The sequence below is a fragment of the Coloeus monedula genome, assembly GCF_965178545.1.
Source record: "Coloeus monedula genome assembly, chromosome: 10".
Classification (NCBI taxonomy): domain Eukaryota; kingdom Metazoa; phylum Chordata; class Aves; order Passeriformes; family Corvidae; genus Coloeus; species Coloeus monedula.
The window spans coordinates 8,547,039-8,689,942 of record NC_138790.1 but is presented as its reverse complement, the minus strand read 5'-3'; the positions used below and the strand labels follow the sequence as shown (position 1 = coordinate 8,689,942).

The 142,904-nt window shown below is 43.0% G+C and overlaps 3 protein-coding genes across 5 annotated transcripts; 1 reads left to right on the top strand and 2 right to left on the bottom strand.

Annotated features, from left to right (window-relative positions):
* Positions 1-25,305: 25,305 nt before the first annotated feature.
* On the bottom strand, positions 25,306-49,448 carry MOGAT1 (monoacylglycerol O-acyltransferase 1). 2 transcript variants are annotated; one of them, XM_082287759.1, is made up of 6 exons: positions 49,195-49,448; positions 39,044-39,222; positions 38,447-38,648; positions 35,675-35,849; positions 31,932-32,131; positions 25,306-28,938 (listed from the first exon to the last, which is right to left on the bottom strand). In XM_082287759.1, the coding sequence occupies exons 1-6, from the start codon at positions 49,286-49,288 to the stop codon at positions 28,784-28,786; spliced, it is 1,005 nt and encodes a 334-aa protein (XP_082143885.1). In that variant the 5' UTR covers positions 49,289-49,448; the 3' UTR covers positions 25,306-28,783. The 2 variants fall into 2 exon arrangements, with proteins under 2 accessions (XP_082143885.1, XP_082143884.1); XM_082287758.1 differs by having other exon boundaries at positions 39,044-39,219; positions 49,195-49,436.
* Positions 49,449-50,345: 897 nt separating this feature from the next.
* On the top strand, positions 50,346-87,324 carry FARSB (phenylalanyl-tRNA synthetase subunit beta). 2 transcript variants are annotated; one of them, XR_014226680.1, is made up of 18 exons: positions 50,346-50,462; positions 51,457-51,512; positions 52,401-52,555; positions 53,073-53,145; positions 53,421-53,536; positions 53,971-54,121; positions 55,092-55,200; positions 57,438-57,508; positions 58,825-58,886; positions 58,973-59,024; positions 60,501-60,562; positions 60,967-61,174; positions 61,596-61,676; positions 64,595-64,687; positions 66,748-66,865; positions 72,111-72,263; positions 72,733-72,862; positions 87,052-87,186. XR_014226680.1 is itself a non-coding variant. In XM_082287727.1 (17 exons), the coding sequence occupies exons 1-17, from the start codon at positions 50,405-50,407 to the stop codon at positions 87,201-87,203; spliced, it is 1,770 nt and encodes a 589-aa protein (XP_082143853.1). In that variant the 5' UTR covers positions 50,348-50,404; the 3' UTR covers positions 87,204-87,324. The 2 variants fall into 2 exon arrangements, 1 of the variants encoding a protein (XP_082143853.1); XM_082287727.1 differs by lacking the exon at positions 72,733-72,862 and having other exon boundaries at positions 50,348-50,462; positions 87,052-87,324.
* A 7,345-nt stretch (positions 87,325-94,669) lies between these two features.
* SGPP2 (sphingosine-1-phosphate phosphatase 2) lies at positions 94,670-128,093 on the bottom strand (the record flags this gene model as incomplete). Its single annotated transcript, XM_082287705.1, has 5 exons — positions 94,670-95,479; positions 100,955-101,044; positions 103,224-103,403; positions 114,312-114,470; positions 127,881-128,093. The coding sequence occupies 5 exons, from the start codon at positions 128,091-128,093 to the stop codon at positions 94,937-94,939; spliced, it is 1,185 nt and encodes a 394-aa protein (XP_082143831.1). The 3' UTR covers positions 94,670-94,936.
* Positions 128,094-142,904: the final 14,811 nt, after the last annotated feature.

Below are 142,904 nucleotides of genomic sequence, written 5' to 3'. Positions count from 1 at the left end.
CGCGGCCCCCGTACCGCGCGGGCGGTGCGCGATGCTCCGTGTGCTGCCAGGGCGCGTTGGAGGATGCTTTTTGCCAAGTGTCCCGGTCAGAATGACCGCGGCAGCGGGATGAACGTGTCCCAGAGCCGCCCGGCGTGGGTCGCTGTAAGAGCCGGGGCCGCTGCAGGGCCCGAGGCTGCCGTTCTGAGGGTTAAAGAAGCGTGTCACCCGTGGCAGCTGCTGCAGAGGTTTCTGGCCTGGATCTCTGCTGGCAGGGCTAACAGAGAGCAGTCATTTGACATGCACTGTAACCTGAGCTGGCGTCACCTGGAAAGGTTTTGGTCAGTGCTGCTCAAGGCTGTGTTCCTCTTTAACAATTCCTCAGGATCTTCTGCCAATATTGACTCATTCGGGCCCTACAAATGTTCCTTCAGAATTAAAGGTTTTCATTTAACCAGCGTAATACAATACTGAAACAAACCAAATGAGCACCTCCCAAAGATAAGCGAAATAAAAACAACAAATGGGAAGAAGGTTTCAAAGCCCAGAGGAAAGATTTAGTTACCGCGGGTGCCGGGGTGGCCTCTGCGGTGGTGACAGCCACCACTGTCACAAGGGTAGGTTTGTTTCGCCCAGTTCATGCAGGTCAAGCCCCTGGCACAGCCTTTGGGCTGAACAGCCCAGGGGTCTGAGGACACAGCACATGGAAAGGGGAAAGCAGGATTGCAGAGCTGAGGGCAGGAGCCTGGACACTGATGTATCTACAGATCATCAGCAGTTAGTTACTTTGAGCCATTTATAAGCTGTGCAGCTGCCACCGCCCATGGCTGTGTCCCACCTGCAGCCCTTCCTCCTTCCCCTCACGGACACGATTCAGAGGAAGAAGCACTGTTTGCATCTCCAGTCATCTGCAGAGTTACTTGAATGGCAGGGAATGGGAATGTACTCACTAAGAGCAGATTAACAGGGTATATACTTCTAATCCAAAGACCAACTAAGTCAGTCACCTCAGTTACTGGAAAAAACACTTCCGAGTGTTTAGAACTGGAACACAGGAGATGGCTGCTGACTGTTCTGAAAAGCAGGAAAACATTATCCATAGGAGTTATCTGAGCTATAAAGGTCATGAGCTGCTTGAGCAAATGGGATGCTACCTGAATTATGGGTAGGACTATGGAGGCATATTTAAAACAGTTGCACACAGACTGGAAAAAAGTGAAAAAGGATAAACAGACATGGAAGGAGAAGAAACTCATTTTTCAAAGATGGAAAATGCAGGTATTTGTGCAACAGAAGGGAATTCAGGGGTTGTCTGCCAAAAGATTTACTTATGTTGGTAGAGACAGAGTAAAGTTAATAAATATGTTGTGAACATTAGTACAGGGAAAGGAGTCCTTGATTTGTGTTACACCATCTTTCACATTTCTTTCAAGGCAAGAAAGGTTCAGGATAAAACTACAAAAGTGATTTGATGTAAAGGAAGATGGGAGATAAAGCACTGGACAGCACAGAGCTGATCTGCTCAGCATCAGATCTCATGTTGGACGTTCTCCTCTTATTTACTTCTGGGTAATCACCAGCAACTGAGCCATAAAACACCTTGACAAAATCCTCACTTTGAGAAATGCTTGGAATCTGTAACTTGGGATTAAATGTGATCCTTATTAAACTGCTAGATCTGAATACTATCAAGTTTTACGAAAAGGAGATTTCAAAGAAACTTTAATTTCAAATACAGGTTTGTTGTAAACTTTGTATTTCAGCCTCACCTTTATTACAGGGTGCATCAATTTAAGTTTACCTGAACTTTTCAGTCATTTGAAATCCAAACACTGTGTAACTAGCTATTTTTATGTTATATATTTATAAATATATAAATATATGGAATATATTTTTATATTATAATTATATTCCAAATAGACACAGCTATTGGCTGTATCCCTGACAGTCCTCAGGGTAAATGAGGAGCTGATGGCTCCTAATTCAGCTCAGCATCAGAAGTGAAACATCAACTGCAGCCGACAGTGATAAAGCAACTTCAACTTTACAGACATCTAAGGCTTAAGAAAGTGTACATATATACACAAACAACAACATGCAGATTTAAAGATTCCTACATGTATGCAGTATTTTCATGAGGTTCTTCACAGATTCCTTATGTTTACATACAGCAGAAGTAAAGCTTTTCATGATATTAGGGATATTACCACACCTTTTGCTTAAATGTAGATTTTACAGAGGAGGGCTTTGGAAGATACTGGTGTCATGTGTCACTTTAGCACTTATGCTGCACGAGTCTATGCTGAGTATCCCATGGACAAACCAAAGAATTTGGGGATAGATGGTACATGTAAGAGTCACCAATAAAATGATGGATAACATATGTTTATATTTGGAAATTTAACCTGCACAAGACACTACACTAGTGACTGCGGGGGACAGCGGCCTTTCCAACACAAGTTATGCATAATGATAGGAAATTGAAATAGTAGCTTCTTTATATTTTCATTTAAAAGACACAACAGCACACTTAAAGGCAGGAGAGAAGTAGTTGTATCACCCTAGAGCATTCAGGCAGGGAAGGAGTATCTGGGAAAACATTCATGGCTGTTCCTAATATTCACAAATACTTGTTTGGCTTGGTTCTTTTTTATTTGCAGAAGGAGAAGCTCATTAACTATTCTCACTTTCCCTTTAAAAAAGTTTCAGGCATTCAGTCAAGAGGAAAAAAAACACTGCCATATGTTTTGTTCAACAAGGGAGGATGAATAGCAAGCAGTAAATAGCAGGGAAGATTGCAAGTGATCTTATGAAAATACTGATTTGGAAGTACAGTCAACTGACTCATCAGGAAAGAGAGCAGCAAGCCAATGTTATATTTGGCCAATTCTAGCTAATATCCAGGAGGAATTAATAAAAACAAAACCACGAGCCACACTGAAAGAGGAGAGTCTATGAATGGGTAAATATGTGTGAAAGGTTGGCGTTACTCTTTCATGAACAGGCTGCTGCCCACTGATTCTTGGGAAGAAGCTAGAGGGTGTGACACCCAACAGTGTCACAGATATAACAGATGTGAGAGCTTTCAACTAAAAATCCTTGGAGGGACACAAAATTATGTTTGTATATATGTTTAAACTAAAATCAAATTGATTTCGTATGTGAAATAACAGAGACCATTAAGGGCTTGAGTAGGACAAAGGCTCATGGTCTCAACAGAATATATTTCATTGTACACCTTCAAACCTGTGAAAAATGAATGACTCTATAATTAGAAAACTTTCTTCATGGCTCATTAAATAATTGAATGCTACAAGTTAATACAGTGTTAGTCTAAATTAAATTAATTGTAACTAAAGAGAAGATAACATTTTTAAATGGTTTGCTTAGAATTATTTTGTTTTAGCTACAGACAATAACCTGTTCAACAAAGGGATTCATATTCATGGTCATTTTTAATTAAGCAATCAAACTGACATTGTAATAATTTATTTCTAAAGATATCCTGCTAGTGTGGCATTTTGAATGCCCTTTTAAGCATAGAGAGGGCTGAGCTACTACTGAAGGGGCAGGGAGAGCCAGTTGGGATGCAGGTTCTGGCAGCAGAAACAGCTTGTGTTCCTGAAGTGATCATTCTCACAGCTGTTAATTTTGGGGTGTTGCTTCAAAAGATGGAAAAACATTTCCAGAGCAAGCAACATGAGGTTTCAATGCTAAATAGTCCTCATGTACATATCAGTACATTTGACTCATTTTTATCTGTGAAGCTTTCTGTATTCAAATAAAGAAACAAATGAGTAAGTTGCTAAGATTAAATTGGAAAACAGCAAACTCTGGCAACATGCCCCAATGATTAATTATTTAGTAGAACACTTGGTCATATGGGCATGCCCAGAGCCACTTTTCACAGAGAGATTGATGACATTAATAATAAGGTGATCAAGGGTATAGTGGAAAATTTATCACCACTTGACACAGGCTCAGCTTTGTTAATGCTTAAAGTACTTCTTTAAATTCCAAGCTTGTATTTTCTCATCCTACAGATCTGTTGCCAACCCGCAGCAATAAATCAGTGTCATTCAGGTATTAATAGTAGGATAACTCCTCAAACCTGAAATTTCTAATTAGGGGAAAACATATAAACGGGTTAAATCTGTAAAACAACCTGCAAGGCACATTCGGCAACACTGCCACACCCTGGAACTGCCATGCCATGAGAAACTATGTCACCCATGGAAAATCAGAGGAAGGATTAAAAATAGAATTTATTTCTGCTCCTGAACTTTCTTGCTCAAAAGCTGCCTGTTGTTTTCTAGGCCAGTGAAACGTTACAGTGGAGCTGAAGTGTCAAAGGCAGCCAAGAGGAATCAAATGATCAAACAATGAATGGTGTCTCAAACCTGCAGAAAAACGTTCATTCCTATGGGCTCCAAAGACAGTGGTATCCTGAGAATCTCACAATACAATTTAATCATCAAATAGACCTTAAAAACATCCAAGCCCAGGCCTAAGTCCCTGTCTGAGCCTTCCACACTGTACCCCAGCAGCTGCGCAGACTGGGCTCCCCCATAGCTTGCCGTGTGCCCAGGTGTTGCTCCATGGGCATGGATGTGCTGGGTATGCTGCCGCCCAGCCCACCAACACCCCTCCCACCTTGGTGCAGCACAGGTTTAAGAGTGTTTCTTCATTCAAGCAGCACTAGCACAGAGCCCTTTTGCTTTTTAGACCACCCTAGTAAGACTCACCAGGTTTGCTGGATTACCCTGTGTGCACCTGATATTTGAGAAGGATGGAGAAAGGCCCCTTCTCAAGACAGACTTGCTTTCTTCTTCAATTCTGAATAAATAAACATGGTAAACAAGTACTGTTACAGATAGAGATGGCAAATTATAAACCCTGTAACATGACAGTGAGTGGCTAAAACAATCCGAGTGCTTTCCCACTCTACCAGGTAAAGGCTGCAAAGACTTTGAATAGTTTGCTTTTATTCAGTGGGTTTTGTTTAGTCAACTACTGTGCAGTGTTTTCATAAAACAAAAACGTTTTGCTGTCTAAGGCTTCAACCAGAAAACAAATGTGGCCAAGGGTTTCTAAAATAGAAGCTTAAATTTGGGTTCTTGTACAGACGGGATGTTTAGGGTTATTTGAGAAAATTGAGGTAAACTACCACATCTTTGGCAGCTTGAGAAATGCCATTGCTTCGGTGGGTGCCCAAATGTACCCAAGACACATTCTGGGAAAACATCTTCCATTTATCCTGTCTTCTGTGCAAACCACATTCGTGGTGGAACTTCCCCTCACAGCTGGGGTGTGTAAAAGCCAAAACTCGAGTATACACTTTAAAAATAAAGATATTGCAATAAGTCCCGGGTCTGTTATGTAAAAAACAAGTGTTAATGTTTTGTGACTCACAGACTCCAAGGTGCTGTTAGTGCACTCAGAGAATGACTATTCAAACAGCATTATGATTCATACATAAAACTGATTTTGAATTTGGGGTTGCTTGCATCCTAATAGTTGCATCTCATTTCACTTTGGCATAACAAATCAGTCACATGAAATTTAGTCTGCAAAACTTAAGTTCATTGAACACACTTGGATTTCCTTTGCAGTATAGTACAGCAATGCTTCCATAAAATTGTCAAACTTCAAAAGAATGCCTTTCCGTGTGTTCTATAAAGGAGGGAACAACATCTTTCTCCTGCCAGAGACACAGAAAGGAAGCCATCCCAATTTCAGTAAGCTTAGCTAGGGAATTCTTCAAGAAATCAGGGCTATAGCAGGGGTGTCTGATTTGGCAGGCTGAGCTGGTCAGTGCCAGGCTGTCTACTGCTTGGTCCCTGCAAGGCAGTGCTTTGAGGCTTGCTCTATTTAGTGCCATTTGTCCATCATCCTTCTGCAGAGCACTTTGGAGACACTGCAGCTACGCAGGAGTGGAGTAGCAGATATATGCCAAGAAGAGTGGAGAAAAAAGTGAACTATTTCCTTAAAGCCTCATTAAAACATTTGTACATGTGTCAAAACAGGGATTATTCAGGGGCTTACACATCCATGGGTTCTTCTGGGAAATGCTGAGCTGAATGTCAGATCTGCTCAATTTTACATTTACAGTGTTCCTTGTGATTGCACCAGACAGTCCGCACAACCTACTGCTTAAGGGAGCCCTCACTCTCCAAATCACTCCTCAACAATGATAAGAGGAGGCTGATTTAAGTTTTGACTGATGGACATACTCCTTTGCTTCATAGCAATTCCTCAGTGATTCAAAATCTGGTATCAGGAACGACACACTATGAAACAGAACTTCTCTAGCAGATGGGTTTTATATGCCTAAGAAAATAATTGTATGTTAAATGAAGTAATTGTAAAATTCAATAATTCAATAATAGTACTTGCAAAATTCAATATATTTTAAGGCTATTCCACTGTAGCACTAGAGAAAGAGATCACTGATTTTAAAAAAATTCTAAATTAAATACAAATATACTTACATACAGTAACATTCCATTCTATACCATGAAAACATATTAAAAAACATATTAGAAAGCATTAGGAAACATATGGAACTGAGAACTTGCAGTAACAAGTACAATCAGAAAATACACAGAAAATAAAAAGAGACTATGCATAGGATAAAGGCAGAAGGATTTAAGAGTAAGGTCTCATTCAGGATTTCAGAGCTGAAGGTGCAATAATGAATGCATGATTTTATAATCCTCCTACACCTTGGCATTATTCTGAAGTAAATCTAAGAAGGCATAAGTAAGTGAAGACAGTGTGATCTCTTTGATGATTAAAGTGATACAACTCTGAGTTCAGATATAGGGTGGTCTGGCTTTAGGGAAACTAGGCCAGTGATAGCTGGGAGAACATGGAGCATTCGTCCTCACCTGACACAGGAAAGGTCTTAGAAGGATTAAGATTAAGGAAGACAGTTTATGTGTGAGGAAGACTACAACCACACTTGCTTAACAACACACAGACCATGATCTGCATCGCTCCAAAATATTCACTTCTCAGCTAATGGAACATATGTGTGTTCCTCAAGACACTGCATTCTGTACCTCATCACTCCTCTAATATTTCAAAGACATGAGCATTTCCAAGAAATGAAAGTAGAATATATGCAATGGGTGTAAAAATTGGAAACAACAAATGCTTTGTATGTGCTGTGAATGCTTTTTAAGGGATATCTCCCAAATCTTTCACATAGGAAACAAAAACTCGGCTACATTCACAGGAGAACACCACAATTCAAAGAAATCTTATATTCTGAATGGTGGTCCAGTTTGAGCTCAAGCAGCATTTGCTCCTGAATGCTGATGCACGACCTTTCTGGAGACAGCCCATGCCAAGAAGTTCTAACCCCAATCTCTTTAGCTGTTACCTTTGGCAGGAAGACAATGAACATGAATTTATCCTCACAAACTACAAATCACTCACAAAATACATTTGGGGCTGGTCTTTGCCAGTCAGTTAAGTTACTGGGCCAGTATGCTCCACAGTGGGAGTGGACAAGGAGCATTTTGTTTCTGTGCTGTCAGCCAGCACCACCACAGCACAGGTATTCAAGGGACCTCCTTGAATACCACATATCCTGTGGGTTTAGTACAGTAAGCTCCCACACATCCCAGCTTGGGAAAAACTGAGCATACTTTAGCTGGAGATCACCCAGTTACTCACTGTAAATTTTTTAATTGTATCTGCACTTTGCTTAGTGCTATTTGGGTTGTTTTAAAGGCATTTTGTCTCATCTAATTCTCTACTTGAGACAAAAGCCTGGAATTCTAAATCACAGTCATTAGCACAGCTCACCAAGGTCATATTCTCACATAACCTGTTTTGCTCCTGTAAGAGAGCTCTGAGGGCTCGACTGCATGCACTGAGTCAGCTCCCTTTTCTTTCAGAATAGGATGTTAACACAGCAGCAGCATTGTTTTTGCTTGAAGCAAGGTATTGCTGTTCACCAGGGAAGGGTTTGGCAGTAATTGCTTCTTACGTAAACAAGCAGAAATGAATGATGTTTTCTGGAGACCTAGATAAAAGTCTTGTGAGTTATTTGCAAAGATGCATGGATGCAAAATCTCAGGCCTGATAAACATTGAGTCATTACACACTTAAAGTTCTATTTCATCTCTTATGTTAAAAAATAAAGCAATAGTTTTGAGGTATGTGGATGTGTTAGAAATTTGGTATGTGTCTTTTGAGGTATGTGTCTGGAAACTATAGGGCTGGTTTAGTGTCCAGTATTCTTAGAATACATTAGAGCACGATTTTTTCAACTTATTAAGTCTGCAATAGACAAATAGACTACTCAGCTGACACTAATTACTGTGATATAAAGGTGGTGGTGAATAATGGATGTTGCTACTGAAAGTATACTGTGGAATAACAAAACAATGTGTGAAATCTCAATACCTTCAGGATAGGATCAGCTAGAAGAAGGTGTTATTTGCTTTGTTCCATCTGAGGCAAACAAAACATTATACAAACCATTAAGAACTAATATTTATTAAGAAACTTACTTTAAAATGCTTTCAACTCTCCTTACTACTTCCTTATTTGACTTGTGCAAGAGATTCCAGATTTTATAGCAATATTAAGTTTCCTCTGACTATCTGAAAGGACAAAACTCCTGGAAAAAAGATGTTTAACTGATCCATTTTTATTTCTATACTTAGCGGCTCGCAACACTAATTCATTAAGCCTTTTATACTTTTTTATTACTCCATCCATCCCTTCCTCAGTACCCAGCACTGAAGGTAACAATCAACATCATGGTCATTATACCATGAAAGGAGCAGTTATTTTTTAAGTGAGGAAAAAATCCAGCTTGCAGTTTGATTTTAGAAATTCATTGGTACTTTTCTGCAAACACAATCATGCAGTGTGGAACAAGTATACACCCCATCACCCTTATTTAATAATTTGATATTATATTTAATAATGTCTTTTGCCTCGAGGAATACTAAACAGCCACTCTCAATTCTAAGGAATCAAATGATCTCCCAACCTCCTGAAAACACCACTCCCAAAGCTCTTCTAGCCCTCAGAGTCAGTCTTGGGGAAGCCCACAGTTTTCCTATGTTTTGTTTGCCAGAGACAAGTACAAAAGAAAAACTCATCTTCACCTTAAAAAATCCCAGCAAATAAGACATCAGTTTCTATAAACAAAGTCTGAAGTCATGACAGTCTTTGAATCCAGAAGAATGAATCTTAGATTTGCTATTAATATTTTTTTAGTTTTCTGTAATGCAAGTAAAGGTGTTTTTTGTTTTCTTTTTTTAGATTGAGGCTTGCAGTGGGGCTTTCAAGAGACACTTATTGCCTACAGAACCCAGTCCTTGGTTTAGGAGATATATACATGCTATGGCTGTATATAGGGGATTGGCTAACCTAAGTCCCAAAAAAGTCATGTTTGAGGTGCCAGCTGCAGGGCAGCCCAGCTGTGGCCAGCTGGAAATGCAGGCAGGAGAACTGCCACTGTGTAGCGGGTTGAGTTCGAAACCGGGCGGAAACACCAATTAAATGTAGTGGTTTTGGTTCAAAATATTCATTGCTTACTTATTTTCCTTCTGTGAGATAAGAATTAGGAGAAAAGCAAAGCAGGCACAAACCTTAAACAGTTGCAGTACAATGAAAAAGTTTTATTACTAATAGAATTAAAAGTAAAGAGACAATAACAAAACAAAATTAAAGCAAATCCCCTCCCCCCCCCCCCCTCCAGCACTTCTCTCCTTTTACCTAGCTCACACAAGGGATAACAGAACATGGGATGTTAGTCAGTGTTCCAGTTCTTGAAAAGTCTCTCTTATGCTTAAGGAAAAAAGGGTTTTCCTTCAGTTGCACGTGGTTCCCAAACTGCCACCAACAGCAGATCCGCCCGGAAACAAACAATCTGCTGTGTGTAGAACATCTCTCCCATGAAAAATCTCACAGTTCCTTCGCACTACAAAACATGGGCCATCACATGGGGTTATTCATCTTTTTAAGGATAAGTTCTTTTGGCCTGCACACAAAGGCTTTTCTTCGCCACAAGTCTCTAGCAGCCTCTTACTACTTCTATATAGCCTGGCATAGGCATTCTTCACAATCTTCACAGGCACACGAAGATTCTCCATCCCCCTATGTTCTTCAAATGGATTAAAGAGACAAACAGTTTGTGGTATTACAGTTTCTTACCACGGCATGCAAGAAGGTTTCTTTTAAGCTGCACGCCAGAATCGCGGCACCGCCCTCTTTTCTCACGTCGCCATTTCCAGCTCCGTCCCACAGGACTCACTTCTCTTTCTCTTTGACTCTGAAGCTGTTGCAGAGTGTTCTTGTTCGGGCTTTACAGTGGGGAAAGCCTCGCTCCCTCTGTGCTGCTGGCTGCGTGGTGTCCTCTTCAGTTCAGCACGAAGTGTGCTGGCTGCAGACAGGAGGCTCTGCCGGCTCCCGTTGACTCCGCCGGCCCCGCGTGGAGAGGAGAGGGACCCGCCGGTCCCCAGAAGCCGTGCTGGATGGGTTTAGCTGTGAGCAGTCCATGGCTGGTTTTAGCTGTGAGCCAGTCCATGGCTGGTTTTAGCTGTGAGCAGTCCATGGCTGGTTTTAGCTGTGAGCAGTCCATGGCTGGTTTTAGCTGTGTGACAGTCCATGGCTGGTTTTAGCTGTGAGCAGTCCATGGCTGGTTTTAGCTGTGAGCCAGTCCCTGGCTGTTTTGAGCTGCCTGCGGCTCTGGGACAGTCCCCCCCCAGCCACCCAGGGTCCGTGCCGCAGCGTTGGGAAAGGGGGAAAGGGGCAGTGGCCCCGGCCCGGCCCGGCGGGGCCGGGAGGCTCGGAGCTGCCCCCACCTCCCAGCAAGCGAACGCTGACAAAAAGGGGAAGTCCCGCCTTTCTGTGCGGTTTAAATATGTAAATTGTGAGAAGCGTAATTGGTCTTAAAGACTGTCCATCAACTCAGGGTCAACCCAATACACACTGGTATTTCAAGATGTCGTATTTCAACAAGACCTCAACAGAGCTGGCACTGGGGAAGGGCAGGCCAAAACACAGGTAGTTTTCCTGTTGAATTAAATATTTGGGTCCCCTGAAAGTTCTGGTTTTTCCCTTTCTGCAAGAGCTGTAGACATCAAATACAACTTTATCTGGAGCAGGCTGTTGCCAGCATGTAACTCACAACATCACACAACTCAGCTGTAACCCTTGCTCTCCATCGTCCCCAGTGCTTGTTGTGGTAAGTGGAACACAGCCCTTGATCTCACAGCAGTTGTGCTAGACTAGGATCAAAGTCTAGCAGCTGGCAAATTAGCATGTGGGACTCCAGCCACAAAGAAAAGGCCTTTTCATACTTGAAAAACAACATGCATACTTCTGCTGCCATGTAACAGAAAACATAGTTATGGTTAGATATGTGATAATGAGTAATAAGGATACAGATCACTCGCTCTTGAGTGCATGGAAATGTGTTCACATAATCCAAAATGCTGATGGTGCCAGGATTCATCACTTGCTTTTAGTGACACCTCCCACTACGTGCCTTTATTTTTCCATCGTGAGCTAAAATTTCGAAGTTTGGCAGTATGAGCTAGTTATGGATGTCCTCAACTGACAAGTTATTCGCAGAAAGCCAGATATATATAAAAAAATGGGAAGTTCATGCATGTGTATCCTGTTTCATCAGCACTACTTGTGGTAACAGCCTCTCTACATGACAGGTTTGGTGATCACCTCTCACCAGCTGCATTCCAGGCCCCTTAGCCCGGCTATGAGGTGGCTGACAGCTTCTGCTCAAATGAGACAGGGAGGGGAGTTAAAACTGAGCCAGCTTCTTCAGGCCTTGGTGGCCCTGAGCAGCTCTTGCTCTTGATTTTCAGTCAGTCCTTCAGTGGGTGATGAGGAACACAGGACAGTGGGCCTTTGCTGTCATTGGCAGTGGTAATTCTGGGACCTGCAGCCAGTGTTGGCAGGATGACAATTCTCACTGGGATCAGTGGAGGCACTCCTGCTCCCCAAAGCCAGTTATTTTAAGTCACATCTAAACAAGGAATTATTAGCTTAAGATCAGCCTTTCTCCCCTGCAGCAGGTTCAATTAGATGTAATACTTGGTAACTAAAAAGCAAAATCACATCCCTCTCACTTGAGGCAGGCTGCTGTTGGCTTCAGTGGGTGTTGGCTGCTGCTGAACTGAAGAATTCACAGACTGGCCGGAGGTATGTGGGTAAATACCTGGGAGGCTGACATGCCCTATGTGCCTGTTTGCTTCAGCAGAGGCACAGCAGCCTCACTTCAGACACTCCCCTGCATGCCAGTGCCTGACATCCCTCCCTGTGGGAGGGCAGGTGACTGCACCATTTCTTGTACTGCCTGCCTGGCACCACCATGCTTTCTGGTGGTGGTTGTTTGCCTTCTCTCTTACCTCCTGAGCAAAATTAAACAAATGCACCACCAGAAACTACCACTGGACTCTACACTTCACAGCCTGCCCATGCACACTCCTTTCCCTTCTTCTCTCCATACTCTGCACTTGCAGTGTGTATTTGCTGCTCCAGCCATTGTGTATTTAGTGGCAACACATCTGCACCAGCAGTTTGCATCACTGCTACAATCCAAGCAGAGACTAAAAGTCCGCTGCAGACAAGGTCTTAGAAACAAAGACCTTGCAAAAAGGAAAACAAAACATAAATGCTCTTAACACATCTATGGGACTTTTTTCTGTTAAACTGTTTTATGAGGTTGAGGTTTTTTAATTAATTGCTAGATCCCCATGCAATATTATTGCCCGTTAAATAAAAATACTTGCATACCAAAACAAAAAGATATATTGTATTTACTAACAACCCAATCCCAACACCTTTATAGGTTTCTGGACCTAGCTCAGGAAAACTCCTGCTGGGCTATAGGACTAAGCATCAGCCAGGGCCCCTGACAGACATTAGAGATTCATCTGGGTAGTGACGGCCAGCTCCAGAGTGAAGCCAGATCCCCCTTTTCCCACTGCTGCATTAAAACCAGCATGAGTAAACCCCCTTCCTCTACAAGTCAGAGAATTTCTGTTACCATCTGTAGTGGGTTGACCCTGGCTGGGTGCCAGGTGCCTACTAAGTCACTCTATCACTCTCTTTCCCACTGGGACAGGGGAGAGAATAAGATAGAGCACAACCAGCAGGGTGAGATAAGGCAGTTTTATTACAGTAAAAGAAAGGAATAAGCAGAGATCTGCATGTGCAAAAGCTAAAGAGAAAAAAAAAATCAGCCTCTACTTCCTATTAACAGTGATGTTCAGACACTTCCCAGCAAGCAGGACTTCAGCATGCATAACAGTTCCTCCAGAAAGCAAACATCAAAAACTCACAAATACCCCCACTTCCTCCTCTCTCCCTTAGCTGATATATCTGAGCTGATGTCACATGGTATGGACTATCCCTTTGGCTAATTTGGGTCAGCTGGCCTGCCTGGGTCCCCTCCCAGGTTCTTGCCCACACCCATCCTCTTTGGTGGGGGAAGGAGTGTTAGAGGGACAGCGCTGCTTGGCAGTAGCCAAAATACTGCTCTGTTATCAACACCCTTCCAGCTACCAATGCAAAGCACAGCACTGTAAATGCTGTGAACTTTACCTCAGGCAGACCCAATACATTCTCCGTCCCTTATTCCTTTTGCATTGTGCTTGGATCCCATATAATCTATATACTCTCATTACTAGAATCCTCAAGCCATCTCTATGCCAAACATACATTTTATTAAGTACTATCACCTGTCCTTTCACATTCCTGCAGGTGGTCTCCATTCCAGCAGGATGTGGGGTCAGGACAGGAGAAATAATATACTTGATGGTTGACAGTTGGGCACTGACACTGTCCCTGTTCATCATCACCTTCTTTTTGCTCCTTGCCAAAATTCATTATTTGCTAACTCATGTCCCTCCTGCTACTTTACCTCCTGTAACAAACAACATTATAGGTTATTCTTACCCCAAGGTTAAATCTCCTTGAGGCACACCCCGGGTCTCCCCATCCTCCCACATCACCCACCAAGTACACCCAGGTCCTTGGGCAAAGACAATCCCACGAATGGGTTTGCCTTTTCCCATGGGGGAAGAAATCCACACTGACTTCCCCAGTCACTTCCCTGTGTGTAATGCAGGGACCTTGTCTCCTTCCACAGTGTCTAAGGGCTTAGTTTGGGTGGGACCAGGGCAGTTAGCAGATCCCCTAGTATTGACTAGTCAAGTGGCTTCTGCCAAGTTCACATCACAGTGCTTCCATGTCCCATTACCTAATGCCCTTAACATACTTTTCAGCAGCCCATTATATCTTTTAATCTTCCTAGAGGCCTGTGGATGATAGGGAATGTGATATATCCACTTAATGCCATGCCTCTTTGCCCAGGAGTTTATAAGATTATTTTGAAAATGAGTCCCACTGTCTGACTCAATTCTATCTGGAGATCCATGTCACCACAAAACGTGTCTTTTGATGCCTGAAATCATGTTCTTGGCAGTAGCATGCTTTACTGGGTATGTTTCCAGCCAGCCAGTTGTGGCCTCTACCATGGTGCCAGCATCTCCCTCAGCAGTGGAGTGAAAGGAGGAGTGGTGAAGAAAATGCTCAAATTCTTGAAAGCTGTGGGGAAGCTCACATCCAGCTGTGCCATAAAGACCCTTTCCATCTGCACCAAAAGCAGCAGGCAAGCTCAGGAAGAACTGGTGAAGTGGGATAAAAGGTTCCAAGTGCTGCTGAAGCTGCTGGAGTCAGGGATTGAGCTGATTGTGGGGAATGCAGCTTTCTGCCTCAGCCAGTGCCTGCTCATTCCCGGGGCAGCAACATCCCTGCTGGATTCCAACGTGGTGCTGCTGCTGCTGAGGCAGTCTGGGGGTGATGCCCAGAGAACCTCGGTGCAGCAGAACTAAGCCATTGCCCTGGGCAGGCTCTGAGTAGCTGAGCTGTCCTGAACTCCTCCATGAAGTGCGTGCACAGCAGCTGAACGCTTCAGAAACCTTCCACAAGTGCCCTTCCTAACACTTGCTGTTCAGTTTTCTTTATTAAAATTAATTCAAAGGAAAAAAGAAATTAACAAAGGCTTCAATAGTTGAGATAAGGACTGGGAGGAAACACTTTAGGGGCAAAACAGGCTTAACTTAAAGTTACAAAGTGAATCTATTGCTAACAGAATCAGAGGAGGATAATGAGAAGTAAAATAAGCCCTTAAAACACCTTCCACCCTCCAGCCCCTCCCTCCTTCCCACCGGCAGCACAGGGAGACAGTGCACGGGGGTTTGGTCAGTTCATCACCAAGATTCTCTTTAGCTGCTCTGGGAAAGGAGTCCTTCCCCTGTGAGGCCGTGGGTCCCTCCCACGGGACACAGTTCTCTGTGAACTTCCCTGGCGTGGGTCCGCTCTCAGGAGCAGCGGCCCCACCGCCCCTGCTGCAGCCTGAGCCCCTCCCACGGGCCCACAGCCCTTCCAAAACTGCTGCGCCGTGGGTCTCTCTTTCCACGGGTGCAGTGCTCCAAGGACAGGCTGCTCCAGCCTGGGAGCAGGGCCCTCTCTCTCCACCGCGTCTCCCGCTGGATCACAGCCTCCTCCAGGCATCCACCTGCCCCGGCACGGGCACCTCCCCCACGGGCTGCGGGTGGATCTCTGCATCCCCCGTGGATCCCCATGGGCTGCGGGTGGATCTCTGCATCCCCCGTGGATCCCCATGGGCTGCAGGGGCACAGCTGCTGCACCACGGTCTGCAGAGGATTCTCGGCTCCGGCTCCTGGGGCACCTCCTTCCCCTCCTTCTTCACTGATGTTGGTGTCTCCATGTTGTTTCCCTCACATGTTCTCACCTCCTCCTCTTCTCTGACTAGAAGCCAAAACTGTGTGTGACTTTATTTTTATTTTCTTCTTAAATATGTCATCACAGAGGTATTACCAACCTCTCTCACTGGCCCAGTTTTGGCCAGCAGCATGTCCATCTTCAGAGCCATCAGAGATTGGCTCTGCTGGATATGGTGGAAACATACAGGAGCTCCTCACAGGAGCCCCCTCTGTGGCCCCCCTGCTACCAAAAACCAGGCCGTGCAAAACCAATACGCCATCTGTTGGATGAAGACTTCACTCTATATCCAAATACCTCTGGAGTTCAGGTAGGTGCAGATCCAGAGGTGGCTCTCGAGTCTTACTGAAACCCATGATGTTGCTCCCCAGCGTCCTAGCAACATTCCTGGCCCACATCTGAGGCTGCAGCTCCACCAAGCTTCTCCTCCAGTGAGGAGGTTCCCAGAGACCCTGCTCAGCTGCTGTGCCCTCAGCCTTGGTCAGCCCTCTCAGCTCCTCCAGCTCCTCTGGCTATGGCTGCCTTCCCAGCCAGATTTCTGAAATGATTCAGCTCAGGGAATAAACAGAAGGGAGTTTCCTCCTTGGGGGAGAGGCATGAGCAGCAGGTGAGCAGTGAGAATACCAACAACCTGCTGTCACAGCCCAGGACTGGTATTGCCTTACATCACATGTAATTAAAGCCACAAATCAGTCACACTGAATTAATTTGTTCAGTCCTCTTTCACTTGCTTTTAGTCGAGGGGAATAATTAGAAACCAGCTGAAATCATGGCATTAGGTCACCTAACTACACATGGGCTTCAGCTGTGAAGTCAGATTTTAGATTTGTGCTCTTCAAACTTAAAATCAGAAAACCTCTGTCAGACCCTCTCTAGTTCTTTGTGCCTGCTTACACTGTTGCAAAGATTTGTTTGAAATTATTGATCAATCAGGAAATGTTTGAGGTATCCAAGCAGAACAGAAATTCAGGTGAATTTTGTGTATATATAAATTCTGAAGTGTTTCCCTTAATGTCATCAATATTGCTGTACTAAGTGTAATAGTTTTGAGACTCCAGATATGCACTTCATGTAAAAAGATGGAACAAGCCTGGGACTGATGGTGAAGGTGCTGATGGAACTAAGGCACACTTATAAATAAAAACCTTGCCTTCAGTATTAATTTGATCTGAGCTATTGTAGAGCAATCACAGCCCTCAGACTGCTTTATACTCCAGTAAATTAGACTTAAGTGCTTCATGAGAGAATTAAGAGAACCCAAGATATGAAAAGCCATCATTCAGAATTTCTAAGAGCTATTAGGAGTGGAAACCAGTTACAGAAAGTTCTGTCATTTTATTATATACATGCACACACATGCATGTAGAACTACTTATTTACTCATTAATTAAGTTTTTACCTCTCCCGTCCATTGTAGCTCCTTTGCTGCAATCCCCTAATCCAAAATCGGGGGTAGCTACACATCCTTTTTCAAACATTAACAGGACCTGGGCATCATGTTCTAATTCTTTGTATTTCAAATGTTTATAAATTATTAGAATAGGAGATTTAGCTGACTGTGCTATAGAGAAATCATGTTGTACCTAAGCTCAGACTGTTTTTTTAACAATACTGTTTATTTCAATACCTGATAAATTCAAATATATTGTGCCCGAGAACACATAATAGAAAGCTATTTTTCCTGTTGAAAATGAAATTGAAGGTTATCCCAAGTAATAATGAAAGCCCATAGCAGCACTGGCATTACATCAAATGTCAGTGCTGGTGCATTACAAAGGTACCTCTGTACTGTTCATGATCAGAGAAAAGATTAAGTGATACAAAGGGCCGGCTGGGGCTTTTTTAATAAATTCTGGCAACAAGGTTACAGCTCTGGACAGTGGCCAAGAGTGCAGTTGTCATGTGCAATCAAGGCTATAGCTTCAAACAGAGAAGGAATCAAATCCTCCTCTGCAGCCTGGGCTAGATAGGGGACAAGCCAGCAGGTGGCCACAGTGGAGCCCAGGAACCGTGACTGGGGACAGTTGTACACTATTTGCCAATTAGTTTTCATATATATTTTTAATGCAAGTGATTAAAAGCACAGCTGTCGCTCTGCACTGCCCAAAGACAGCTGGTTTTGCCTTCTCTCAGATTAAGTAAAGCCAATCAGTCTCCAGAGCCCACTGAGACCACTTCCCATTGATGTCAGTGCCTCAGCCCCATTCCCACTCCACCCACTGATGGGAGCCGCAAGTGACTCCAGTGGGACACCACCATGGCAAGGGCAATCCAGAGGCCTTTGTAGTCAGGCCAAGCTAGGGAGGCTATGCCTGACCTCTCCTCAACCACCACAGGGCAGAGCAGCCCTCCTGTTGCGTAGATGGGTCAGGAGTGGCAGCAAGCTGAACAGGAATTTGAATGAAGCAGAAAACATTGTACCCAACATGGCCCTTGAGGAGCACCTGAAATCTCAGCACACAGCTGAAAGGATGCCCTTTCACAAATACCACTCTGCCTTAAGCAAAGAAATTGTATTTATATCAGAAGGTGTCACAGGGCTCCTGTAATATGAATCTTCATTGGAAGCAGAATCAGATGTTTTTTAAGCAACTGTGTAAAAACTGCAATGGCATGTGATTAGCAATTTCACAGGGAAAGAATCAATTTCATGGTCTTCTCTATATTTTCTAGCTCTTACCATCCTGCACTGTGAAATCCTAGACAGCAAACAGCAATACAGTCGAGCAATATTAGAAGAACATCCTTCCAATACTGAAAAGGATCCATCACATATATTAGCAAAATTTGTAATAATGCCATACAAATATAAAGCAGGTCATCATTATTATTCAGCTGCCACCATGAAGTACTTAAGACAAATAGTGTGATAAACAGTTTTAGAACTGGTAATTTCCATGCAGGTATCCAAACCAGTTATGTTTTTCCCAAAGGTTTAGAGTGCCAGGCTATCATCAAACAAAATCAGGTGAAGATATTCTTGTAGAAACAAGACATAGGGTTTAGGATTCCAGTTCTAAAATAATTAGTTGAACTTCAAAGTCATTTAATGTTATTACCTTAATACTTTTGGTTTTGTTTTTTCAAGTGTGGATCATTTTCCTGTATTTTGTGTTTTACTAATGGATTCACTGCAAATGTGTCCATTTAATTTTTGCATCTCTTATGGAAAAGAGCATATACGGAGTTTATACCAGCTTTAAAAAAAAAAATTATTGTCTAAAAAAGGAATCTAGGAACTCTCCCTTTTATGAAAGTAAATTTCAATGCTCAGAAAAGAAGGTCCAAATTGATGACAGTATCACTTACTAGTTTTACCTCCACTGACAGCATGCCCAGACTGAGACAAGAATCAGAACATTTCACACCCATGAGTGGTTTTCTTCAGATGGGCATGAGCTTCTCAAGATACTCCAGGTAGGACTGCTCACCCTGCAGTGAGGGTCAGGGTTTCAGCACTGGATTTTGAGAGACAAGCAAAATCAGCCACTAAAATACCTTATTCTCTTCTACTTTGTACACCAGTGTTTGTACAGACTGGTTCTTAGAAGTGGTTCCAGGTGCCCCGGGGAAGCAGCCTGTGACACAGGCTGTGACCAGCCAGTGAGTGCCAGCAGGATTTGGGATCTGGCTATGAACTTCCAGCAGTTTGCAGCAGTAGGTACCTGGGAAGCAGTAATCATGCTGTGCCACAGAATTTAACCCAGCTACAAAGGATGAGAGCCTGTTTCCAGTTCCAAGGCAATCAGTTAATGAACTCTGATTTGTTAATTACAAAATGGTTAGTCCTTTGTGAACTTGTTGCCTGTTTGCCAACCCACTGTCCTGACTTCTAGACCATGTTTAGACTACTGGGCCAGACCTACTGTTACCTGGTTAAAAGGACAGGACAATTTTTCCTTTTGTATTTGCTTTCACATGCTTCAGGTAAGTTTTTCAGCACATGTAAGTGGTGATTAATAATAATGAATGATCAGCTCTTGAGCTGATTATTCATTGACAGTAACTTCTCCCAAGATTACTGCAGGTTTTCAAGACTGAATGTCTGTCTGAAGTGCTTCATGCCCACAGGGTTTGTGACACTACTCTGGGGTCCATTATACCTAAGGGTTCTGTTTACTTCAGCAGCACATATTTCTCAATAGTTCCTAAGGCATCTGCACTGCTGTGGGACTATCTGGGTGATGAGAAAACTTGCAGTGCTTTGCTCTGAAATGTCTGAAGACAAAACACCCAGAAAGGCAAAAAGGTCTTGAAAATACATTCCTGAGAGGTTTGCAAGAGGACCCTGAGTCTGCAAGTCAAACAAACAAGAAACCCACATGGTCTTCGAGTCAGACTGGATAAACCCTTTTTCCTCAAGGTGTACAAATTTCAGCTGACCTGGTGGTGACTCCTTACTTTTATTTCACGCAAAAGTGAAACAAGCTTCACACATGATACCCAGGCTAACACACTGTATAGTGGGAAAGTGAAATATTCTCAAGTTTTCCTGCTGACTTTGAGACCTTTCCCCTGGTACCATCTGTTTTCAAAGAAAGAGAAATCGCTGCAGGCCAATGCATTTCAGCCTTCCCTGCTGTTCCTCTGATTCAAAGCAGATCTGAATTGGCTGCATCAGATATATTTAAAAGTGAAGAGAAAAGACACATTGCTTTGGACTTATTTCTGTAGTACTTCTTGAGATGGATGCCTTAAAGTCTTTAGACATTTGGTTACTGAGTAGAATCCAGCACCCAAGGACAGTGGAGATTATGGACATATCTACATTTTGGTTCAGCTTAGGGGTGCACACTTGAACAGAATCTCCCAAGCACAGCAATAAGAATTAGTTAAAAGTATGATTCCTGATGAATAAAAACTATAAAACTGAAGGAGTAAATTCCTGGGTACAGATTCACTTCTCACATAGGAATAACACAGCATAGGACTAGAAATGGAGCCACTTCTTCCACAGTTGTGTGGATTCAGTGAGAGCTATGGATACCAGTGCCCAACCTGCCTTTTCAACACCAGTATGATATTCAGCACACCTTGGCTCCTGAAAAAATGACAACAGCTATTTCATCGTCACCCTGTGTGCTTCCTGTCGCCTGCACACTGTTGGCAGCTGAAATTTCAGCTCTGTTTGCCTCTCCCCAGCTTCCCCCCATGCTGTGTCCGGCCTATAGAGGCTCTGCACCACATATACAGGACAGGCTGCAAATCAAGGCCAAAAGTTGCTAAAGCGCTTATGCAAGTTAATTACCGTGCCTGTTTAATCCCATGTAATGCAGATTAGTGCTGTCAGCTACTGTTGGGAGAGCAGTTGATGTAACAGGGCTGGCCCTTCCACAGGGAAACCACTCTCCTCAAGGGCAAGGAGATGCTGACCAGTGCTGGGAACAGAAACCTCCTGTGCTGTTCCCCAGTTGCTGTCAGGATGGAGCAGTTGGGCACAAAAGCTGGATATGAAAACCAAGGCAAGGTCGAAGAGGGTATCACCCCCCTCATTTCAAGAGGAAATTGTGAGCTTTGACCCCGTGCCCCACTTCTGCACCTTCAGATGAAAAACTTTAAGTTCCAGAGGACAGATCCACAAAAGACATCCTTACATCAAGACGTGAGCCATAGTGAAGTCAAGCCACTAGACACTACTTACATATTAAACAAAAAACCCTAATACATGTTTCCTTCAAAATAAGCACCAATAGGTCATAGAAAAACATCCAGTTTGAAAGGCCCATCATCCCTCCAGCCAGCAGAAGGTGGAAAAGTAGAGGGAGGCCTTACTGGTAACTTCCACTTCTCACAACTTGAGTCCAATCTAATAGGATTAATTTACAGTCATTACTCAGGTAAAATGCCCCTTGGAAGCAATGTGTGTTTAGGGCCTGCTTATTCCCTGGAAGAGTGCAAATACAGTGTATTCAGATAGCACATCCCAAAAATTAATGGCATGTTGTATTTCAGGATTTCAAGTTTTCCTGTTCTAAAGAGTGAAATAATATAGATTGTCTTGATTTGTAAGAGGTAGCCAGGAGTACAGCATTTCACACGACACCATTGGTAACCCAGCTACAGTAATAGCATCAATTTTCTCAACTCATGCATTACATGACAGTTAAACAAATATTTTCCACCTCAGCAGATTTTATGGTCAAAGTACCGACTTTTCTCTTTCTGGTTTGTGGCTGATAAAACTTTGATGGAAGTAATAATGACAGAATATGTGATAAGGTGGTCTGCTGCTGGCTGAGAGTCAGGGCATGGGACACTAAACTTCCACATTTTTAAAATCCCTTCTTATTCCACATGACTTACAGATGCAGTAAAATTTAATCATTATTTTTAAAAGGGTATAATGAAATATAAATCACATCAATCCTTTGTTTACATTAGAAACCTAAGCTGTTTGTATTCTAAAAAATTAGATTTTGCAAGCAAAAGAGATGAGAGATTAAAAGATTAAACATTTTTATCACAGAATTTTTTTTTCTTGAAGATCAAAAAGCAGTTCTATATTTCAATAGCTTCCAGAGCAGCAACAGTTGTGTTACTTTTTTTGTGTCTTCCTTCCTCCTCCCTGCCTCAGGAATTAAAATGTCAGGCTACAAAGTCATATGTGGACAGAATTTTTTTCAGGTGAGACACTGAACCAGAAGGCAAACAGGCAGTGAATAAAGGCATTCGAGCAGCAGCACCTTCCTCAGCACCGAACACAAACACGCCAAGGCCGGGCATCCGGGAGGCAGAGCGTGCATTTATCTCCTCAAAGCCCGAGCAACCACCAGCGCCACAGCTCCCCCTGGCAGGAGAAGGAGGACAAACTCGTTTCCTCGCTGTCCCTTCCCATCCCACCCGCCTCCCCTGCCTGCTCGGGCAGGGAGGGGAACAGCGAACCACCCACTGTGCAGCCACGCACTGGAGGGCACGACTCCGTCCCTCCGCCTTCGCGTGAGCGACCATGTACCTAAATCTTGCTACCCAGGGACGGCAGTTCAGGAGCATCCCACCCTCTCCCGCCCCTTGGAGCCGAGGACCGGCCGTTCTCAGCATCCCGGGCCCCGAGTCCCGGGCCCGGCTGCACGCGGCTGCGGGCGGCCCCATCCGCCCCCTCAGCGGGGCCGCGGCGCGCTCGCGCCACCTGGCGGCCGCCGAGCTCCCTGCGCCTCCCGCCGCTCGGCCCCTGCTCCGCTCGGCCCCTGCTCCGCCCCGCTCGGCCCCTGCTCCGCCCCGCTCGGCCCCTGCTCCGCCCCGCTCGGCCCCTGCTCCGCCCCGCTCGGCCCCTGCTCCGCCCCGCTCGGCCCCTGCTCCGCCCCGCTCGGCCCCTGCTCCGCCCCGCTCGGCCCCTGCTCCGCTCGGCCCCTGCTCCGCTCGGCCCCTGCTCCGCTCGGCCCCTGCTCCGCTCGGCCCCTGCTCCGCTCGGCCCCTGCTCCGCTCGGCCCCTGCTCCGCTCGGCCCCTGCTCCGCCCCGCTCGGCCCCTGCTCCGCCCCGCTCGGCCCCTGCTCCGCCCCGCTCGGCCCCTGCTCCGCCCCGCTCCTGCTCCGCCCCGCTCGGCCCCTGCTCCGCCCGGCCCCTGCTCCGCCCCGCTCGGCCCCTGCTCCGCCCGGCCCCTGCTCCGCCCCGCTCGGCCCCTGCTCCGCTCTGCTCCTGCTCCGCGCCGCTCGGCCCCGCCCCGCCCCGCCCCGCTCGGCCCCTGCTCCGCGCAGCTCCGCCCGTGCACCCCGCGCAGTCCAGCGTTCCCTGTTTTCAGAAACTTTAGAAGCTAGTGCTGTCACTTACCAGAAACGCCACTGAAACGAGAAATAGCATAAATTTTAGCAATGAATCAGTCACCTGGCTTCTGTTTTAACGTAGACCTCAGAGTGTTTTACAGCACATACATATCCCTATTACTATGTGTAAGAACTAGTCCTAAACAATTTCCCTTGGAAAACACTATAATTTACCTCTCTAGAGGACACTCTCTGCTCTGCACATAGGGAAAATGCCAGATTTCCAGTTAACACACCTATTCCCTAGGATTATATACTGCTTGCTGACTGCAGAAGGGAAAGTCGAGCCCACTGTTGATTCATGCTAGCCAAGAAAAGCTTGATTTTAATTGTTACTACTGTCCAAGATGGAAAATTGGGCAAGAAGTATTTCATGCTTTAAGGGAGCCTCTTCCTCTATGCACTGGAAAAGGCTTTTCCCAAGCTTGTTCTATGTGTGAAATTCAGTATTAGGGTATGAAAAGCAGCCATAAAGGATATGGTTCCTCACCTATCGTTCTTAGTTATCTTTTTAGATGGATATATTTCTCCAGCATATGACTACATTAAATAAACTAATTTCCTTTTTTTTCCCCCTTCTTCTCATCCTTTTCTGCAGCTCTATTCTGTCTACTAAACAGAAAATACAAGGGAATTCTATAGGCACTGCTTGAGCAGTTCAGCTGACGTGAAATTGATACCAACCTCAAGAAACATCAGCTGAAAAACCATTTACATCCCTCAGGCCACCCAAATCCCTTCAGAATCCACTACCTAGCAAAGGAGGTAGCATCACTTACCTATCACAACCAGTTGTGATCAGGATGAGTGTTGCTGCAGCACCTTGAGAAGCATGAATGTCCAGTTCCTCTCCATTCCCTGTTTTTTCCATTTCTTGCTTTACAGGTATAACTTGCTTCTTTTTTTTTTTTTTTTTTTTTTTTGGTCCTTCAGCAAAGCCAGGATGTGGTGTTGATCCACTGATGACCCATGGCACATCTCCAATTTACACAGGTGCATACACATAATGGGGCTGCTTCAAAACAATGCAAGGCCACTTTTAACCCATTTTCCTTCTTTGTGCCATACTAAGATGCAAGGTGGCATCATTCCATTAAAAAAGTATTGAACTGGTAACAAAATACAATTAGTCTTTCCCAGGCTTTGGAATTCATAGTTGTCACTACAGCTGTTAGTGCTGCATTATATTGCCATACTTTAAAACAAACAAACAAACCCCATTAAATACATCACTGTTGTAAGGTGGGTAGTTTTCCTCTTCCCAACAGGCAAGCGCAACACATTTTTTACTCCAAGCAGCTGTTTAGCTCCCCAGTTCCTACAGTGAAGCAGAGTCTCTGCCAGGCTTTTTCTCTCCAGGGTACCATTACTAAGATTTGGACTCCTTCATGCAACTTGCACTTAAAATTCAAATTTTTAACTGAAATTGAATTCAACTCCAAAAGCTGTTATTTCACCAGCTCTTCAGAGGATTGCCCACCCGTTCATGCTCCAGCTTCCCAGCTGTGCCCCCTTCGCACTGACTGTGGGCTGCTACAGCCCAGCCCTTCCCTGCTGTGGGTCACTTCTTCCTCAGACCCTTTGGAATCCTAGTGGGAAGCTGGCTTCAGGCTCTCCTCAGGAGACTGCAGCAAGCAATCCATCCAGATTTCTCAGCATAGTAAGAGTACAGCCTGACAGCCAGGCTAATGTGACCACTCAAGTTCAGCCAGAATCCTCACCCAACAGCAGTGATGAGTATCTGAAATCCAGTCAGCACAAGCCCACTTTGGTACAAAGCTTTATTATCTCACACCTCCTTGTCACAGCTACCATTGAAATAACTGACATTCATATTTTAGAGGTACCATAAAAAGCTACAAAGTGTAAACTATGCTGTGTAGTAAAGTAAAAATACTCCAGGACTGACTGTCTGCCAACTGAATTTGGCCCAGAGGTGTTCACACAGGAGAGAACAGGCAGGTACTTCATCCTGAGCACGTCAGGGAGGCAGTGTTTGCATGTTTCAGAGGCAGAGCTTCTCCTGTTGATGGATGGCTGGCTTTCCTGGGATTACGTGTGGCATTAAAAGGCACAAAGAGAAACACCCCACGAAGCAGGCCCCAGGCAGTGTGGGCATCCCACCAGGAATGTGAGCGCTCCCCAGTTCTTCCAGTCGCAGCTGGGGGAAATGGTGTCACCATTCCCACCAGCTCCTTGCTCTTGCTTTGTCCAGCAGGAACTGCAGCTGGAGACTCTTTCTCCAACAAATATGGGCAGCCTCCTAGCGGCTGCAGCAGTGCTGGGATTGGTGCCTGTGGTAGCCAAAACGGGTCTGTGGCTGCCAGGGCTGTGGATTGCAGGGCTTCTTTACAGATCCACACACTAACACAGATGTAAATATTTTAGATGACACCATGTCTATCACGTTTAGAGACAGAAGTTCTATTTTAAAATAGTCCTAGGTACACTAGACAATTGGTTAATAAAAGGTAGTTTGGAAGGACCATCATAAGCAATGTGCAGTGGTAACTGAGCAACAATAAATACTTGAGCTGTTTGGAGATTTTCTTGGTTTGTTGTTTTTTGTTGGGTTTTTTAGGTTTTTTGTTTCTTTTACCATCACCATTGTTACAAAGCAATGACAGTATCAGTAGCCATAGTAACACAATCCCTACTTGTTCTACCTCAGCCAGTTACAGATGGTACACAGAGCCCACAGAAAATTTTCTCATGGAATTCAGAGGAAAGCCTGTTTGTAGGATACCCTTTGGGCCAGATACTGTTCCAAAATCGGTATCCACATGTTCTCTAAAAGTTTTGGTTAACTTGATCAACAAAAAACCATTGTTACTTCCCATCCTCAACCCAATGCTAGTATTTTTAAATTTACAGCCTGACCTTCTGTATCATTAAGGTAATGGAAGAACAACAGAGAATGAGAGGAAGTATCTCATTAGAGCAGATGATCTAGGAGAGAACAGTCTGACATAGATTCCAAATTCTTCTTTCATGAATAATCAGCACTACTCATCAGGGCAGGCAGCAAAGAGTCAAATCCAAAGGAAATTTCACATAGCTGGCTAAGAAAAAGCAACTGCTCAGGGATCATCAGTTTGTACAATCCTCAGGACCCTGAGACCTCTTCCCAGGTAACAAACTTGCCTCCTTAGAAACATGCCCTTTCCAGAGCTGAAACCATCCTGATCTTAAGCCGGTGTCAAACATGCACAGCTGTTGTGCTTCCTCTTCTCAAACCCTGCTCCTAAACCCCATTTCTGCTGAATAAGCCACCACTCAGTATTTTCTATGCATAGAGACCAGAGATCTCAACCCAGGGAAAGGTGGACAGAGAGTGAGGAAGCAAGATACCTACACCACAGTGATCATCAGTGATCAGCAAAGGTGTGGGAAGGGAGGGCAAGCACACATGGCACCAAGAAAGCTCAGGTAGAGGTGAATTGTGGGCACATTGGCAGCAGTCTGTCAGGGAAGAGGGGCTTCTTCAGGCACTGCAAATTCCAGCCCTGGTTCCCAGAGTGATTGTGTCATTGTAGAGAAAATGAGAGCAGGATTCAGCATTGGCTCAGGGTTGTTTACATCCGGATGACAAAGAGTCACTAGAAGGAAGAGCCCTCTTAAGGAAACCAACTTGTTGCTGGAGGGTTTTTTGGAGCACATACATCCGCTCTGTCTGGCAAATACTTGTTTGGCTTTGGGGCATTGCTTCAGTCAGAGCTCACTCCGTAGAAGTAATGTCTACTCTTTTCTTTAAACACCTTCATCTTGCTACGATATTTTCTTCCCAGAGTTCTACCTTGCTCCCAAAGCCCCAGCTGTGCTTCCTCTAAGAGCCTCCAGCCAATCAAATACACAATGTGTCCAGTGTTGCTATTCCTGGAGCATCTCAGTGCTGAACTGAGCCAAATGAAGATGCCCAAGCTGCCTGATAAGCCCATGCACAACCTGTCAGACCACGTAACTGATGTAATATTCAGGCACCAAAACAGCTTAAAGCAGAGCAAACGCTTCACTGACTTCAGATCTGAAAAGTTTGCATGCAGACAGAAGGCACGTACAAATACAAGAATTTATCTCATAAAAGTTCAGGAATATACTACAATTCTTTCCACGCACAATAATTTCCAAGACATAGGAATTTTCACTGAAAAAGTATTTGGCTAAGATTTTTTTCTTTTCTTTTCTGAAGTGGATATCCACATTAAGGATAAATCTTTTCTCAAATTCAGGCACTGAGTTTATATACAATGCAGCCTCTTAACCTGCTGCACCCTAGAGCTATGCTCACACTGTGTCACCCTGCAGCACCAGCATAACACATACTTCCCCACAGCTGTCAGTAGGGAAAAAAAAGGCATTATCAAGTACACTTTCCTTGGTGAAATTTCAGAACTGACTGAACAAATTGGGCTCCCTTCTGTGCAAGTGCTTGACATAGGATCATTTTTAATTTGCACAGGATGAAGAGTTCCCATGATTCCCTCACTTCTCCTGTTCTGTGCCTGCTATCTCTTCTGAGGCTGAAACTACCAAAGCTGCTTCATCTTCCAAACTTATGAGCCAAAGCACAGATTTTCCAGAAAAGTCACATCATTCAGTGCTTCCCACCACCCAGCACGCACATGCACACAACAAACTCAACACAGTTCCCCAAACAGAAGGTTTGCTCTGCTCCATGACTTGGACAAACTGTTTTTGCCAGTATCCTATGCAGGGCTGAAGGCTCCTATTTAGTCTTGAATTCTCATGTAAGTAGTTTACAGTAGCCATCTGCTGAAAACACACACCTTCATTTCCGTGGAAGAGCAGCAGGGGTTTCTGACGTTCAGAGAACAACCTGTTGTCATGTTTGATAAATGCTGGTAGGTCTCTCGACCTCTAATCAAAGACTTCTTGGATTTTTACTTCTGCTAGTGATCTCATGCTGGGGCAATTTCCTATGCTCAAGCTATGGGTAGGTACCGTGGTGGTAAGAATACCTGTGTGGAGTCTCTCACTCGCATTTCTGGCACATATGAACCTAAAAGGACATTCAAAACAGCACTGACTTCGAGGCTTGCATCCCAAAGGTCCCTCCCCCCACCGCCCAATAGGATAAAAATCAATAAATCATCTAATATTCCCTTCTTAAAAGTATTCCTTACGTAAGGATAATTACAGATTGCAAAATAGGGATTGCAAGAAAGACATGTTTCAGCAGACACTGTTTCTTTGCATGAGATTTGGAATTACAACTTGTAATTTGCTACTCGAAGATGAGAGATTTATGCTCAGGGATGCCGTAATTGCTTTTATGTTCTTCAAATAATTTCTTTAGTTTCTGTAGATACAATGCATGAAGTTGATCGATCTCTTCATTGGTGGGGTTCAAGTTCTGTTTTACAGGGATGGGGCTTCCCACTGTAAATCAAACACAACAGCATTAGCTTCGCTGACATCTCTTTTTAAGCAGAATTGCTGTCCCTTCTGTAACAGCTCCACCACAGTTCCCAGCCAGATGGCAGAATCACAGCACAATTTTCTTACCCTGGGGCCAGATCCTGCCTTTCACAAGCCTGAGTCCTGGGTCTGGTTTTCCACTTCCTTTTGCTCACATTCGGGTAAAATGAATTAACCCCCCTGCCCAACATTTCAGTCTGCCAGCAAAAGAGCACATGAGAAGAGTGATAAGCTCTAACTTGAAGGAGCAATTTACACTGCAATATGCAATCCCATGGGTTATGTTCCGTCTACAAGTTCAACACAGTATTTAAAAAAATGTACTTTCTGTCTTCTGTTCTGATCTGAATAGTAAAACTACTCAGTGTGAGGCAGATGCTTAAGAGGACAGTGGCGCCCTCAACCACACAGTCACATGAGCAGGACTGAAGGAAATATTTATCTTCCAATTTATTCACAATGGATATCACTGCACAGAAATGTTGTTGGTGACCTCAGCCTAGGGACGGTAGCATGCAAATCCCCTAAACCCTGCGAGGTGTCTTGAAACCATCTATTGCCCACTAATGTGACTGGAACCAAAATGCTCTCCATGCACTGTGCAAAGCCTGCTACCTGCTCCATGGGAGGCGACTCCATGGAAATCCAGCGGGCAGCCTTCTCTTCCACAAAAAGCTATGGCTAAAAAGTGGATTGCTAAGAGGAGCTTCCCATGACCTCAGTCTTTCCTGTGTTGTTCAATCACCAGATTTTGACAGCTGTTCTTGCGTTGGAAGCACCAAGACCTTAACAGACCTGACTGGGATTACAGAAGAAGTCTGGAAAAACAGAGAGCTAAAAGCACCTTCAGGAGCTTTTCCAAAGGCACCTGAAAATCCCTATCAACAGATGTTGCCACTTCAGATTGGATAGTGATGACTAAAGGGAAGCCTAGCCAGAACCACAAAGAGCTGAGCCTGCATTTTCCTGCTGCAGCTCCAACTGCTAACAGCTCTCGGGCCCTGTGTGGTGCTGAAACTCAGACTTTACATGGCTGGGGTGGGAACCCAGCCCTGGACTGAGCAATACCTTAGAGGGGTGTGAAATCAATACACATATAATACAGGATTTCCAGAGGCAGGACTGGAAACAGCAAACAGTCCCCAAGCCCTTCTGCAACAGTCTCTTCTCTCAAGAGAGAAGATTTCTTGTGGAATTGAAAACTACACTCATCTCTCTAATATTATGTGCAGCTTTAAGGAACCTGCTTAATTTGATATTTGATATTTCTGAAAAGCAGTAATAAAAAAAAAAAAAACCATAAAGGAAAGCCAAAAATACTTCATTCATCAAGCCCAAAACACACAAACTTCACAGATCTTGGCTTAGCTGAATGGCTCTTGGATCCATGGCTTCTGAACTAGGAGTGAAATCACCCATACTTGGCTACGTTGACAGCACAGTTCATCACCTCAGGTGAGCTCACTGTGCCTCTGCAGCTCTCAGGAGCTGAGCCAATGCTTTCAAAGTCATGTTGAGCCATACCAAGAACACCCCACACACTTTCAAGGACACAGGGACATTGTGATAGTTATCAAACATGGGGAAAGAGACACAAAAGGCAAAGGATTTCATGAGTTCTTACAAGCTCTGTTGCAAGACTCTGGTCTTGCTGATTTGTAGCACTCCTGAGCTCTTGTCATGATGAAGAAATGCCTCAAAGAATAAGACATTTTAAGCTTCAAAACAGTCCTAGTGTCATCAGCCCAAATAAAAATTGCAGCATATACATCTCATTCAATACATCTCATTCCAAAGCTTTGATAACTTGGCTTTAAAATAAGTGACATTTTTAGCCTGTCTGTATACAATGTGGGCTTTAAAAACTAAATATTTTCAAAATATTTAACTGCATGAACGGATAAAACAGAGATTTGCATAAAATTTAACATAAAAAGAGCTACATTTTTGTCATAAATATTTTTATTTGTTTCATACTATAATCAAATCATCCCCCCACTAAAGGGAAGACCACCTTCAATGTCCCTTGTGGAACACCAGAACAGCTCAATTTTCTTTAGTTCACTCAGGTCAGAATCTGGCTAAAAATGATTTATCAAAAAATATACAGACAGACAGCTAATGCCTTTGCATGACACCCAGCATCACCTATTTTGTAAAGGTGTGGCTGTCAATAGCACTAGTAAAACCATTAAAAATATATTCACTTCCACACTCCAGTGAGAGTAGATGGGCAGTAATGAAAGCTTTTGGGGAAAAACACTCTCCTGAACTGCCTGTCACCATGGCATGCAGGCTTACAATTAAACATGACTGGATCTTTCCAAGGGAGAAAACCAAGGGGGAAGGAAACACCCTAAAGACCTGCAAAGCCATCTAAGTGGCAGCCTGCCCAAGGGCTGTGGCACCACGCTGTGTCTTCTCTCTTTCCTCCTGCATCTCTCCTTCTGTCCTGATGAGCAGCAGGTCAGGACCACACAAGCTCCTTCCAGTAGCCCTGCTCCAGAGCTCTGCTGGAGTGGCTGTGCATCAGCTGCAACATCCAACTGCTACTTCTCTGCAGAGATAAGAAATTGCAGGTCTGGGCTTCTCACAAAACAGCTACAGCATCCAGAAACCACAGCCACAGCTGCAGAGCTGTGGCAGCCCTCTCATAAAAACTGGACAACTCTTGGATTTCTTTATGGCTTGCCTTAGGATAAAAGCCTATGGATAGCTGAGAATGAAGACTAAGATTTGGCCTGGGACAGAAAGGGGAAAGAGGGAAAAGAACTGCCCCTTTTAACAGGGAAGGACAGCAATCAAAAAAAAATTTAAACCTCACATACTTGTTTGAGATGCACAGCAATCAACTCTTTCTGTTAGAACAGATTTATAAATTTACAGATATTAGCAGCACACTGATGAATTTCTAAACATTTGCAAACACATTAGAAAAGGTGCTGGGAACTTACCAACAGTATGAATAGGTTGCCTGTAAGGTATTAAGCCAAAACTGTACTGGAATACTCCTCTAGCATGAAATAGTGGTAAAGCAAAGCCCATTATCTTTTGCAACTTCTCCTGTACATTTCTGAGCCATGAACCTTTGGGGTTTGCAACTTGCTTGAATAGTTCATTTTCACCAAAGGAAAACACTGGGACCAGATGAGCCCTATAAAACAAAGAGGACACTGAGAATTCTACATCAGCCTGCACTTGCACTGCAGTTCACATCAGCATTACATAGTTTCACAACGACCAGCACAGAAAGTTTCAGCAGCTTTAGATTTCATCAGCAACAGGCATTCAACTCTCCTCACGTGCAGCTGCTTTTTGAATGCCTTGGCTGGTTTGTGTTTAAAAAAAAAAAAAAAAAAAAAGTGATTGGCACACAGCTATCAACTTGCTTTTGGCAGTATTTAGTTGGTTGGTTATTGGGTAACCTATTTGGTTAGTTGGTAACCTATTGCAATTTGTGACTGTTCAGAATGATGAAAACGCGTAACTGCATATAGCATAAGCATGACTTTATCCACCACTATTTCAGCAAGTCCACCCTTGTTCCACTCCATGTTTTACCTTGGCAAGCAAAGAAGCCTTGTTGCTAACCTTATAGTGCTCTGAGCTGGGTGGCATCAAAGCCAGATCTTGGCTTTGCCTTGTCTTTTGACCGGAGTAATGCGTGCCCTTGGTTTCAGCACAAAAACCATGATAAAAACCAGACACCCTCACAGACACGAGTGCAGTGCCAAATTCCTCCTCTGCTGTCCAATTCCCAGTGAAACCCTGCTTCCTCTGGACTTCTTCGAAAACAGTAGCCTTAATAACGGTATTACCAGGGGTCAAATCCTACCCACAGAAATTATGTGAACTCACTTTGGCTCTTGCACAGCCTAATGAATTCTCATTCAGTTCTCGTTCAGTTCATGAATTGGCTTGGGAGGAAAGGCACTGACTAGCTCCTGGACAAACTACTTGAGTGGATGGAATTGGTGCAGTTGTTTCCAGCAGGTAAACCCAGCATTGTATTTAAAAACTTGGCTGCAGTGTGGTTTTTGATTAATGCTTAGATTCATTAAATATTCTACAGAGTTTAGAGAAAAAAAAAAAATCAAGGTAATCCTAAATAGTCTCCAAAGGATTCAGGGATGTTTTATTTGATTTACTTAAGTCTTAGTTTCTGCATCTTAGCTCTATTCAGCTCCCACTGTCTTCGAGAAAAACCTTACTGTAAAATAGCAGTATTTCCAGAACATTGTCAGAATTAATTTCTGCAGAGCTGTGAATGCCTGAGGAGGATGCACTGAGGACAGAGCTGGCTGGAAAGAACTGTGGTCAGTCAAAATCTACCTATACAGAAAAAAACAACGGCTTCAACAGCTTCTTTGGCCTGACGACTCAGACAGACTATCATTCCCACATACTATTCTGACTAGTGTCTGCTCAAAGTTTCTTTCTCAAGTGGATTTATCACCTAGCCACCTGTAAAGGAGATATCATAAAGCCTGGTACTTACTGTGGCTGTGTAAACACTCCACTTTTTACTACAACACTAAGACAAACAGGAACATCTTGTGGTGCAATAGCATCCTGACACTGTGGGATTTGTTTTAATCTAGTGAAGGCTTTTGCAAGATGCTATGTAGGAGGCTGAGACACAGAAATAAGTAACTTAAGATTGTGAAATTAAAGATAAGTTAGCTGATTCATCATTTGTTTTGTGTCTTTAGGATTTCTTCCTATCAGATATTTGTACTACCTTGGACCAAAGTGTCCTTTGCAGAAGTGCCGAGGACTTTTGCTGACATATTCAGGCCACATTTGACAAGCTCCTAGCTGAGGAACACAGCTTCTCTGTGCTGGCAGCACAAGAGCCAGGGCCAGAGCACAAATCTCTGCATTGCCCCTTCCTTCCTGTGTTGGTATTTACTGCTGCAGATCATGAGCACCACGAATGTGTGCAGGCACTGATGGCAGGTGGGTCTTCTCATCTGCATCCCACAAGCCCTGCTTGCCCTTTCATTTCCACTTGAGTTGGAAATTTTCTTCCCATTTTGTTAATTGTTAAAAAGAAAACATTAAAACCAGAAGCAATTACTGGATGCCAAATCTTTGGGCAAGAGCTCTGTCAGACTCACCCTGTCCCACAGCCCTGCTGGAGAGATATGAAGTCAGAATTCCTAGGCTTCATGTAGAAGGAGGTTTTTGTGCTGGTGTTTGTACAAATGACCTGTAGCCTGCTGGTTACAGTGGCCATGTGACGTGTAGCCCTTAGCCACTCAGGCAGAGACAGGCACTGTCACCCAGAGGAGGGCTCTAGACAGCTACGACCCTTTCAGAAAGAGAAGAACCATCACTGGAATCAAAGTAAGTGAGTAAGTAAAGGGGCCATTCCTGTGTTTTGTAAGTGTTCTCCTCTTGTTGTTATGTGTTGGAGATACTTTTGAAATCAAGGTCATGAGAGGCACAGGTGTATCTGATTTCTCAATCCAAATCAATTTAGGTAAGAGATAACCACCACCAACTTTTGTGATATGACAGAGCAGACATTTATCAACATGCTTAGAAAAAAAAAAAGTACCTAACTATTCTTCTAAACTTTATGGTTAAAATAAGTAAAAGCTAGTGAGAGTGTTGAGGATTCCACTGAATTAATCAACAGTTGAGCAAAAATTGAGTAAAGATTCATTTAGACACGAAAGTCCTAATTCAAATACACAAGAGTTGTTTCTGGGTACAAATTATACTAAAATGTTACATTCTATTAGCAAACAAATTCTTTATGAGAATCCTAGTGATATGTATAAGAAACGTGTGCCCTTGGAATTTTGGCACAGAACAGTTTCTAGAACAGTTTCTAGTTTTTTGCATGCCGTGAAAAAGCAGAGAGCTCCTCTTCTCAGAGATGACCTTTTCTCCAGTTAATAGCTTAAAAAGCTGTTACAGATTTCTCAAAACTAGTATTTTTTTCTCATTGCTTCACATGTCAATGCATAATCCTGGGAGCTGTTCAGAAACTGTAGCAGGAACAAATCATTGGTTCCAATATTTCTAATATACAAACCATTTAGATCAGTCCAGGAAAAACACAACAGCTTATACTACGTAAATCACTCAAAAGATATTGATACCATCTCTGTTTAATTACACCATGATGGCTGCTTGATAGTAAAAAGTTACCTAGTTTTTCTTGAGATTTTCACCAAAAATTCCCAGGAATTTACTTTTGCAAATGACAATCTTCAAAAGAAAGTCTTTAGAATAATAGTGAAAACAAATCTTCCTAGACCATAATTTTCAGTGATTTAATAAAACAGGGCCTAGCTTTCCAATTTGTTTGTTTGTTTGCTTAAAATGAGCAGAAAATTCTACCTTAACGTATCTTCAATTTACAGAGTAGAAAGCAGAATGTTTGCTCTACTCAGCAAAACCAGCCAAGGTTTACTAATACTGTTTGATAATTCTTACTCTTTGCTAGTGCAAGAAACAACAGAAATGAAACAAGATATGCTAATAACACCTACTTCTTACAAATTATGAAAGTCAAAGGAGTTTTCAACAGTCCCAGATTGGATCTAGGTGGACAGACTGGCTCCTGTGCCAGACATCCGCATGTTCTTGGACAAATAACTCCTTCAAATTCTCTAATTTAATATAATATGAATTATATTTAAGAATCCAGCTGCATTCAAAGCATGCTTAATGGAAGACCTACCCATGTTTCAGGGCCATTTTAATAAAGCCCTTCCTCTTGAGGATGTTCAATGTTAGACTTCCAGGATGTGCATTCAGAGATTCCTCTGCTCCTCCAATCACAATGACGGATGCATGGCCACCTCCTTCATTGTTCAGCACATATGAGACACTTTCCTTGGATGCAGAAACCATTCCTTCAGGAGGAAACATTTTAGTGACCACTGGATTTTCATGTACAAGTACAGTGGAATTTAAGAATATTTTAAAATCTATAAATGGTGTTTCAAAATTATAACAGCACAGAACATATTTCAAAGATTTGGGTTCAACCTCCTCAATTTGCAACAGATTTGGTTTTGGGCACGTGCTTTGATTTCACACTGGTGAGCGAAATGCTGTTGCCTATTGCAAGAGTTTTGAGTTCTTCAGGGTGTGCTCTTCTGCCAACTTAACTCCCCTTCAGAGAGATTCTGTGCCCAAGAGCAGAAGAGGTGAATGGCAGCAGGCACTGCTGAGAGGCAGGAGCTAAAGTCATGAAGCAGGTGCATATAAATACAGGCATAGAGGGGTTAACAGAATGAACAGAAGACTTATTAACTCAAACATGGAGCTACAGTACCAAGCATAGCTCTCCATTATTTTCAAAGCTTTAAAGCAGCAGCTCCATCTAAGGAAAAGTCATGACAGCATTAGAAGAAGCAGAAAAGACTCACTTGTACCATTCTCAATGATTGCATCAGCTCATTCTCTAGTAACCAGGCCCCAGCACTCATCAATATTTAGGCTAAAATAGCAGATTATATGAAGCTTTTCTGGTACTCCTGCTGATCCAGATACTTCATCAGAGACACACTGTTGTATAAAACTTTATCATCTCCTTAGATCTTGCTCTGGACTTGGTGCTTTGGAAAATCCCTTTTCTAACAGATATGCACCTAATCCTTCAAAGGTTCCTTTTTGCCCTAAGTTTTATTTCAAAGGCTTATATTGCTCCCATTTACCAGAAGCCATGTTTAACTACACTGTGTTGAATTCATATACTCTGAGTGACAATTAAGAGATCATGTCTAGTTTACATTGTTGTTGGTTTTACAGGTATCAAAACACCCTTTTGGATATCCTGTTACCCACTTGGTCTTTTTTCTAATAGGGACTTTACAATGTGGATTATAAAAATTTCATAAGAGAAGGAAGATGACTGTGATCTACTTTTGAGAGCTGGCCATCAAGAGGAATAGCTTGTTACTGGAGCATGTTCAGACCTCAGTAAAAAGCTACATCCGTTTGCCACATATGCCTTCACAGTCACTGTTACTCTGAAAATGCAGCCGACCTGAGACTCACAAATAATTCAAGTGACATTCATTCATGTCAGCATGCATTTTCCCTGGAAAGGAAAGCAGGAGCTGCTGCCTTTCCCAGGACAAATCTGTCTCCTGCCGAAGCTGAGCTGTCAGCCTGCATGCAGGACACTGCTCCATGCTCACACCGGAGCCCAGGAGTGCCGCAACTGCGCTTCCCGAGGCAGCAACTGCAGGTTTTGGAGAAAGGGAGAAAAAGACGGGAAGATGAAACACCCAGGAGCATGGCTTTCAGGACATGGAGGATTTTGCAAGTGTTTTATGCTTTGACTGATAACACGTATTAGACCAAAGGTCCCCTCTCATTTATCAGCTGCATACCTGTGAAAACCGAGCTCCAGTGCTGGTTATTCTTTAGTGTGCTTTTTACTGCAGCTGTTTTTCATCCTGCAGGTAAATATTTGTTCCCATTGGTCAAGATGCCAAAAACATATAAATCTGACTTGCAGACAATGATTAAAAGACAGTGTTTAAAATTGCAATGGTCTAACACTGCCAATCCCTCACTTAGCAAGTCTCAAAGAACACCCTCAGAAATTACATTTGCATGGAAAGGCATTCTCTGGTATGTTGAAGCATACATAGATAAGTAATTCTGATATTAATATGGGCAGGATCCTAGGCATGGTTCTGTGAATGGAGCAGTGGAACAGCTTCTCTGAGATTGCAGCATCTGTGTTGCAGTCAGGAATTAAGTTAGATCTCTGTCTCCCAAAGTTAGTCTTGTGCATCAGAACATACTTAAATGCTGTAGTTGAGTGAAATTAAGTAAAATAATTCCTGGATTAAACCACTGGGGTGGAACACTAGTCCTTATTTAATTCTTCTCATCCTTCTGTTCCCCCAACTTGATTGATTGTTATTTTTATCTTTTATTACTGCAGCACCAGTCATGAATATCACCCCTTTATGACATGCTTCTCAGAACAGAGAAAAAAGGTCCCTCTCTTTAGAGTTTACATCTCAATTAAAATTACACAAATTTGCATCATGGGACTTCAATCAGAAGAAGGTAATTAAGTTCTGAGTAGAAAGATATTTGTAATGTGCAAGACTAAGCCCTTCAGGTAAGAAATTAGCCTGAATTAGTTTTACAAGTGCCTGCCCAATGACTAAATAACATTACAAATTATTATGCCCTTCTCTTCTTGTATATAATGGGTACTCTGGACTGCTGTCTCACAGTTCAAAGGAAAACCAGCAATTTTTTTCAGAAAGAAAAAACAACTCAGTGATATAGTTTACAAAACTATTAATAAAACCTTCAAATTGTTTTGCCACAACAGTTCATCATAAAATAGAGGTTAAATTTAGCACCAACACTGATCCTTCTGAAATTACTTACCATATATAAGTAGAGGAATAGACTCTACATTTGTAATAGAAGCTAAAATATGGATCAACAGCTGAGACATTCTGCTTTTACCTACCAGCACTCATTATGTATTCTCTGAAGAAGGGACAGCCAAACCAGATGGGCATGATATGAAGATATGGAGTAAGCCCAGGAAATAAATTTTTGAAAGTAGGATCGGTGCAAAAGTTCCCGAAGGCTCCAGCTACTAGGACCCCATGAGGGTGAAAGCCAAGTAAGTAGTTGTGATTTGGGTTCAGTTCTGAAGTTTTTATAAGCTGAAAAATAGAGTCAGTGGTGGACATTATAATATTTACCTCAAAAACAACAGCTATGGCGATTGCACATTGACAGGACATCAAAGCAATGACAATGCAATTCCTTCTGAGCACTTAAAACTACTGTCCTGCTTTACAGATAAACAAGACTTAAGTAGATATGTCAGGATACCATGTCTAGCATTCAGTGTGCTGAAGCACTATCTTATGACCCAACAGTCCAAGTACAAAACCAGGCCCTGTCCCCTTTTGTCACTAAATCTCAGATTTCCCATGTTTTAAAAAGAAGTTAAGTTCACCCTGGAGTAAGTATTAGAATTTTACCAAAGATGAGTCTTAGATGTTTGCCCATGCTTATGTCTGTTCAAGCTGTTTGTGAGAAACCTTTTACTCACATGAATGGGAAAGTATTCCCTGAAGTACTTCCAGACAGTCCAGCTTCTGACCCACTGGGACCGTCTGCCCCCAGCACATGGTGTTTCCCAGTCAAGGTAGAGCCACAGCAGGTACAGAACAGCAAGGAACCAGAAGTTGCCCAGGATCAGGATCACAAAGAATCCACAGCAAAACTCTGCTACAAGAGACAAGAAGTGATTCAATTCACAGCAAGCATGAATCACATCTGTGTCCTTTTAAGACCCCGAATGCCCAGCCTTGATATGTTTTTACAGATTCACTCAAAATGCATACAAGTTGAACTCAGCTTATTCCACACGGTGTTGTTACACTGAGGGTGAAACATCACAAGAGTGTATCACCTCAGTCTGTTATTTCTCCCTCTACTGAACAACTGGACGTTTGGTAGAGAGCATCTGGTTTACCTAAGGCAAAATAAAAGGAGACAGCAAAAGCTAACAAGGATGTAATGCTTCAGGGAGTGAGAAGAAAGGAAAGCTGTGGAAGGAAAGAAGGGAAAGGGAGCCATAGCAACATCTCTTTTCTAATTACAGGGGTGTTGGGCAATCATTTTCTATTCTATTTCTCATCTTCTCTACCTGTAATATGAGGGTGGTAGTTCTACTCCCAGCCAAAAGTGCTGTCACTGGCCAAGGAGATGCACTAGACAAGACCAAAATATTAAGAGGTTCTGCTTCAGCCACTAAACATGTCAGTCAAAGGGGAAGTTCAGTGGTGCCATGGGAACACAACAGCAGGTAAGTCCTGATACTTTCAAACCCAATTTAGTAAGAAGGGTAACATCATGCTACAATAGTGATACATAAGAATTGTATTATACACAATTCAAAGAGCAAGAAAAAGTTGTTTGGTTAAATAAAAGTGTGTTACTTTGGGCTCAACCTTGAAAGAATTACTCAGGGAAATCCTATGGAAACTTTATCTTTGTAGAACTTGCAGAATTTTACAGTCTTGCAGCACGCTGAGCAGCCCTGGTCAGAGATGTCTGAGGAGGAGGACCTGCTGCTCTCTGCCCCGTGGTACCCCTGCAGCAGCCTGCTTGCTCTGCCACCTCCTGAACAAACCCCAGCAGGCTCATGGATCAGATGCTGAAGTCCAGGTTGCAAGGGAGCTTTAGCATCATAAATTTATAAAATGGCAAGCAAAACAGGACCTAGTTCTCACTGGAAGACTCAATGGGCAGAGTTGCAGGAACCTGGCATTTTTCAGAGACATTTTACAATGCAGAAGCAGTACTTTATGTCTCACAATTGACTGGCTTTCACGAGGGCAATATCCCGTGAAGTCCTAGAAGAAGTACACCGGTGAAACATACTGAGCTAAATACACCACTAAATAGAGCAGAATTAAAAAGAAACAATAGAAATACTTCAGGCAGTAATTTGGCTCACACAATGTAAATATCACCAGAACTGAAAACTTTACAATAAACAGATGAACCAAGAGTAAAACCCACTCATCCTAGCTCAGATCACCTTTATTCAAGAGAGATATTACTTGGGTGTTGAAAAGTCAGCAGATTCCCTAGACTAAGCAGATTTTGAGCTGCTGAAATCGAGATCTTAACTTGGTCTACAGGCAGACTTGCATTTCCTCCAACCTGAATATTTACTTCTTCTGAACTTCAACCAGCTTGTTTGTGTGCCTAGTTTGACTGTGCATTCAGAATAGAATTGGCTATCTTGTCCTGGGGCAATTGAGAACTACCACAGAATCCAGAAGTAGACACAGCAAGCAAAGTTGCTGGTTATAGTGAGTAGGAAAGAAGGGGATGAACATCCACATTTCTAGCAGGAATACGATCAGAAAAATAAAGAATTGCATTTCCTCTGAGGAAGGGAGAAGGAAATTACCATAAACAAAAGCAGGAGCAGGATCAAATCTACCATTTTCAAGGATACTCCATTCTTCGGTACAGAATTCTTCAGTACAGAAGCTCACTGCTTCCTCCTCATACAAGCAACCCCAGTCTTCCACAGAAAAGCACTTGAGTAAGAGGTCTTGAAAAATACCACAGCTAACTGAGGCCCACAGACCCTCAAAGTCAATGTGGAAAGCTCACAAGAACTGAAACAAATTCTAAGGAACATCATTATTGCAAGACAAGTAACACAGGTGAAATATGACACTCAATTTCACAGAGAATCCCACACTATCATCAGTCCAAAATAGGGCACAGAAATCTACTGAGGAAAAGTCATTACCTGTTCCTTGAAGAAGAGATTCTGAAACTACAGAAATTTCTAGGAATGCTAATTTGGACAGGATGCCAAGGTTCTTGGTTTAAGTTTGAACAAGTATGAGAAGTTTTTTTTAGCTGCTATAAATCAATTAATTTCAAGTTGTTATGCAAAAATTGGTAAGTAGTTCTATTTCTGACCCTTCCTTTCAGAAGCACTTTCAGCTTACACAGAATCACATGGCTTTTTTAACACAGAATCACATGGCTTTTTGCTATCAGTTCCCGGAGCAAACAGCTGAAAAGTGCTCTGTAGCAAAGCATCCTTGCTGTGAGAGCTAATTACATCAGCAGTGAGAAGGCCCAGATAGCTGTACTTAATCCTATGCAGACAAACATACACAAGATCAACAAGCTTGCTGCTTTGCTTTAGCTAGGACACATTCCTGAGTGCATGCAAGGTATGGGGAGATAAGTACGCTGTTAGCGCTTCCTAAGGGGAGCTCAGCATCTTGTAGGACAAAGTTGATTACTGCATTCCCAATGAGACATGCCAGGCAAATTCCTTTTGCCATACCTCCTCATTATTTCAATGAATTAAGAGCCTACAAGATGACCTAAACAGTGATGACTCAAAACCAGTGAGCCTACAAACACAAACCTGATGTTTTCTCCTTCAAACAAGACAGTGAGTAAATAAATAGCAACCATTTTAACTAAATTCATAAAAAAATTTCAGGCAAAAGGTGAATAACTTGGGATTTGTCACTCTACTGCATCATTGTGTCCTTGGGTGTAGTTACAGTGTATGCTCTAAGCGTAATTTTTTGGTTGAACTTGAATTAGAACTTTGAAAAATATCTTTGTGATATATTGGATTGGGGGGGTGGAGGGGGAGGAAATATAGAATAAAAAACAAATCACTGCCATGGAACTCTGAACACTGGGTTTGTGAGCCAATGTTGATGTGTCACTTCTCCATTTCCCATTTACAACACATGGATACTCATATTTTGCAACAAATAGATGAAAACCACTCTATGTAGTGTTAGCTATCAGCACTGGCAGCCATCCTGCCCAATGATGTTTGTACACGTGATCCTTCAGTCATTAAACAGGCTCTGAGTTTGCAGCTGGGGGCACCAAATTCATAAAATAGTTAAATATCAGAGATAGGAAGCAGGAAAACAGCACAGGTTAAATCTGGAAACTGGAAGCTTCAAATGCTTTTGGAGTTACCAAGGCATCAAAAACGTTTAATTAATATCTATCATGAAAGCCACCGAATGTAAGATTGTCCCTAGAAGAGAAGGCTCCCATTATGCTCAGAGCAGTCATGGACAGCATGCTTGGGCAGTGCAGGTGTGTCCCTTGTGCCAGGGGTCCTGGTCTCACCCCAAGCAGCACTACAGGCTCTCTGCAGTGTTCCAAAAGCCATGCAAAGGAGCTCACTCCAAAACCTCAGGACGGCCCAGCAACTCAGGACAGCTCCGAGCCAGTTCCTGCCATGTCCCACATACCATTAGCAAAGGTTTCTCTAAACACATTATGCTCCTCTGTCTTAAAAGAGCTGGAGGCATTCAGAGTTCAGCAATTTGAACCTCATCCCACCAAGGACATGGTAAAAACCCCCATCTTTATCCCCTGGCATCCTAGTGAATACACAGGCGGGGAAGTGATTCTTAGCATTGCCCCTCCCTGGGCTTTATGAGTACATGTGTGTACCAATACACAAAGCAAGCTGAAAAGCTTATTTCTTACCACACAGACATGGAGGGAAAAAAAATAAAAAAGAAAAACTACATTATTCAACAACCATGTTGATGTATCTACAAAAAACCAGTGCTTTTCTCATCCTTAGTTTTCAGAGCAGCAATGTCCCTAAGCTGGGTTGGGAACAGAACTTTGGAGGGAACACAGAAGAATTGCAGTGATGTTTTCATCCCTAGTGAACATTTGCTCCTCTCAATTATCCCTCAAGCTAACACTGATCAGCTGATTTTGGCATTAAAAAAAATTATTTTCCCCACTTACGGGATATTTTCATGCAGGAAAAAAAAAATTAATCAGCCTTAATTTCTGAAAATATTCTCTAAATTATTTCTATATATCATGAAGAAAATGACAGAAATTCAAATGAAGTACCAACTACAGCAAATGGACTCCAGTATTCCCACCAAAGTAAGACCTGAGACAAAAGGCAACACCTGAGAACAGGCAGCCTGCAAAAGCAACAGCAAGCAAGTTCATGCCTCTGCAGAGTATTGCTCTGCAGCTTTTACATAGAAAGCCTCTTTTTTAAAAAATGGAGACGTAATGTTACCACTGTCCTGTTTAAAGCCTACTACTCTGTGCAATTCTGTCAATATACAGTTTTCCACCAGTAACACAGGAACCTGCTGACGCTTTTTATCCATGGCAGATAAGGACTTGCCAGCAAAGAAAAAGCTGGGAGTTTATTTAAACTAACTGCACTGGAAAACTGTTGGCATCCCCAGGAATTTGGTAGCCGTGTCCAGAACTGAGGTAGTTGGGCAGCCAGCATTTGTTGAATATGTATCAGTCTCCTGTGAGGGCCTTTGTCAGGTTATTGGTTACAGCTGGGAGCCACAAGGATATCTGAGCATTCCTACCAAGGAAGCTGTATCTCAACAGCACTAGGATAACAAACATAAACCCTCAGATGCCAAGCTTTGGAGGCCTGTTTATGCTGAAATTTGGTTCCAGTTCCCAAGATCTTCCACTGGCAAATACTGATAAACTAGAGATACAGACCATTACAGACAACTGACTTGGAGGTAGAGTGGTCTGGATACCATAAATCCCCAAGTTACTAATTGCCAAATCCTGAGACAGAATGCCAAATTTAGTCTACATATTTCCCACTTCTTTTCTTTCTCCTTAGGCATTCACTATCACTTATGCTCAGATGCAGGGTCTCTGGCCTGACACAGAAGAGCCGTTTTTCTTCTTATTTTTGAGAAATACAAACAAATAGACACATGGTTAAATTCCCTCCCTAAGACGTAGGTAACAGAGGCAGCATTCCTACACATACTAGTCAGTAAGTACCCTGTTATTCTCTGCAATCACACTTCGGTCCCTACCCATAGGCCACCAATAAACTTAATGGATAGATGAATACAGAGTATTCAAAAACAAGCAGCAATACCAGCCAGCTTGCTAGGAAAGACTCACGGAGCTTAGCTGAGTTTTCTTAAGTGTCAAAAGAGTTTTTTTTAAAAAGGCTTTGAGGAAAAACAAAACCATATTAGTTATCCAGCTATAGCTGATGAATTAAATCAGCACCAGATAACAAACCATCATGGCGTTTGCAGGAAAGGCTAATATTTGCCTTAGCACATTACACTGACACCTGCTTTCTCAACACAGAAATCACTTATTATTCCAGCAGTAACCTCACACTCTGTGGCAAATGTTTCATCATTTCTATTCTTTTGGGGAAGCCAGATCCACAACTCAAAACTGTCTCCAGCAAGTTCAGTTAACAGACTGCTTCAGCCTACATGCACAGAAGTTTAATCACTAGAGAACAGGATGTAGTTTAATATATACCAAGGTCATCGTGCATATTAAAGGATACCTTGTATCATACAGTGATTTTGTATTACTAAGGGTTTCACAAATAAACACAGGAGTGCCTGCACAACAGTCACTTCCTAAACCCCCAGTGAGGAGACCAGGGACACTGCTGGGCCCCAAAGGTGAGCCTTAGAAGATGCACCATTCTCCCCTACCATCACTTTTTCTCAGAGAAAAACCCTGGTATCCCTGCTGTAGGGTTAAATTCTCATTTCCCTCTCTCATTGTCTGGCCCAAGACCCCACCACTCCACTCAAGTTACTCAGTTTTGCATTTGATTTTGTACATGCTCAAACTCCACTGTCCCTTTTCACATAAGGGGCACAGAAGTTAGCAGGAACATAGGCCACCAACTCATCTTCTATCTTTATTTCCTTCAAAAATACTGTCATTTGATTTGTGTACATTAGAGAGAAAAGAAAACAAAAGGCTAAAGCACTGGGAAAACAACACTTCAACCAAATCTGATTTTCTTCTTTGTTTTAATGGTTTTGCCTTTAAAAGAACCCTTTGATCTACCTCCTGCCTGGGTACTACTCACCTCCTGATACAAACTGAACCTCACTGACAGATGTGCAGTACTGAGGCACACAGCTCACACACCAAGAATAAATGCTCAACTGCAGTGTGCTGTGTGAGAAACAGAAAACCTACCCCTGTTCCCAATAGGGAGGATATCAGACATACTGGTAAATGCAGCAAAATTAATTCAAAGCTCTTAAGAAAAATATTTCCAAGCTTAAAACCAAAGATTTCCTGCAAACACCAAGCACATCTGTTGCACTCATCGACAGTGACAATTTCTTTAGAGCACATGCACCATGAAACCTATGACGCAAAAATGGGGGTTATGCAACCTCTTTGCTTTGTCAGTCCAGCAGCACTTACAGGCTTGGAGATTTCATTTCTCCAGGTGACTTTCTGCCTGAAGTTGCACTGGACAATGGCACAGAGTGATCAAGAGCAGACAGCACACAGCCTCACAAGGCAGACACGGTGTGGGCGTTGCACGAGCTCGGAACAGGGCCAGACCTGCCCCAGGTCTGTCAGCCCTGGCCAAGCCAGTGAATCTCTAATAACAGTAATTACAAGCATAAAAAACTACCATCTATAGAAAATTGTCTGGTTTGGCTTTTTAGCCAAAGTAGGCACTATGAAATTGCAAAACTTCACGTATTTGCTGTTTCAGCAGTATAACACTAATGGCTTGACATTGTGCTTCAGCCTGAAGCTGTTTTGGATTTCTGTTTAATACAATGAGAAATAGCATGATTTTAGCATTTGCCAGTTTTCAGTTTTAACAGCTTTAGTTTTCTGGACTCAAGACTGATAACACTTGTCTTTCAAAAGACAGAAGCCCAATTAAAACACCTTCCTCTTTCATGGAATTTATACCCAAACTTTTCTGGTCTGCTGCACTTGGAAAACATAAGATATTAAGCCGTATGGCATTTTCAGCCAACACATGGTGGGAATTTGTTAATGGGCATTTCTCTCATCCAGAAACATACATATCCCAGTATTTCAGAACTTATTTTTGCTTCTGGTGTCATGGCCCTGGATAATGAACAGGCAAATCACTGTTACAATGAAAACTTGTCTTTTCCCTTTGAGGGTGAACTTTGGCAGCTTGCAGCACAGAACAAGGAAGCACAGGAACTTACAGCCAGAATTTTAAAGAGGTTCCTTTTGTATATAATGAAATTCTGTGCACATCTGTACAGCTTTTTTGAGACAGAGGCATGTTTACTCTGCCTACGCTGCACAGCAGAAGCAATAGATCTGTAGTGCAGATCCAGCCCAAGCTGGTACACTGCAGGAAGAAGCAGAACTTTGTTGTACCAGGTTGCTGCTGATATTTTTTTCAGTATCTGTTGACTGATTCACTCTTTCTACAGTGGGGATGAGATTTAGGCTTCGACAACTATTGCATGTCTGTATTTCAGGCCAGATTGTCAGTCACACAAGCAAGAGGGCATTTTCAGTCATCAATTCCACAGTCTCAGAAAACCATGCAGCATTACAACAAAGCAAGCCTGGAGAGCAAGGGCATTTTACATTTCTCAACCAGGAAGATGAAACCAAGAGTCTTCTATCCAAGTCATATTGTGAATTCTAAATTGCAATAGGCTCACATTCCCCTTTCAGCTTACTCAGTGTGCCAGATCTGTTTTTCACATGTCACTCCCCAGATATGAAGCCTATCATTAACTGATTCAGCTTTTGTCAATCAGGGCACTCATTTTCAGAGTTATCTTACTTCATCTGTTAGTCCTATAGTTCATTTTACTAAGCGATGGCACCTTACAACATACTGAGATGGGCAACTTTAGCAGCTAAGCCAGTACCCCATTTATTCACTGCTCTGAACAGAATCCCTCTATCTATATCATGAATCATTAGTTGTCATAGGGCATTATCTGTTCAAGTTTTCACATGCAGATATGTAACACAAGACAGACAATCAACGTAAGATCATGCTTGGCATAAACTAGTTCCAGCCACACACAAACACCCAAAGAATGCCTAAACCTCCAATCTGTTCCATGATGAACTCACACAGTATTTCACTCGTAGTGGGGCATCCCCTCCCTGATTTGAAAGTGTCACTTTTGAATTCAAAAGCTTACAAACAAACAACATCTGTTCAGAAAAAAAAAAAAAAAAAAAAAAAAAAAAAAAAAAAAAAAAAAAGCTGGAAAATCCAGACACAGGGGCAGTCCAGAACATCAGAAACCAGCCCATTTCTCACTGCTTTAAGTCATTTAGGATTCATCCACCTGAATTTTCCTGCAGCTAAGTGAAACTTTTTGGCCAGATCATTGGCTGCCCTATGATTGAAGGCATCCACCTACGAAATGACAAGGTCACCTTGGTCAGCTCTAAAGATAAACATCCCCATGAAGCACAAACAGATAATTATTATTAGAATCAAATTGCTAACCAAGCATTCTCGCAAATTGATTTTTTCATGATCACATGAACTCACTATACTCAACATAACCAGACAAAAGACCATTTCCTTGTTGATTTTCCTTGGCATTCCCAGCTGCAGAAGACAGCTGCCTACTTTTCCTGCTAAACTACAGAGAGAGGATTTTCTGCATCCCGATCACTTCTAGTAAGCACAGAAAGATGTGTTTTTCTGCAGCAGTATTGCTACGTTAGGAAAAAAAAAATTGTTCTCTTCCACCTGCCCCTGAACTTCCACTGCTTTATGAGACTGGAATAATGGCTCATGCCAAGACCTAATTCAATAACAGAAAATTAAAAGTACAGACTATTTACAATGTAGCCACAAACATAAACTGTTTATCATTTAACAACATATAATTTAGAGGTAGCAGAACATCTACTGATTAATCTGTGAAGATTACCCTCCATACTTCCCCCAAGCCTCTCAAGTGTGGGCTAAAAAAAAAAATAATCGGAAAGACATCAGACCATCTGAAGGATAATATACTTGCAAGACATACAAGGAAGATATGTGCACACTCCTTTTCTCCTTGTAAATCCTAGAGCATAGAGGATCTTGAAGTGTTCCAGCATTTCCAGTAATACACAGCTAAGCAGTGGCTCTGTACCTCATAACAGACTATTCAATAACCACTTCCCAATTTATACAACCCATGGATTTAGTCTCATAGAGCTTAAGGCTTATTTTACCTTATCAAGTGATTAATTTCATCAAGTTCAAGACACCTACCCATGTGAATAAGATTTGCTGCAGTAAAGAGGTACTTAGTGATAGGTGTCTATTAAGATATTAGGAACATTAATTATAGAGGAACAATCAGTGGAAAAAGATTACCAAGTAGAATTAGCAACACTTTCTTAAAGTCAGTGAAGATGTTTTTATAGAAGTGTCTTCATTTGAGCCAATTCACTGACAATGCCCATTAATTTTCATCACCTTGTTAAATAAGACTTTTATTGACCTACAGCATATAAAGTTACTTTACGAAATTACAAATGAAAACAGCATTAGTCATGTACCAGACTTTATGCTCATGTTCAATAAAAAAGTTGCTGTCAGAAACCTACTGGTGCCTCAATGAGGAACCACAGACACTAGCTTTTTAGGATGGTATTTGAAGAAGAACCCATAGAAAGAAATAGACCCCCCAAAAAGAGGATAAGCCATCCAAAGCTTTCAGGGAAGAAAGAAGTGCGATGCTCTTGCCCGTCCGGGGATCGTCGGGAGCTGCTCGCCCCTGGCCGCTTCGGCACTCACGTGGAGCCACGGGCTGGCACCGAGCGATACCCACAGGTAACGCTGGTCACGGAAAAAGCCGCTTCTTGCCCTTTTCTCTCTGGGGCAGGGGCAAGAAGGAGGAAGACTGTTACCCAGCAGGAGGAAGGAGAAGATCCACTGCAGCACGGCGACTGTCTGGATCCTTCTCTTTAGCGGGATGTTGATGGGGGCAAACTCGACCTTCATGCCGACGGCGGGAGAGCAGCGCGGGAAGCACGGACCTGCCGGCTCCGGCCGCAGCCGCAGCCTCAGCCGCCGCACCTGCCCGCTGCGCGCCGCTCTGCCGCGGCCCCGGCCGTGCAGGACGCGCCCCCCGCCGCCAGCGCTGCCCACGGCCGCGGGCCCGGCAGGCGGGGACGGGGAGGCGGTGCCGCCCGCCCCGGCCGCGGGAAACCTGATCCTGGAGCGGGAGCGGGCAGAGCCCTGGCGCGGCAGCGGGGGGTGGCGGTTGCTATACCCCCTCCTCACGCAGGCGGCCGGCGCGGCTCCCCCCGCTCCGCACAGACGACACCGGGCGGGGGGAGCTCTCTGCTCGCTCTGCCGGAGCGAGCTCCGCGCCTGCGGAGCCAGGTGCGTCCGCACACCCAGCACCTGCGCTGCCCTGGCGGGCCGGGCGGGCTTTTCCCCTTGGAGCGACCGGAGACTTGGCACTCCCGGGAGCGCTTAAGGCTCTTACCACTAAAAAGCTTATGGAGCTGACCCAGAACTTAAAAGAGTTCCTGCAATGTTTGGCGTCAAGCCTTTCGTTTCTAATTAAACCAACAAACGCACAGCCTCCTCCCGCCCGCGGCGCTTCGCCCGGGGTGTCGTGACAGGGATCGTCAAAATAAAACTTCGGAGTGAAACAGAAAACACTCCCCGAAACTTGCACAGAGCTGCCCCGGCTGACACCCCCTCCCCCTCTTCTCCGTGGAGACGGCGGCAGCGCCGGGATTCACCATCCCACAGCGCTGGGACCTGCGGTCCCCACGTGGGGACAGGGACAGCGGCACCGCCGGGACTCGCGGTCCCACAGGGGCCGCCCCTCCCGCGCAGCGCCGGAGACAGCGCGGGGTCCCTGCCGCGCGCTGATGTCACTCCCGTAGCTGCCCGCCGCGCTGCCGGGGCTCGGTGCGCCGCCCGCCCCCTCCCCTGGCGCAAGGCAGGGGCGCAGCAGCCCCACGGCCGCCCGGGCGCGGTGTCACGGAGCCGGGTAGCGGCGGGCGCGGGCGGGGGTCTGGGCGCGGCCCGCGGGCAGCGCGGTGGGAACGCGGCGGGGGCCTGGCGGCCGCGCGGCGCAGGCGCGGTGCGGGCCGGGCCGCCATGCCGACCGTCAGCGTGAAGCGGGACCTGCTGTTCCAGGCGCTGGGCAGGACTTACAGTGAGTGTCCGGCATCCCCGCTGTGCTGCGGGACGCGCCGGCCCCGCACCGCGGCCGCCGCGCTGCCACCGCCGCGGCGCCTCCGCCGCTGCCCGCCCCGGCCGGGGCGAAGCCTTGAGCGCGCACGGTCCCGCTGGCCGCACCCTCCGCGCTCCGCGTGTCCCATGTCCCGGGGCTGCGCTGGGACCCTCGGGGAAGCCCAGGCCTCAGTCCGCCGGTGGCTCCCCTGCCGCCTGCTCCTCCCCAGCCCATGGCACGCCAGGCACAGCCACGTGTTATCCCTGGCCCCTTCAGGCCATTGCCCCCACACGCACTGCTTGAGCCCGAATCTCTCGGGAAATCGCGGTTTCTGGTTGGAAACTGTCTGTTTCACTGTCTGTTTTAGGATCTGATTAAATCAAGAAGGAGAGAGAAGAGGTGGGAGAAGGCAAAGCGAGCAGTGAATAGCTTGGGTTTATTCAGTCCTTCCTTCCTGGCTCAGGAAACAAATTTAGTAACTGTTCGGCTGAAGCAGCATTGAGGGACGTGCAGTGGTTTAGACTAGGCAGGAGCTGTGGCTCTTCAGACAGCCCGGTGCAAATCTCCATTGTCAGATCAGGGCTGTGTTACTCACATGTTACAACGCAGTTGATGCAACCTCTGTAGAACAACCTGACTGATTAGATAGGAGCAGTTGGCAGAAGCTGCCCAGTTATTCCCTCCTGTTTCATTGTCTGTTCAGGCCAGAGTTGCTCTGACAAACGTGGCTGATGACCTGAACTCCAAGGCTCAGAAGCCCTCCCTTGTGACTCTAAGAATACCATATCAATAAATTGAATACGTACTAGAGAAGCTGCTACTCAGATGGAAATATAAGGAAAATTCTTTAAATTACTTTTTCCTTTTTTCTTTAAAATAGCATTTGTTATCTTGTTTGAAAACATTCCAAACACACACACACAAAATTAGGTCTGAGATCTGCTTATTAATCAAAATTCACCTTCTTCCTTCACAGCGGATGAAGAATTTGATGAGCTTTGTTTTGAGTTTGGTTTGGAGCTTGATGAAATTGTAAGTAACGTTTTTATTTGTTGCTTTCTATTTGGTAAGAGTTTGTAGAGCGTTATTTCCAGCATATCCCCTGGTAGAGTGTTATAATGGACTGTACTAACACAGGTGTTTTGAATATGAAAAAAAACCCCTCAGATATGCAAAAGTTACTGCCTTGGAAGCAAGAGACTCCAAGATGGCATAGTGCTGTACTTTCTGGAGGTCAGCACTCCGTGCCACTTGATCTTCAGTCTCAGGCCCCTTTTTATTTAGCAGCATAAATATGGCCATAGACCACGTATTGATTATATTTTACAAGATCTGTTTGGCTTTGTTTGATATGCAGTCGTCTGTGCAATATCCACAAAAAAGATATTTGTTCTGGACATTGTTAACTGAGTTGTAACTAATTTATATTTAACATTTTGATTTAGATTCTGTACTTGTGGAGATTTGCTAGCCCTGATAACTATCCATGCAAATCTTGTTCAACTAGACCTGTTTTGGTTTTACCTTTTAATTTTAATTTATTGGCTTTTTAATGACATTTATCAAAAGACATCTGAACATCATATGTTATGCTTAATTTGATTATGACAAGTCATTTGCCAATCTATTGCCAAAGGTAAGGTCTCAGATCTCTCCTGGGATCTGACAGCCTGGAGGTTCTTGCTTCTCTAATCTCTTTTCTTAAAATTTTAATACTGAATTTTTCCTTTGGTACACTTTTACAGTTTCTGAGTTTGAGGTCTTATGTAATTTCTCATATTTGGTGTATCCATTTGCTGTATAGATGCAAATTACACTGTTAAACTTCTAATTAAAACAGTTTCTCCTGTCATATCACAGTCATACTCGTGTCAGCGTTAAGATATATCAGGTTAAAACCACATTTTTGCTTAATTTCAGACATCTGAGAAGGACATTATAAGTAAAGAAAAAGGTGAAGAAAAGGCAAAGGGTGCATCTGATGTCATTCTCTATAAAATTGATGTTCCTGCCAACCGTTATGATTTGCTTTGCCTGGAAGGATTGGTCCGAGGACTGCAGGTCTTTAAGGAAAGGTAAGGCAGAGTTGTGAGATTTCTTTGTCGTTTGTTATTTGTTGAAATATGGGGCCATTTCTGGTCAGCAAACAGAACTTCCTACTTACTTGGATTTTGAGTATGATTTGATGTATAGATCAGATGCTTCAGATGTTCCTCTGGAGAGGATCTATTGCATAACTTTAAAAGACTAGACTAGAGTGCTATTGGGTTTTGGATCTGTTCTAAAAAGTTTTCAATTGCTATTCCATTTGAGACTCGTCCTCTGTAAAGAGCTTCTGCAGAGAAGCTTTCTGGTGATCCTTTGTAATAAATACCAAACCAAATAATTTATTTCACTTTTCTGCAATAACTTGTTGAGTTCTTCCTTTCTAGTTCAGTAATCTGTTTACCATCCCATAAAAAACAAGTTTTGCACAGTTAACTAATTACAAGCCAAGAAACATTACCAAGAAAGTTTTCTACATATAATTGCTGCTACATTTCTAGAGTTTCCTGCATTTCAGCTACAGACTTACTTCTGTTGTTGTTTTAGGATAAATCTCCCTAGATATGAAAAGATAATACCAGCTGAGGGTGAAGGTCAGAGGCTGATTATCACTGAACAGGTAAAAGTGTTTACTGCACCTTTGTAAATGTATTGAGAGTTGCTGAAGCAGCAAGATCCATATCAGTATGATTTTGTAAGAGCAGTGAGACTGGAAATCTTGTGTGCAGAGCAAGAGCTAAAGAAATTTAAATATCTCTGCTCGTTGTGATCTATTCTTAGGAAAGAGGAGTGGGAGGAACAATAGACAAATTGTTTTGGGTGAACCTATTAGCAGATCAAATCAAAGTTTCAGATGCTCACTTGAAATGTGCATGCTGCTGTTGTAAATTGCAGACTGCCCAGATCCGGCCTCATGCTGTAGCTGCCGTCATCCGAAATATAACTTTTACCAAGGACCGTTACGACAGTTTCATTGACCTCCAAGAGAAACTGCACCAAAATATTTGCAGGTTAGTGCTCAAATTTAAAGTAGTGCATAGTGCCTGTGTATCTTTATCACGTGATGAGACTGCACGTCCCCATTGCAGAGAGGTGTTATGGTTACGGCAAGGAAAATCTTCTCTAGCAGCTCTCTTGATCCTTCTCATTTCTTTACCTGTTCTGTCTGCTGCTAATATTGTTCAACATAAATAGCTGTTTTAGATCATGCAACAGCTCAGACAGAAGTGTTTAGCAACATTCCCATTGGATTTGTCTTGGCTAGTGTTGTAGTTTGTAATAAAATTTATTAAAATGTTATTAGTGAAATTATTTCTAGGCTTCACAAAATTATCTGTCTACTTTTTCAGTAAGCTCTGTGAATGCACAGAAGTGTAGAGCATCATACTCTAAGAAACTCCAAGTATTACTAGTAAAAACATTATTTTGCCTTCTTTCTTTCTAGGAAAAGAGCGTTAGTAGCAATAGGTACCCATGACTTGGACACCATCTCGGGTCCATTTACTTTTACAGCCAAAGCACCTTCTGAAATTAAATTTAAGCCCTTGAATCAATCCAAGGAGTACACAGCCTCACAAATTATGGATCTGTATAGGGTAAGTGAGATTTTTCAGACTTGTTGCACTAAATGTAGGAAGATAAATTTCCAAGGCTAAATATCTCTCGTAACCTTGCTATTAAAAGTTGTTCTTACAAATAAAACACAGTTATCTTCCGTAGCTTCACAGCCAGTGAACATTCCGTATTTTGCTTATCATGAGAAATGCATGGTAATATTTTATTTTCATTGTTTGTGAAAGATACATTTGGGGCTAAGAGCAACTCTTAGAATAGTGGGTTTGGTAGTAAGTTTCTGATTTATCAAGTAAAGTCTGGCACTGCTCCTGGCCCAGCATCCTGATGAAACCAGGCAAATGCTAGGAAAAGATTCTATCAGGTCTGATTTGACAGTGTTTTGTGGGCCAGCTCCAATGACAGTATTTGAAAATGCTACTATTTATCACTGTCATTACAATACACAGCTCTGCTGGAACACGTACTGGCCATAGAGACAAATCCTCAAGTATCTCTGACTAAAGAGTAAGAGAGCTCAGAAACAAGAGAGACTAAAAGGAAATTTTTTGGTACAGGACATACCTATGTCATTAGAACAAATGTAAAATTTGAATCAAATTTAGGTATAAATGTGTCAGTATCCAGCAATTTATAAAGTATTGTAGTGCTAATTTTTATCACTTTTAAGTAGAGTTCCTGTAGACTAAGGATATTGGCAATGTTTGTCTGCTGTGTTGAACAGGGGTGTCATTTGGACTGCATAGACTATGCATGTTTGAGAGAATCCTTAAATAATCTTCAATACTTCTGAAGAAAACCAAAAATGCAGTTCTCTCATTTCAAGCTTTTCCTGCTGCTGGGAGCAAACACCCTTTGCTAGTAAAATACCTAATTCTAACCCAATTCTTCCCACCTTCAAAATTCCCCTTAATCACTCGGCAAAGGATTGTGGCTCTGTGGAAATTCACCTGTGAGATGAAGTGAAATTCAGGCTGTGCTTTGTTTCTCCAGACTGACAGCCACCTTCGGCACTATTTGCACCTGATTGAAAACAAGCCACGTTACCCTGTCATTTATGACAGCAATGGGGTTGTTCTGTCCATGCCACCAATCATCAATGGTAAGATTAATTTGTGACTGCTTTGTACTGTTACTGCTGTTTTGTGTGTGAATTCATGTCTGACAGAAACACTGATGTGTAATAGGGATTATTATGTTTTCTTAATTGATTCACTCACAATTTCATATAGTCTTCTTTCCTTCTTTCAGTTTAAAGGTAGTCACATTTTTGCTCCCTCCCTAGGCAGCTAGTGTTCCTTTTTCTCATCTTCATCAGAAGGATGTAAAAGTCCTACTGCAAACCTCTGCATTTAGCTTCTCATACCCTTCTGCAACTCAACGAAGTACCTTGTGACGGGAACTTCTGTTAGGAAAGCATTTTGTTTAGCTAGAAGAAGCCTGCAAGAGGTTATTTTGTAAGCTGATAACTGTAACTGGTAACTGCAACTTTGTACTCCATTTTATGAGGTCACAGCAGGGAACTTACCAGCAATGTGAACTAGTTTTTAGGGACCCTATTGCTATCACACAAGTGATTTCCCGAGAGTTTAATGGCTTAAAAATAATAAATTGGTCTAGACTTCTTTTGCATTGTTTCTAAACATGGGTTTCCTCTGAATGCAAAAAAAACTGTGGGTGATTTTTGAGAACTACATTTATTGAAGCCGTTGAATGGCATAACAAGAATTACTTCTTTAAGAAAGATATTTCGTTATACCTATGTACTGAAATATATGTCAGGAATCAGTAAATTTCCCTACACTGACCAATGAATCTGCAGTGATAATCTCTTTGGATGTATGCTTCCTAATAGACCTTTATCCAGCTAACCCAAATCTTCTTAAAAGGCAGCTCAAACTCTCTGGCAGGAACTGGTAACAAAAACTGTTCTGAATTGAAGGTGGTGTCAACCACTGTGCCTGATCCTTCTTTGTTAGGCTCATTCCAGCTTGGGTGTGTTCCATGTATAAGCACAGCATATTGTTTATATTTTAATCAATTAAAAAGGTTGAGCTAAATTTAGCACCCTCCTCTGCTTTAGAGAACAGTATCTAAGAGAGGCTTCCAGGTTAGAGGTCCTTTTTAAACAGATAGTGCAATGTAAACATCTGTATGGGTTGTTTGGATTATCTACAAGCACTGAAGTGAAGGGTTGTATTTGCTTTGAAGCAAGTCCAGAGATGCTGAATACATTCCATCAGCAAAGAGACACAGCACAGCTATAAGGGAGTACAAGATCCCTCAGTCCTGAGATCTCTGGTGCACCTACCTTCCAGTCTATCTGTGACCTAGTTTCTCAGATAGGAAACTAAACCAGAGAAGCTAAGTCAGGGTCAAACAAAGGAAGCAGGAATTCCCGTGTATATCCAAATGCTTTCTTTTGCCTCTGGTGGGGTGCATGTTCATTAATGAATGGTGCAAGGAAAGGCAGAAAGGACAAAGAGGTTGGATTTGGCATGATCCCACACAGTTCTAGGACTGTCCACGCCCATTCCTGCATGATTCCCAGCAATGGAATTCACTCCAGGTGTGCACCGCCCATCCGTACCTAACAGGCAGAATGAGATCTCTGTACAGCTGCTCCAGATTGCTTGTGGCTTACTAACAAACCCCACTTTTGTAGGGACCCAACTACTGGGGGACTTTGCATCCAGTTTTCAAAGGAGACACTTCAGAAAAATTTTGAGTGCACCAGGGATGCGCTTCAATGCGCACATCATAACTCCCTGTACACACAAAGCAAATTCATGCCTAGAAGAGACCCATAGAGGACCTAAATCACAACCGTAGAGCAACGTGTAGTGTATCAGCAGACAGTGTCAGGACATCACAAAATGGCTATTGATAGTCATTAGTCTAAATAACTTTTTAAAACCATTTCATTTATTCCTGCCCAAGGAAATGACACATCACACATCTGATGCAAATGTGAGACTAAACCGAGGGAAGATGGGTTGCTGTGGCAGTGCAGAGCCCTTTCCTAAACAGCAGATGGCCACTGTTCTGTTAGCTGGCTTTCCAGCTGAGTGCCAGGATACCTGTAGATGCCTGTCTCTTGCAGTGTAAAGCATAACCCAGTCAGAGTGTCTGTTCTGTCTTTTTCCTTTTATTTGATTCATAAATTAAAAAATGAAAAGAGCTGCTATTCTGCCAACAGCTCTGAATGTTGGTGCAGTAGACAGTGGTTTTTTTAAAGCTGTGGAAGATGACAGTGATCTTTCTGACACAAAATGAGTATCAGTGTTACTGCAATAAAACTAATATTTCTTAACATGTTTTTGTTTTCACATGTTTTAGGAGATCATACAAAAATAACCCTAAATACCAGAAATGTGTTTATTGAATGTACAGGCACAGATATTACAAAGGTAAATCTTTCCAGCTTTTAATATGCATTAATATAATTGTTTTCCCTTTGGATAATAGAGCTCCAATACAAAGACCTACAACAACACAGCATTTCCTGTATGGAGCCAACCTTCCAATACAAAAGTTGTAGGACTGTGGAATTCCCTTGACACAATTTCAGGCTTGCTCTATAGATAGCATTGTGTTTCCACTGAATTTTGATTTTACTGTATCTTTATGTTGACACTAAGTGTTCAGCTTGTATGAGAAAATAATTCAAGTAAATTAGAGACTGTTTGTCCTTGTCGAACCCTTTTTCTAAATCTGAAAGACTTTGAAAAGAGTAAAATTTACTAAGACTGCCTGTTTTGGCAGAATACTCTTTGTAAAGATTCATTTTGTCTCCTACTGAAAATTTGGGCTGAGGGAAAAAAGTAAACAATTTTTCTACTTAGTTATCTTTTTCAAGCAGGGATGCTTTACAAATAATTGCTAAATTCAAGTCTTTCCATATGCAAATTCTGTAACTCAAAGCTGAAGCATGAAAGCCTAGGAGTTATAATTTCCTGTTCTTGAATATAAGTTGTGCATTCATTGATAGTTTCCCAAAAGTGTGTAACTTGATGCTTAAGAGCAAAACTGCTTTTAACTTACCCTACTACATAATGACATGTTAACAACACAAATAAATTTACATGTTGGGAAGTGGCTTCTAAACAAACTAATAAATAACTGTTTCTTGCTAATGCTTGTCTTGATAGTAAAAATAAATATAGTGTTGTTCTGTTTACATGAAGGAAATTACACTGTTAGGCATCAAAAAAAAAACCCTTTGTAGATTGAGACGTTCATCTGAGTCTCATTATGTTCCATTATACTAATCTCTTAAAATATTAACAGTAAAACAAAAATAACCAAAAAACCGAGATTATTTGATAATGTATTGCTAAACAATGCACAGTCCTTCAACCTCTCCATTCTCACTTGAACTTTAGTAAAATGACTAATAAGACAGAGAGTTAGGAAGACCCAGCTCCAAATGGTAATAAAACCCCTGTGTTTCTAAAGAACAGAGTTTAGAAAAGATACACAATTCCTTCAGAACATTGAAAACCAAAGATTTTCAAGTTTTGCACAAATGTCTTCATCAGAAGGAATATGTTTTTTAAAATTCCATCTAGTGTTCTACACTGCTGGGAAATTGGTGATTATTAAATAGAATAGAATGAAGAGAGTGTAAGATGAGATATTTTCCCTGTTTCTTTGTTAAGATATTTTGTCTACTTGAACACAGTAGATGGCAGATTTCAGTGTGATTTTTATGTTTGTTTTGTAGGCAAAAATTGTTCTTGATATTATAGTCACAATGTTCAGTGAATATTGTGAGAAGCCATTCACGTGAGTATAAATCTCCATACAGAGAGACATTACATTTGGGCCATGTGTTAAAAACATTTTTACTTATATTTTTCTGTCTCTTTCAGTGTTGAAGCAGCAGAAGTGGTTTATCCCAATGGGAAGACCCACATCTATCCGGTAAGCACAGCATTAGGATATATCTGTGTCCTTAGGGAGAGGGCTTTATTTACACAAAGTCTAGTAAGAGTGACATTGTGGTTTTTTCCTGCAGTGGCAGCATGTGCTGGTTCTGGGGTGTAGTGTAAAGACCTAGCTTGGCACTATCTCTGTATTAGTGAGCCAGAGCCTTCTCTAACCCCACAAAAAATAACTCCAGCTCCAGCTTCTCCTTGTCTAGGAAACTCATTCTGAAGCTCCACTGAATTATGATGAGGTTAAAAAGACACTATTATGGTTTAGAGTGCATGTGATAGGAACTCTTTCAGAAACAAGTAAAGATTGCAATCAAAGGTCATAATCTGTGTCTAAAGCTTTTAAAACCTACATGTTCCAAATCGGGAAAAATTAATGCAGGAAGAGGTCCTTCAGCCTTAAAGCCTATGGACAACTGAAATCAGCCTCAGCATAATGTACTTATCAGATCTGGAAGCTTTAATGCCCTTCAGTTAAAATAACCTTGTAACACTGCATTTTTCAGTCTTTCACTTTACAGACACCAACTATGTAAAGGTTTATAAGGCCGAATGTTGACTTCAAGTGCAGTTCAGAGCCCCAGACAGACCTCTTTGCAGTAATGGAGTCTTACATTTTTATTCTCTTAATAAGTATAAAGAAAGCAGTTCCTCCTGTTTCCTGAAAGTAACTGAAGACAGATCTGGTTGAGTTCATAAAATCGGATATATCAAGCAAGTACAGACTTTTTTTTGCTGAGAGGTTTTCTAGTGTCATTTTAGCTTTTTCTTTTCACAATGTCAGTTTTAATCACCAGAGGAAAGATGTAAAATCCTGAAAAGATAGCCAACAAAATAGAAATTTCTCCAGTAACCTAAGCAGCTTCCCTAGATAAAATAGAGAAAAAAAAATCCCCAAAGTTTCAGATGCTATGGTTTTTAAGCATTTGTATATCAATAAGTTTAGAAACACATGAAATACTTATATACATACAAAATAACTTCCTTAAATATGGTGCACACTTGCTAAGTAAAATACTGGTAGGTATTTGTGTGCCAATAAAGAAGTAGAAAGTTTTCTTTCTTTTTCCTCCTAAAAGTCATTTGATCTGTACAAGACCATGAGATCTCATGCATGACCATTCTGTGCTTTAGGGCTTTGACTTAGGATGAACTGGTCACCAGAAACTTTCAGTGACTGTTGCTCGCATGTATCAGAAATTATCGGAAGTTTCAATAATGGGGATTTCATGCTGCATTCACCCTTCCAGCTTAACCAAGAACAGCTTTTGCATCACATACTAGAGTATATTTTCAACAACCCTGTTAACTTTAGAATGCTAAATTTAGTCTAATATTCCACATTTGTCTTCTGTGGGTGTCATTTTAGTATAGCAATTAGGAGCTAGATTACTAAGATTGAATCCTCTTAGGTAGAAATGGAGGCACGGTGTATGCTTAAAATCTTTGTCTTTTTTTTTAGGAGCTGGCTTATCGAACAGAGAAGGTGAAACCTGAATACATTAACAAGAAAATAGGAATCAGGTGGGTTACTGCTAATGAAAACATAGTTTATATTAACCATGACAAAGGTACTAGAAGACATGGATTATTGCATTGTTTTAAAAATGTTTAGACTATGTGATTTTTTTTAATTTATCAAAAATTCAGGGGTTATCTTGGGTAATTAGATCGACTCTTAAGAGTTCTTCCCCTGCTTTCAGGGAATGATTCTTCACGGCTTCACACAACTGTTATGAAGAAAAATGGCCATCTCATGAGTGAGAATCTGAGCTGGTTCTGTTTGAATGCTAAGACTGTGTACAGTCCATAAAGCACTTGCAGATTCTTCAGGATATGAGGCAATGCAGAAGGAACACTGATTACTTTACAAAGCTAGTCAATACAGTGCAAAATCCATAAATTACCACTCTCTTGTTTTGTTTCAGGGAAACTCCATCAAGCCTGGCAAAGCTGCTGACTAGGATGTGTTTGAAGTCACACGTCACAGGGAATGGGAACCATATAGAGGTTGAAATCCCTCCTACCAGAGCAGACATTATCCATGCCTGTGATATCGTAGAAGATGCAGCAATAGCTTATGGTTATAACAACATTCAGATGGTGATTCCGAAAACGTACACCATAGCTAATCAAGTAAGATTGCCCCTTCAAATGAATGCTCTGTTGTCAGTAAATGACTGCTGCATGCCAGAAGGGCTTTGGGGAAAACAGAACCTAGGAATTAAATATTTTGACATGCTTTGCCTTGAGAAGTATTTACCATGGATGGGATACAAAACAGATGCCCCACTGATTTGAATAAGCCTAAGACCAGTGGTTGCTGGTACTTGAAAAAAGACAGGGTTTAAGTAGGGAGCCCGTATTAAATCTCTAACTGGGAGATTCATTTCCTCAGGCAAGCTGAAAGGCAGCTGGCTAATGCTTTCAAAAATTTTAAGCACACGAGCATTCCCTCCTTAGTGAATTCACCATCATGTAACAGGCAGAACCACCTCAGGAAAGAATAGCAAAATGCTTTTAGATGGAAGCTGAAAACTGTTTTGTTTCATTTTAGCTCCCCCTCAATAAGCTCGCAGAACTTCTGAGACTGGACTTGGCAGCTGCTGGATTCACTGAAGCACTCACTTTTGCCCTGGTATATTACATTGATTTCATGTTCTTCTCAGTCGCACGTTGGAACAGTGATGCAATCAAAACTGCAGAGGATGGTCTGAGGATATGTTGTATAAACGTACCAGTATCACCCAGTACTGTTTTGGCAGCAGATTGCTTACTAGGGCTTTGGAATCATAGTATAGTATTTGGTGAGTTTGTAGGTCAGAAAAATGAAATGAGTCACCGTTAATGTGGCATTTAGTTCTAAGTATAGAGAAGGAAATAACTACTGAAGAAGACTGGTTTTAGTTTAACTTGATAGGATGAAATTGTAAGACAGCAAATCTCTCTCAAGACTTTGGTCACCAGATGTGAAATTCATCACAGTTCAATAATCTGGAAAACCAACATGAACATTTAGTACTTGCTGGTGGGTATTACTACAGTGTATTGAGATTTCCCTGTTTCTATATTTTTCTTTAGTATTGTCACTTGCCCACGGTTCCTTGCATTAGATAATTCAGTCTGCAAAGAGTTTATTTTAAGAATACCCATTAAAAAGCTACAATTCACGGACACTAAAGGGACATCCTCTGTAAATGTCACCACAGGTAGGGTTTTGAATATAGGTAGCAAGTAGATAGATAGATAAAAATTGTATATTTTTTATCTACATTTGTTATCACTGGTCTTAGGTATTATTACAGCCATGCCAATAGTCTTTGACCAAAAATTAGGACTCTGCAGCAGCAAGTGCCACTCCTGTTCTAACAGCTGACATAATTTGTACTGTGGAAATTATACAGCAGGGTTGTTGTGGTACAATAGAATGTATGGTAGGAAACAACATCTTTATCATGGCCACTTGCTTATACCCTTTAGCTGTGAACTGGATCAGAACCTGTCAGAGATCTACTATTAAAACCAAAAAAGTTAAGTACGTTCCCATGCCTTCCAAACGTGTAGGGTAACTGTCCATACATGGAGACTGGCATAGTCAGCTATTGAAAATATATTACACATTTTTAAAAATCCTTTCTATTGCAAGATCTGCTCAAAGCCTTTGCCTAAATGTCCAATTTGTGTACATTTTAGCATATGGGGAGCTACCATCACATAGTCTATTAAAATCTCTGTGGAATTTCTCAACTTCTTCCTGAACCTAAAAACTTACTAGATGGCCAGAGGTAAAAATCCTTCAAAGTACACAATCTCCTAAAAGAGAGAATGATCTTCTCACAGATTATTTTTTTGATGGTTTACTCAAATATTTTAAGATGCAGCATTTCAGGCTCCTAAAACACTTCTGGTAGTTGAAAAGTTCAGCTATTGCAATCAAATTTGGTAATATAAATGGACTAAATAAAATTTTAATACCTTCAGATTTCACAGAGCTTCAAAAGCAAAATTTGATCTCATTCTGAAAAATATATTCCAGTTTTAATATTTGGTTATTAACTCATTTATATAACCAGGACAATAAGTAGTATTACCTCCTGCAGTGCTAATATCTGACAGAGGTATTCAGACCTGTGGTAGTACCATGTTGAAGAAATAATTCATATAATGTAATCAAACTTATAAAGTTTTTCCTTACTCATTAATACAGTTCATTTTTTTCAGCACTAAATAGGTAATATGCTTGAAACATTTAATATATTACATTGCTACAACTGAGAACCTTTATGAGCTGCAACAGCAGAATTTTTGAAGGTCATGCAGTGTATCATATCACATTTCATATTTTTTTTCTGCTGTGACAGGATGAAACCCACAGCCTGCTGTGTCCCCAGCACTTTATTAAAACACCAGTGTGAGGCTTATGACTATGATAACTATAATTTAGGCTACAATTCTGTACCCCAGTGTTATATGACAAACACTGCTTATATATTTATGCACTCAGTCTGTTTCTTGGTTAGAGCCCCAAATTACCCTTGTACACAATAACATTGCCTTCTGTGAGGAGCTCCAGTTTAGCCAGAATGCATTTAGTTAAATCACAGTAACATGCTGTAGTTCAGATACACATCTGAAAACTGTTTAACACAGTTCTCTCCTCCTAAGTTCAGCATTCCTTGTGTTATTTGGAATTTTTTTTGTTATTCAATAATCAACTTTTTCAGATGGTATCATTTGCTCATTTTTCTCACAGTTAGTCTATCAACATACCTTTTGAGTGCTGCCAGTGCAAAGGGAACACTTCTGGGAGACTGCAGTACACAAGCAAATCCTCAGTTACATGCCTAGTCTGCTACTGGTTTCTTTATTACTCTAATAAAGTTGTAAATTCTGGAAATCTGAGTGTGGATCTTAGACGGAGCATCTATTGCAGTATGCGCACAGACATTGGCTGAGCCTGATAAAGTGAATGCATATTGTTTTACTGACCAGCTTAAAAATACACCTTTAGAATAGGGGCTTTAAAAACATTCCAACCCCAACACATGAGCAAACTACAAGAATCTTACACAGCTCTGAAAATTGAAGGCTTGGCCATATGACCTGTTTTTCATAGACAGTGCTTTACTTTCTGGAAGTTTCCCTCAAGGGATTGTCTTACTTTGTGTGAAAGAACAGATACCAGTCCCTTTACAAGTGCTATTTTCAGAACAAAATACTTCACCCACTGCAAGTCAGGGTGTGGAATCTGAGCCTGATTTTAAAATAAATTACAGCAGTCCATGACAGAAGCCTAAATAGGCACTAGCTTTTTTTTTTTTTTTTTTTAACCCAGCTTTATTTTGGTTAGTAATTAACATTTGTAAATAAATCTGTTTGCCTACTTAGTCTTAAGACTAGGGCTTAATTTGTGTTACGAGTGTTACACGTGAGAGCATATATTATGGGACAGTGCTACAATTCCATTATTCATTCTTGATATCAAATTTCATCATTGGCTTACTGTCTTTTTAAAATAAACTACTTGACCTTGATGGGTTTTTGTCTCATTTTCAGTGTTCTCAAGAAGATATTGCAGATAAACTTGGCATGGATATCTCTGCAACAAACGCTGTGCACATAGCAAACCCCAAAACGGCAGAATTTCAGGTGAGATCATTCATATCTTGAAAGCAATATTGTCATGGATTCTATATTTAAAAAGGAGGGAAAGGAACCTACATGAAATAAAATTTATAAACTATAAGCTCCATTTCCTGCATTAAAGAGCTTGTGTATATTTGTGTGCTGAACATGTCATCTGCTGTTTCTCCTTCACTGAGAAATCTCTCTTCCAGTGTGAAATACTATCAGCTTTTCAAGAAAGCAAAGTACCATGCTCTGTGTGGCACAATGTGGCAAAATTGAGCAGTCTTACTGCAGGAAATCCCAGATGGTTGATCAACTGCCTCATCTAGAAAACCTATTCAACATAAAAGGAACTATTAGACTTAGCAATCTCTAAACTTCCTGAGCTTTGGGTAGAAAACATTTGGGTTGGGGTTTTTTTATTATTGATCATTATTACTCTTGTTTTGGTTTGGGTTTTTTTTTTTCAATTCTGTGGTGCTCTTGAAGTATTTTAATACCCCTTTCTAGATCATTTGATCTTAGCTAGAGCAGAAAGTGAGAGCTCAAGTATGGTATTCTCAACAATTCTGAATATAGCGAAGAGTGCACCCATAAGTTTTATATTTCAAGAGTGCTGTTTTGCTTTTTTTAATATGCTTTCTTTAGTGTACAAGGAAGGTAAATTTAGAGGGCCTTTTCTTTCTTTCTAGCCTAAGAAATACAAATGTAAACTCACTTCAGAAAGGTTTTGAAAAGTTTCAGAAGTCTGTGGGCTATTAATATTTTGTGATTTGTGGGTTTTTTCACTTAAGCTCTTCAGTACATCTGATTTGTCTGAGCTTCTAAAATACCTTTCTACATCTTATCTCTAGTATTGATGACAGTCTTCTGCTGCTCTGAGATTCAAGAACAGAATTTTTGCACACCTTTTACTTGGTACCACAAATAAGCGGTTGTGCAAGACACTGTTGGAACCTGTTTAGACCATTACAGATTACAGCAAGCAGTATAGAATGTACCACCAACAAACAATAGAGTGTGACCAAAAAGAGAAAACATGGCAGCCCTTCTAGCCAGATACAATTTCAGACTCCTGTTCTTGCAAGATGGCAGGCCCCTGCCGTTGCAAGGCTCCTAAGCGTGGTTATTACTGGATGGATAATTCCTTGTGGCAAAAACAGCTTCAATCTTTTAAAATCTATAGGCCTCCCTGAACATTGGGAAGGATCGCTGTTTGTGAGGCCCTATAAACTTTCAGCTTTAGATGGTAGCTGTGATGAGATTCTCAGGATGGCTCTCCCCATCCCCTGCCCTCTGCCAGCAAGGGCGGCAAGATGATGCCAGGGACCATCTTACACTGAGTGTGCAGCTGGAACTGTTCATGGGCTATGAAAAGTAGGATAAATAGACAGAAATGCTGCATGACCAAGCATAAGAAGTAACTGTGGCTGAGCAAATGATGACTTTTAACTTGCAGTCAAGGAGCAGACAGTCACTGCCACCCCTCTTACATTAGATTTACTGAATCAGACTCTTCTAGTCTGACAAATAAAAAAGGTGCAATTCAAAGGAAGTGTTTGAATGGAAAAACAGGAAACATTACTGTTCTTACAGATACATTCACAGGTGTGATTGTCTCTTGCTTGGTTCTTTGAACACATTTTCTATAGATTTCAGGTTGCCCATGACTGAATGTTACATAGTATTTTCCTGTAGTATAAAGATAACATTTTAAATATTTCCCAAACTGCACTTAGAATTTGCCTTTTGTATGTGTGAGTAAATTTATGGGAGTTTTTTTTCACTTTCTGTATTATTTTTCTACTCTGCACTGCAATTCAAGCACTTGTGAAATGGTATGGGCTCTTAAGCTCACATAGAAACTCTCTGAGAAAATGCAGTATATAGAACATGGAGAGAATGTACATTTCCATGTTTAATAATTCTCAGTCAAAGTTGCTTAAACATAAGAGATAAGTGCAGTATTTGCACTTGACTACTTTTAAACTCTTGTTACAAATGGACAAAAAAAAACAAAACCAAAAACCTGAGATATTTTTGAAGGTATTTGATTTGCAGCATCTCTGTTTGTCCTGCAGGTGGCACGTACAACCCTCCTTCCTGGGCTGCTGAAAACTATTGCTGCCAACAGAAAGATGCCCTTGCCTCTCAAACTCTTTGAGATTTCTGACATTGTAGTAAAAGATCCTAATACAGGTAAGAAGAGAAGGCTCCTCAGAATCTTTGATAATGGAAATACATTTACATACCAAATGGTAATAGTAAGTAAATCTGTATTTCCTTAAAAATAGACATTTCCATAATAATAGTCATTCCATACTACACTGGGATTTTTTATTAATGTGCACAGCACAAGATTTAAGAGCTTGGTGTAACAGGCTGGATTTTAGAGTGGCTGGAAACGTGGTTTATTTTAGATACTCTCTCAAAAGTGCAAGAATAGGCATCTAAATATTCCTTAAAATCTGTCACAGATACTGAAAATCTACAAGGATAAACACATGACAATGTTGCACCAAAAAACAACCTGTTTTAAAGTGCTTCTGTTGATGTGCCTATTTTTCTTGCTCTTAATCTAGTGCTCCTTTGTATTCTTATCAGGAATGTAATTGATATTCTTATTGGGGATGTAACTTATGAGAGAAACTACCTGTTGGTAGTGTTTCCAAGTAGCACAAACCTTGGAAAGCAGAAATACCAAAGGCATGCTGCTGTTACAGTTCCAGAGCCTGTTTAGACCACTGCAGTCTCAGTAATGTGCAGGGCCGTGCCAGCTGTAAAGCACAATGTCTCGAGCCTGGGAAGAGTAGGTTTTATTTATAGGCAGATTCTATCCCAGAAAACAGTTATTCAGAGGAAGATTTTGGGGTCAGTGTGTCTCAACGTGAATCCCTTTTCCATCATCTTTAAACAAGATTGTTTGTATTTGTTCTCCCAAATTATTTTCTGGGAAGCTGATAACCAGTACAAAGAATGAGATTGATAGCAGAGATAGAGGGTAGAGAATGGGGCAAGTCTGTGTAAAAAACTGTATCCATAAATAAAAAGCTCCACAGTATAAAATTTCCTCTCTCATTAGTAAAAATAATAGCCTTATCTTTCCACTTCATCCAGCTATGCTAAGAAAGCGTGGCTGCCTTGGAATTGTTCTGTAGCCTTAATTGTTGTACGTGAAACAGCCAAAGCAGTTTGTTCATTTTCCAAAAGCTTCAGTGAAATCTTTCCTGTGTTTTGGGGCCTCTTTGCACTGATTTCATTGTACATGATCAAAATTTTAAATTACCTTTATCTGGAAAAATATGTCACAGTAAAACAAACTGTAAAAATGGATTTTTAAATGTTAAAAATTTGCCTAAATTTTGCTGATTCATTTCTTTCTCTAGGGTATGTTGAGGGAAAAGGAGTGCACAAGGTACAACTTTTGGGAAGAGTTGCAATTCTCAATGGAGTTTTTCCTCTCAGTAAAAAAGCTGACATTACTTTAAATTCAGTGGTAGAAATGGTTCTGTTGTTTCATTATCTGGTTTCAGATTTTAGTGGTTGTGTTTAAAGTATCTGGGATCTGCAAAACAAAGGTTTATACAAGGCATAAACAAAATGGCAAGTAAATTGCTTTGTTGATGAATTTAATTTGTAGATTACCTTTTTTCCTTTTTGAAGGAAAAAAGAGCCTTGCCAAGCAAAACAAGCAGTTTTAGCAAACCATGTAGGCTCTTTTTTATTAAATACAGACAGTTTAGTGGTGCAGCTCATTCCTTGTTGGGCATGCAGTTAGCTAGAATGCAAAAGACGTGGAACAGATGGCAGAATAGCATCAGCATTCTTCAGAACCAAGAGTGGGGCTGTTTATCTTGGACTAAGGAGCACATTTACTCTGGCATTATAAAATTTGTGAGTTAAATTGTTACTTTTATTCCATGTGTGTCGAGCGTAGCTCTTGAAAGCTTTCATTTAGGTGGATGGCTGCTTAACAGTTTTATAAAGAATGATTTTGTGGTGTATTTCATTTTGATGGGAATCATTGTAACAGACAAAGACTTCTAAGGCAGCAGCTTTGTGCTCTCTGCTCTTGGGCAGCCCTCTCATGGAGTGAGCACTTACAGACTGTGAACAGTATCTGAAATGGGTTTTAATGGTATGTTTAGAATAACTACTGTCTTTCCCAAATTGACTTCCAAAATTAAACTTGCCTAATAACCATTTTGAAGGGGGGGGCTGGAGGCAGAGAAAGGCAACTGCAAACTGAAAAATATGGGGTTGTCCTCACATATGGAATGAGATTTCCTGCACAAGGCTTATGTCATCAGACTGACTTAATTTAATTATATTATTTCATGATTTTGGCATGCAGAATTTCCAATTAATTATTTCAAAAGTATGAGTCAAAAGAGTACTGACATTAACTCTATTTTAAATGGCATCTTGCAGTCATCCATGTGTGAATGAACCTAGGTCTTTAAAACACACTGGGTTTTAATAAAGCACCTTCTTACACAGAACTTTTGCTTACCAAGGTGAACTGAACATACTTCTCTTCAGACTTATCTGGCAGAAAGGTTTGATATATTAAATTAGCAAAATGTGTGGCAGATGTAATATAACTAAATGGAACCAAATCTGAGCAAAAATGGTTTTTCTCACGGCAAAGGAAATGTGCTGATTTTGGATATGTTGCACAGCACTTGTGTGGTTAATTTGTAACACTAGGTAATCACTTCTGGTAGGATACTTAACACTAGTTTAGGGTATAAGTCAGCACCTTTACCACCAGGCCTAACAGAGAATACCCTTTCTCTCACCTACCACAACAAAAGGAATTAATCCATTAGAAAATCACCTCTGACCAGTGATCTTGGAGAATCTGGCAAGCTTATGGTAGCACACATTTAGCACAATTTACATCATTTGTGAACACAGCTGCTGCCACCTTTTGAAGCATATTTCCAACTGTCTGGAAGTGTTGGTTATCTGCAGAAAATAGTTTGGGAGGCTAACAGACAAGTTTTGCATGAGCAGGTGTCCCCCTGTCCGATCACCAGGTCATTTTTTTGAAGTATCTCTAATCTGGAAAGGAACAGTGTACTAGGTTGCTTTATCTTCCTCTGTGCTCTTTTGGCTCACATATTCCTGAGCAGCTGCCCATCCTTTGGATTGTTTTCCAGCAGCATCCCCAGGAAGTGCTTTGAAGTCTCAGAAGTATATACACACATATATATTTATATATAATTTAGGTTGACATACTTGGCAGGCTCATTTGAAAAATAGAAATGTTTCATGGCATGACATGAGAGCTCTTAAGTAAGTTATAAAGAACTGAAGCATTTCTAACATCTGCCAGCTTGTGCCTACAATTCCCAAGATCTTTTTTTCTTCCTATCACTTGTAGTGAATGAACTTCCTCTCTTGTGATATAACTCTGTAAAGGAGTAAGTTTTAATACACTTGAAAAAGCAACCTTTCCTTTACCAAAGTTTTCTAAAATTGAAAGCATGAGGTATAAAAAATGTTGTGTATGTTTATTTCTGATGCTTTAGGTGACAACTCTGGTCTGAAGGCAGCACTATCTTAATCATAATGAAATTAAAATTCAGATAGTTGTCACAAACTCTGCTACCATAATTACTCATAAAAAAAAGGAAACCATTTTACTGAACCAGTAGCCCAAAGAACGTGCTGTCTTAGGGAAAATACTTTTTTTCTATTCTGTTGCTCAATACAACATGAGAATAAATCACTGACCATCTATGAGTGCACTACTGATTGGTATCTCAGTAGAGCTGGGAAACAGAGACACATGTGACACAGGGGCAGAGCAACCAGAGTGCTCAGACCCAAAATCAGATGCTGCATTTATTAATATTTTCTCTGTAGCCTTTACTTTCCTTTGTTACCATTTTAACTTCAGGATTGCATTCTCCAGCATTATTTAACACTGCACATTATTAATGACAGGGAAAAAGTGCTGAGTGACAAATGCAGACTTACTGCCACAGTAAGTTCAGCTTTCAGTGACTGATGAGAGAACTTGCAGCTGTGGTACCAAGTAGCTGCCCTAGAAGTTTTGAATGAGTTCTGCCTCAAAAAGGCTGAGCATTCATTTTGTGTGTAGGCTCTGCTCCTGCCTTTTACTGTCTGTTTTAACCTGTGTATTTCTGGTCACTTGTTAGATGCTTTCCTGTTTAGTTCCTGACAGATTTTTCTGTTACTGTTTAGCTGGAGAAAATAAACAAGATGTAAATTTCATTTAATCTCTAATTTCTCATGTGGTAGACATTAATGCCCTGGGACTGTAGTTTAACTTTTAACTGATGGCTAAAAGTGCTTGTCAGGGCAGGAGCAGGTGAGCAAGTACAAGTGGATGCTGCTGCCAGAGGGCTCCCCTGCTCTACGGCCAGGAGTAGCTCAGGGACTTCCCAGCATAAATGTGGTTCTTTGTAGTAAGAAGTAGTGGATTTATCAGCTATGGACTTCATCTGCCTCCTCAGAGCTGTGCAAACTCCTGGCATCCAAAAAATACCGTGGTGAAGAAGTTTCACTACTTAACTGTGCTACCTGAAGAACCCATTCCTTTTCTTTTTCCTTTGGGCTTGGTTCCTGTTGACTTGATCAAAATGCTGAAACCCACAATGAGTAAAGCCTCAAGAGCAGGCCACACTAGTCCTAGGCAGTGTGCATTGCAATGGGGTAGCCTCGAGGTACAAGGATAACAACATACTGCTACATACTCATTCTGAAAATTTAAAAGAAGGGGAACATACTTTGCTGAAATCAGTAATACCAGAAGGCCTAAGGCAGGATTTTGACTTAAGGAGTTGTCCAAAGTGGGAGATACTCATGTCACTGTTTGAGTTTGTGCAGTGTAGCACATTTTTCATAATCACTTGGTTGCAGGGATGTCCAAGATGATCCCAAAAACAACAGTTGTGATTTGGGAACCTCTGTGTTAAGGTCTTTTCACAGATCACCATGCTAACGTTATTATACTCATTTCAGGTTGTGGGCTGGTTGTTTTGTGCTGGTAGTTGTTCTACAGCCGAGTTCTATAAATATTTAGCTTTCCCACCAGCATCACAAGCTTCTTCATGCCTACTGGGGATTTGCATTTTGGCTTGTCTATTTTAAATTTCTTTAACACTTAGCTTTATGCTTGGTACCTGTCACTGCATAGAAGATACTTGCATATAACAAACCTCTTTCCTGCTTAAGGCGTAGGGTACTTTATATCTTTCTTTGCATTTCTGACTGAGAGTCTAGTGGGTTAAATAAATTCCATTATTTCCTCAGGCTATGTGACAGGTCTGTCAGAGAAGCCATTTTACATACTATTTCTCCTTTCAGCCACAAGTGCCTCACAGGGCAACAGAAGAAAAGTGATGCAAAAGGCAAGGTTAGAAGTGTGATAAAGTTTCCCAGGTAACATAATTGCTTCCTTCTTCTGCAGATGTAGGGGCAAGAAACTACAGACATTTATGTGCGATTTATTACAACAAAAGCCCGGGCTTTGAGATCATCCATGGTTTGCTGGACAGGGTCATGCAGCTCCTGGAGGTGCCACCAAATGAAGAGAATGGCTACACCATCAAGGCAGCTGAAGGTAAGGAAGAAAGAACTACAGTGTACAGCAGAAGTTGTTCTGGAACTTAAATGTTCCCGTACAACCTGAGGAGAATTTTTAGTTGTTCTCAGCAGTAGAGACTAAGGATGAATATCATTATATGTGCTGTCATACTGCAGCATGATGGAATGATAGTGAGAAGGCATTAACTGCGTTCACTGATTGTAAAATGTATTGCTGTCTTTCTGTGAGCTGTCCTGAGTAGCTTAATGTAGTTTGTGAGTTCACAGCTTTTTAAGGGAATTTATAATACAGCATATACCCTGAATTTCATGGACTGTTTATAATGATTTAATCTGCTGATGGCAAGGGTACATAGGAATTCACTGAACTGATGACTATGTCAGATGTTGACTGTATTCTCCTCAACTAACAGAGCCTGGAAAGGGCAACTTCTTACACCTTATCTTTTAGTTTCTAGCTTTATCTATAGCTTTTTTTTTTACAGGTACCTTTAATTTACACATTCATGTGAAGATGTATGCCTCATATATCTTTCATTCAAAGACCTGCTATCTTTGAGACTGATCCTGCTGCTTAGATGGTTGTATAACAGCCCTCTTCCTTCTCCATACAGGGTGAGCTGCACATGAATTAAAAATAACATCCTTAAGTGCAGAATCTCCTCTGTGTATGTGCCTGTGCATGTAAGAGAGAAAGGAAGCAGGCTGACCTGATTCCTTCATTGCAAGAACATAGGTTGATGGAAGAGAGCAGCACCAGCAACTCATCTATTCTGCTACCTAAAATAACAGTGTAGAAAATACAGACTAGAAAAGCAAGGCTGCAGGGGTGGCAACTACGGTTCTACTTGCATGTCATGAAGTGGTATTCAGAGATACGAGACACTGACTCAAACTGACTCAGCTTGAAGAAGTGCCACCCCATTCTGCACTTCCTGGAACAGTGGCACTGACACAGGGTCCCTGGCAGCCTGACCTAACTGTCCTGTTCATAGAACTTTAATGAAAATTTGTCAGGTGTCTCCCTGTTCTGTGGTGTGCTGCCAAGATGCCAAACAGAGCACTTGAGCTAAGTAGTCTCCTGGCACTTCAGTGCACACTTGTGTCAGACATATTGATGCTTTTTTCCCCTCCTTTTTTTGAGAAAGTACTATTTTGCTCAGTGTTACTTAGGCAGACTCTCAATGGGTTTGTTAGAATATTGTTAATAGGATTCCCAGGTTGACCAGAAGAATGTTTAATACAATTATACTTCTGGTTCTAATTCTATCAAGCACAGAACATGTAATAGCAAAGCCTCTTATTTGTAAGGGGGGTGTGGTAGTGGGAAGTTTGAAGAGCCTCTGGGAGCTGGGTACTCAGCTGCTATTGAAGTCAAACTGAACTGTCCTATTCGTATTCAAAACTCTTCTGCAGCTGTTTTTTGAATAGACATATCGAGAGTTTACTTTAGTACTGAAAAATATTTGTAAGTGTTTTATATTCTGTGCTGTAACATGACAGCTGATTTCAAGAAACTGGAAAAAGACCTCAAAAATAATCCTAGCACAGGCAAGAAGTTATTTCTAGATATTAGTGCTGCTCAGTATTCCTGATGCTTTGAGATTTACAGTGCTCACTCAAAATCCCTGCATTCCCATAACATCACTCCACGACACATTTAGTGCAGAGGGTGGATTATGCCTTGTCATGTGCAATATATTACAAGCAGTTTGTGGCTTTTGGTTATAGCAAAAAAAAAAAAAAAAAAAGAGAGAAAAGAAAAGAAAAGCATCTACTACTTTCTGTTCCACCTGTGATTCGGAAACTCTCCTGGGATGGCACATGGATTCCTTGCAGTTGTCTTGACTTTGGAATTTAACCTTAGTATCAATGCAGATGGCTTATACTCTGGTGCTATAGCAAATGCAGTGTCACTGCACCAGCTTAACTCCAGAGACCTTCACTGCAGAGACGGTTGGAAGTCAGAGTAACTTGGAGAATTTTGTTTGGGTTTTTTAGTGGTTGGTTTGCTTATTTGTTTGGGTTTTTTTGTTTTTTTAAACTTGCTTCACAATTTGTCAGTTAAGCATGTGTGAGAGAGATGTCAGCAGATGATGGAGTAAGATAACTGCCCAGTGAAACAAAGATACCCTGTAACATCTTAGAGATCTCAGGATACTGAAATAATTCATGAGAACAATGCCAGTTACTTCAGAGGTTTGAAATCAGGACATTACACATGGCACAGATTTTTAGATGCATCTGCACGAAGCTGGTTTATTGCCTGTGCCAAATTACAGATTTGTACAGGGAGAAATGGGTTTATCCTAGGGCTCTGATTTAGAGAGATTTAGAGGTACTGTCTCTGTCCATAATCTTAAACAGAACTTGAGACCAGTAAGCAACACAGTGTAAAGGTAGGGTTTAGGCCAGGTCAGTTGTTTTTACTCCCTGTGTAACTGATTAAAATAGTTCCACTGATTATTGAAAAATAACACAGGGAATAAAATCTAGCTTTAAATGAGCAGCAGAGGATAGATAGAGTTGTATTGGGCACATAGTTGACACTTTTCCAAATTCCCTCTGGAAAATGAAATGCCTGTGCTATAGTCCTGCTTGGTCCATATGTGCAAATCATGGTTATTTGAGCTCCTTCTGTTCTGCCAACACCTAAGTGCCCTGTGATTTGACCTTAAGGTCAGAGTGGTTTTGCCTCTCTAGCAACACCTGTGAAAAAAGTACAGATGCTAGAAAATATGGGTGAAATTGTGATGTTCCCCTGGCCTTTGCACTATGCTTTGGTGTAATCTGAGCTAGGTAATAAATGGAGAAGAGCTGTTTAGAGCAGCCTTAAGGAAGAGAGGCTTTTGAGTGACTGAATTTGAGGATTTCAACATAAGTTTGACACTCAATGCTTTCCAGATTCTTAAAAGTTACTAATGGAACCTTTTTATTTTCTTATTACTGCTAAACATACAAAATTTAAGTTTTAAAGACAGAATTCTGAAATGCTCTCTATTGCTTTAAAATGCACCTTTTTGACAGTGAATCTTACTGGCCTAGAAAAGCCTTCTGATTTTTCTCTTTGTTTTATGGCACAGGCATCCATAATCAAATATAGATGGAAAAGAGTATGATCAATCCTCAAACTTGTATGTGCTACATAATAAAAAAAAATATGCATACATGTTTTGAGACTTTAACTATTCCATACCACTAATAAAATATGAATATCAGTATGGATGTGTGTGATTAGGAGGTAAACAAATAAAACCAAATTTTAAAAAATATAAAAATACGGGTAGGGACAACAAATTCGGTCATATGTTTTCAGGTAATGTCATAGAATTATTAAATTTTTAGTTCACTTTCATTGGTTTCAGTTCCCTTGAACTGAAAACTAGAGGCACTCTGAATATTATATTGGAAGGTATTCTTAATTTCAAGTTTTAGTCAGGAATGGGTATGTTTTCTGCAGTATTTTAGTGATCTTGTGCATTTGGATGACCATCTGAGATGACAATTTTCTTCCAGAAATTAGGAAAACAATCACAGGGATAATGTTAATCATGGGGTTTGGGTCCATAATAAAGCCTTACTTAGGCTAAAAAGAATAAAGAAGGGCTTAGGAAATACTGACAGTGGATTATATATCACAGTCTTCAAAGGAGTGGTGTGAAGTGGAAGGTGTAATTATCTTCACTCCTAATGTAACACTTAAGAGTCCCTTATTTAAGGAAGAAGCCCCTGGTTTTGCAGTATCTTCCAAGAGTCTCCATACTTTGCACATGGAATTTAACTGAGCACAAACTCTTTGAAAAGGGAAAATAATATCCCTATTTTATAAAAACAAAACAATTTGACAGGTTCACAGAAAATGTTACGGGGAATCTGTGCATGGCTACTGCTCCCCTGTCTGCCCCACTGTCCTCACGACAAAACTGAAGGAGCATTCTCATGAAAACAAGCAACCCCTAAAGAGAGTCAACCACTTGTGACATGAGTTTGTTTTCTACATTACTGATTCTCAGGGATTTCAGCTAACTCTTGAATTTTATTTTTTTTAACTAAATGTTCATGCCATTTATTCTTTTAAGGTAATCATCATCTTAGCAAAGCTGGGAAGTCAGTCTGTGTTCAACATGAATATGTACATAAATGCATACTAACTCATGCTTCATTCAGTAACTGACAGTTGTCTTTCAAAACAAAAACCAAAAAGCCAGAAGTTGCACTCCCTTCTTTTTACTGCCCTTATTTAATTAAATGAAAGGTGTGGTAAAGTGTAGAAAATTTTAATTCCACAGTAAATCACAGTAATAGCTTCTCATTTAGTAAGGTTTAGCTGTGAAATTAGAGGTGTAATAATTATCTCCATAACTAAGAACATCAATAAACATTTGCTTTTATAATAATTATTACACAATAAACAACTTTAAAAGAAGATTTAGCTGTGAACCTCAATTCACAAGATAAGAGGAGGGAAATCTGGGACTAATTCCAAGTTAGATGTATGGAACTGAACTGCAGCATCTATCTCTGGTGGTCAGCTTAAATTGGGAGACTGAAATATATGCAGATGTTTAGTGCTCATATTGAGCTTGGCATTATTAATACCTGGCTTATTTTAAGAAATTGTAGCTTGATTGCTCTTAATGGCAATCCTGGCCTTTCAGCTGCCTGTCTTGGCAGCCATTGCACTGGTCACAAATGTCAATAATTGTCTATTTACTCATAGATAACTAAAGGGAATGGGCCAATTTTACCAGGCTTCCAAATATCATCTCTGATATACTGGGAGGTATCAGACAATTCTTAGTCCACTTAACTGGCATTCAAAAATAGATACTTTATAGGTGCTATTGCATCCTCTTCGTTATATTTATAGTCTTTCAAATTACATGTTTGGTAGATAATCACATTTGTTTGAAAACATCCATTCTCAATAAAAACACATCAGCTGGTAATTCACTGTATTCCACTCCTGGTTATTTCACATTTGCCAATTTCCCACCGTTTTTTTTATCACTGAGGATCAACTTAGATCATCCACCTTGGAATACTGGCACCACATGTACATTTTTCTAGTACTGCTGAATTCCCAGTATTGTTACTCCAAGTTAATAGCAGCAGGCAGCATATTTGCTCTGAGAATTGCACCACAATTCTGATGCCTGAGACTCCTGGTTGTCTCAGAAACATCCTAATCCTGGTAGATGTAACCAGGCATATTCTTCCTTTCTTCAGTGGACTGGGCAACACCTTACTCTACTCAACAATACCTCCGCCCTTACCCCAGATGAAAAGAAATATTTATTGAAAACTTAATACACTTCTGTCTCATAAAAGTTCAGCCAGTCTTGTTAGTAAATGAAAGTACTCTACCTACAATTTGTTTCCAATATTCTTTAGTCTTTTTTTTTGAATGCTGTCTTTATTGCAGTCAGTAATTAATCTTCCCTAATTTTTTCAGTTCCTTGATGAATTTCAGCCACTGTTATTAATCACATTTTCTGAAGTGCAAGCTATTTTTCTCACTTTTGTCTCTAAGGAGCTTTTCTGATTTTTGACAACATTCACTTCAGTACTAATTACGGGTAGGCTTTTAGCCAAAAATGTTCCCCTTTTTTATTGTGAAACTGGTAGTACTCATTTATCAAATGAATTGTTCTTGAAGATATTCCACTCCTGTTTCTCTGTTCAGTCCCCTCCCTATCTCCCAGTAAGCTTCATGAATTAATACTGAGGTAAGGACAGCTGCTTTTTTTTCTTTTTCAACCTGACCAATTTTAGTACTTTTAAATGTATTACCCTAATTCTGCAAGGAGTTTCAGAAGTTCCAGCACCAATCATTAAAATGGCATAATTGTAAATCATCTTACAACTTGGATGTCATTAGTTCTTGTTGCTTTTCCAATGGTGGCCACTACTTTGTGATCTAATTAATTTCTCATCCTTTCCTCATGAACAGATTTTTCTGTAGCATCAAGGGAGCTTAGTTACATGAAGAACTACAGTTCTAACAACTCAAAATTATCTAATAAAGTGGGTGTGGCTGCTCACTTAATTTCCCTTTAATTGTCTATTATCTCTGGTCTATATTTCCTTTATGTAATGCAGGTCTTCAGATTTATAGGAACTAAATCCCTATAAATTTATGCCAAGCTTATTTCTGTTCTATCAAGTGTCTTACTGCTCTGGTATTAATGCCTCGAATTTGATTTTGACTGCATTAATACCCAAGGTGGTACCCAGGAAAGATATGAAACAGGGGAGTTGCTTGTAGCCAAGGTGGGAGTCTACAGTGTTTGGAGTGTCTCCAGAGAAACCTGGTTTATCAAAATTTGCCAGCATGCTCTGGCACTTGACATCTCAGAGGTGCCTTGCTGTTGAAGTGATGCAGGTAGGTCAAGCAGCACGCAGTTTGTGGCAAAACCCATAGTTTAATTTTAGAAGTAGATCTCATTTCCTTAGCTTTGTGTTATATTGTTGATTTTTAGTATGAAAAAGAGGCTCTCAGATGTGAGTTTGAGACAGGCTTTTTCCATTCCTGTGGTCATTTCAGCTCTTCTCTGAAACTTCTTGAATGTTCTTTCTTGACACCCTTATCCCCAGAAAGGTGTGTGAGTTAAAGTACATTATTTTAGCATAGCATGGGATAATAAAAGGTTTGACAGGCTTAGACTTCTTTGTCTTTTAAACTTTCGTCACCAAATTATGTTTGACACACTTTTTTTCCCCACATATGAACTAAAAGAAATTCAATTAGAGAACAAAGAAAGTATTAGTTTCTCAAATCCAGAAGATTATTTTAGAAGAGAAACTCCTTTGAATTGACTCATTTAGAAGTATGTGTCCTGTAGTGGGAGGGGGGAAAAAATCTATGGCAACTGCAAAAACACTGTGAGGAAAGGTGTCATGTCAATTTGAAAAGAGACACAAGCTCTCTTCTAGTGTCAAGCTCTCTTCTAGTGCCTCTTTTTGCAAGTATTAACTATTAAAGATTACAGTATTTTTCTTCCCATTGCATTTTATTCTGACAGGTTAGGGATGCTCCACAGAGTAGCAGCATTTCTCCTGACAGTTAAGGGTTTTCATTTTCTATCAGTTTTTGCCAATTCCCAGAACCATCTAAATCACTGGCATTTGAGTTCCTCCAGCTCCACGTATCAATGTCTTCTCCCTGACAACTCTTTGCTCTTCTGCTGTTCCTTTACTGGAGAGGCCTCTTCAGAGTTTAATTCCCTTTTTTTTTGCCCCCCAAAGGCAACTGTCTTTTTAATCACATATCATAACAAGCCTTAACAGATAAAAGTCTTCCTTGCATCAAGAATTTTAAATGTCTGGCACAGCTTTGCATTGTAAAATTATAGATTTAGGTAGTTTCCAACTTTTTACATTTTTAAATAGAAAGTTATTTCCTAATCATCAACTATATTTCCATATTGCAAAGCCTTCTTTATAAAAGAAGTGATTCATCCAAGGCAGTAGCAGAAATGGCAGCAATAGCACAACTCCTTTCTCAGGGAGCAGGGGCAGGGATCTAAGCACTGAGGGGCATGGGCAGGTCTGGCTTCTCTGGAGAAATGCTGCTTTTGCCCATCCCCACAGCTCCATCCTTCAATTCTGTTTTCACCTGCATAGCCTGCTGTGGCTGGAGGCAAACTGACCATGCATCTGCATTCATTTTCACTACCATACTGATATTAGTGCCACCAAATGTGAGCATGTCAATGTTATACTTCATAGTTTAGAAGTTCTCCAGTCTGGTGTGATTTTTCAACTGTGATATGGAGGCAAAGGGGTACTGCTTCAAATTTAATCTTAATTTTTTTTCTTTTTATTTCTGCAATAACATTTTAAACATGAATTTACAAGATACTGGCTCAAACATTTAGATCAATGTGAATGCAGGCTACAAAGATTTCTGTTGCCCATGGTGGAGGAACTGACTTCGTCTTTGCTTGTGGTGCATATGTTAGAAAAGAGCAGATACACAAAGAAGTGCTGAGCTTGCACTCAGCTCAGGCATTTCTGTTCCTGCTGGAGCCACTGTGTGCTTCAGCCACCAGGAACAGATTTGCAGCATAAGTCTTAGCTGCTAAAACTAAGTGATTAACAGTTCCAGTGACTGCTGAGATTCATTGTTTCATGTTGTAGTATTCCATGCCAGTTTGTCAAGTCATTTTCTGAAAGGCATGAAATGGGGGAGCTGTGAAAGCAGAGTGTCAGGTGGCTCTTGGTTACCTCAGTCAAGTCACTGGGAGGGGAGCGCAGCTTGGTCTAGGACATGGAGTGATTAAACAACATGCAAACCAAACGTGACACACTAAAGCAGACTTGCAGACTGGCCTAGTGCTGGTTCTTGTTATTCTCCAGTGCCTGTATGAAAGCAGAGCCTAAAAAGCTAAAACCTGCTGCCTTGCTGTGCACACAGAGTATGTTATACCCCCTGCCAGAAAGCATATGGTTTATTGTTTGCTAGTTTCTGACAGATTCTGTTGTTTGCAAGAATGAATCATTCTTTTAGATATCCAAAGAGTGATAAAAACATTCATGGAACACAAATAAAGTAAGCTTTTTAATATTCAAAGCTTCGTGTTCTCTAACTCAAGTGAAATAGCCAGACATCTTCCAAAAAAAAAAAAAGAGCTTTATTTGGGATTAGGAATTCCTTCATTTTATAGACAAAATAGCTGTGACATAATATCAGCTTAGGTTTGTGACTTTTAGACAAAGTATAACATTTCAGATAAATCTGGATATATCAGATAAACCAGCCTAACAGCAAGGATTAGCTGTATAATGGTAACTCTGCAATGCAACTGAGTTCCAGTGGAAAGTTGCTGTTTCTCACAACTGCCCCACAAAGGCAAATTTTTTGAGCCTTATACACAAATACTGATTTCTAGAGAAATACATGGAATTTGCTAGATTTCTTTCTAGGCTTCCTATTTAATTTTTTCTGCACACAGTATTTAATAAGATAAACTCAGCACTGAGTTAGAGACATGCTGTTATCCAGATCAGTGACCCAAAATGTCTGCATTCCTTAGCCTCAGCATCCACCCAAATATTACCTTCCATTAGGAAAGGCAGGAACACAGTGATTTTACCCAGATAATTTTAAGTGTCTGAGGCTGCTGTAATCCTGAGGATAGCACAGGTGAATAAAGAGATGCCTCAAACCTACTGCATTCTTGAACCACCTTCTGACATTCAGCAACACCAAACACCCTCTGTCAAAGCTCCTGGGACACTCCACAACAAGAATGAAAAAGAGATCCAGCTTATAGAGTAGTATATGAGGGTTCTTATAAGATAGAAGAGTAAGTTTTCCTCACAAAATACAAACTAATGAAAACTCAGCCATTGACTCAGGTGTAAGAGGAGAAGATGATTAACTGACTGACCACTGCAAATTTGTGGGTGATTCTCCATGTTCCCAGCCTTATTGTCTGCACAAGGATTCTAATATTCAACTCTATTTTTGGATATCCAGTGTAGCAGTCCAAGTAAATAATTGATTGTCACTTTACCCTCTTCTGCTGTGCCCTATATGAGGAGGCTTTTGGAAAAACAGAGGAGGAGATCAGAATGAAAGATGCCCTTTAGACAAGAACATATTCATTCACATAACACAGATACTGCTTCTGTGATTTTTGTCAAGTGTTAATTATTTTCTTAAGAGGGGTAATTAAGGCACATGCCTTAAATTTAATTGTACTAATTTGAAGTTCCTGATGTGTCACTACCGTTAGGTGTGATCTGGGGAATGGCAGTTGTTCTGACATAGCTTTAGTCAGGATTTACAAATCAAGAGACTGAAATTAATAAATATCCCACTGATCCCAAAGTATGGTTTTTCTGGTCTTGAGAATATAAGGGAGAAGAACTGCTGACAATGTGCAACTTAGGAGAACAATTGGTCTCTCACTATGTTCCAAAAATCGTGCAAGATTTAAGATGTCTGTGATTGTAAGAATTAGCTGAAGGTAAATCATTCCACAACAAGATATGATTTTGAGGTTGCTGTTGGTTTGCATAAGGTTCTGGGAGCCTTACTGTGCTGTATGTGTGGGCAGAAAGAGGTGGCTGCCTTTTAACACACTGCCTGGTCTGATAGTGCCCCCTGACTCTGCATTTGATCTGCATTATCTGCCAAAAGAAGGAATCAGTCAAAAGTGTGAAGAACCTCATCTTAAACCCAACATCTAACCTCACAGAACTGAATTCCATCCAGTGTAGCACAGGCAAAATGCTTCCCCAGGTGAGTCAGGATGAGGTAGTGAAAGGGCAGCTGGAGTCACTTAAGGGAGGAGAATTAAGATGAAAGACCACTGAGGCCAGATAAGCTCTGCTCTGTTACCTTCTTAAGCTTCAGCTTCCAGTGTTCCTTCAAATTACAGGAACAAACAAGTGGATTTGAAGGCTCAGTGCAACTGCAGGCCTATAATACAACTTTAATCTATTTCTTTTTGAAAGGAAGGGTGAGTGAGGTAGAGAAAGAAACTGTGCAAGGTGTTTGACAACAAAGAGTGCAGGGAACTCAGAGCTCTTTGAGGGTCAATTAGCCAGAAAATGTGCTAAAGACTACATGCTCTATTGGATTATTGGCCAAAGAATTACCCCAAAGCAATCAAAGTGGCCCTGTTGCCTGAATACAGAAAGGCAGTTATGGATTTTGAGGACATGCTACAGAAGCCTTAATTAAAGGTATTATTTCTACATCACTGAGCATTAGAAATTCTTACTTGCAGCCATGAGAAGTAGCTTTTGTCTTTCCCTTGCGTGTAGTGTGTCAGCGTAAGACAGGGCTAGCTTTGGCATCCCTTCTTTAGGAACGCATATTGGATTTCACCCCACCCCTTGTCCTAACCACCACTTACACACCTGACATACTAAGAGATGGATTTCCACTGCTAGACCTTCAGGCTTCCTCTGGCATTGTCTGCGTCTCTATCAGCAAGGACAATGCAATCTGACTAGATTTCAAGGTGAAGTTTATGAAGTACTGTTTGTGTGCAGAGCAGAAAGGATTTACTATGTCAAGAGTGATAAATATGTTATTCTTAAAGCAGAAGGTACAGTAAACTACAATTTTTAAATAAATTTTGACTCTCAATGTAGTTGATGGTACAACCAACCAGTTGGACCTACAGCAGCAGCCTTTCAGGATAATTGCACCAGCAGCAAACACAGTCCCTTCCCAACATACCTGCTCAGAGTGGGGCCTCCAGGTGTGCTTTTGTGCCTACCTGACTAGAGAGAGTTTCTTCAGGAAGACTGTGCCCTCCACAGCCATGCTAACGTTGATGATACTGCATAGACAGGCAGGACAAACTATGGTGAACTCCTCAAAAGCTACAGGTCACAGTTGCCGATGATTCTGGAAAGGCTCCTTTTGGCATCAAGGCTTTACTGAAGCTTAAGAGCACTGGGCTTCAGCTTCTGGTGTGATTTATACAGACAGGGTAACAGTGTGTGCACTTTTTGCTGATTCTCTGTGCGTGCAAGTAGCTTCAGTACATCTTTCACACAGCCTTGACCCTCACTCTGAAGCTTTTAGTTCAAGAGTTGAAGTCACGTAACACTGCCCAGTCTGTAACACAAGCTTTGCTAGAAATCCTAATCATTGTTTGTATTTACTTGGTAATACAAGAAACACACAAATTAGGATGAAAAGAGTCCTTACCTTTGTTTCCTTGTTACTTTGATGACCCCCCTGGTTTGGTGCCCTGCTCCATGGGTTGCCCAGTCCTCATGCAGCCTGTGTCTTGCCCCAGCACAGCAGGTTCCTCTAGCTCAGGTCTTCTTTTGTGCTTGTGGTTGGTCCCTCAGTCAAAGCTCTCCCCCAGCTGCAAATGCTTGTTTCTCTTTCCCCCCTTTCCTTCTTTATGTGCTTCCATGTCAATGTCTGAATTTTTTTAACTGGCATTTACATTTGCTCCAAATTCTGGTGCCCTGGCAGAGGCACATGGACCAACACCACTCAGTCCAATGTCTGAGCCAAACTCCTTCCCTTACCGCCTGTGTGGTCAAAGGAAGAGTCACTAAGATGAGGAAGGCTTTAGATCCCCCTTGTGGGATGCAGTCTAGAGGCCCTTTTGGCAGGCAGGAATATACTCTGAAGCATTCTGTAGTGCAGCCAATTACCATAATAATAGTTCCATTATTGACCAGAGTTCATAAACTCTCTGTAAACCTGTTTCTCAGCTCTTGTTTCTTTGGTGCAAGAGCCATGTGTTGGAAGGACAGATGGGGGCTCTGAAGTTCTTAACAGGTTATTTCATTTTTATTTGCTTATTGTCTGATCTTTTCCAGCCACAGAATTATGCCTTGCAACTGCCATGTCTGCAAAACATGGGGCACACTGGTGAAGCAGCCAACATTTCAGGGTCAGCTTAACTAGAAATTGAGATGTGGTTTGAAGGTCCCATTTCCTGAACTTTGGGGACCTAAATGTTCCCCCTTGATATTAATTATATATTTTCCTCTTTGCTGCAAGGAAGTGCAAAAAAAAGTAACATCATTGTCCAGCATCAGTTGCTGCATGAGATTGAATATGCTGCTCAGTGTCTAAGCCATAGCCTGGAGCAGCGTATTCAGAACTCATTGGGACTGGGAGACCAACAAGAGGTGATGCCTGGATAGCAGAGCATTTGTTGTGTGTGAAAACAGCATTGTTTCACACAATGGGAAGTGGCACAGATCTGGGAAAATGCCCTTGTTAGATTGACTGAGTACAGTATTATTTTAGACCCTATCAGATATCTACAACAAATTTAAAAACAGTAAAGTCTCATGACATAGCTGGGTCTAGATGTGCAAGAAGATAAAATAACTTTCCCAAGACTACACAGAAGGAAGCTCAGAAGAACAAACAAGTCAGACTCACAGCTTTTAACTGATGCTATTGTCAAAGCTCTTTTTTCCTATAGATTTATAGTGGGGTACCATGCCAACATTATGAACTTCTGCTTGGTTCTTGCTCTTGTGCCAGTTCAAGCTTACAGTCAAGTGTCTAAAAAAAAGCCTCTGTGTGCTACTCACATCGCTGGTACAATACCAGCTTTATTTACAAATAGGAAAGCCTTTACCACTAAGTAAAAGGCAGCTTTATTTTTAGGTTATGTTTTCACCCACAGTCTGCAGAGTGATCTGTATGTGTGACATTTGACTCTTTTCTAAATTTGTTTCATCTTGTTTTGAATAGTGCAGCTTGGCAGTGGCAAGTGTCTCTTTGGCTGGAGTCACGTGCCAGTAGCATCCAGGCTGAGGTAATGTCACTGTTGTACATCCGTTGTAAGTAGTTGGTTTGTGCTTGTAGCTAGGACTGGAACTGGATAACTTAAAAGATTCTGCTTCTGAATATTTTTTAAAACAGCCTTTAAGTAATGTTACTGTGGTCATTTACTACTGTGGTCAGATTTCACAAGGTAGCCAAAATTGAAGTGAACATTGAAGTTAATTTGCACATGCAGCAACTTGGGCAAGAAAAAGACCTAATTGCTGTTCTTGTAGCTGCAAGTTACAACTACAAACCTCATGGGAAACACTTCTTAAATGAATTATTTCCACTGGAGAACTAACAGAGAATATATCTCTGGGATTGACCACTAGTGATAAGAGTCTCATGGAAATGTTCCTGAGGTTTGAGGTTCATTTGGACCCTTATTGCCTTTTTAAGTAGCTCCTTGTACACACAGTAAAATGTCCTGGGCTGATCCTGAACCTTAAGTAGCATTTGGAGCAACCAGAGAGTAAGTTGCTGGGAACTCTTGTGATCCTTTTGCAGAGGACACCGAAGGCAGCAGCATTAAAAACAGGGTGGAGGAGCTTTCTGAGGATTCAGAATCTGTAGGATGCAGTGGCATTGTTTCATCCTCTCCCCTTTCCCCCTTTGATATCACAGCATTGCCTGCAGCACCGCTCACCGAATGTCCCACAGATGGTGCCTTGCTTCCTCACACTCCTTAGGAAAGTGGTGCTTTCAGAAGGAGCAACTTGCTGGCTTGGTTTGGGTTTGTCTTTAGAAAGGCTGTCAGGTAAAAATGCCACTCACCTCAGGACAGAGGCCAAAACAGTGCAAGTGTAGCTGCTATAGACAAGCTTGAACACACTGCTGGTAGAGCCACCACACACAGGGAAATTCCCAGGTAGGAAAGGCTTCACATGAAAAAGTCTTCACAGCTGCTCCAAGTTCTTCATGGCAAATTTAACTAATTTTAATTTTTTAGAAGAAAAACTTCCATGTAACATTTAAATATTGGGACTTGGTTTGAGGTAAGAGGAAGATGGTCTTTGCCTTCCTTTGAGTATTCATTGTTTCACAGTTTTATGGTGTATGGGAAACTGCTTAAAAAGTTCTTCTCCAGATGAGGAATGCAGGTTGTTTTTAATTATGTGACAGGCAATCTAGGGTGACATGCCTACTTACCCTCTAGATGACAGCAAGCTTTATTTCTTTAAACAGACTAAGGTGGGAGACATTCAGATGTTAAATAGCCTAAAGGCTGCAAAGGTTCTTCATTTCAGTAGCCCTCTGACTCAACTGTGCTAATTTCCATTGCAGGAGGAATTTAGTCAAAACAATTGGAGTGTGAAAAATGCCCACGCTTTGGGCTTTACATTTTATTTTTAACTTAGTGTTTTCTCATTCTCTATCAATCATGACAACTCTTAATGCAAGAAAGTGAGAGCCCCTTCTTAGCATCTCATCCCAGAGAACAGTTTAATACTGAGAGCTTTGTTCTGCATGTTAAATGCCTATTGACTCCTCCGGCCCAAAGAAATATTGATTTTTCTCTCTTTCTTTACAGGCACTGCTTTCTTTCCTGGTCGCTGTGCTGAGGTCTTTGCCAAAGGTCAAAGCATTGGGAAACTTGGAGTCGTACACCCTGATGTTATCACCAAGTTTGAGCTCACCATGCCGTGCTCTGCCCTGGAGATCAATATTGAGCCCTTCGTGTGAAGATGTGACTTTTATCCTCCGACAGCCGTCCACTGTCACATGCAGCACCCTCTCCTCTTTTGTCTGCCTCCCAGGGGACATCCGCTTATGCTTTTATGTTCCAATAAACCAGAAAAACAGATCCTGTCTCCATGAGTAAATGTGTTCTTTACAGTGCGATCTGGCTGGCTTCTGCAGGGAAGGAATGTGGGATCTCGGACTAGGCTGTGCCCTCAATGTTTTCAAAGGGCAGGGGGGAGAAACGAGTTGGGTCAAAGCCCAGTGCTTTACAAGAGAAATGTAATGGCAGAGCACATGATTAGTTTTCAAAATCAGAAACGTTCCACAGACACAGCTTCATACTGTAACTGATTATGGCTGCATAACAGGAATCTCATTCTTTTCTTATTGCATGAAATAAGATAATTGATTAGAGCAAATGTTGAGTGAATGTGAGCAGAACTAAGGAGTTGAGCTTTTATTCTGTACGGTTGTCATGTGCTCATCAATGGCTGGGGGAGGAAAATAAACTTGTTTCATGAAAACCAGAGCTATTTTGTAAGCAAGATGTGTGTAATATCTGCTTCCCCGCTCCAGACATAACTGTTGGTCCTTTATCATTCTAAATTCAGAAAGGGGAGGGGGTGGAATTAAACTTTTTCCATTGTTGATGTCAGCCTGGCGGTTTTTGAAGCTCCAAACCAAATGGGGAAATGCATTTAAGAGCATATGCCAGTGGTCTTTTGCATGAGGAGCAGAAAACTATCAAAGCCTTTGTCTGCCTAAGGCTGGCATGTTTGTCTGCAGAAGTGAGCGTGGGCCTGCTGCACTCCCAGCCCCACCAGGGCTTTCTGGACCCCAGCTGTGTAGCAGGACCACTCAGCTTTTGGGCAGGGTTATTTTTCTGGCAGTTCTGCCCCTGACAGTACATGAGAACCTCTCATGGATCAGGCTTTTCCTTCTAGGTGGCTTTCTGGCAGCAGTTGTGTCACAGCTTGGTGCATTGTGCCTCTGCTCTCTGTTAAACTGAGAAGCTCCATCCAGCACAGCGATGCCCGATCCTTCCTTTCTGCAGGAATGTCACCAAGTGGGTGGTCAGCTCAGTACACTGCAGCAGCTCTTGACTGGCTGGCTTGTGGGGCTGGCTGTCCCTCCTTTGCAATGTTATAACCATTGCTAATGCTGCTGGCTAACAGCCACCAGTATTTTGTATTAGGCCTATGCACTGTGGCTTCTTTCTGCTGTGAGAGCCAGATGGACCCTGATCCCAGGAGGGGCCTGTCCAGGAGTGGACATCTGGGAGTTGCTGGAGAAGGGTGTCACAATGACTGCCCCACTGAGCAGAAGGATGTGCAGTGGTGAGGTAAGCTTGTAGTTTTACGAGCTGCACAGACCCCTATCACTGGGCCCACAAGGGCTTTTCAATGGCAGCCCCATCAATAATCTCAACAGGTGGGAAGGCAACAGGCAATGCTTTTTGGTGCAAGTGATAATTGAGTATGAAAAATGCACTACAGTTACCCATCTGGAAACCCTATGGTTCCCCTCAGATGGAAGTGTAGATTTTAATTATCTCTGCATGACAGACGTGAAATGAGAATATAGCTATCGCCATACGTTGCACGACTGACTCCGGTGCCCACGGAGAGTGAGAAAACTGCAGCTTACATTTTAAACCTCCCAAGAGATTAGGCAGCTTGGCGTTTGCAGGATCTCTCTCTCCACAATGCCCACACAACTGTAACCAGGCAGGCTTGCAGTGTGGGAAGCAATGTGTAACGCAGATGGAAAGTATTAACCCCCCCTGTTTATTGGTGTGTCATGCATGGGGATTAGGACGACAATAAGGCAGATTTGCATTGCAGCAGAGTGCAGGCATATCTGTGTGCACTAAATATATTTCTCTGCACAAGATTTTCTAACTCTTTGTGTGTCCCAGTTCTCCTGAGAATTTAGCTGTCCTTTGAGTGTAAAAACTAGATTAAGCTGAGACTAAGGGCTTGAGCTGTGGTGGCATGTGTGTGAGGCTTTTAGGGATCTCTTCTTTTTCATACCATTTGCTCCTGCATTGGCAGCTAAATGCTCCAAAAACACGAGCTTTGTCCCAGGTAGGTACCATTACTTGCTAGAAGTAGACAATGAGAATCAAGAAAATGGTTAAAAAGCCTCTTCAGAGTCCCTGACCCCTCCAGTTAACTGTGGTGCCAGCAGCCTTGCAATGAAATTCAAGCTCTGCTGTAGTGCTGTGCTCAGGATTAACTGTGATTCCTGATGAGTGGGACACTTCATATAAGTCTGGTGTATTTATTGCGAGGCTTTGTCTTTCATAGCTCCAAAGCAATTATGTGGTATTTACAGCCTGCTCATAGCTGTGTGCAGTACTTGAGGTAGTTATCACACAGCTTCATGCTGGAGCCAGCCACTGTGAGCACTGAAATTTGCTTTCATCCTTTGCTGTAGCCATGGGCTCTGGCAAAGGAAACCTTTGCTGCTGGTAGGGACTTCTGAGCAGTTTTTTAACATCTTTTGAACTTGGGTTTTCTTTTTAGACAAGAGTTGGAAGTGGGTTTTTTAACTACTGCTCTGTAATTATGGATTACTTTCCGCCTGCTCCTGCTGCCTGTGGGTAATGGGTCATTGCTGGAGATCTGAACACAAGCAGAAAAGGCTGGAGAGCTGGTGACAGAGAGATCAGAGGTGGTTTAGTGTGCTGTCTGGGTGATTGCTGGGTTCATTCTGCTGGACACAAGCTCTGGTTTTGTCCTTGCTGTGCTTTGGTGGTGATTTTCCAAAGAGCAGAACCCTGAGCCAGCCTGGCTGCAGCTCCCGGCACAGGCCCCGGTGCCTGCAGGTCACCGTTGCTATTGCACAAGGGTGTTTATGGAAAGGTGATACCTGGGACTGTTTCCATCTCCAGGCTGGCACTGTGCTTGCTTGAAATTTAAATCATCCTTGGTTTGGCAGGTGAGTATGGAATAGGCTGAGCAAAAGCGCTGCCAGGAGGTTGCCAGGGGATCATGGCCTGGCACACGCAACACCTCTGACCGCTCGGTGACCTTGAAACCGAGCCTGCTGCCAGGGTGGGGTGGCAGCGGGGTGGCCGTGGGACAGTGGGCAGGTGGGAAGACAGTGAGACAGCAGGGGAAGGTCTGACAGGAGCAGGAGCTGGCAGCAAGCAAGGGCCTTCCTTTACTCATGGCTTAGCAACTGTGCAAGATCCCACCCACTGCCCAGCTGCACGTCCACCCTGTTCAGAGAGGCACCCATGTTTTCTAACTCTTCCTTGTAACACAGCTGAGAAGGGTCAAAACTGAAACTGAGACTGTTTTCTTCTGTTCCCTAGATTACATCAACTGTATCCAGAAAAGCAAGGCACAAGCTTGCTTGCAGTTTTGCCTAGGAACTTGGATGGGTTAGGAGACTGGGGTCATGACAAAGTTACTGCTGGAAAATTAAAGCAGGGAAATTCAGTGCTTGCTGCTTTGGTTTCTAATCCCTGCCAAAAAGTGCAATAGCCTTGTGGCGTCTGACAGAGTAGCTGGTTCTGCACTGGGCCACCAGCACACAGAGATGCCCCAGACAGGAAGAAGCCTGGGTTGGCACCACATGCCCAGAAAGCGATTTGCAAAGTAAGCAGGCCAGGAGAGGGCAGCCTCCAGGCAGGACAGAGCTGACTAAGCTAAGAGTGGGGTGCCTGCTACATCCCTCTTGACAGCATAACAAAGGAAACTTGGATTGTCTTGCATCACCCCTCCGGCTGTGGGCAGGCACAGGAGGGAGAGCTGTAGCGCTGGACCAGGACAGACAGCACAGACAGTACTGAGAAGAGAACGGCCCAGGCTGTGATACTCTGGAAGTTACCTCCCACTCCATTCACATCAAAAGCAGTGTTTTAGTCTAAAATGCAAGCGTGCTTACTTGAGAGGATTCAGTTGGAGCCTTTGTGTTACAAAGTACAGAACATGGCCAGCAAACCCACCACAAAACCTCACTCTCTACCACCACCCTGGAAATGCAGAGGCATCTTCACTGCAGGGATGAAGAGGTGGGGAGCATTTCCAAAGACAGCAAAGACACACACAGATCTGCAATGAGGAGCTGGTGCTTCAGGTTAATGAAATACAGAAAGGGTGATGTGTCTCACCTTGTCAGAAGACTTGCCTCTCCAAGCCTGGCCCTGCAGGAGTGTCTGTGGTCCTGTGAGCATCCCATGAGCACAACCTCAGCACAGAGTCCAGCTGACAGACCTGTCTAACCCAGCTGGCCCAGGGATGCTGCAGCAATTGGGCTCACCCTGATCAGCTGTGGGCAGGATGTGATGCTGAGGGGAGGATGTGGCCCTACCTGGTTTCAAACACACATTTTGACCACAAAACCTTGTTAGGTACCTCAACTAATGCAAAATATTCTGCAGTTCATGAGTTGTCATGCTATCTTTGCACATGTTAAACTGGCTTTCAGTTAACTGTTTAGTCTGTTGGAAGTAGATATTGCAGGTGAAGGAGATTCCAGTGCCCAAAAGTCCCCCAGCACCAATTACATGCAACTCACTCATTTCCATTTGCAAGGGTTGTAACAAATAGTCATTAGTAGACCAGTAGACTTTTTTTAAATGTTTTTTAAAAAGCAGGATCCTTCTGGAGGAGCCAAAGTGTGGAGCTAGACCAAGGAGGAGACAAAGAGCCGCAAGAGGGACAGCTTGGGAAGAGAGGTGGGTGCTTGCACTTGGGAAGCTCTTTTAGCTGGGACTCATTGCCTTTACATCAGTCATTTACAAGTATCAATAGAGGATGCAAAATGAACAGACAGACACCAAACTCTGCAAAATAGGTTTATTTTAAAATTTGAACGAAATAGAATTTGCATTTTTTGCATGAATCACATGCAAGTGAATACTATAAAAATACTTGTGCAGCATTTATATATATTTTATAAAATCTTCATAGCATAAAATAGCTGTGAATCAGAACAGAAATTTTACACATAAAGCTGCATGAATTTCCCTGTCAAACTGTGCCTTTCTCAGGAGTAATTCCAATCCCCAGCTTAAACACTCAGCTTGCTGCCAAGTTTTTTTCTCAATTTTGTGATGTGGCCCCTCCTCAGGGCTCTGGTTGTGCACTGCACCTTGTGTGTCATGCAGCACTCTTAGCACAAGGGGTTTAAAGGTGTTTTAAACCTGATGGCAGCGCTTCTGTGACAGGAGGGAGAGAGGCTGAGGATGAACCCCATGGCTATGGTGGCTCACGTTCAGCACTCACCTAGGGGCAGGTGTGAGCGGGCATGTGCCCTGCTGAAAGGCTCGCTGAAGCTGTTTGCATGCATGTGTAAAGTCCACACAACCTGTTATGAAACAGTTTATCCACAGCCTGAGCAAATCTAAAACTGGTTAAAATTTCTGCCTGCGTTTCTTCTGGAGATTGATAGCCTGGGTTTAAAGTGGTGCAGCTCTTTCACGTGCACACCTTGCACTCCTCAGACAGAACTCCCAGCCACAGTTTTGGAATTGATTATGTTTATCCAAGCAGTCAATGGATGGCAAAGCACCTCCTTTACATTCTTCAGGTTCATTTTTCTCACAGCCAGGAAGGCAAGTGGACATGGTTAAAAAGCTGGCTCTCACTGTACATTCTGCCAGGCAAGGCACGGGGGCCATACTTGAAGCTCTGCAGCAATAGCACGGTACATTTTCCTAGCCAAGAAGACCACGTTCAATGCTGTATTTCTCAACAGCTCATTGGTCCAACAGCTGATATATTCTGTTTTAAATAAGCGGCCTGAGTTATAGGGACGACCTTCCTATGGACATGCCGCCCTGCTATTCTACAAGTGTTGCAGGATGCATGGAAGACCAACTGTAATGCTGTGCAGCAGCAGAAAATGATGGCATCGTATCATTGCCATGCGCTGTAGTCACCAGAGTCACTACTCAGCTCCTTCCACAACGCAGTTTATGGACGCTACTTGTCACCCCTGCACGACAGGAAGGACTTTTTCCTTTGCCTTAGCCAGGAAAACTAAACAGTCTGAGTTCAAGCCGGAATGCTGTGGTAATAACTCTGCTCAGTTGTTTGTAGGCAAAGTATCCTTTAGTGGAGGCTTTCTTATTAATATCCAAGGTAACTTTGTTGCAAAGCGCATTAAAAATTTTATGTTAGATTTTCCTTCTCTTTTACATTTTGTGTTTGTTTTTTTTTTTTTTAATTGTAATAATGAGTAAAACCATCCCCACAGACCTAGCCTGGTCTGGCAGTGCCATCAGAAGACACTATGAGCTCTGCCCAACGATGGCACTTTGCTCTTGGCTGGACACCTCTCTCCCCACCCCACCAGCTGCTTTTTCCCCAATGCCCCAAACCTGAGCCTTTCCTTAGCTTGCTCTGCTGCTTCAGGAGCAGCCCTCAGCTGAGCAGGTACAGGCCTGCTCCCCACCAACCCCAACTCCACAGGAAACCAGCCATTGCTGCTGCTCTGGCAGGCATTTTGGCTATGTGCTTGTCATTTTCAGTTGCCTGGGGGAAGCGTGTCTAGTTATGGGACACAGTGGGGACACAGTGGGGTGGGTGATTTCTAACCCAAAGTTATCTGTGCACAGGCCTTCCCAGGACTCTTCCAGGTCAGATATTTCAGGTCAGTTACTTTGGGTTTGTGTGGCAAGGGCATGGTAGTGGTGGGGGGGGAGCTACAAGCATTGCTTCTCTCAGAAGGTGCCAGAACCAATGTGTCCAACAGAACCAATGCCAGCCAGCTCCCAGACAGATTCACTGAGCCCATCTGTGACAGTAGCAGCACCTCTGGGATAACAGTTAAGATGGGAGGAAAAACCTGCTCAGCTGCAGGCAGAGAGAGGAGTGAAGATATGGGAGGGAAACAACTCTGCAGACACCAAGACCACAGAAGGAAGAGGAAGAGGTGCTCTGGGTGCCAGAGCAGACACTCCCCTGCAGCCCATGGTGCAGCCCATGGTGCAGCCCATGGAGAGGTAGCTGTGCCCCTACAGCCCATGGAGGTCCATGGGGAACAGAGATCCACCTGCAATCAGTGGAGGACCCCACACTGGAGCAGGGTAATGCCATAAGAAGGGTGTGGGAAGTCCACACTAGAACAGGCTCCTGGGTGGGACTTGTGACCCCTCAGCGGACACATGCTGGATGAAGAACTGTAGCCCATGGGAAAAATTCACTTTGGAGATGTTTTTGTTTGGAGAGCTGTCTTGTCTGGGAGGGATCCCACGCTGGAGCAGGGGAGGAGTGTGAGGAGTCCTATCCCTGAGGAGGAAGGAGCAGCAGAAGCAATGATGAACTGACTGTAACCTCCATTCCCATCCCCCTGTGATGGTGGGTGGGAGGAGGTAGAGAATTCAGGAGGGAAGTTGGGCCTAGAAAGAAGGGAGGGGTAGGTGGAAGGTAGTTTTAATGTTTGGTTTTATTTCTTATTATCCTACTCTGAATAATTTGGTAATAAATTAAACATTTCCCCCAGTCGAGTCTGTTTTGCCTGTGACGGTAAAACTGCTGTGTGATCTCCCCCTGCCCTTGTCTCGAGCCATGATCCTCTCATTATACTTTCTCTCCCTGGAGAGAGGGGAGTGACAGAGCAGCTTTGGTGAGCACCTGGCATCCAGCCAGAGCCAAACCCACCACACCAGTGCAGAAAGGCCCAAAACACTTTTCGGTCAAGTCACCAGCCTGGACTGAGTTATTGTGTCCCCAAAGCACGGGTGCCGCAGGTGGCTCGGTGAGGAGGAGCTGTGCTCACATCAGTCCCAGCAGCTCATGCAGCAGCGGCACAATCACGGTGGCTGTGAAGCCAACGGTGGAGTACGTCACAAACTTATAGGGCACTTCCACTTCCAGGCGTCTCTGGGCTTCCAGGTCACGGATGGGGAACTTGTACCGATAGCCCAGCAAGCCAAGGACCACGCTCTTCATGACCCAGCGCGTCAGCAGGACAACCAAGATCCCTACGAAGAACCTGGCTAGCACGAGCACCATGGTACTGGTGACCAGAGGAAATCCAGGCTGAAAACTTTTGCTGGTGTAGGCTGGAGCAGCATACTGGTTGTTTAACCAAAATCCCACAGTTGCTCCAGCTGCTGCTCCTAAGATAGTAGTGGTGTCTCCCCTGGTAGGGCTGTAATAGTCTAGTTTGGGGTAGTTGTAACATAAGACAAGAGGCACAACTATGGAAAACAGTGGGCAGAAGGGGCTGGTTAAGAGCAAGTGATCTATCGTGTCCCATGCAGGATACAAGAGCATGAGCAGCACAGCCGAAATCAGTGCTCCACCGATCACATCCTGTAAATAAATCACATTTAATAGGCTTTGTGAGATCTGGAAGGTAAACTGGGTATTTGGGTGATCATAAAAGACCAGTATCTGCATTGGTGGGGCCCAGTAGTGGAGGAACACCCTGAATTCAGTGATGCCATTACCTCCATGCAGGGACAACCTGAAGCCTGTGCTAAATAAAACATGACAGTCCATGAACCTAACCTTAGCTTATGCATAAGCACATGTCTGTGGACACACATTCTCCTCCTCATCTGCTCTCATGTTTTGAGGGCATTCTCCACCAATTCTCCATCTCAGAAAAGGCACATGCACAACTCCATCTCAGGGACAATATTGCAGTGAGCTGCCTTCACACAAACCCTTTCCCTCCCATAACCCTACAAGCGATTTCATCACATCAGTGTGATTATCCCTTGCTTGCTTTGCATAAAGGGGAAGATGCTGTCCTTTGTCAGAGACCGGTTCCCATCCCAGGAACACAAGCTCCAGGGATGGAAAGTGCAGAGCTGTGGGACATGGTGCACGTACCATGGTTTCTGCCAGCAGTGGGAGGGAGGCACCTCCGGGCAGGGATACAGCAAGGAGAAATTTGTTGCCCAAGTCTTTGAAATCCGGTTTCCAGTACAGTGCCCAAAGCAAGCACATAGTTAAACCCTAATTTATTAACAGAGGCAAATAAGCTGTTTTGAGAACTTGATTGTTGTCAGCCACAAAGCTGAGAAAGGGGACAGGAGGTAACCCCTAACAAAAGCCATCTGTATGAGAGCAGCCAGGTAAAAAATAATAAAACAAGTTTCCCCACGCTGCCCTTCCAGTGTCACAAGAGGCAGCAGTGTTAGAACAGCCACAAAATGCTCTGCAAAAGCTGAAGTTAGTCACAGACAGGAATGTCCTCTTCTAAGATTGTATCTTTTTCACGAGTCATGGCAGCTGACTACTACCATGCTTGGTCACAGTCTGAAAATTATTTATGTGAACTCCACTTTGAGCTAGGCAGGAATGAGGGGACTTTTTCACAACAGAAATATTTAATGACTTTCTGGTAAATGCATGACTCCTGTGTGGCTGAACTTCAGCTGTTTACAACATGCATTAGATTCACAGAACATTTGGTTTTAAGCAAGTCCTACAGCCATTGTGCATATTCCTAATACAAATTTCCATTTATTCCTTCATCCAAAACATGAGGCTAGCCATGGGAATACACAAACTTGATCACAGATGTCTAGGATGTAAAATACCATTATGTGTCAATGTTTCACAGTAATTCATGTTTTGATATCAATTCTTAGATGATACCTTTACACACAAAACATGTTTTGGCCCAACACTAAGTAACTGCCTCAACACAAAAGAGCTGAGGGCTGCTCCCAGCACGAATGCTCAGAAATCCCATCCCCACTCTATACCTCCATTTCCCACCCAGCTGTTTGTCCACCTCATGTTAGAAGAAAAAGTCCTTGATACACTTGATCAAGGTGATCAAGGAGCAAAACTCAAAAGCTGTTCACATGCTTTTCTGTTTCAATTAAAGAAATGTAACCAAGCATTAACATTCCCTCATGAAAACTTTGCTCAGGTTTACCCAGATTTAGTCAGATTTGACTGCAGCAGTTCCCAACCCAGCTCCAAACAGTCCCTACCTACAAACCTGGTTAGAGTTTTCTGAACTTTGTTATCCTCCCATTCAGCCCCAGTACAGTAACATGGCTCCTGGAGGTTTCAAGCAGGACCCAGACAATCAGCTCTGCCCCTGACCAGTGGCATTGTACCCGTGGTCTCCAAACTGGGTGCACCAGGCAACCCTTTGGGCTGGGGGGAGAACATACCTTCTGCACCACTCATCAGTAAAACAACATATACGCATTTTTTAAAAGTAGTGCTTATTTCATCCTTATGTTTGTTAGAGTATATTTTGTATGTGTTTTATAATGTATGTATTGGTACAGTAGTACACGTATACAATTTGTAAGTAAATATATATATATACACATATATATAGGGGGTGCATATTCAGATTTTTTTTACCGAACAAAAAAGTTTGGAGGCCAGTGGTTTATTCTGTTCTTTCCCCTATCCACCAATATGTGGGCTTCTCATTTTGGAAATTCCTCACTAGAAGCTGCTGGAGAGCTCAGCACATGCCATGGCTGTCTGTGGTGACTCCTTTCAGTCCTGGTGTGCATGGGCAGGTTTGATCTTTTGAACACCCAGAGGAGGTGGGCAAGATCCACAACAACACCTACATTTAGCAGTGCAGAATGAATTATTTCCCCCCTTGCCTGCTAAACTAAGGAGAAGATGGGAAGAGGAAAGATGGCTCTGATTTCTGCGAGAAAAGCTGCTTTTGTGGACTCTCCCTGCTGTGTCCCCCGGAGCAGGACCTGAGTTTTCCCCGGGGGTGGAGCTGCTTTAGCACTCCCAGGAAGCACATTCTTGCCTGTCTGCCTGTGTAAACAGATTACCGTCTCGCCAAGCCCGCAATTATCAAGGAATTTTTAAATAAAGGCAGGCACGGGATTTTGCTCAAGGTGCAGTACTACCAGCAAAACTTAAAACCTCCTGTTGCCCTGCTGGGATGCTCCAGCTGCCTCAGCACAGACGAGTCCTCCCCATACTCCGTCTACCTCCCCTAAAGCCCCTCCACTGCTATGCTATGCTATCCCACACAGTGCCAAATATCTGCTTCCCTGATATTGCCAATCCAAGCAAAAATAACACTTTTCCTATTCTGCGTTTTTGTAAGTTCCTCTACATTTTCATTTAGTGTGAGACACTGCTCACTCTCCTAAACAGAAATATCTTACTTGGTTTCCACTCCTAAGGGTTACTTTATTTCATCCCCCAAGGACTGTACTACACAGTGTGTGAAGCACTGTGAATGTGCTGTGTGTTTATCAGCTTCAAAATATTTAAGATAATTTGACGATTAATGGTAGCGTGAAAAAGCCTGAAATACAGCCCGTCAAAGGGGCAGGGTGGGAGCTCCAGAACACCACCTCCAGCAATAAATGCATCAACATGGAATGGGTATATCTCAGGGGCAAAAAAGCGACCATGCTGGCCAGCACAGGGTATTATTGCTTGTAACTCAGGGTAGTTGCAGTGCCAGTGAGGTTCTCACATCAGTTGTAGCTCTGGAGGGAATGGCTCCAGCAGCTGTGAGATAGGAAAACTTGTTCACTGCATTGAGGCAGGGACCAAAAATTGGGCCAATGTTTTAAATGGAAAGCAAAGTAATATTTTCTAAAATACGGCTCTCTGGGGAAAGAAAGCAAACAACAACTACCAGTCATATCATCTCCAATTGGTTTTTGCTTCTCAAAAATAACCTGTAAAACCCACAGATTCACTGCTTCAAAATGTGTCCAAATTTTTACTTTTTTTTACTTTGCCTTTTCCAGGTAACTCCAGATCCCCTCTTTACCAGGTCCTCAGACTCCATCATTTAAGACCTAAAAGAAAGGACTCTGCCTTTCCCCTGTTTTTACTCTGCCTTTCCCCTGTTTTTACACACACACAGGACATTCTGATGTTGAGGTGGTGGAGAAGGGTAGTTGTAACTAAATTACCTGTCAGCAGTGCAAGTGCATTACTGACACCCCTTTTCCCTGCGCTCTGGTACAGCTGGAAGGATGCAGATAGCTCCCCATAGCAGCTGACTGTCTCCCCAGAAAGTCTTTAATGGTAACATCTCTTCTACTGACATGACTGTGCTTTCTGATACCACTCCTCGTTCAAAAGCAAGGCCAGCAGTGCTGAAATGCAGACAGATTTGTAGAGCTGAGGCTACAGCAGATGAGCTTCTGCAACAGAGCTGCAGGAAAGCACAATGCAACTGTCCTTGTCACTCCTCCTCTGGTACCTCAAACAGGAAAAATCAGTTACACCAAGTCCATGGATATTTGTTACCCATTTCTTTGCTTTACTAAAATGCTATGACCACTTAATACATAATTATATTCTTTCTATTAAGGCCTCAGTTAAATATCCAGAGGCTCTTTGAGCCAATGGCTTGGCTGGGCACTGCTGTGCCTTAGCCCTATGACATCACAGCTCAGGGCAGGACCCATCCCACAAAAGGTAAGAAACAGCTCTGAATTGCAATTCTTCCCCAAAGAACCATCACTGCAGGTGGTACAGCAGAGCCCGTCTTTGTGGGTGACAAGCTGCTGCTGCAGAGAGAGGGGTTGCATGTGGCAGCCACGGTCACTGGGCCTTTCCCCAGCTCCATCCTCACCATGGCACACATGGGGTGAAGACCCCAGCCAAGGACATTTGCCCTTTTGAGAGGCAGCATTGCTCACACTTCAGATAAGAAGCCTTTTTTAAATTTTATTTTACAGCTCTTTCCTATCATGTCAAAAGCACAAAGGACTTTTTCTTCTTTACCCTAAAATCCATCTCAGTTTAGAGGGGTCTTTCATTATGATGGCCAGCAAGAGAAGCATGCAAAGAATTTTTACTGATTGACTTAATGTCAGTAGCAAAGAAAGGGTGTCTGCAGCTTCGATGTAAGATATTGTTTTGATCCACTGGGCCTGAAAGGGAAGGTCAGGCTATATTTTATAGCTAACCTTAATCTCATGAGGGCTCCCTTTCTTACAGTTATCAAGTCTCATTACAAACCTAATTATTACTTAGTAGAAAAGATTCAATTTTTTATGCATATGCAACTAACAACACATATCAAACTCCTGTGGGGAAATAGCCAGGAGTTTTTGTCCATACTTGGGAAGCTGGGCCACCCTTTTGACCACTATATATAACAAATCAATAAAGTTTCCTCTTGTCAGGAAAGAACCAGCTATCACAGGCACACTGAAATCTGTTCCTAAAGCAGGACTGATGTCTCTAAGCAACTGTGCCCAGCAAGTCTGTCATATAGAGTCACCGATATTTTATGATTATTTTCAAAGTATTTGTGCATCTCAGTCCCTTAAGAATTAATTTCCTTCCGGCTGAAAACAAGAAACTTGTCATAATATTTTTAAGTGCTTGTGCCTGTATGGTGACAGGAGACCTGCTGTTGCCCAGCCCCTCCAGGGCAGCTCACTTGTGACTCACCAACCTGCAATTCCTCCCCGGCACTCCCAGTCTAAACCAGCCCCGAGCATTTCTCGCTGAAAACAGTGATACTATTGCACAAAGGGCTCAGCTAAGGAGCAGCGTCAGTTGCCCAAGTGCATTCCTCGCAATTAAAATTTCGAAATGGAGAGCTCCAATTGAGATGCCACCCTGACCTCACCCGGCTCCTCAGCCCACGCACACCGCAGCCTCCCCATGCTATAAACTTCCTGCGGACTCAAATATCAATAGCCCGAGGGTTTCCTCACAGCTCCTTTGAATGCTCAGCCTGAAATTCAGTGGCACAACTCATCTACTCCTGTAGGGGCAGACCAAGGCACGTCATGTATCACTTGAAGAGTGGGAGATGGGAGCTGCTGTAGGAAAGCAGAGCTGGAGGCACATCCTTACCAGGACTGTGTGCATCCCTGTGTAGAGCCTGCTCAGACACACCAACGTTGAAAACACAAACGCTGCTACCAGGCCAAGCTCGAATGGATACTGTGAAAAGGGAAAAAAAATAAGTTAAATACACACATTACACCAAGCAGTTGGACTGACATAAGGATCTCATGCAAGAAGCGGCTCCTGAGCTGTACTTTCCCCAAGAGATTAATGTGACCTGAGACAAGACACCTCCCCCCCCCGCCCCAGTCAACATGCAACCCTGCTAGAAGGTCATTTCATTAGCTGTGGTGCCTGCTTTTGGAAGATCTGGTCTCAGTGTGGGGAAGTGTGGGAAATAGATGGTATTTGCAGAATTGTTCCCTACAATACCTATCTGCAAAAACCATGTTAGTGTTAAAGAGCTTAAGAAAAAAGGCACAGCATGCTGTACAAGCCATGACTGAGGTAGCACTGCAGTCTCAGCTCAGCCAAGGGGATTGTGACAGCTGCGGAGTCTGACCAGAAGTGTGATCAATAGTCCTCGAGCCGTGGGCTGAGTGGGGAGAATCAATGTCTGGGCTGAAACCACAGTCCAGCTATTAGAGCAGTCAGGACTGCTCTTCCCTGTGACACTTAAAGGTTTAGTCATCTTATGAAGGTGTTTTTGCTTAATGCCCTCTCTGAGTAGCCTACAAACATGGAAAGATGCATTTAAATAAATCAACATTTAAAAAGGAAAAAAACCCCACCTATTTGGTAAAGAATAAGCTTAACATATTAGCCCTTAATGCACTCATTCAAATCCTGAAACTGAGTGGGCTGCTGGGCTCCTTTCAGTCCATAAGGGAGATCTTTTGTAAAAAAATAAACCAACTCAAAATATAAATAAATGCAATTAATTAATCCAATTTGACACAAAGTCTCCATCTTCTGCCAGAAGCTGACGACTGGCCAGGGTGGCCACAGATCAGCACAAAAATGCTTCTGTGGAAATTCTAAGCATAACAACTCTCTTCTGACCCTTTCCCCCAGCATACTCCAGCCCCCTGAATAGACAGCTCAGACCCAGCTGCAGATATCACTCCCAGTTCGTAAAACACTAATTTTCCTGATTTCTCTAAGCCTTTGGAGTACTTACACCCACTTGACTCCTCCCTCAGCAGGCAGCCTGGGAGCTAGTCCAGATCAGTAATTGATGATTAGAGCAGCTTGAGAAGATAGCAGCATAATGTACTGGGAGATTTTTCCATCTTAATAGAGGCAATTAAACAATTTAATTATTTGACAGCAGCTTTATTGTTTCGTGGCAGTTTCCAAGAAGCACAAGACAGCCTGTGAAGAGCTGCATGTCCCACTGGGCACTTGCAGATTGAGGAGGAGAAGGTGATGCTGACCAGGTCTTCTTGGAAGCTCTGACACATGGGAGGATCTGGCCTTCCAGGGCTGATAAATATTCCCTCTTACGGCTCCTTGTCCCCATTCCACTGTCAAGCTGCTCTGACCAGTTACCACACAGGGAGCAGGAGCCCTCTTGGTTATATGGGTTTATTCCTTGAGGGGGCTAAGAAACATTCTTAAATACAATGCAGCCAGGAAGTTATTATTGCTAGAGGACAGGAAACACATGCTTGGATTCATAAAACAGAATGAAAATAATAATCATGGAGAAATGAGTTTTCAGGAAATAAACCTCTTAGAAAGATGGTGAGGAAAAATGATGAGACTTCCCCAAGCAGCCCACAGCTCCAGTGCAGCGAAGTTGCTGTTATTTCTCTGACAGCAGGCTTTCCAGTCATGCTGTGTGCTGTTAGTCTAACCCAGGCTAGGGCCAGGGGATTTCCAAGGATACTTTTCCTTTCATACAGAAACCAGGTGACACAGAGCTCCTTTGGTTGCCCTGGGAGCCAGCATGTCCCAACGTGCAGCATTGACTTGGTGGGCATGGGGTGAGCACAAAATGCTGGCACCTTCCCTCCACGGTCACCCCACGTGCAAAAACACAGTGGACCCACCACAACACAGCAGGGCAGTGCAGCCTGCCAGCAGCTCCGAGAGGAGTCTGTGCAAAAGAAAGGATATTTCCACTAAATTTTTTTCTGTGTCTGTAATTGACCAGCCACAGGTAAGCACAGAAAAGAATACGCATCTGTGAAAATAAATACAGAGCTCCTCTGGAAGTGGCAACAGCTTTGGATTTGCAAGCTTTATGTGGCTTACTGGAAGCAGACACATGCTTTTTTTTTTTTTAATGTATTTTCTTTTTCTTCTTTTGTTTTCTTTTTGTACTCCCTACCTTGTACTGGTTTGCGGTTGCAATGAAAAAGGAGAAGGAGATGGCTGTAGCTGCCATGGCGTGGGTGGACGGCATCCCATACTCTGCATTCGTCCTCATCTCCAGCTTCACGACAGGTGGTGATAGGGGCCGAGGCCACTTCAGGATGTCCTTGGAGACCTGGCCTATGTACATCACTATCTGGGGACAGGAAAGGCCACAGAGCTGTCAGTCAGCACAGGCAATCCCCATGCAGCCCACCCAAGAACCACCTGCATTTCAGTGCTTTTTCCTGCAGAATCCACCCCTCCAAGGGCAGAATTTATCCCCTGAATTATTAAAGGGGTTTCCATTAGCTCAGTCAGCGAAGGAAGCAGTGGTTTTGCTGCACTGTGTGGTAACCTGAGCAGAAGTGGGACCAAGAGGAGGGTTGGCTGATGAGATTCAGCAACACAGGACAGTGTGAGACAGACAGCTGGCTCCCACCCCACGCCAGAGAAGTTTAAGTTTCCTCCCTAGCCCTCACAACCCCTCTCCTGTAAGAAAACTGTTGTAAGAGAAATTTTTCCACCCCCACCTTTGAATCACTGCCTTGCCCAGCTGTGTCCAGCACCAGCTCCCCTATTCCCAGCAGCTCCCACTGCACCAGGTGCTGCAGGAGCCCTGCTGGGATGCACCACCTCTGTGGTTATTAAATGACAACCTCAGCATCGTTGCAGAGGCAGCAGAGGGAAAACTGGACAAGCAACATGAGGTACCAGTTCTCCTGCCTAACTCCCCAGTAAAGGGCTTTTATTCCCTGCCTGGGACACCAGAGGCTTAAGCGAGGGCTCCATTAATTAGCTCCCAAGCACAGCAACACGGTACTTTTGGGGGAAGTGTTGCATTCTCAGGTCAGCAAGGGAAGTAGAGGCAAGAGGCAATGCTATCCAGTATCCCTGAGAGGTGCTGCCCATCCAGCCACGCCCAGGACATCCTTGGCTCCTTAGCACCCTCTTCCTGAAGGCAGCAGGCTCTCAGCATCCACAGTGGCAAGATCTGAGAAAAGTTAGCCAGGCTGTCCTGTAGGATGTATTTGCTTTCTGTTGTAACCCTCCTCCCCCTTTAGATAATTGTCATGGGTTAGCAAGCATAGTCTCAGAAGTGATGTTTCTGCAAAGGGGTGCTTACAGCTTCTTCTGTGACCTGACAGAACCTATCAGATGGCCAGTTTGAATATGGACAATTCTTTAACACACTTGAGAATAGACAAACCCCAGGCAGAGCGCTCTCTCGTTTCCGGCGCTGGCACAGGCGGCTGCGGGCCCCGTGTGGGGGCCGGCAGGCCCAGCCCAGGCCCTGCTCAGGCCAGGCCAGGCCAGGCCACGGCCATCCTGGAGCCGATGGGCCCTGTTCCACCTGCGGAACCCCCCCCACAGCCCTGCTGTGGGCAGCTGGAGCGGCTCGGCTCCCCCTTTCCAGTGCGGCCAAGATCCGGCTGAAAGCTGCACCGCTGTCCGGCAAAAGATCATGTAACCAACAGCAATAAGCCACATTCCAGCTGCAAGGCCTGGGTGAGATTAACCCTTTTAGTGCTGTGAAGAGCTGAAAACCTGAGGGAGAAGAAAGAGGAGATGCTTAAAGCTGAAATTCTGTTGTAAAGCTATGGTGGTGATGGACTATGATATATCAGAGTACCCGTTATAATTTCATGAAGGCATGGGGGGTGGAGCATTCAGCTTGTACTTGTGAGCAAAAGCACCTGTGCTGAGATAAGCAGATGCTGACGCAGCTGTAATTTGATGAGAAGTTTGAACAGGGAGAGATGGAAGTGATGAGGACTGTTGCTCCAAATGGAAGAGGGGAAGACCTCAGTTCCTAGAGATGCTCCCAGAGATAGTCCTAGAGATGAAGATGAGGAAGACCCTTTGCTCCCAGGGAAGGAGAAGGGCCTCTGTTCTTAGAGGCTAAATGCTCCCAGAGATGGGTGAAGAGAACTTTTGTTCCTGAACGGCTCAACCTTAAAATTGTACCCCAGTAACTCAAGATTGGACCCTCGAAAGCAGTTGTGGGAAAAGCTGCAAGTTGTGGGAGGGACTCACATGTGAGCAGAGAACCAACCCGGGCGGCTGCCTCGTTGTGATAATGTTTTCATAGCATGGGCAAGAGAGACTCCTCTTCCTAAATGAACTGAACAAGGTTATTATGGAAGTGGTAAACAGACTGAACATCTCAAGGGTTGTCTTTCTACATTGTCAGTGGGAGAAGGGAGAAAGGTGGGGGGAGGAGAAGAGTTCTGAAGGTGTGGTATGATTTTTTCCCCCCCCCTTTTCTTTTTCCTTATTTTAGGTCTATTAATAAACTTCTTTATATTCTTTATATTCTTGGTGCCTGCTTTGCTTTTCTCCTAATTCTTATCTCACAGAAGGTAAATAGTAATGAGTATTTTGGACCAAGCTACTACACTAAATTGGTGGTTCTGCCTGGTTACAAACCAAACCTGCTACAATAATGTAGCTAGACATAGGCGGAGGAGGCTCTTTAAAAAAAAGCAACCCTTTTTCCTTTTCTTTTTTTTTTTTTAATACAAAGATCAGGTTAACTGGTGTCTATCATGAAAGCTCAGTTGCTGTGTGAGACAGCTCGCTCTTCTGCTTCTCATGCTTCCACCAGCAGAGGAGGGGGCTTAAAATAACATCCTTCCCATACTGGTGTTAGCCATCTGCTGGAACAACAACACAATCACCCACTGCCACATTTGTCACCAGACACACTGCATCTCTCTCTCTCCCATCAGCCATTTAAAAAAGGGCTTCATGTTAAAAGAAAGATGGCAGGATTCACAAGTCCAGGAAAAAGCCAGTCACATTCCTTCATCCTTCTCTCTACAGCACAGCACATGTCAGAGAGTGCTAGACTTACAGTCAGCACCAGAGCCAGGAAAAGTGACTGCTGGTGACTTTGCAGCCTTTATGCCTCATCATATGAATCACGTTACTGCCTTATTATCAGCAGCAGGTGGCACACACCTGGCTGCTCCTACAGACACACACGGCACAGAGGAGACAGTGAACAGCCTGCCCCAGACTGCTCACAGTAAACAAAGGCTCAGGGAACAAACGTCTTTTGAAAACCTACTGTGTGGGTTTATTTAGTTAATGCCATCAGTTTCCAAATGGATGCAGGCACATGTTTCTAAGTTAATTAAATTCCAGGGTTGAAAGAAAAATTACTCTCTCGGGCAGAACATAAAACATTGAGGCTGCCACTTATGATACCATCTGAGAGGCAAGGTAGGATGACCAGTTTATCAGCAGTCCTCTATAATAATGACTTCCACTTGTGGAAGTATTATTAGCACTAGAACATAAGAGCATTGCAGAAAAGGAAATGAGTCATCTCAAAAATGAAGGCTATGCTAGGACTCCTCTGATGGTGAAAAACAGACTGAATGCTGGAGGTGGGATGGGTAAGCAAAAATACCAGGCATCCTCACAACACACTCCCCTTCCTGACACCCCTAATTAATTCTGACCCTTCTAAGTTTTAAAAACACATGGTATAGACGGTAAGGAGAGATGAGACAACCTCCATAAAACATGACGGGGACTCCAGAACATGCTCAGACCAAGAGCTGATCTCTGAAGCACCAGACCTTTGCCTTTAGTTTACCTGGGTACCGTGCACATAACTTTACACCAATTGTCCTGGATTATTTGGCAGAAGCAGGAGTTGTGGGTGGGGTAAAACACCCCCCACCAGATGAGCTGGCAGGTTTCCCGAGAGGAGAATGATGGCAGGTGCACATTGCTAAAGCCCACCCAGCACAGGTGGTGCTCTGTGTCACCTGCACCCCACGGGCTGCTGACAGCGGCTGCAGGGACACGGCACCGCCCAGGCTCTGCTCGGGCTCCAGGGGCTGGAGGAGCTCGGCACTGCCCAGGCTCCGTGCGGGCTCCGGGGGCTGGAGGAGCTCGGCACTGCCCAGGCTCCGTGCGGGCTCCGGGGGCTGGAGGAGCTCGGCACTGCCCAGGCTCCGTGCGGGCTCCGGGGGCTGGAGGAGCTCGGCACTGCCCAGGCTCCCTGCGGGCTCCAGGGGCTGGAGGAGCTCGGCACTGCCCAGGCTCTGCTCGGGCTCCGGGGGCTGGAGGAGCTCGGCACTGCCCAGGCTCTGCTCGGGCTCCTTGCTCACAGCACGGCAAAGCAAGCAGCGCATCTGCCAGACCTGCGTGCGGCGGGCAGTGGGGTGCCCTCCCTGGGGACAGCCCTGTGCCACGGAGCAGGGCAGGAGCAGGGCAGAAGCAGGGCAGGAGCAGGGCAGGAGCAGCTCCAGTGGGACTGACCTAGCCGTGCCCACCCCCACCCTTCTCTCATGCACATCCATGCCTTCCCAATGCAATGAAAATCATTCTGAAATGATTCCGGGTTAAATCCTTGCAACAAATGTAATCAGCAATAAAACCCCCCCAAAACTATAAGCACCTTAGAATCAAGACCTTCCTCAAACTCTGGTGCCTACCACTACAGCTGGGCTGGCCTGTGCTGAGGGCAATAGCCAGGACTCCAGGTGAAGGAAAGGCAAGGCTTTATTGGCACTTTGGGCCAATGGTATTACATTTTACTACACAAAGGCAATTGGCAGTTGCTATAGCAGCCAGACAGCCTCTGTAGTCTTTTCTGAGATTTGCTCTGAGTCATATATATGGTCTATCTCCAAAAATACTTCCTCACCTGAGCCTTTTCATCAGGATAAACAAGACAAGTCTTTGTGTTTTAACAGATCTTGCTTTAGTGAACAATCATAGAACCAAATTTGAGGCATTAACATCCACACAGGTGTGAATACCAATTCATTTGTTCCAACATCTACAGAAGCTCCCTTTGTGGTGAGGGGCTGCTCCCCTCCCTCTGAGCACCATGAAGTGACCTGTTTCCCTGACATTCCCATACCTCTGGTGTCTAAATCAACCATCTAAGAGGAGGATTTTCTCACCTGCAGGTGTTGCCTGGCATTTGCAATGGTTTCCCCTCACTCCTCTCACGCAGCACTACTGTGACAGTAAGCAAGAGCTCCAGAAGCAGATTTACCATCACAGTGCAGACACACATGGAGCAGACAGACACAGCCAAGCCAGTTCCCTATGCCAAGGTATGGCACCAGTGCTGCAGGGTGCAATTTCCCCTGTGGAACATTCCTGTGGCAGCTGCCCAGACCCCGAGCCTGACAGGACTGAGGAAACAGGCTTAGTGCTGCAGGTGTGCTGTGTGTGGACATACTCCATCATCCCTCCCCTGCCACAACCTCTGCATGGGATGGACACACCTGACCCTCCCACAGGCATAAAAAGATCAGGAGGAACAATTTTTTTTGTATCCTGTAATATTTCAGCTAACAGCAGGAAACCAGATCATATTTGTTTTCTACTTCTGATTTTACAGCTCTCCTTATTCTCATTATTGATCTATTAAAAGGACAAGACAAAATTCTAGAGAAGACACACAGTCAAATAGCTTTGACAACAACTTCCCCGAGACTTACAGTGTGGCAGCCTGACTTTGAATCTGCTGGTTTAGCTGCAAAATAGAAACTGTATAATCTGGCTCTAGAAACCCTGGCCTGCAGTACTATGTCATCTTCCCAGAAAGGAAATTTACAGTTTGAAAGTGATGCTACTTTGGGGTTTTTTCACAAGCACTGTGCACTGATAGGAGTGACCAAGCATACTGGAAAAAAAAAAAAGAAGGATGCACTATTAATAAACCAGCATTTGCAGATTAGTCAAGCAGAAGCAAAGACTGTATGTGGCTGCCGAGGCAGGCGTGACTTTGATTTACCATACAGAAATTAAGCCAAGCATCCAGGCTGCACTGTTCTATTCTCAGCATCCCCCAAGTTAAGTGACCAGATAAATACTGCAGCAGATACTAGCTGTGACTGTGTCTCTCAAGCATCACTTGCTTCAGAGTGAAAGAGGAGCAGGGCAAGGAGGAGCGTGTTCTTGTGGAGATACTCCTCCTACCCCCAAGTCAATGTCAGGAACTAAGGCTTGGCTTCAGGAAGGCACACCATGAAAGTCACTGAGCAGCACCGTTGGCCCCTTGCCCTGGTAGCAGCCCAGGTGGAGGAAGCCCTGTAGGGCAGGCACTCCCAGCCTGGGGGCCCTAAGCCACTCTCAGATTTAGTCCTGCTCCCTGTCCCCTCCTAAAGCACCTGGCTCCTCCCCATGTGCCAACAGCAGCAGCCAGGCTGGGATCTTCCTCGAGGCACACACGCCTTGTGGGAGAGGGTAGCTGGCTCTGAGAGCTCCAGGGCCTGCCATTTCCAGCATGGTTACTGTTTTCCAGAAAATACACCAACCTTGTGCTGGCTGCACAGGAACTTTTCACATATACCAAGGGTTTGGCTGGGATCAATGGGACATTCAAGGTCGCATTCAGCTGGTGGGATGCTCAAATCCTTGGGTTGTCTCAGCCACGATGGAAGCAGCAAAGCCAGCAAGTAGGTCTCCAGCCCACCACAAGCAGCACAGTATTCACATCACAGCAAGGGGCAGCAGGAGGCAGGGAGAGGGAAGAGACAGCATGGACAGCTTCCTAAAAAAGTTATATACGTATACTTATACACACACACACACACACGTAAGGAGGGAGGACTTGGTTTCAATTCAGGCTTCAGAAACACAAAACCAGAACAAGATTAGTAGAACCTTGAGCCTCCAGAAGCAGAACCAGCCAACACCGTAACACATGCACTCTGTCTTTAAAAGAAGCCTTTAGACAAAACTATAAGGTAGTTGACTATCTTATAACAGGCTTAGAGAAAGAAATTTGGGTCCAGGCTCCTGGTAGCAGGCAAAAGTACTGATCTGGTTTGTCATCTAACATCTAAAACTGGCAAACTGTTACACCTAAAAGTTCTACTGAAATACAAACGGTTTCCAATTTAGACTTCACCTTAAATGATTCACAGTTTGTCTCAGTTATGAAAGCCTTATTGGCACTTTTTCTTCAAGGGTGGAGTACAGCTACCAGCTCTTGCAAAATTCCCTTTCAATCAACACTTTATCAGCTTGCACACACCATTTATTTTTGTATTCTGACATGTAGTTACTTATGTGCCTGAATACAGTTTTACATGCTCTTGTGCAGTGCAACATTTGGTGCTTTAAAGAGCTTGGCTTTCAGGTGACTGTGTTTATCAGCAGTTCCAGGCTTGTTCCAGTGGAATGTTGCAAAAGCACTAAAACTAACAAATACATAAGAATTGTTAAACCCAAAGTTTGCTTCCAAGTGTGTTTTCAATCACTGCACAGCAATATCAGTGGCACCGCAATTGCAGGTAAACCGCTGATTAGGAAACTCCTGGTTACCCTGAGAGGGAGTTCAGAGCTCATAGTTGCTGAGTAACTAAGTGCTGACAGCCTTTAGAAAACTGTTGTTCTGAAAAGCAAGATGGGAAGCTAAACTGCTATGGATTCAGACCCAGGACCTTCTCAGACTTGTTGAAGATGTCCCCACCCAGTGCTGCTCAGGGAGCCCCAAGAGACGCACACAGCCTGGCATGACCAGACACCCAAACTCTGCCTTCCTTCAGAGGTGCCACCTACCCCTGAGTCAGCAGCTTATCACTGTCACATGCCAAAAGCTTCCACACCTGCCCGACAAAGCCCAGGCTGGCCAGCTTTTATTTATATTGCATAAATTAAAGTTTTATAGGCTATAAGGAGGTGTGGCCTGCAGAAAAAAAAAACCCCACACAACCAGAAAATGAGATTTCCAGGCATGCTGAATAGCAAACTGAAACAGTAAGTTTTTTTCCAGGTCTCTGCCTTAGAAATTCCACACCAAAATAAAGCTTTTAAACCTGAAGCAGTGCAAAAAGTAAAAACCAAACAAACAGAAACAAAGTGAGCTTTTACCTCTTGAGCTGAGATGTGCAGTATATTTAAAGTACTTTTAGGGCCTGTGTGAAAGCTATTTTTTGTCTCTGCACTTTCTGGCTGAAATTGAAAGAGTCACAGGCATCAAAGCCTCGCCTGTGCAGTTTCAAGAGTTTTATTTCAAATTGCTGGAGAAGAGAAGCAAAGACACCAGGGTACCCTCATCGCTGACTCAGCACCTTGCTCAGAGGTTTCATACAGTTATTTCCTCCATCTGTCCACAAAGGTAAAGCCTGCATATATACTCTGAATCCTCCGAGGCAAGGCACCATGGAAGCACAACATGCTGCTTTTAAGCTGCCAGAGCATTTGGATGCAACAACAGTCAGCATTTCCCACAGCCATCCACCTGAACAGAAAAGCACAGGCAACTGGCTTTGAGGACCCAAGGAGAAGACATTCCAGGGTTCCAAGTCCACCCCTCTACTGCTGCTGAAACATAGTCTTTATAATTTTTCTTACTGACCTTCACCCTTCTAGAGCTATTTCACAACCTTTGGCTTCAACTGAAATTATTTATGACTGCCTTATGCATGTTTCTTCTTGTGACTGTACTTTCATTTTAAGAAGCTCCTTCCTTCCCATGGTTTTTGCAGCCAGCCCCATCCTCTCCAACTTCATTTTGCTAGAGATTTATTCAAGCTTTCAGTCTCTGCTCAGAAAATAGACTGTTCTTTAATCATCCCTGGCCCTGCTCCAATTTGAAATTACCTTTCTCAAATGGAGGTGACTGGCTCTGCATAAACTATTACAGATAAGATGGCAGGAAGGCTTTGTAAACAGCATTAGTGCTGCTTTAATTTTTAAGGGAAGAAACTCCCCTGATTCATCCCAGGACACTGATATTGTAATTTCCAACTTGCAGCAGAAACTCACAGGTTTAAGTGGGAAACAGCATAAAAAGTACCACCCTCAGCACCACTTCTGTTTCTCCAGAGCTCCCAGATAAGGCCACTTCTCCTGGGCAGTGGTGTCACCCTTTCTGTCGCCATCATCCCTGCCAACCGTGTTCCCAATGTACCCGTGTGCTTTGCACCAGGCTCTTGAAAAAGTCATTGCTGGTCCACTCTCTCTCCCTGTTGAAGAGCTTCACCAACAACCTCTCCAGATCCTGAGCATGCCCTTTAAAGGGGAATTACTGCTACCTCTCTCTTAGAGTTCTCCCTTTGATACCAGCTCCTTTCCCCAGACAGATATGAGCCTTCTGCAGAACGTGCCTGGATCCTGCATTTATCCCTTCATGCTCTTCCCAGCCTTCCACTTGCAGCTGTTGTCAGAGACTGCCTGGATTTTTACTTTCATCTAACACAGCTCTTCATAGCCCCACATCATCATCATTCATTCAAAAGCATTTCTTCAAAACTCCATCACCAAAACCCTCCCATTTAGTTAAAGCACAGCTTTGTCCCTCTGATACCTTGGTACTTCCCAGGCAGCTGAGCCAAATGTCACATCCAGGACCAAGGCATCGGAGGCCAGGCTGGACGGGGCTTGGAGCAACCTGGTCTAGTGGAGGGTGTCCCTGCCCACAGCAGGGGGGAAGGAAGTAGATGATTTTTAAGATCCTTTCCAACCCAAGCTGTTCCATGATTTTATGACTCTGTAAGACAGACCAACACCACTTACAGCACCGTGAGTGCCAGTCCCTGCTCACCAGCAAGAAACACCCCCAGCTGAGCATGCCATGACAATAACACATGGCCTGCACAACCATTTTTAGCCATTTCACAATTACATACAATTAACATGTTTTAAAAATACAGATTGTCACGAGCCCACGTATTTAAAAGTTTCCCTTTTTCAGTATAAAATGCAATTCCACAACTCAGTAAGTGAAAAATAATATTAATTATTGTAATATCACATACTTGGATACTCTAATTAAGTCAGACTAGATCTGGCCAATACTCAGATGAACTCCTTGCAAGGAAAAGGCAAGGCAAGTCTGCAGAAATGCATGTAAAGAACTCCAAAGGCTCATTTTTTTGAGCAATATGCAAACCCAGAAGGCAGTGACTACCAATTTTCATCTTCTGTGGCACATTTCCAGAAGCTGTAGGTGTACTTCTGGCCAAAAGCCAGCTCTAGTTATATTGTGTCCACCTACTTCTAAATTTCATCTGCAAATTATTTTTCATGTTCTCTTTATAAAATGTATTGACTAAGGTTACTGGCACAGAGCAACTGATGCCTTCTATCCAAGACCAGGTGCATTTGAAGGGTATGACCCAATTCAAATTGGTTTTATTACTTTTTATGATATTACTTGGTCAAAAGACAGAATATTATTAACCAGAATTGGCTAGCTCATGGAGAAACTTCACTGTAAATAAAAAAACTTGGATATCATATTCAAGTTTATACCAAGCTTCAGTTTCTTGAATCAGTGTAGATTGATAGCTAAACCTCCAGGCTCTGCCACCTGGCAGAGGTGCTCCCTGCCTCCCTTCTCTGTTTTAAAAAGGTTTTATTTGGGCAGCAATATCTGATCAATACAAAGATGAGCAATGGCAGTGACAAAGCAGCCAGACTTGGCCTGAAAGTGCCTGGTTATCTCCTGGTTTTTTGGTGCTACAATGGAAATACATTATTTTGGATACCCCAAACCACATTTGTGAAGGCTGAAGCATTGCCAAAGTCAGTTAGTTTGTGAATGCTCTCACATTAATAAAAATCAATGCTTTTAAGTCTTAGCCTCCAGCAGATAACCTGATCTTTCCCTCCTCAAGTGACTGCAGAAGCACCCTGCTTCTTCCACTGCAGCCTGCACATCCCCTTACTATCAGGTTAATAGTAATTCAACCAAGCCAGAACTATATGAAATTAGGCAGAAGAAATGAGAATAAGAGAAAGATTTTATCAAGTGATGAAAAATGATCCCTAAAATACTATGACACTTTGGGAAGGAAGTGTTTTCCCAAGTGTTCTGTGCAAACTGTATCAAAAGCAGCTCAATCAGTGACTGTGCTGGAAAAAAAGTCAGTCCAAGATGTGGCAGAGATGAAGAAACCCGGAGTCAGATGATGCCTCTTGCCTCCCGTCTTGGTATTGCAATGCCTCTGCTTCCTAAACATGAGTTATACATGAATAGTGTTGGTCCTTCTTTTGTCTGAAGGGCTGTTCTTATTCTCAAATATTCATTTGCTATGGACACAGAATAAAGGTTTACATTAAGAATATAAATACTTACAGACCAAACAATGATCATTCTTCTAGACACAGAGTGATCTATATTCCAGTAGGTAAATGGAAGGAAAGTGATATAAAAAATCTCTTCACCCAAGGCAGCTGAGAACTTGAACAAGTAGTAGTAGAAGTAGTTCTTCACAATATACTTCTGTGTGCAACTCTGGAAATTAGAGAATTTCGTCATTTTAGTGACTTGGAAAAATATCACAAACATTTAAAATATTTTAACCGCTGCAGTTCCCAGTCCTTAAACCAAACAGTTTGTTATAACAAGTGTTAAGAAATTAAGTTCAACTTTTATACTAGAATGAAGACTGTAGTGATAGTGCAGCTACATTTCCTGCAGAGCAGAAATCTATTCAGACTAATTAAGGTAGCAGTCACATGGACAGAGACTTTCAAGAGATAGGATCAGCCTTTCCACCAGGATAATCAGGCGTATTTCATAAAAGGTACTGATGTGCTAAGTTTGAAGTTCCTACATCTGTAGACAAAGCCACCACTGCTTTCCCTGAAAATGCATTTTGAGAAAAAGACTTAAACTGCAATTACTGGACCAATTAATTTAAAATTTGCTGCCAGGTGCAGCTGACAACAGCCCACAACACTTAGTTCTTGCAAGTGTCTCTGGCCCCTGGCTCCCAATGGCAGGATCTCATGGGATCACCCCACACTGAAGTGCCACAGCTGGAAGACTCCCCTCTTACATGGGACTGGGCTCAGCAACCACAGCTGCACAAGCAGATCAAGGGGAACACAAGGCTCTGAATGGGCAGAGAAAAGAGCTGCCCTGTCACAACCAGATTTTCACTCCAATATCTTTAAGTAAAAACCACCATGTTGTCTTATTTAAGCATTACCAGCAGATACCTTGCAAACAGTGGCACTTTATTCATTTTAGTAAGCTAGAGATTTTGTTCGGTCTCTGGATTTGGCAGCTAGATTATTTCATTAGATGTACCCCACCTAACATGCTCATTTTCCCTCTTCCAAAAGGTGACACCCAGCCCTCCAGATCTGGGAGGCCATACAACAGCACACATTGCTTAGGCCATGACTTTGGCCACTTGTTGAATGTGTCTAGAAAAGGTTTGCTGCTGCTGTCATTTGAGACTAGGACACCACTGAGAAGCCTCACACCCTGTTAGCAGGAGCAACAGACAAGTGAATTACATTTTGTAGGTACACCTGTCACTTCAGGAAATAAGGAGATAGACAGACAGACATAGATAGACAGGAGTTTTGATTCAGGGGAGGAGCAAAGGAGCCAATCCAGTCTCACTCCATCTTCCCCCAAAAAATTAAAAATATGAATGTTGGCTATGTAAATATAAGATGAAAGAACTTCCTAAAGATGAGAACTGAGTAGGGATCATGAAGGTCTCAGTGTGGACAAAATAAGTTAAGATATAGCTTTGACATAAGCTTGCAAAACTCTCCAAATAGGAAAACTGTTGTGCTTGGAGCTGACTATGTAACTACTTTACTAAAGAGAAACTCTCATCCTACGTGCTAGTGAGAAAACATAAAAATTGTCTAAGGACTCTAGACATGCACTTGTGACTCATTGCAAAAGCTATTAGAAATTCCAGTCTCTTCATCTGCTTTTAAAGCAGAGATGAGGCAAACTGCACAGAGATGACAAAAGCAAGATGGAAAGAAGTTGCATCCATTCAACTATCATAAAAAACCCCACTACTTAAATTGATTTTTGCATCAATAAACAGAAAAGATGAGTCAACATTTTTTGAAATGCCAGGGTCAGAAGAGTGTTCCCCCATCCACCAGTCACAGAGGTCACAGATGAGTTCCCAGCATCCCTCTAGGATAACAGCTCTATGTTGCAGCTGGCTGCACGACAGAGCAATCAGTCTGAGTGTCTCAAGTCTTCCACTTAGAAAACACCCCCAGAGCAATTAGCAACACCAATGCTTCTGCCTGAGATCCTGAAACTGTATTTGGTGACACTTAACACGGCCCCACAGAAAGCCCTCTTCTGGCACCGCTAACTCCTCAATTAAACATCAGTCTCCAAGGTATTGAGAATTATGTGCTTTTGTGCTTTAGCTCAGAGAGGATCAGACACATCCCTAAGGTAATGCTTTTATACTTGCAGCCTCATGGGATGAGGGATAAAACTTTCTAATTCCAGTAACAGAAAAGTATGGTTTATCAGGTTCTAAAAGAAATATGGAGTTAAAAAAAGTCCTTCCACATGATTTTAAAAACATTTCTTTTTCTTTCTTCCATTCCTTTTCTATCAGAAATCACACACACACACACACTGGTTTGGTTGGGTTTTTAACACCTTTTTTTTTTTTAACTCGACACCAGCAGTTGTGTGCAGCCAATGAGTGGTAGGGGAGAAACAGAGCCTGTTTGTGACACGATGCTAACAGCCACAGGTCAGGCACACAGGGTGCCATAGAATCACTGCACTTGATATTTGGTAGTGCGGGGTAATAAAGTGATGTTTGCACTTGTTGAGATCCTAAAGCACTGTAAGTACAGCAGTTTCCTCCATGCACCTTCAGCCTGCAGTTAGCTCACATTTACTATCTACACCTACTGTTTCTGGAGTAGGCAGAGTGCAGTGCTTTGTGAAGTGTCTTCCCTTTTTATTCTCATTCCAACCCCAGTGCAGGAAAATCCATCACTATTATTTGTGTGAACATCTTCAACATTCCCAGAAATTTATTCAATCTCTAATTTTAAGTAACTCCTATCTTTAGACTTGGTTATTCTTAATGCACTCCAATGACCTGATGACTTCCACAATCCCTGAAGTCCTTTCAGCCCTCCATCTCCATTGCTATTCAGCCTGGATCAGAGAGGTTTTAATGGGCAGTGATTAAAGCTGTAGGTAAAGTCACAATTTTTAGAGCACTTCAGAAGCAAGATGTAATAAGCCTCAACAGTAACAGACACAGAAGATGGGTAATTCCACAAAAATTACCCTTCTCATCAGCTGTAAAATATCTATTTTGAAAAACCTCAAGTGCTCAGACAGCAAGAAACTCTCATGGATGTCTGAGTCTCCATAAATAAACTACTCAGCTGAAGTATTGGCACAGCAAATGGCTGTTGTAGGTCATGCCACATTTGCAGTCTCTGCACAGGGGTGGGTCACCCACACCAGGTGCTGCCACAGCACCCACCCAATCTCCCTGGAGCATGGGAGCATCCCCAACACATTCCTACAGTGCCAGCAGAGCAGGGCACACCAACACTATGGTGGCTCTGGGGAGACAATAACACACAATGACACAGCATAGGAGGAATCCATCATTCTAGAAACAATGTGTATATGTGATGCTTATCCTTCAAGGCTGAAGCAGAGGAACAGCAGCTGAACCACTAACATAATACTTTTTTTTCCCTAAAAGTACATTTTTATTGTATCTGTGCAAAGATACCACTCCTCACAATTACTCTGGGAGATCTCTTGTCAGAGAGCAAAACAGGCCCCAGCTTTTCCTGCCCTGTCTCTAGAGACAAGCTGTGCAGCATCAGACTTCTAAGGCTCCAAGTCTGACCCAGAGATCCCATTAACCAGCACTCTGTTCTCAGCTCTCAATTACTTCGGATCTTTCAGAAGATGTACATGTTTAATTGAAGTTCTTGAAGTCCCTTGCTTCCAACAGAATTGCCTTGCAAAAGATTAGGAATTTCCCTCCCAAAGCCCCTAATTATCACATTACATACTTATCACTTTAGGGATTTTTAATGTGGCAAAAAAAAGAAAATAAGAGAAGCCACCAAAAATCAGGCACAAAAGAAAAAGCCAAGAAATCCAATCTAGTTGTTGCTGTACACAAAGACAATATAAATCAGACAATTCAGCCCCACAGGACTGCACTGTGTGGAGTAAAACCAGTGGGGAAAAAGCCTTCTGGACTTCGGTATTTGGCATAAGCAGTCAGTTTTGCATCACTTTATTAACTCTACCCAGTTTATAAAGGAATCTGTCAAGTCAAAACAAAAATATTAGATATTGGTAATTAGATTTTGGAAAATAAAAAGCAAAACTCATTATCAAAGGCTTCAGCTCTTCCACCCAACTGCACAGCTTCATGTCACACACATTCAGTGTTTCCTGAAGATCCAACAAGCAGCCAAGAGTAGCCAATAACACTCCAGCACCTATGCATTCACCTTTCCTGGGAGCACCAACACTGCAACACATGGCTCCACGAGGAAGGAATAGGGTGGCCAGGAAACAGGGGCTGTGGCCCAGTGGGAGATCCTGGTGTGGCCATGAACCCCTTGCTGGGTGCACAGAACCCATGGTAAGGTGAAGGGGGAGCCAGCAAAGGAGGAATACAGAGTCATGGAATGGGTTGCAGAGGTGTCAGGAGACAGCAGGGGCAGGACAAAAGCACACAGCCCACAAAGTACACACAAGGAGCCCCAAGGCATGAAAAATACACCTAACCAGGCTCATACATATGTGCAGCTTCCCACTCTGTTTAAATGCTTTAAAACAAGTAATTAATTTTTTAGTCTCTGCAGAACATGAGGCAGCCAGTTTTCAGTAGCTGTCCAGGTTTACACAGTGTTCCTGGAGGGACACTTAGAGCCAACCAAACCCTCAGAAATGTGGAGGTGGAGACAAAAAGAAATCACAAGAAAATCCTTCTTAAATGCCATAAAATTTTGTCCGTCTCTGCTGTTAGCAGCAAGTCCTTGTTGACCAGCACACAGAGAGGACACATCCAGCTCCCAGCTGTTGTGCAAACAATGGCAGCAGCAGGCACTCTTGGCATAATGAGCAGGGATGTGGCCTGGAACCATCAGCTGATGCAGAAGCAAGACAATCATTGCATGAGATGTAGCAATGCTCAAGCTTCAAGCCAGAGAGTCACAGCACTTTCAGTGGTCTCAGGTAAAGAACCAGTAGGGAGCCTAAAAACCAGGCAGAATCCTTTCAGCAACTTCTTAACTCATTCGAAGTACCAAAAAAGGCCATTTACATAAAGCTCTCAGCAAGGTACCCCAGCAGAGCAGCGCTGCACAGCCACCAGCACCAGGGACAGCTGGAAGCTGTCACGCTAAAAGGGGATATGCTTTGCCAGACCAAAGGCTCAGACCAGTCAAATAGAAAATGGGAAAGGTACATGCAGGTCTCCACCAACACTGTCCCCCTGGGCACAATGCTCATCCAGTTAATTCCTCACACCAGCCACCACATTCTACATCAGCATGTGTTCATCCAAAGTCTCCCCTTCAGCCTGTAAAGGACGGTCAGCTGAGACAGATACACACATCTGCACATCAACACACACCCAGCACATTGAAGCTGCAATGGGTCCAGAACACAGTTAAGATACCTCAGTTGATGTGTGAAGATTTCATTTTTCAATCTTATTATTATTTCCCTTCCACTCTGATTAGTAGTTGGGAGGTAGAGTGAATTATAGGGTTTATTTCTATCTTGCTCTAGAAGTAACATGATTAGCCTCCTTCCTTCTACTGAAGGAACACATATAGAAGTACCAGAATCTGCCAAGTCATTTAAATATAAAGTGGAATAACGTAAGACTAGAGTTGACAGAGAACTTGTTTAGACAATTAATAGGAAGAATCAAGGAAAGAAAAATTGATTATGTTGTCTTCCTAAATGAAAGCCATCTTCAAGAAACAAAAGTAAGTCTCTTTCAGATACAAGGGGGAGTGGCTGCTAAGGAGATTGACATTGCTTGTGAAGGAACATGCCTGCAGTCACTGGACGGACAGCCTCACATTTCCTGACAGACAACCTAAACCAAGGCTGGTCCAGCTTGCCCACCAAGGATGATGGCTTACACTCCCATCGCTCTGGTGGGAGTTTGTCTAACCTGTCCTTACCGAACCAGAGGTGGAAACTCCACTGCTTGCTCCAGGCAATCTCCAAGTGCTTTGCTCTCCTGCCACCTAGACTGAAACTTTCTTGCTGAAATTTAAACCTATGGCTATTTTCTTATCTACTGCAGACAAGGAACAAATTGTCTCCTTCCTCGGAGGGCTGACACAGAAGAAGGTTGTTATAAGCATTCAAAAAGGACATAACTGTCCTCTCTTCCACTCCCCAGTCACCTGGTAATTCTTACAGGGGATACTGAGCATTTTCCAGACACAGCACCTAACATGCCTGTGTTGAATTACAGAGCCCAAAGACTAGATGTGACACTTCAGCAATGCTGAAGGAACAGTCCTGCACAATGTCATTCCTTCTGTGGGCAGTTTTCAGAGGTTTGCCACCAGTGAGCCACGTCAAACCTGTGATATCAGCTTTTTTCCTCCAAGAAATCTCTACCACATCTGTTGTTTTCCATTCTACCGTTGAGTCTACACCTTCTTCAATAAGTATCTGCACCTCTCGAATAGAAGTAAATTTTCAACCATACCTTCAGCTTGACAAGACTATTTGACTTCTGTTCTCATCCTCCAGCCTAACTGCAGCTTCTTCTAAATTCATCTCACAGTCATCATGCCTCTCATGCCTACAGTTCCAGCTAGTGATCTCCACACGGCTATGAAACCTGTTCTGAAGAGACTCTCATCACTTTCCATCAAAAGGTCTCCATCGTGGCACTCAAACTCACAGGCCATTTAACTTCCTATATTCCTTTCTTAGCAGATGCCTGGAGAATTGACATCCATGACTCAAAGAATCATAGATTAGTTTGGGTTGAAAGGGGGCCTTTAAAGATCACCTAGTCAAACCCTCACACCTACCAGCTAATATACTTTGGAGCTTTTGCTTGTTGCTCTTAAAAAGGCAAGACAATCTGACCGTCTCCACACAGTGGTGTCATGGGATCAGAATTATGTTTCACCCCTTTTCTCGCAGTGTAATTTTGAGCAACTCCAACAGGTCTGCCTTCCACCATGATCTTCAGACTTTTGAGCACACACCTGTATGCACCTTTCTGACGTGGAGGGGAATGCCTCTGCGTTTATTTCCTTGCCTGCTCTTTATGGAAAGCTGTTCCTCTTATGGTCATTCCCATTGCTGGAATAACTCCCGAGACGTCCACTTCTTGCACTTTTGTTTTGAATCACTGATGGGTGTTGGCAGCATTTTCCTGCCAAGAAAGCTGCACAACACCAGCATAAATAGGGCTGTGCACTTCTCCTTGAGGAGCTCACCTCCTTTATTCCTTGAGCCCTGCTTCACCAGGCAGAGGCTGGGCAGGTTGGACACTGCTGTTTCAGCTGCCCTGGCAGATGTGGTGGGTGAGCTTCTCGTGCACTTCAGCATCCTCCCACATTCCAGGAAGAACTGGCCAATTCATGCAGTATGGAAGCAATACAGCAAGAGAGGCAGGAAAGGGAAGGGCAGAAGGAAAAGCCTTCCTTCCTGCCTGTTTTACAGTGGAAGAACAGGTTTATTTAATTTCATTTTAATTTAGGAGAATTAGACTGCAATTTTGTGAGGTGCAACACAGAGCTTACACCTGGAAATGTCTGAGGAAGGTATTTTAAGGATTAGGTAGCACCAGTGTCTGTGGACAGAGGGAGGAAAACACAAGTTAAGAAACAGAGAAAGCAAATTACAGGCGGTTCAGAAAGATGGGGATTCCAGCTTCAAAATAGATATCAGATTCCTCTGAAACTCTACTGTACTTCATATTTCCAAAGGTACAGTGTTACTAAAACTGGTTTTGGGTAGAAGGATGTGCCACAAAACAGCAGTTTTCCAATTGCACAGCATTAGATGGCCCCCCTGCCCACACACCTACCCATCTCCCTCAAGCACCACCACCTCTTAGCTTTGGCTTCCTGCCAAAACCAAATGAGTCAGGGTGTTACCAGGGTTGCTGGATACCCAAGGTGTTCTGCAGAGATACTGAGAGGGAGGAATGGGAAGACTCTTGCTCGCTTTTCCCTCAGCACACCAGGTCTGACGAGATCCTCAACAGAAGCTTAACCTAACCTAGTCCAACCCAACAGAAGTTTACAGGAATGGCCAATGACCATGGAGAACCAGGACTTCACTGTTACATTTCTTTTCAGAGCAAAGAGCTTGTTCTCACCCTAAGATTTTATTTCAGAAATTAACTACAGCCTGGAAGACCCCTGTAAGGAGGAAGGGACATGTTCAAATTGCAGCTGTGGCTGTGGAGAGGCTCGTGGGAGGACACCTCAGCAGCCAGCCTGCCCCTGGGAGGAGAGCTGCAGATAAGATGTTCTTAACTCACTTGCTGCCTCATTATTAGTTGCAATTAGTGCAGGCCATGCCAATGTCAGCTCTGTTTCTGATGGAGAAACACACAAGGAGACCGACATGTAACCTGATGTTGCCAGCAAGTGCTGCTTCAAGGATCTCTGCTGGATCTCCTACCCCACTGAATGAGCCACTCTGTGGCTGCAGCCCCCTTGGCACAGCACTGTTGGAACTATTTGGCAGGTGCTTGCCAGCTTCAATACTTCAGTCAGTGCCAGTTCAATTCTCCCCCTGGCACCTCACACCTGCAGGTGACATGGGGGTCAGCTGCCCTTCCATAAGGATTCCCTTCCCCTCCCTAGACCCTTCCTTCAGTCTTTGGCTTACCCTGCCCTCTGCTTCATGCCACTCATCCGGGTGGGTGGGCTGTATATTTGTCAGGGAACAGATTCCTCACTAATGTCTCTGGGCCCTTCCCCCTGCAAACATCCAGGCTTTGCTCTTGTGGCACAACTGAGGTGTCTGACACTGACTCCTCCTGTAAAATAAAGTACCCCAACACTCTCCCTTTGCAAAGGGAGATGGTAATGGGAAACACTAAAGGCAATACACCTCATTAAACTGGTGGATATAAGTAAGCAGTTATAATGCCATCCAGTGGAGCAAGCTGCAAAGGGGTAACAATGACCTGGCCTGGGGTGATAGTGACCATTTCCTGTGTGTCAGAACCCACAGGCTCACGGAACCCTATTAACAGTGGTTTGCAACTGCCAGCTGTCTTCGAAAGGAAAGATTAAACACATTTTTTGTTTGTTTTTATATCTAGTAATAAATATTCCAAAATTTAGTGATAAAATAAAACAGTAATAAATCAGCAATTTAGCTCCATTTAAAAGCATTACATCTAGACCAATAGGAGTTTACCTTGGGAAAGTAAATTACAGGTGCTAACTACGCTGAACTGATATGAAACCCTTTAAATCAGGAAAGTGAACAGACATTTTAAATAAAAGTTTCATGATTTAGACAACACTACCTGTACCTTCTAGACCTCAGATTTACTTGCCATAGCAGTCATTAGTCACCTTTCACTGCTCAGATGACACATACACATTCCCTGCAGAGCATAAACACAAGGCAAAGTGAAAGAAATGGCTGTCCAAAGGAATCTCCCAGAACACATTTTCTCTGTCTTCTTATCTGTTAAATCTACTCCTGTTCTCCAGAGACCCAAAGGAGAAAAACGACTGCAAATTAGATTTTATCATTCTGGTTGATATCTGAACTAATGGCCCAAGACATTCAGCAGAATTATAAAGAAGTAAGTGGCTCACCTCCAAGCACTGGAATTAATCCTAGGATCCTGACAGCTCCTCATTACAAGGTCCAGTGGCCTCCAAAAAGATGACTCAGGCTGTGAGCCAGGAAGCACTGAGTCATGAAGCACATCATCATCATTGGTGTAAGGACTCAGGCTGCCCGCACGGCCCCTCGTGTGCCCCTGTGCCAGCACCCACCCAACCAGCAGCCACTCTCTCAGCAGCAGGCACCACACAGGATATCTATTGCAATCAGCACAGCTTCACAAACTTTTGTTAGCTTCAGGTGTTTCTGCAGCAAGATCCTGAAGATGAGACGGTAACAAACAGCACACACCTGTCTCTGCAGCCTGTTCTCTGGAGGGGATGACAGGCTGCTCCCTGGAGAGAGGTTTAAACCTTAAACCAAAAATTGGACACATGCAGGATGGTCAAGCTCCCTTGGCAACCACACCAGGTAGGGGAGATCTGAACATGGAGTACCGGAACACAGGAGTGATGCTGGGGAACATGAGCCTTGTGCTCAGCCCATTGAAATAAGAAACTGGATCTCATGTTTCCCCAGCTGCAGCTCCAAATGGAGGAGCTTCCAAAAGTTCGGCTGTATTCTCTAGGAGGACAAAGTGTTAGCACCTGAGGCAGAAATGCCTTGCTGCCTGTCCTCCTAGCAGGGCTCCTGGGCTTTTTTCATAAGGGTTTGCTTCTCCTGCTGAACCTACCACCAACTTACTGCTGCACGGAAAGAGACACAATGTGAAACCAAGTAAGCCTGCAAAACAATTTTAAAAGAAAATGCAAGACTCTGAGGCTGATGAAAAAATCTATTGCAAGGAATCACCACAGAAGACAGACCTTGACTCAGACTCTAGAGCAAGCACGCTTCAAATTACCAGTCATCCCATCACAGCAAAAGCAGTGTTTTCATCTATATCTTGCAAGTAATTCACAACATTTTTTGGGACTGTGCTGAGATGAATGTGCAGTTTGTACCTGCCTTCTCTGTTTCTGTTACCATCACCTGGCTGTTATCCTGGTTATTATCCTCCTCACCTACGGCACGAGCAAGAACCATGCAATCACTAATCATCATCAGGCAGGTTGTAAACATTGCTCCAGTTCGGAGCAGTTCTGACGGTTAAGGAATAACTACAATGTAAACATGAACTGTACACACTCAAAGGCAGGAAGACATATCTTGAGATGATAAAGCATCCGGGAAAAGAAGAGTGGAGAAAGGCAAACAAATCTCTACAAAGAACTTTGAGTAGAAGATTACTTTTTTTCTTTGTTCCCTTTCATTCAGGCTATCAATTTCAGGAGCAGGAGATTAGAGATAAGCAAAGCTCCACTTTTAAAAAATATGTAGCCTTTTTTTGGCCGCTCAGAGGACACCAGAGAAGGCTTCAGGTAGTAAGTTGGTGTTTTTAAGAGCACAACTTGAGGATTTCATACAAAGTGTCGGGAAAAGATACCTTTTAAGCTGTTCCAGAAATAAAAAAAATAAAACTAATAATAGAAAGCAGCACAGAAAAGGAAGTAGTATTAGCTAGAGACAGGATAATTACAAGCAGTTTCTCTCTTGTCTTCTGTAGTAGTAGACCAAGTCAGTTTCTCCACTAAAAGCCCATAGATTCAATGCCTAGTCCAAGCCAGGACATAAACCCAGTTAGTGTGTTGGACTAGCACCATTCTGTATCTTCCACAGATACCAGAGTTGTCATGTGAGGTATTAAAAAGTGTTTCTAAATGGTCTGGTAACCAAGGAACATCAAGAACATGGGCTAGGTGACTGATTCAATGTTTAAGAAGCACATGCAGCCACAGCTCTCACATCTAAGCATTTCATTCCTTGTCTCATCTCATGGCAACTCCTGTGGGGCAGACAGGACTGATTTACAAAGATTCAGACACACAGCCACTCATGCTGCTGCTGACCACTGTAATCAGGCCTTGTGGCCTTTTTTTCCTTTTAACATTTAATCTCCAGGTTAAAGAAGATGCTGAAGAATCACGAGCTGTCTTTTTACCCTCTTGAGGCATCCTGTTTTCTCTCCATGCAGTACAGCATCTCTCCCTACCAGGTGTGTCCATCCCCTCCCAAACTGCCACCAGCTACCAGCCCTCAATTCCCTCTCCCCAGAATCTCTCCAGCTGGGCCACCCTGGCACACAATCCAGCCCATGTCAGATGCAGGGACCTGAGACCTGGCACTGAAGAAAGGGGGAATGTTCTGGAGAGATGGAGCTGTGGCAGTCCCATCATCCAGTAAGCCATTCACATCATCTTCACTGCATGCAATATACTCTGTTTTTACAGGTATACCTTAGTGATTGTCCAAGAACTTATGTGGGAGAACCTGAGAACCTTGAAGACAGTCGTGACAGTAAAGACAAAGCAGTGTGAAAGTTACTACCTCATAGAAATCAACTTGACAAGGACTTTGAAACTCCCAAGTTTCAGGAAGGGATGGATGAGCACAGAGCCACACAAGGTCACCAGGAGGGAGATGCAGGAGCAGCACTTTAGCACCTTTCTGCAAACACGTGCAGCTAACAGCAAGAAAATGCCACTGTCCATAGAGAATTTATGGGCAAGGAATTTCCTATGTAAATGAAACTCCTAAACCGGCTTATTTGCAGATACATCAGGGTAACCCCAGGTCATTTAGCAACAAAGCAGGGGGTCTGAGCCTTAGCCTAAGGGAGATCCAAATTCACTTTTCACATTTCTTGTCAGGTTGCAGAAGACCCTCCTTGTAAAAATGGACTTTTCATTTCCAGTTTCGATAAAAAGGAACAGAGAGACCCTGTCTTTTATAATTCTAATCCTTCATTGAAACACTGTTCAAGCCATTACTCCCATCTGCATTTTGGGGATGTTTGAACCCAGCTTTCGTATTTCAGAAGTGAGTGTCCTAATTCTGCGGAAACAAACCCTTCTGCTACTATCTCCAAGTTTCACGGAGTCTCACCTGGAACCCATTCACCCTTCACATAAAAGTAATTGTGCCTTACTTTGTGAAACCCAAAACAATAGCTCAAGGTGAACAGCTACATTCACGGAGCATTAACTTCGACGGGATTTTAGTATCAACACTGCTACGTGAACTACGTCGTTGTTCAAAAGAAAGCAGTGATAATAAATCTTTTAGTGAATTTTCTGCATAATTTACCCGAAATAGAGCTTACTGTAGTTCAGAACTGAACAGACTGCTCAACATCTAGTTGAGAAAGAATCAAGAAGCAGCTAAGGAAGAATTTTAGATGCTTGAAATGAGAATCTGGGCACTGGATGTGAAACAGGGAAGGGCAACATAGTATGAAAGGGAAGGAGTGGTAGAGTTGTGACATTCACGGCTGGTCCATGTTTATATTGCAGGTAGAGTTTGGAAGCCCATTATCACACCTGATTTCCAAAAGGCACCACAAGGCGATCTGCTAATGAATTCAAGTCATTACAGTAAGAGAAAAAGCAGGTCGTCCGACCTGTACACATGGGTTGCATCATATCTTCCCTGTTCCTTTCTGATACGCAAGGGAGTTACAGACAGTGCCGGGAAACGCCGCGACCTGCCTGGCCAGCGGGAAGCGCTGGGCGCTGAGCCTGGCTCCATGGCACCTCGGCTGCGCTGAGCAGGGACGAGCCACTCGGAGCCCAGGCCGGGCGGGGCCGGCTGCGGGCACAGCCCCACCCGATGCGGACAGCAGGGGCCGGGGACAGCGCAGCACCGCCGCAGGTGCGCCCCGCACGGAGAGAGACCCGCGGGGAACAGAGTTGCTCCCTCCCAGCCGCATCCCGGGGCGAGGCTGCGGTGTCCCGCAGGCCCCTCTACAGGCAGCTCCCGCTGGCACCGACCGCCCCATTCCGGGGGCGTCAGCGATGGGGGAGCGCGGAGAACCCAAAGACGCCTCCCCCGCGGGGCCGGGATGGGCTGCGGCACTGCACAGCGCTCCCCGTTCGCAGCCCAAACCCTTTTTCCCTCCTCCCAGCACCGGCCCGGGCAGGCGGCGGGATGCGGGGAGACCCTCCCGGGGCATCCCTGCGCGCACAGTGCCGGGGGAGGCTCTGCTGAGTCACAGCCGGGGCCCCCCGCCGCACTCACCTGCGGGCCGCGGCCGCTCCGCACCCCGCCGGGGGGAGCGCGGCCGCCGCCGGCCGGGCAGCGCAGCGCGCCCGCTCCATTGCAGGCGCCGCGGTCCCGGGGCCCCTCCGCGGGGTCGCCGCCGCCCTCGTCGCCGGCGAGGAAGAGCCCGCAGGAGCGCTGGAAGCGCGCCACGGGCTGGGAGCAGCGCAGGGTGCCCAGCAGGCGGGCCATGCTGCCGCCAGCCTCCGCGCAGCGCGGCCCCAGCGCGCCCCGCCGGCCGCGGGCAGGTGCGCCCGCCCCGCCCCTCCTCACAGGTGCGCCCGCCCCCGGCACAGGTGCCATGACCCGCCCCGCACAGGTACGCTGCCCCGCCCGGGAGCGCCCCTTGCCGGCCGGGCCCTGCGCTTCCCCTCCCTGGCTCCCAGCCCCGCGGCCCCTCCTGGCGAGGACAGGACATTCAGCGTGTTCCTTTCTTTGGTGTTTTTCCTGCCGTGATGGCCTTGGTAGGAAAAACAGAGAAGAATATAATCTGTTTCTCTTTCATTAAGAAAGCACCACAAGGTGCTTTCTTAACTCGAAGATAGAATGCCCTGAATCACACTGAGATCTTTGGGAAAAACACTTAGACATGGATGCCCATGGCTCATCATGGGCTCATCTCCCGTCTATTCATCTATTGGGTGTAAAATATGCCCTGGGTTGTCCCTGGTTTCATTTTGTCCAGTTTTGGAATCAGCTTTTAATTCCTTTCCCAATTATTTGCACACCTACATGTGTACATCACACATACACATACACCTATAAGGATATATCTTTAAATATTTTCTCCCTTGGACACAGCTGCGGAGTTTCCCACAGAAAGAGAGGAGTTATCACTTGGAAGATGCCCCTCAAGCTCTGGGGCTACAAACCTTTCCACAGGTGGTCCTTGCTGATTCCCACTTTTGAAACATTTAGGACCTTAGTTCCATCAGTGCATTTTTTTTCTTTTTCGAACAGCCCATTTCTATTCCCAGATATATATTTTGTACAAGGATTGCACAATCGTCATTTGCTCAACATAGACTCATTTAAAGTTTGTTCGGGTTTTTTTCATTCTCAAATATCCCAAATTATGCAAGATTGCATGAAGGCTTTTCTTTCCAGAGCTCTTGGAAACCAAAGCTGTGTTCCTTTGCTTTTTAGCAAGTCAGTGTCTCCCTGTGCCACAGTTTGGGCTGCTCATAGGAGATGCTCACCCAGGCCCTGTGAGTGCCACTGCTCTCAAGATGGCAGAGACATCTCATCACCCAGCCTGGGCTGGGGCCAGGCCAGCCCATAGCCATGGGCCATGTGGTGTCTGTGAGGAATCCCAGGGACAGCTCTCCATCACCCCCATCCACATGCCAGGGCAGACTCCATAGATCTCATCTAATTGTTTGCGTGATTCGTTTTCTTTTATCTTCTCCAAACACAATCTTCTATCATTAGAGGTTTGCCCAGCCTCCAGGTGACAGGATGTTTCAGGTGCTTTCCTCACTGCTGGTGTGTGCACACTCAGCCCTGGCCGTGATGAGAGGGTTTCTCTGTCAGCAGAACCAGCTCAAAGGGACTGAGGAGGGAGGCAGCCTGAGCCCACTTGGTTATGTGTTTGCACCCTTTTACTTGGGGGAACTATTTTGTTTGCTTCTGGGTTTGTTTTTTAATAGCTGTAAAATTTACTAGGTGCACTCATAAGTATCTGGGAAACATTTATCTTCTTTTTCCTGCTTCTTCGATATGTGAAAAATCCACAAGCATGGAATTTTAATTTAAAATTGCATTAATTGCATTTAATTTAAAATATGCATTAATTGCATATTAAGCAATATGCTTAATTCATTCTATACAGACTGACTTCAGTAAAGCTGGATGCATTCAAATCATAGTCCCTTCACGGTTATTTTCGCTGTGTTACAGAAAGAGTCTTCAAAACTATTTCATTCTTATTTTGTCCACCTATATGACAACATGTACAAAAGTTTGTAACATGTTAATTTGAAGAGTAAAATTACAGCCCTGCTGGTGCAGCTGGGAGCCTTGCCACTGATGCCAATGGGATAGGATCTCACCCAGGAACACAGAGGAAAGCAGGAATGAAAATGCATGGCCAGGGCCAGCACTCAGTGGGTATTTTAAATCATCTCTTTGTCAACCACAAGTCAATATTTATCTGATCTGCCTACATAGTTATGCCATTATAATACTTCCCAGTATTAATTTAATATAGGTATTAAAATAGAACTAACCATTCACAGCCATCTTCTCCCTAATTCCTCTTCAGGTGCACACTTAGGTTAGTGGGAGTGCATCTCAGTGAGCATGTCAGCATTCAGCTGATGAGAATTCAAGCTTTATTAATCAAACTTACTCTAAACTTAATAGAGGGAAAAAATAAGGGGGAAATTTCTACTTATTGTTAATTTTGATATGCCTTTTCCATGTATTGGAATCAACATGAGTAATTACAAGTATTATGTGAGCTGATAATGGAAGTCTGTGACCCTTTTTTTGCTGTGGAAAGTGAAGGGATTTGTGGGAGTTATGTTCCTAATACAGACTGGTTTCTGGAGTGAAGGAAACATTTCAGGTCCAGTTTCACAGAATTATAGAATATCCTGACTTGGAAGGGACTGACAGGGATTGTCAAAGTCCAGCTCCTGACCCAGCACAGGACAACCCCAAGAGTCACACCGGGTGCCTGAGAGCAATGTCCCCATGCTTCTTGAACTCTGGCAGGCTTGGTGCTGTGACTGCTTCCCTGGGGAGCCTGTTTGGTGCCCAACCACCCTCTGGGGGAAAACTGTTTTCCCAGTATTTTACCTAATCCTGCCTTGACTCAGCCTCTTGCTGTTTCCTCGGGTCCTGTCACTGGGCACCAGAGGGCAGAGATCAGTGTCTGCCCTTCCACTTCCCCTGGTGAGGAAGCTGCAGACTGTGATGAGGCCTCCTTCCAGTCTTCTCTTCTCCAGGATGAACAAGCCAAGAGACCTCAGCTGTTTCTCACATGGCTTCCCTGCTAGACCATCACCATTTTCATAGGTTTAGGACACAAAGAAAATTCATTAATGGCTTTTGGACATTTTCTTAGGAAGATAATGATCAATCTAATCAAACTGCCTCTAACACCTCCCCTCAACCAATTTTTTAACCAACTGGCAAATACAAACTACACTGATTACAGGAACAGAGGTTTCCCCAGACTCACGCTCCTGTGGTTTTAGGGAAAAATTGCAGTGGAATAGCAGAGACACAGCTTGAGCTGCCTGATGACCCCAGTCAGGACACACTTATTTCCAGGCAATTCCACCTCTTGTCTATCCAGTACCAAACAGACACAGCTGCAGGATACAGCAGCATGGTTGTGGGGGGACCAGGAAGAGGGAAATTGACATGCTTCCAGGATGGAACAGAGGGTCGTAGGAAGGACCACAGCACATGAGTGGGAGGTGTTTGGGCCACAGAGAGGATGAAGGATTTGAGGAGAGAAGCAAGGGCAGAAGACTGAAAATGTCTAGTAATGTAAAAATGTAAAAATCTATAGGAACCTTATTTTACCATTTCTACTGCTCACAGAATGACTTGTTTACTCTTGCTTAAAGCAAGAGTATGATTCATTCATCTTCTATTCCCTTTATGGAACAATGTTCTAATGGCCTTTCTCTGAGACTTACCTCCCATTATTTCTGATGGGCAAGGAAAATACTCAGGATATGGCTTATTGAAATATTTGCTTTAGAAACAATCCCCCTCCCGCCTCCAGATTTAACAAATAAAAAAATTCAAGAACTGTCCCACACTTTGTGTGGCCCATACAGATTTCCAGAAATTTAGAAAGGCAACTTTCTGTAAAACCAGTGGAATCAATGTCACTGCAAAAGACTAGATGACTAGGATTCTGAGAGCATTTAAAAGAAGTTATTTATATACTCTAAGTTTATAAATAGCAACAAAAGCATTTAAAGCTTTTTCTAGTGAAAGTGCCTCATCCAGAGCCAAAATATCTCACTAATAGCTGGTTAGTATTTAGCTACATTTTCACAAGGGAAGAAAATCACCCCTGGGCTGAGGAAAAGAAGGAAAGACGAGAATACAAAGAATAATTTTTGAGAAAGCTGAGAATAATGCCTTGTGCTGAAGGCATTTCCTTAACAACAATGGGTGTCATTGTCATGATGGTGGGTAATTTTGCCTTCAGCATCAACAAAGTTAAGAGTGAAGTACAAATTCCAGGGCTGGGGGTGGATGATGATGCTGGGAGAACATAGCTCAGTTTTCAGATGTCAGCCTGAGTTTGCAATCCTGACAGCCAGAAAAGCCTTGTTTTCCCTCATAAGCTGAGGAAATGGGTCTGGAGGAGCAAAATATGAGCACAGCTTTTACTGTCACTCTACAGACAGCAACCACATTTCACTGTGGAGGATCATACTCAGAGTTACTTCGGCTGAGAGCCCTCTGAGGAGGCTGTGGCTTATTAGCTACAAACACAATGTCAGAATCGCAGTTTTGCAAACAAAAAACTACTGAAGTGACAGGAACATGAACAAATTGAAGCCTCCACTGAAACTGCTTCAGTAGGCAGAGAGCCACTGCATGATGAGATGTCTCTGGTACCGGGGAGAGGCCTTGGCAGTATCTCTGATACCTGGAGGGGTGATGAAGATTTGGCAGGGCAGAGCTACAATGTCAGCACGCTGGGACCTGGGACCACTGAACTTGGCAGTGGGATGTGGGCTGTGCCAGAAAGAGGACTGGCACTCAGAAATCCCAGACACAGAGATCCTTTGGCCATGCAGTGAATACAGAATTACCACCAACTCATGGAGTTCCACAGCACATTGCATTTAAACAGGTTTGAATAAATTTTCTCTTCAACTTCATCTCAGTGTTTTCATTATCCTCAGTCATTTTCTCAGCATACTTAGAGCCCAACTCTTACTTTCATCTTCCTTCACCATTTTTTGGCAATTTGCATTTTTTATTGTTTATACTGAGAAATAAACCCTTAAAATTTTTATGTTTTAATACCACAAAGTATATGAAAGTTTTCTGTAAGACTTCTGCTTTTTCATTCTATTTAGTTGACAAGCTACTGAACACATTATTTTGGATCTGAGACTTTCAGTACTGAATGTCAGACCCAGCCACCCACTAACCTCACAGGCAACAAAATGGAGATTTCTCAGATTAGCTGGAAGAACTGAAGATTTTGAAATATGGTGGAGAGATGAAAAAATTCTGTAGGAAGTGCCCTTGGAAACCAGCACATGAGAGCTGTGGTTTTCACAGCACCTGAATTTTTTGCTTTTGATTTAATGCGTATCAAAGGTCAAATAAAATCCAATTTGAAGAAATGTTTTTAGAAAAAAAATTCAAGAAAGCTCAATAAAGAAAGAAACTCAACAGGAGCCTGAACAGCTGTAATGGGTCTCAAGTCTGCATGTTTTGTAGGCCTTTTCTGACTAAGAGAAAATGTTTTCTATGCCAATACCTTCATTAGTTTAGCTGAGTGATACAGAAAGATTGGAACCTGTGATACCTCTGCAGCCTTTGATGCACTGAACACACAGCAATTGTCATTGCACAGGTGGTCTGAAAATGTAAAGCTCCAGCACATAGTGTGTGTTAAATACATCAGTCCTTTGGGGTCCAAACTGGTCATCGACTTTAGGCATGGAGGAAAATGGAACTGTAGACCCATTTGTTAATAATTCTCACATAATTTTATTATAAAACGGTTATTTTATATATGTGTGGTCATATTTTCAGCTTTAGAGAACGTAAGTGCAAAAGCAAAGCAAATTTTAGAACTTGGGAAGATGAATTCATCTCCAGAAACTGCAAGAAAGGGAATGTGCTGAAGCTGTGGCTGCTGTCTTGAGTAGAAATAATTGACTTTTCTGTTTGCAGCATAAGTAACCAGATAATTCCATGTAATTGCTTATGATTTGCCTTGCTTGAAACGGTATTGCTAATTTCCAGCAAAGATTAGCATGTTATTTAAATAATTATTCTGCACCATATCACTTGGACACTTCAATTGCATGCACATCTACTGTGAAATTCCTAGAGGTATTCTCAATGTTTCTGGTTATTTGTAGGCTATGCCAGACCTTTGCTATTGCAGTGTTTTTGGAAACAACAGCAGCAGAAGAATTAATAATGTTGTATTGAAATGACAAACTTAACCCCTAAGAATTTTTAAAAACTTAACTATCTTAAGAGTTGACCTGTCTAATTATCTTATTGAAAATACCATATACCAGCCCTCTGGAAAAAAAAATATTGTCTCAATGACAGTCTAGGCTTAAAATGGTTAAAACTTCTCTTTCTCTGGGCTGAGTGTTGCCTCAATGTAGTTGAAACTGTGGAAAGGGGTTTGAGTCTTTTTTTTGCAACACTCCCATGATCTGGTGATCTCTGCTTACAGCAGTCAGTGCCTGCACTGAAGGGGTGGCACAAAGACAAGGGAATTCAGCAGGTTCTGTAAATCATTCCTGTAAAAGTATCTGGGAAGGTCTTTGCTAAGGGTGACCAGCTCCAGATCCTTACAACCAGCTCCCCTGGAAATGGTCAGGCTGGTAGCACACCTTTGCTGAAGAGTCAAGAGCACTGCTGGAAGGGCACAGCTGAGCAAGCATGCTTTCACTTTGCTTGCTTTATTCTGAGACATCTCCTGGCATGGGCTCTTCAATGAATCCTCATTCAGCAACTGTAAAAATGGAGACGATTACAATTCTCGAGTAATTATTATCAAATACAGAGTAATACCCTACTTTTTACAACTGCCTTTCCCTTCAAGAAAGCCATTATTCTGGGAAAATCAGGTTTGCTCCCAGCCCACATGCACAGCAGGAAGCCTGAGCACAGTGCGCTGCCTTTGAGCAGTCAGCTGCGTACAAAACTGAACTAAAACTGTGGGAAAGGAGCTCCTGATTTTAACCCTGTGGCTTTTCTGGGGCACAGTAATTGATACTCACCAGTGCTGGGGAGCAGTGGTTTATCTTCCCCTGTCAGAGGCCACTTCCAAATGCCCTCTGTACACAGCACGCTCACTATGGTTCTCCCTCCTGTTCAGAGCAGAGGATGGATTTGAAAGCCAGGTGCCTCTCTGCCCTGCCCCTTGAGAGCTTCTCCTTTGTGGTGCCTTACATGGATCAAACTTCCTGCCATCATCTCTAAAGCTGCAGCTTTATGTCTTCCAAATGTTTATCCCTGCATTATGGCAGCATGAGTCACTGCTGCCAAACACTTGTTTGGAATGCAACAGACGGAGGGTTCTTTTCTTTCCTCTAAAATCTATTTGCAGTAGGGAGCTGGGCACTGCCAGGGCAGATCAACCTGGCCATCAGGATTGTTTGGTCCCTGCAGAGACTCAGCCAACCAAAAGCATCCTGTCAAGGGCAACAGAAGCTTTTGCTGGGAGCTGCTGACCTCTTAAATTACTGTTTTTCAGGCTATTTATGAGTTTCAGCAAAAAGCCTGTTCAGGAGTGAACAGACCAGAGAAAAAAGGGCGGGAGTGGAAAATGAGCAAAGAAATGGACTGAGATTTGTGCAGCCAGTTCATAGATTTATTTTATCCTTAGTTCATATATTAATTTTGTTTGCATGCATGAACTTTGTATAACTAATGCCTTTTAAACCACTAAAAAATATATGCTCAGTCAATTCATTCAACCATGAACAGCTTTGAAATTTTCTACTTTTCATTCTATGCCACCCACATTACAGATGTCATCCTAAAACCATAAATAGCTCTTGGATTTTTCTGCTTTATTTCTACTATTTACATGACAAACCTTAATGTCATTGATCCTATTTTAAAGACAGCAAAAAATCCCACATCCATATGTCAGCGCTTTAACATTGATTGACTGGCAGTAAACCAGGAAGGATACATATGTACATTTTTTAAGGTATAGTAGATAGAAACAACCATTAGGAGTTCTGACAGCATTTGCTTTGATTCATTAAAAATAATACAAGTTAGCCACTTCAAATAGTGGAAGCTGTGAAATTAACTGTACAGGGCAGTGGGAAAAACCTTTAATGTTCCGTGAATTTGCCCTGATTCTAGCAACGACTACTCAGTTTCTGATGAAGCAGGGACACTGCTGTTCTGACATGTGGATAAATGCAGCTGACTGTTTCTTTCAGGTGTGACCACTGTGATTCCAGAGCTCGAGTCTGTCCTGCCCTTTCTGAAGCAGTTTGCAAACCCTTAAAAATGTGACCATCTTTGGGCTAGTGGAAGGAAAACAGGAAACGGGGCCCATATGGAGGACAGAAATACAGGGCTAAGCTCCATTTAGAGACCTCTTTGGAGACATCACTGAATTGGGGGCAGGCAGACTGAGCAGGGGACTTGCCTAGGCAGCTCCCTCATCCCTCTTCAGAACAGAGTCATAAATGATGCTTCACCTCTAATAACTTATAGTAGGAGTGATTTTCTACTATACCTCATTCCAGACCAAACATTTTGCTGTTGAAATGTATTTAAACACCACCAAATGGCAGGCTAAGGGGTTTTTTGAGCTTTTTTTTTTTTGCAGGAGAGAAATATGGCCATACGTTATTATCTGCCTTTAATGCCAATACTATCAACTACATGTATGGTTATTTTAATATTATTTTTATCTATTTCAGCAGAATATTTCCTCTGCATCAACCTTTTTAATGTCAGATGTCATCTGAGAGGTGTTCAACCACACCTGAGAGGAGCTGCTACACCCTCTGACTGGGAGGATGGATGCTGGGGCAGCATTTACCATGGCTCTTGCACACAGACTGTGCAAGCCAGTAAGACTTGAGACATCCAGTGATTGTTTTAGAGAAGACATCAATGCCCATCCCATTATCACTCTATATATTTGCGCTCATTTGGGGAATATGCACTTTTGAAAAGCGATGGCAACATACAGAGAACTTTTAACTATGACTGTTGACCATCCACCACAGATTATCCATCTGGCTGGCAGCTTTCCTGGCAATGGCTGAAGAGAAAATCAGGTTTTAACTCCCTTCCTTAGTGGTTATGAGGTCTCTTGCAGTGCAAGAGTTTAGAGAAGTTGCATTCCTTGGGTGCTTTCTTGCATTAGCATCTACAAATCCAAACCACAACTCTTAATGTTCAAGTTTCCTGCAAAATTATTACAGAAACTTGGGATAAACTTCTGAAATCTTATTTGAAGCCTCAGGCAGTCAAAGAGACAAGACAACATAAATAAATAAACCAAAAATATTGATCTAAATACATTGGGTAAAAATGTTTCTCTGAGATTATGGGATAAGATTTTTGAGGGCAGAAATGTTTACAGAGACCTGAAGTGGCCCTAAGAAAAATTCACTCAAATATGGTATTTTTCTCTCTACACAAAAACCCCTAGTCAATATAGATCACATCTCCTAAAATGAGACATATGTTGATTTCTAGCATGAAGAACAAATTTTCTCTTCTGTTTTTGATAAAATCATCCAAAGGTCTCTTTTGAAGTCACTGCCAAACTAAGCTTGTTTTTTACTGATTTTATAATCTTCATATGAAAGGCTTGATCTGTAATGGAACCTTAGCCTGGATCCTGATTATATTCCCTCAGGTCTAAAAGTGGGAAACTTGTGTATGCAGGGCCTGATTCTTTACTTGCTAAGGAAGGTATAACTGGAATAACTGCAATGAATCCAGTGGAATTCTTCCAAACTGGCATTTACTACTGGGTCTACAAATCTAGTCAACATTTTTGTGGGGAAAACAATTGTGAACAAAAAAATGGCAATTTAATCAATTTTCAGTTATTCTTACTCATAAAACTCAGGAACCATACACTCTTCAATTAATGTAATTTAGATTTCAAATTAGGATTAAGGAATCTCTTTCTTGACTCAGCTAGAAACACATTTTTAGGTAACTGAAGAGTTTTCTCTCCAAAGGTTACATCCTGAGTTCTCACCCCCATCAGAAAGATATCCCAGTAGTATGTTGGTTTTGCTACAAAATATTTAATATCTAATCAACCCATTAGAATCAAACTTTGCAACTTCCTTACCAATACCATGAAAATGAGTGGGCCAGCAGCAGGGACAATACAGCAGGAGTATGCCAAGGAACAAATCAGATCTCCCTCTCCTTCTAGAGTTACAGTCACCCCTGGCAGGGCGAGTTCAGAAGCTGGCAGCATCCCCTTTGGCAGTCTCCATCCCTCTGTAGTGCTGGGATCTCTTCACTGTGTCTGAGCCACTTGGCTTGTTCAGCAGAGCCAATTACACTGCTCTTGTATCCCCTCTAAGGCACCTCTTCCAGAGGCTGTGGAGTCCTGGTCTGTTGGGTTTCCTTCATAAGGAAGATCTTTCCTTCATAAGAACAGGTCCCAATCCCTGCTCCCTCTTGCTCTTGCCTGAACATTTTCCTTCCTAGAGGAAAGGCATCAAAGCACACACAGTGCTCGGTATGTGGTTGATACTGTGACAAAACAGTGTTTTCTATTGTCATCTAGAGTTGTTCCTAATTCACCCCGAACACTTGGTTTTTGCTTTTCTGAGTAATATCTCTTTTAAAAGCAGAGATTGGGCTTCTCCAGGGTTGCAAAGATCCGGGTAGGTTTTAGGCTCACGTCAAGTGATGTTTAAATTTGTTACTTCTTGTGAGAAGATGTTAAAGTTTACTTTAAAACCACAAAAAAACCCCCAACAAACCAACTTCCATGTGCTCACTTCAGCTCAAAACAAACAAATAATATTTTTAATATCCGAATATACACAATAGTATGAATGCAAAAATTTCCAAATTCTTCATCTGCTTCTCATTCTGAATTGATTCAAGCACATATACATAATATTGTGGTCTGAGCAATAGTAGTTGTTTCCAAGCTGTCTTAAAAAAAAAAATTTCCTGTCATTATCAAGGATGAAAACTTGGCCACTTTGACACCGATGACAAAAAATCTTAACGAGCTTCACTGGCTCAGGATTTCACTTCAGCGATAACCACCCTTATTTTAACTCAAGGTTACTAATGATATCCTGTAACAAAAGCAGTGACCGGAATGTGTACTGTGTTTTCTAAACAGAGCTCCCAAAGGACTAAGTAATCTTTCAAAGTGATTCCACAGACTGTGTCAGTGCAATGCAAGGATATTTGGGTAGCAGTAAGTAACTGCCCAAGAGCTAATAGCCATGCTGGCATTCACTAATTACTCTAATCACCATTAACAATAACTATTCATTTTGTTTTTATCTTTTCCCACCCAGCTGCTTTACTGTGGCCAACATAACTGTAACTTTGAGCTCCAAGGTGCCACTGAGAGACAGCAGTTCTGCATCTGAAAATGCCCTGTTCTGCAGAAATCTCTCTCCTTGCAGAGGCTGCTGTTCCAAACAAGCCCAAACAGGCTCTGCTAGCCCCACACCGACACCTAAATCAGCACCCGATGTTGGATTAAATTTTCACTATTACTCTGGAGTGCAGAAAACACAGTGCTGGCTAAAGCCAAGGACTTCCCTGAGGTTTTCCCTCTTTTTCTCTTTTTAGCTTGGTCCTTTTTGAAAAAAGCCCAACAGTTAAATCCAAGAATCAAATTCCTGGATTCTAGATTCAGTTACATCATCACCAAAGGGTTTGAAGAAGCGTCATTATCTTAGGAGAAGGTAAATTTTATACAAATTCATTTGTACCTAAAGCTGCAGACAAGCTGGAAGACTGCACCAATTTAAATACTGTATTCTAAAAGATTCATTAAATCCCTGAAAACACCCAGGGCAGATCTGCTCTAACACAGTTGCTGCTCCAAGGAGCCATTAATAAAGTGTCCCACCACAAGAGATGGGGGCTCCTTTGGTGTGTGTCACTGCCGTGCAGCCCAAGGGACCAAGGGGTGCACAGCTCTGGAGCCCAAACAATCCATCCCAATCTTCCCACTGGCTGGATCAAACCCAGGTGTGCACAAGGAAGCCAGAGTCACCTCTGCCCAAACTGCAGTCAGCCCATGTCTGCCATCAGCTTAAACTTCTGAGTTGGGTTTCCTATGGATAGCATGTCTGTGGGGATCTCCTTGTTCAAACTTAGCTGTTTGAGAAGGATATACACCTACTGGACATACCCTCACAATTTCAAATGGTTCCTCAACCTTTCTTAACAGAAGCTTGTCATGCAGTTCCTGTTTGGAATGTGATGAAAATACATTATGGAAAAGAAATGTATGGGAACAACGAGAAATTATTCCCATCAGAAATTATGCATCACCCCCAGGTTTAAGCCCTCATTCTTTTATTGCCAATAAACCTGTTGCATAATTTGGAATCAGAGTGATGCCAATGAGGGTGTGTCTGTGCTTGGGTCTGCAGGTCAACATTGGGTGAGGAGGAGAAGCTTAAAGCTTAACCTAGGAGAAAAGAGAAAGCAGAGGTGAGTGGTCAGTGAAGGTCTGTCCTTCACACATTTCTCATTTCCTGAGGCAACTGAAATAGGACTGTATTTAGCAGCTACAACACAAGAAAGGCTTTTCTGGGGGGAAAGTGGTGTCAAACATTGTATTCCTGCATCTACTTCTGCATCTTTCCTATTATATACATTAAGAGATTAACATATTTTTATGTCACTGTGACTGATGTAGAATTGCTCATAATTGTAATCCATTTTCTCTTTTTCAGCCGCCTGAAATGGCCTGCAAATATTGAAAATGAACATTCCTTTCAGTATTGAATGAAATAGACCACACATGCAATAGCTTTTACAGAAGATCCAATACAGAAAAGGTAAAAAAGCACTTGTTGCAAAATTATTAAAGGATCAGGGGCATGGATCATTGATAGAATTATGGGATCAATAAAAGATCTGTACAAGCAAGAGCCTGCAAGCAAAAGGCCTGTGTGTGAAAAACTCTGCATGAGAAAAATCCCTGTGTGAGAAACAGGCCTGGGAAACAAAAAGGGAGTTTTGAAGCGATGCAGCTGTGCAGATAAGACCCAGAGGGAGGAGGGTGAACTCTGAATTCTTTTAATCATAACATAACTGTAGAAGCTTGCCAATGTAAGTCCAATTATGTAGAAGTAGAAATGCGCTTTGAGAAGTTTTAAGCCACATAAGAGTTAACAAGCTGGTATACTATATAAGTGCCTCTGGGTTGCTAATAAACGGAGCTTTCTTTTATCAACCACATTGGCTTGGACTGCAATTTCTCCCTCTGCCGGAGCCCACGGACCCTTTTTTTCCCGACAAGCACTTCAATTACAAATTATTCAGAAATACTGTATATGAAATAAAATGTCAATGTGAAGCAAGCAGAAGATGTTGCAGCATCCTATTATGCAATGAGAGGGGACAAAATGAAGGCACATCTTTTGCCACCCCCCAAAAGTGAAAAACATACCTACTGTATAAGAACACAGACTTTCTGGGGAATTAAAGTAGCTAAACATGACATTATTGCTGGAGGGGTATATGTCAATATGTCCCTTATGAAAAACAGGAGGATTCTTCTATGATGTTTTGGGCTTGACTCATCGATGAGTTAATTTACACTGTTACAGCTCTTCTTAGACCAAGTCCTCCACCAGCATGAAACTGGAACACTGCACAGGATAAATCAGGCCTAATATTTAACACACTAAAAATCAATTCTTACCAGCTGCAGAATGATTAAGTTGAAAAATATGTCTTTTGTAAGGGTTGTTTGCCACTTTTGGTCTGCATTTGTAACACAACTTCTGCTAAATAACATCCAAAGTCTCCTGTAGTGGTTCAGACAAAAGTCTGCCCTCAGAATCAGCTCAGCTACATTCTGGGGTTTTCTTACAATAACTAATACAGGTTTCCCACTAAGGAACAGTCCCTACAAGTTGACAATCCAAATAATAAATGCTCATTAAAATGACTAAAATTGAGAATTCATCTGTATCTCCAGAAATAAAGTAACTTTTCAAAAAAAATCTGAAGAAATATTTCATCTCTTCAATCCCAGCCTATGAAGCCTTTAAATTCATCATAGAGATCTTTTCCAGTAGTCATGGTCCAGTTCCTCTGCTTGTGAAGAATCACAGGCTCAATCACCAGAAGGATCCAGGTAAGAAGGCACCTTTAACTCCAGGCTAGGCACCCTCCCTGTCCAAGTGACCGAGGAGCCAGGGCAGCACCATGTCACAGGGAGTAGATGTGGCACAAACCCCCTGCCTGGTGAACCCACAGCCTCCCAGAGAGCTACACTGGGACACTATCCTGCATAGATAAGGCTGCCAGGGGATACAGGAGTAGAGCTTATCCTTCAGCTTGTCACAGCAGGGTTTCAAGCCTGGCTCTGGACTGTACCATCCCATGACACAGTTGTAATATACATATGACAGGATGTTGGACTATGACAGAAGGGCTGAAATCATTAATGGCTTTGTTCCACAGTAAGGTAAATGTACGTAAATTGACCACGCTGTGGTCCCAGGCTCATTTCCTCTCCTGACCACACAGCCTCTGGCATTTTCCCTCGCACTGGCTGCAGACCTCAACAACCTGCTTCCCTGAGGTGCTGCAGCAGAAAAACTCATCCAAAAAGTAAAAAGTGTTCAGCTGGATTGTCTCCAAGAACTGACTGGCCATGTCATCACAGGAGTTCCTGTGCTAGCAGAAGGGTAAGGACAGAACCTGCAAATGCCACTAGAGACACAAAGAGGTGGAGTTGCACTGTTCCAGAACAAAGAAGCGTCTCACCAGGAGTGAGGTCCATGCACCTTACATGTTGTGCTAAATAATGTTCTCTAGGGACTGCACAGCACAGTGTGTGGGACCGAGTTATCCAGCATTGTGTTCACAGGGGTAATTGTGAACAAGGAAGTTTTTGTGACTACTCACCAGTTTTTCTCATTCTTAGTTTTAGCAAAAAAAAGAGTAAATTTAATCCTGGTCTTGCATTTAGCTTTTTTAAATGATTATTTTTTCAGTTATGTTCAACTTCCCCATGTGTAGTTTTCATGCCAGAATTACAGGAAGCTTTCCCAATGCTGACTTTCATATACTTATTAGATGGAGTTTCAGCTGACCTCA

Excerpts from the sequence above, each read along its gene's own strand:
- MOGAT1 (XM_082287759.1), bottom strand. The coding sequence starts at position 49,288 with ATGAAGGTCGAGTTTGCCCCCATCAACATCCCGCTAAAGAGAAGGATC. Across the intron at positions 35,850-38,446 it reads AGAATACATAATGAGTGCTG|GAATGGTTTCTGCATCCAAG; the intron begins GTAGGTAAAAGC and ends TTCCTCCTGAAG. Across the intron at positions 32,132-35,674 it reads AAAATGGCCCTGAAACATGG|GGCTCATCTGGTCCCAGTGT; the intron begins GTAGGTCTTCCA and ends TTTGTTTTATAG.
- FARSB (XM_082287727.1), top strand. The coding sequence starts at position 50,405 with ATGCCGACCGTCAGCGTGAAGCGGGACCTGCTGTTCCAGGCGCTGGGC. Across the intron at positions 64,688-66,747 it reads CCAAAACGGCAGAATTTCAG|GTGGCACGTACAACCCTCCT; the intron begins GTGAGATCATTC and ends TTTGTCCTGCAG. Across the intron at positions 72,264-87,051 it reads CACCATCAAGGCAGCTGAAG|GCACTGCTTTCTTTCCTGGT; the intron begins GTAAGGAAGAAA and ends CTTTCTTTACAG.